Source organism: Pongo pygmaeus, chromosome 6 (assembly GCF_028885625.2).
Source record: "Pongo pygmaeus isolate AG05252 chromosome 6, NHGRI_mPonPyg2-v2.0_pri, whole genome shotgun sequence".
In the NCBI taxonomy this organism is placed as follows: Eukaryota; Metazoa; Chordata; class Mammalia; order Primates; family Hominidae; genus Pongo; species Pongo pygmaeus.
The window spans coordinates 14,465,795-14,608,168 of NC_072379.2; the positions used below are offsets into that span (position 1 = coordinate 14,465,795).

General features: G+C 46.6%; 3 protein-coding genes across 4 annotated transcripts in view; 2 read left to right on the forward strand and 1 right to left on the reverse strand.

Annotated features, from left to right (window-relative positions):
* The window catches only part of BCL7B (BAF chromatin remodeling complex subunit BCL7B), a 21,419-nt gene extending 5,507 nt beyond the window's left edge, over positions 1-15,912 (forward strand). The window contains exons 2-6 of one of the 2 annotated variants that reach the window (XM_054493803.2): positions 54-129; positions 8,636-8,732; positions 12,226-12,396; positions 14,256-14,335; positions 14,879-15,912. In XM_054493803.2, coding sequence (XP_054349778.1) covers positions 54-129; positions 8,636-8,732; positions 12,226-12,396; positions 14,256-14,335; positions 14,879-14,971 — 517 coding nt within the window. In that variant the 3' untranslated portion in view covers positions 14,972-15,912. The remainder of the gene's footprint in view (positions 1-53; positions 130-8,635; positions 8,733-12,225; positions 12,397-14,255; positions 14,336-14,878) is intronic. The other variant, XM_063668277.1, reaches the window with a different exon arrangement.
* A 14,028-nt stretch (positions 15,913-29,940) lies between these two features.
* BAZ1B (bromodomain adjacent to zinc finger domain 1B) lies at positions 29,941-112,096 on the forward strand. The gene is made up of 20 exons (XM_054493805.2): positions 29,941-30,445; positions 41,698-41,814; positions 44,086-44,230; positions 53,844-54,042; positions 59,518-59,639; positions 63,029-63,226; positions 73,900-75,601; positions 82,008-82,146; positions 82,842-82,975; positions 86,069-86,174; positions 86,934-87,032; positions 89,361-89,538; positions 92,724-92,906; positions 101,415-101,562; positions 102,720-102,867; positions 105,023-105,138; positions 108,370-108,515; positions 109,666-109,769; positions 109,940-110,312; positions 110,801-112,096. Exons 1-19 carry the CDS (start codon positions 30,339-30,341, stop codon positions 110,295-110,297), a joined length of 4,449 nt encoding a protein of 1,482 aa, XP_054349780.1. The 5' UTR covers positions 29,941-30,338; the 3' UTR covers positions 110,298-110,312; positions 110,801-112,096.
* Positions 112,097-116,369: 4,273 nt separating this feature from the next.
* Positions 116,370-118,703, reverse strand: FZD9 (frizzled class receptor 9). The gene has a single exon (XM_054493806.1). It carries the CDS (start codon positions 118,480-118,482, stop codon positions 116,707-116,709), a length of 1,776 nt encoding a protein of 591 aa, XP_054349781.1. The 5' UTR covers positions 118,483-118,703; the 3' UTR covers positions 116,370-116,706.
* Between the last annotated feature and the right edge of the window lie 23,671 nt (positions 118,704-142,374).

The window sequence follows — 142,374 nt, forward strand, 5'->3', positions numbered from 1 at the left end:
ACAGAAAACGCATTGCATTGTTTTATCCGTTCTAAGAAGTGTCTTTCTTTTAGGGAGAAGAAGTGGGTGACTGTGGGTGACACGTCCCTGAGGATATTTAAGTGGGTTCCTGTGACAGACAGCAAGGAGGTAAGTGTGGAAGAAAATCAAAAGAAACCATTTTATTTCTTTATTTGATTGCCTCTTTTTTTTTTTTTTTTTTTTTTGGGGACAGAGTCTTGCTCTGTCGCCCAGGCTGGAGTGCAGTGGCATGATCTTGGCTCACTGCAACCTCCGTCTCCTGGGTTCAAGCAATTCTCTGCCTCAGCCTCCCAAGTAGCTGGAGTTACAGGCATCTGCCACCATGCCCAGCTGATTTTCGTATTTTTAGTAGAGACGGGGTTTCAGCATGTTGGTCCAGCTGGTCTTGAACTCCTGACCTCGTGACCCACCTGCCTCAGCCTTCCAAAGTGCTGGGATTACAGGCATGAGCCACTGCACCCGGCCTAATTGCCTCTTAATTAAAGGAATTTATTTCCCCAGAATTGAGTGGAAAATACTACAAGGCACCCTGTTATTGGTCCATGCAAGGCCTCTCTTTATTATTTTCCTTCTTTATTCCTTTCCCTTAACCCAAGCCTCTTTTCCAGGGCTTGACAAACTACAGCCCTGGCGTATTCCTTACGTTTGTCAGTATAGTTCTATTAGAACATAACTGGCTGGGCGCGGTGGCTCACGCCTGTAATCCCAGCACTTTGGGAGGCCAAGGCGGGCGGATCACTTGAGGTCGGGAGTTCGAGACCAGCCTGGCCAACATAGTGCAACCCCCGTCTCTACTAAAAATACAAAAAAAGTAGCTAGGCCTGCTGGCAGGCACCTGTAATCCCAGCTACTCAGGAGGCTGAGGCAAGGAGAATCGCTTGAACCTGTAAGGCAGAGGTTGCAGTGAGCCAAGATCCCACCACTGCACTCCAGCCTGGGAACAGTGTGACACTCCATCTCAAAAATAAACAAACAAACAAAAAAACGAAACACATAAGTATGCCCACTGATTTCCTTATTGTCTGTGGTGCTTTTGAATTACGGTGGCAGATTGAGTGGTTGCCATAAGGCCAAATGACCCATAAAACCTAAAATATTTATCATCTGACCCTTTAAGAAAAAGTTCGCTGATGCTTGCTCTTATGCGATTATTCCCCCACTGTATTGTGTGTATCATATGTATATACATCTTTCTAATTCTGGTGTAGACCTTTGTGATTCATCTTTGTTGGATGTATTTGGATACCTGTATATTCTTTAAAAATACATAGCATTGTTTCATATGTGTATTTTTGTGTTTAAACAACTTACGTATGTGGGCCGGGTGCGGTGGCTCACGCCTGTAATCTTAGCACTTTGGGAAGCCGAGACGGGCGGATCATGAGGTCAGGAGATCGAGACCATCCTGGCTAACACAGTGAAACCCCGTCTCTACTAAAAATACAAAAAAATTAGCCGGGCATGGTGGCGGGCACCTGTAGTCCCAGCTACTCGGGAGGCAGAGGCAGGAGAATGGCGTGAACCCAGGAGGCGGAGCTTGCAGTGAGCCGAGATCGCGCCACTGCACTCCAGCCTGAGCGACAGAGCGAGACTCCGTCTCAAAAACAAACAAACAAAAAAACAAAAAAAAACTTATATATGTACAGTATTTTGCCAGAACCTCTTTGTATTCTCTGTGGTTCAACTTTGGTTTTTTTCTTTGGGGTTGTTTTTTTTGTTTTGTTTTGTTTTTTTGAGATGGACTCTTGCTCTGTCGCCAGGCTGGAGTGCAATGGTGCAATTTCAGCTCACTGCAACCTCTGCCTCCCAGGTTCAAGCAATTCTTCTGCCTCAGCCTCCTGAGTAGCTGGGATTACAGGCGCCTGCCACCACGCCTGGCTAATTTTTGTATTTTTAGTAGAGACGAGTTTCACCATGTTGGCCAGGTTGGTCCCAAACTCCTGACCTCAAGTAATCCGCCCGCCTTGGCCTCCCAAAGTGCTGGGATGACAGGCATGAACCACCGTGCCTGGCCCAACCTTGTTTTGAGACCCCTCCATGTATCTGTAAATATAAATAGAATTATTACCTTTGACTCATGCATTGCATTTTCTTATTTGCAGTAAGTACCTTTATCTACATATTTTCTGGGTGATAAATACCCAGATTGTTTCCAACTTTATTTTTTCTAATTGTTTTTTAAATTTTCAAATATAAAACACATACAGAGAAGTATATAAAACATAAATGTACAGTTTATGAATAAATATAAAGCTAACACCCTTGTGAGAACCACTCAGTGCAAAACAGAGCTTTGCCAAGACCCCAGCAGACCTCTCTGCAGCTCTTCCCATCCTCTTCCTCCTGCCCCTCTAAAGGTAATGACTCTCCTACTTTTGCTTTGTTACCACTTCTCTAGTCATTCATAAACAGTTTTTCCTTTATTATTATTTTTAAGATTTTTTTCCAGAGACGAAATCTCACTATGTCACCCAAGCTGGAGTGCAGTATCATGATCTCAGCTCACTGGAGCCTTGACCTCCCAGGCTCAAGGAGTCCTCCCACCTCAGCCTCCTGAGAAGCTGGGACCACAGGCACGTGCCATCATGCACAGCTAATTTTTTTTCTTTCTTTTTTTTTGTTTGTTTTGGAGAGATGGGAGTTTGCTATATCAGCCTAGGCTGATAGGTCTCAAATTCCTGGGATCAAATGTTCTTCCCACCTCGGCCTCCCAAAGTGGTGGGATTATAGGCATGAGCCATCGTACCCACCCTTTTTCCTTTTTTAGAGATGGTGGGGGGTCTCTTTGTTGCCCAGGCTGGATTTGAACTTTTGGGCTCAAGGGATCTTATCTCAGCCTCCCAAATAGCTGGGATTACAGGCATGTGCCACTGCACCAGCCTCTAACATTTTGAGTGTTATGGAAACAGCATGATAAAGTATCTGTTTTCGTGTGTCTTGTTTCTTTTGCTCAGCATTATGTTTGTAAAATGCATCCATGTTGTCCTTGGAGTTATCCATTCCTTTTCATTGCTCTCTATGCTGTATTTTGCTGCATATTCATCACATGGCTAAGTGTAGTTTATTTTTCTGGTTCTCCTGTAGATACTGAGGTTGTCCACAGTTAGGGCCAATAGGAACAATGCCCCTGTGAGCATTCTTGTTCAGAATCCACATCAACATGTACATGAGTTTTCCTAGGGTATATTCTTGGAAGGGAAGTGGCTGGGTCTTAGGGTATGTATGTTTTGACCTATATTAGCTGATACTAAACTATTTTCTGAAATGGTAGTTGTACCAATTTATATTCCCACCGGAAACAAGAGTTTTCTTTTTTGGAGTTTTTTTTTTGTTTGTTTGTTTTTTTGAGACAGAGTTTCGCTTCTCTTGACTAGGCTGGAGTGCAATGGCGCAATCTCGGCTCACTGCAGCCTCTGCCTCCTGGTTTCAAGCAGTTCTCCTGCCTCAGCCTCCCGAGTAGCTGGGATTACAGGCATGTGCCACCACGTCTGGCTAATTTTGTATTTTTAGTAGAGACTAGGTTTCTCCATGTTGGTCAGGCTGGTCTTGAACTCCCGACCTCAGGTGATCCACCTGCCTCGGCTTGCCAAAGTGTTGGGATTACAGGCATGAGCCACTGTGCCTGGCCTGCTCCTTTTTTTATTATTATTATCATTTTTTAAGACAGGGTTTCAATCTGTCGCCCAGGCTGGAATGCAGTGATGTAATCTCGGTTTACTTCTATTTTTGTCTCCTGGGCTCAAGTGATCCTTCCACCTCAGCCTCCTGAGTAGCTGGGACTACAGGCACATGCCACCACATCCAGCTAATTGTTGTTGTTGTTGTTGTTTCCTTATTTTGTTTTGTTTTTTCGAGACAGTCTCACTGTGTTGCTCAGTCTGGAGTGCAGTGGTGCGATCTAAGCTCACTGCAACCTCAGCCTCCCGGGTTCAAGTGATTCTCCTGCCTCAGCCTCCAGAGTAGCTGGGATTACAGGCACACACCACCACGCCCGGCTAATTTCTGTATTTTTAGTAGAGACGGGGTTTTACCATGTTGGCCAGGATGGTCTTGATCTCCTGACCTCGTGTTCTGCCCACCTCCGCCTCCCAAAGTGCTGGGATTACAGGCGTGAACCACTGCGCCCAGCCTTGCCTAAAATTTCATGCACCTACATTTTTTTTTTGAGACAGGGTGTCACTCTGAGGCTGGAGTGCAGTGATGTAATCTTGGCTCACTGCAGCCTCCGCCTCCTGGGTGCAAGTAATTCTGGTGCCTAGCCTCCCAGTAGCTGAAACTACAGGTGCATGCCGCCACACCCAGCCTAATTTTTGTATTTTTTGGTAGAGATGGGGTTTCACGATGTTGGCCAGGCTGGTGTTGAACTCCTGACCTCAAGTGATTTGCCCATCTCGGCCTCCCAAAGTGCTGGGGTAACAGGTGTGAGCCACTGTGCTCAGCCTCATGCATCGACTTCTTACTGTTTTCTCCTACATTTGTTTTTCTTTTTGCTAGAATACATCCTTTAAGAGTTTTGTCAAAGAGAGCTTCTGTGGGGAAAACTTTCTGAAAATATCTTTGTTTCACTTTTGTGTTGAAAATTGATGATTTTACCTGTATATGAAATTTTAGGTTCAAAATTATTTTCTTTCAGCACTTTGAAGCTATTACTCAATTGTACATCCAGTGTCGCTGTTAAGAAATGTGATGTTATTCCCATGCTTGAGTCTTTGTAGGTGATCCACTTGGCCTCCTGGAAACTTCAGCATTTCTTCTATCTTTGATCTCCTAGGAATTCCCTCAAAATATCCTGTAATATTTCTTTTCTTTTCTTTTTTTGAGACTGTCTCACTCCATAGCTCATGCTGGAGTACAGTGGTGCAATGGTGGTTCACTGAAGCCTCGAACTCCTGGGCTCAAGAAATCCTTATGTCTCCACCTCCCAAGTAGCTGGACTACAGGCATGTGCCACCACGCCTGGCAAACTTTTAAATTATTTGTAGAGACACGGTCTCGCTGTATTTCCCAGGCTGGTCTCAAACTCCTGGGCTCAAGCGATCCTTCTGCCTTGGCCTCCCAAAGTGCTGGGATCACAGGTGTGAGCCACTGCACCCACGCAACTGCTTGCTTGCTTGTTTTTTTTTTTTGAGATGGAGTTTTGCTCTTGTTGCCCAGGCTGGAGTGCAATGGCACAATCTCAGCTCACCGCAACCTCCACCTACCGGGTTCAAGTCATTCTTCTGCCTCAGCCTCCCGAGTAGCGCTTGCGTCACCATGCCCAGCTACTTTTGTTTAGTAGAGATGGGGTTTCTCCGTGTTGTCAGGCTGGTCTTGAACTCCTGACCTTAGGTGATCTGCCCGCCTCAGCCTCCCAAAGTGCTGGGATTACAGGCGTGAGCCACCGCGCCCGGCCAGCTGCTTCATTTCTTAACTTTTCTCTCATTCATTTCATTTCTTGTCTTTTCCTGATGCATTCTGAATTTCTCAACGCAGTTTTTGCTCATTAATCTTTTATTTAGCTGTATGTATTTCAATTAACCTCATTCACTTAATATTTATTTGAGCAATTATATTTTTCATAACATTGCCTCAATTGGTTCTTCCTCAAAACAACTTTTTTTTTTTTTTTTTTTTTTTTTTGAGACATAGAGTCTCGCTGTGTCACCCAGGCTGGAGTGCAGTGGCATGATCTCATCTCACTGCAGCCTCCACTTTGCAGGTTCAAATGATTCTACTGCCTCAGCCTCCTGAGAGCTGGGATTACAGGCATGTGCCACCACGCCCAGCTAATTTTTTTCTATTTTTGGTAGAGACAGGTTTCACCATGTTGGCTAGGCTGGTCTCGAACTCCTGACCTCAAGTGATCTGCCTACCTTGGCCTCCCAAAAAGTGCTGTGATTACAGGCATGAGTCACTGCCCCTGGCTAAAACAACTTTTCGATATTATCCTTATCTTTCTGAGCAATCTATGTTTAACTTCAGTTCCTCTGCTCCTTCTGGTATAGACTGTTCTGTTTATCAGGGTGCCTGTGTTCCTCCAATCTCTGGTGAGTTTTATGCGTGCACTCACCTTTTATTCCCTTGGGACTCTCAATTGCATTGGCTGGTAATGTGTAACTACGAGGAGGAGGGAAACCTGAGCCGTAGTTTTACTTTTTTTTTTTTTTTTTTGAGACGGAGTCTCGCTCTGTCACCCAGGCTCGAGTGCAATGGCACGATCTTGGCTCACTGCAAGCTCCGCCTCCCGGGTTCACGCCATTCTCCTGCCTCAGCCTCCCGAGTAGCTGGGACTACAGGCACCCGCCACCACACCCGGCTAATTTTTTTGTATTTTTAGTGGAGGCAGGTGAAAACCCTGTTAACCAGGATGGTCTCGATCTCCTGACCTCGTGCTCTGCCCGCCTCGGCCTCCCACAGTGCTAGGATTACAGGCGTGAGCCACCGCGCCCGGTCAGTTTTCCTTTCTGTAAATGAATTTAGGAGGTCGAGGTTAGCCTCAGGGTTCAGCCTCTCCCTTTTGCTCTCTGCTGTCCTCTCTGGCTCCAGGGAACCTCCTAGCACCAACTCTATGGACTCTGCCTTTATCTGAGAGCAGCCATCCCAAGAAGTTCTAGGATGCCAAACTCTGGAGCAACTGTTTATTCCCCCATCCAGCCTGGCTCTGGCCATTACCACAGGGGTCAAAGGTCAAGCAGTTAAATCTCTTGGGCATTGTGTATAGATAGGAGTAGACGCTGCTAGAAAACCCCCTTTCCTTGGCCGAGTGCGGTGGCTCACGCCTGTAATCCCAGCACTTTGGGAAGCTGAGGCGGGTGGATCGAGACCATCCTGGAGCCAGGAGATTGAGCCCATCCTGGCTAACATGGTGAAACCCCATCTCTACTAAAAAATACAAAAAATTAGCCGGCCGTGGTAGCGGGCGCCTGTAGTCCCAGCTACTCGGGAGGCTGAGGCGAGAGAATGGCGTGAACCTGGGAGGTGGAGCTTGCAGTGAGCCGAGATTGCGCCACGGCACTCCAGCCTGGGTGACAGAGCAAGACTCCATCTCAAAAAACAAACAAAAAATTGAGTTATTAACAAAAATTATGTTACTAATGTAATGCATCTACTGGAAATGTATAAAAAGTATGAACTGGTAAATTTGAGGCTACTCAGATTTAAACTTGGCTTTTGGGATGCTCTCATTTCACATGCTTGGATTTACTCTGGCCTTTTTTTTTTTTTTTTTGAGGTAGGGTCTAACTCTGTTGCCCAGGCTGGAGTGCACAGTCATAGCTCACTGCAGCCTCAAACTCTCAGGCTCAAGCGATCCTCCCACCTCAGCCTTCTCAGTAGCTGGGACCACCAGCCTATGCCACCATACGTGGCTCATTTTTAATTTTTTTGTAGAGATGGGGTCTTACTATGTTGCCCAGACTGGTCTCAAACTCCTGGGCTCAAGCGATCCTCCCACCTCCGCCTCCTCAAGTGCTGGGATTACAGGCATGAGCCACTGTGCCTGGCCCTTGGGCTTTCTTGTTGCAAGCTGGTGCTTACCTGCCCACTGTGGTTGCCCTGCACTTATAACCTACATCTTTCTTGAAACAAATGTTATAGGTAAAAATAAACATGGGGTGATCATTTTGTTTTTTGGGTTTTTTTGTTTGTTTCTTTTTGAGATGGAGTTTCGCTCTTTCGCCCAGGCTGTTATGAAGTGGCAGAATCTCGGCTCACTGCAACCTCCACCCCCCAGGTTCAAGCAATTCTCCTGTCTCAGCCTCCAGAGTAGCTGGGATTACAGGCACATGCCACCACGCCAGGCTAATTTTTGTAGTTTTATTTATTTATTTATTTATTTATTTTATTTTTTGTTTTATTTTATGTGTTTTTAGATGGAGTCTCACTCTGTAGCCCAGGCTGGAGTGCAGTGGTGCCATCTTGGTTCACTGCAACCTCCACCTCAAGCAGTTCTCCTGCCTCAGCCTCCCAAGTAGCTGCGATTACAGGCACATGCCACCACACTCGGCTGATTTTTGTATTTTTTAGTAGAGACAGGGTTTCAGAATGTTGGCCAGGCTGATCTCGAACTCCTGACCTCAGGTGATCCATGCATCTTGGCCTCCCAAAGTGCTGGGATTACAGGCGTGAACCACTGCGCCCGGCCGGGGTGATCATTTTGAATGGATGAGGATGACGGATCAGGAATAGAGCCAGCCTGGGCCCATTTGTCCTGTCACTGTCTGTGTTACATGAGGTTCCTCCTTTTCTCACTTTTTCCCCACTCTGCTACTGAAACAGGAATTTTTCTCAAATGAGTGTTTTGTATTTCTTGCCCATTCGTATAGAGAAGGGTTGCCTGGAGCAATTTGATCAGGGCAGGAGAGGGATACTATGGGATGTTCTAGTCGAAGTGTATGTATTTGCCTGTTGCTTATGATTCACAGTGTTCTTGCTGGAAGGATTCATTTTTCTGAGGCTTGAGCAGTGTCTTGTCCAGGATTCTGTTCTTCCTTGGGTCCTTGGATTCTCACGCTGCTGTCGTTTTTCCTGTTCAGTCCTAATCCAGACCTCTGTGATCTGTCACATAGCACCCTCCTCCCTCTCTGTGAGTCTCCTGCTTGGCTCTGTCATATTCCTCTTTTTTTTCCTTTTCTAGAAAGAAAAGTCAAAATCGAACAGTTCAGCAGCCCGAGAACCTAATGGCTTTCCCTCTGATGCCTCAGCCAATTCCTCTCTCCTTCTTGAATTCCAGGGTGAGTTGCATCTCTGTGTCTTCCTTGCAGGAGAACGAAAACTTGGATGAACACATTAAGAAGAAGAATTGGCCGGGTGCAGTGACTCACACCTGTAACCTCAGCACTTTGGGAGTCTGAGGTGGGCAGATCCCCTGAGGTCAGGAGTTCAAGACAAACCTGGCCAATATGGTGAAACCCAGTCTCTACTAAAAATACAAAAAATTAGCTGAGCGTGGTGGCGCGTGCCTGTAATTCCAGCTACTCGGGGTCTGAGACAGGAGAATCGCTTAAACTCGGGAGGTGGAGGTTGCGGTGAGCCGAGATCGCACCACTGCACTCCAGCCTGGGCTACAGAGTGAGACTCCGTCTCTGCAGCCCAAAAAAAAAAGAATTCTGTGTATCAATTCAGTGCCTGCTGTTTCGCTGGTATTTTGCTAGGCACTTGACCTAAATCTTTTCATTTAAACTTCACAATAACTCTGCTAGATAGGTAATGGTATCCTCATTTTCCAGTTAAGGAAACTGAGGCTCAGAGAGGTTAAGTTACGTGTCTAAAGTTACATAAGTTGTAAGTGACAGACTCCATGTCAGGTCCTGGTTGTCTGAATCAGAAGCTTTTTTTTAGATTGTACTTCATTTTTTATTTTTTATTTTTTGTAGAGACAGAGTCTGGCTATGTTGCCCAGGCTGGTTGTGAACTCCCGGCCTCAAGCAGTCCTCTGGCCTTGACCTCCCAAGGTACAAGCATGAGTCACTGCACCTGGCCTAGACTGTATGTTTTATCATAGTCGCTTAGAGTAGGCTACCCAAAGCCGAAGCTTCTGCTTACCCACTGTTAGGACATGTTCTGCCTCCTAAACCAATCCTGCCGGATCATCACCGTAGTCATGATACTGCCTTTTACACACCTACCTGCTAGGTACTGTCTACAAAGCACTTTACTTTCTCATTTTTACCCATGTATCAGCCTGTGATATAAACCAGGCAGTTATTATCATCCCTATTTAAGGAAACTGATGCTCAGGGAGGAACAGTGTTTTGCCTAAGCTCAAAAGTGACAGCTTTATTCATTTGGTAACAAAATGCTACTTCCATTTTAGTGTGGGTATTAAAGGTCTTTATAGGAGTCAAGACTAGCATGAGTTTATGACTTTCTCTTCAAAACCAGATTGGAGCTAACCCAGCGTGTAGTTATCCCTTCCCCACCTCTTTCCCAGGTCCCACCAAGGTCAACCATGTGCTGTTGGAAAGGGAACACCAATGTGTGTTCAGTAGTCAGAAGGCTCTGGGAGACATATGAGGCTCCATTTCCTCAGTCTGGCCACCATCTCCTCCTTTTCATTTAGTAAACACTTAATGAACTCCCACTGTATGCAGGTACCATGCGTTGCACTGGGGAGTCAAGGACAAGTGAGCCACAGAGCCTGTCCACAGAGGATCATGGGAGGAAGCATGTGTGCGAAATGATAAATGCAGGCGTGCACAGGCTATCACAGCAGAGTAAGAGAGGGTGGGCATTTCCACCCATGCGAGCCAGGGAGGCAGGGCTCCGCAGAAGAAGTGATGTCGGGGCTGTGTTGGGAGGTATGAGGCTTTCCAGGACAAGAGAAGACAGCCTAGCCAAGGAACAGCTGGGCAGAAGCACCCATGCATGACGAAGCTCTTGGGTTAGGGTCCAGCCTGCCTGGAGCTGAGGATGCTTGTAGGAGAACAGTAGGCACTGAGGCCAGAGATCAGAAAGGACTTCCTATGTTGCGATAAGGCCAGCTCGTGCCTGTCCTAAGAAGTACTGGGTATGGCTGGGCGTGGTGGCTCATGCCTGTAATCCCAGCACTTTGGGAGGCTGAGGCAGGTGGATTACCTGAGGTCAGGAGTTCGAGACCAGCCTGACCAACATGGTGAAACCCCGTCTCTAATAAAAATACAAAATTACCCGGGCGTGGTGGCGCAAGCCTGTAATCCCAGCTACTAGAGAGGCTGAGGCAGGAGAATCAGTTGAACCCAGGAGGCAGAGGTTGTGGTGAGTTGAGATAGCACCATTGCACTCCAGCCTGGGCAACAAGAGCAAAACTCTGTCTCAAAAAAAAAAAAAAATACTAGGTATGACATTTCTCCCTTAGGCAGCAGTGGAGCGTCGAAGGGTTTAGAAAGGTCTCTCTGGCAGTGGTTTGCAATTCAGTTTAAGGTACATGAGACTGGAGGCAGGGCAGTGAGGTAGGTGGCTGTTGCAGGAGGCCAGGCTGGAGATGATGAGGCTTGAACTGAAGCAGTAGGAGAGGAAGGAATGAGCACAAATGATACCAGAGCAGGAGGGGGAAACACTTTGGTGACTGGCTACTGTAGGTGCGGCAGAGGAATGCATTGGTGACTCTTACTTTTTTTCTTTTTTTAAAATTATTATTTTTATTTTTATTTTTTGAGATGGAGTCTCGCTGTGTCACCCAGGCTGCAGTGCAATGGCACGATCTCAGCTCACTGCAACCTCCACCTCCCGGGTTCAAGCGATTTTCCTGCCTCAGCCTCCCAAGTAGCTGGGATTACAGGCGCGTGCTATCATGCCCGGCTAATTTTTGTATTTTCAGTAGAGACGGGGTTTCACCATGTTGGCCAGGCTGGTCTCAAACTTCTGACCTCAAGTGATCTGCCCACCTTGGCCTCCCAAAGTGCTGGGATTACAGGCGTGAGCCACTGCACTCGGCCTGGTAACTCTTTTTTTTTTGAGACAGAGTCTCGCTCTGTCGCTCAGGCTGGAGTGCAATGGCGCAATCTCGGCTCACTGCAAGCTCTGCCTCCCAGGTTCATGCCATTCTCCTGCCTCAGCCTCCCGAGTAGCTGGAACTACAGGTGCCCGCCAACACAGCCGGCTAATTTTTTGTAATTTTAGTAGAGATGGGATTTCACCATGTTAGCCAGGATGGTCTCGATGTCCTGACCTTGTGATCTGCCTACCTCGGCCTCCCAAAGTGCTGGGATTACAGGCGTGAGCCACCGTGCCTGGCCTCGGCCTGGTAACTCTTAATTAAGTTTTGCACCTTGATGGTGACTTTAAGCCTTCAGGCAGAACTCCCAGGTGCTAATCCGTCAGTCCTTGGGCAGTCAGGCAGCTGAAGCCTGAGCTCACCACCTTCAGACACCACCAGCCTCCTTCAGATGCCCAAGGATGCCTGACAAATGTCATTTTCTACACATCTTATGATGTGAGAAGGATTGAGAAGTACTGACCAGAGACACAGCTACGCCTCTCCCTTCCACAAGCTGCAATCAGTGGATAATAAAGAAGAGTTTAATAAGCATATTCTGACCTTCCTAAGGTGTAATGTTGCATAAACATAAAGATGCTGGCTGCCTCTGGTGCTTAGAATCTGTGTCGTGTAGGCTGGGCACAGTGATTATTATACTCAGTTGTATCCTTGGCTGCTTAAAGTGATGCCAGGCCCTTGGCTCTGTCCAGAGTTCCTCTTGAGGAAGACGACCACGCTCAGCTGCTGCCTTTGTTCTGTTTGGTTTTCAGACGAAAACAGCAACCAGAGTTCCGTGTCTGACGTCTATCAGCTTAAGGTGGACAGCAGCACCAACTCAAGCCCCAGCCCCCAGCAGAGTGAGTCCCTGAGCCCAGCACACACCTCCGACTTCCGCACGGATGACTCCCAGCCCCCAACCCTGGGCCAGGAGATCCTGGAGGGTGAGTCGTGGTTGGCCGAGGATGAGTTTCCTAGAAGGGCCTTGCTTTCTGCTCTTGTTGTGTCTCGTCTTTAGAGTAACAGGCTCGAGAGAGCACCTCAGAGCCAGGCAGCACCAAGCCCTTTCTCGATAGCTTAGGAATGATTATATTTTCCCCTTTCACAGAGTGAAGGGAGGAAACAAGCACTAGAGTTGAGTGCCAGGCTGTGTGGAAGGAGCTTGAGTATTTGATGCCTGGTATAATTCTCTCAAAAATCCTGTGAGGTGGCAGCTATTGTCTTCTTTTACAGATGAGGGAAATGCACATTCAAGGCTTAAAAAGGTTAAATTGGGCTGGGCACGGTGGCTCACACCTGTAATCCCAGCACTTTGGGAGGTTGAGGTGAGCGGGTCACTTGAGGCCAGGAGTTCAACACCAGCCTGACCAACATGGCAAAACCCTGTCTCTACTAAAAACATAAAAAATTTAGTTGGGCGTGTGCCTGTAATCCCAGCTACTCCGGAGGCTGAGGCAGAAGAATCACTTGAACCCAAGAAGCAGAGGTTACAGTGAGCTGAGATCACACCAGTGCATTCTTGCCTGGGCAACAGAGTGAGACTCCATCTCAAAAAAAAAAAAAAAAAAGACCTGGCACAGTGGCTCATGCCTGTAATCCCAGCACTTTGGGAGGCCAAAGTGGGTGGATCACCTGAGGTCGAGAGTTAGAGACCAGCCTGACCAACATGGTGAAACCCCATCTCTACTAAAAATACAAAAATTAGCCAGGCGTGGTGGCGCATGCCTGTAATCCCAGCTACTCGGGAGGCTGAGGCAGGAGAATCACTTAAACCCAGGAGGCAGAGGTTGCAGTGAGCCGAGATCGCACCACTGCACTCCAGCCTGGCGACAGAGCTAGACTCCATCTCAAAAAAAAACAGAGAAAGGTTAAATTGCTTGTCTGAGATCACATAGCCCATCTAGTAACTGTTGGAATGAATGTCACTTTAAGTCCTTCTATTTTCAGCATTTATGCTGTCTGCATTACATGCTAAATTTTTTTCCCTTTTTTTTTTTTTTTTAAGAGATAGGGTCTTGCTCTGTTTCCCAGGCTAGAATGCAGTGGCTGAATCCTAGCTCACTACAGTCTTGAACTACTGGAGTCAAGTAATCCTCTTGCCTCAGACTCTGGAGTAGTAGGACTGTAGGCCTTTGCCACCATGCCTGGCTATCTTTTAATTTTCTTTAGAAATGGGGTCTCGCTATGTTGCCCAGGCTGGTCTTGAACTTCTGGGCTTCAAGTGATCCTCCCACCTCAGCCTCCAGAGTAGCTGGGATTATAGGCATGAGCCACCATGCCCGACCCAGGTTTCTTGTTATAATATGGATATATAGATGTGTCTTAGGCCCTTGTTACCTTCTTCTGTGCTGTGACCTGTTAACAGCCAACTACAAAATGGAACTTGTTTCTCCGTGGGAAATGCCAATTGTAGTTAATATTTATTGTGTTCTTACTATTTGGCATGTGCTGTTCTTAGCTGCTGTGTTTTATTACTTCATCTAGTCCTCATAGCAACTCTCAGAAAATTGGGAGATTGAGTTAGAGTTGTGATGTTCGGGCTGGAGGATGACAAGATGAGCTGCTTTGTCGGTTCCAGATATCTCCAGCCCAGCAGAGATGGCCCTCTGCAGTCTAGCCGTATTTTGCCCTTCCACCATTCATGGCTGTGACCTGGTCCAGCTGGGCCATGAATGAATGTTTGCTTCTCAGGCCAGTATTCTCTCTTCCTCACCAAGCCACCTCCACACAGCTCTAAGGAAGCTCCCCCAGGTCCAGGCCTCAGGGGAGCCCTGCCCTCAGGCCGACCCTGCTGCCTTTTCAGAGCCCTCCCTCCCCTCCTCGGAAGTTGCTGATGAACCTCCCACCCTCACCAAGGAAGAACCAGTTCCACTAGAGACACAGGTAAGCAGTCACTTTGAGTTTTCCAGTTTTTTGTTTTTTTGGTTTGAGGCAGGGTCTCGCTGTTGCCCAGACTAGAGTGCAGTGGTGCGATCTTGGCTCACTGCAACCTCCACCGCCTCCTGGGTTCAAGCGATTCTCCTGTTTCAGCCTCCTGAGTAGCTGGGATTACAGGCGTCCGCCACCACACCTGGCTAATTTTTGTATTTTTAGTAGAGAGAGGGTTTCACTATGTTGGCCAGGCTGGTCTCGAACTCCTGACCTCAGGTGATCCACCCATCTCAGCCTCCCAATGTGCTGGGATTATAGGCATGAGCCACTGTGCCCAGCCAGGCTTCCCAGTTTCTAAGTCAAAAAACCAGGAAAGACTGTGGATGTGGGGTTGGATCTGCAGTGCTGGAAATGAGTCCCAGGGTTGTAGGCAGGGGAGGAAGTTTGATCATCTGCTGGAAGGAGCAGAGTGGGCATCCCATTATAATTCGGGTGGGTAGGAAGGTTCTGGTTCAGAGGGGTGGCCCTGTCATTCCATGCTCTGCCTGCTCCTAGGTTGTTGAGGAAGAGGAAGACTCAGGTGCCCCGCCCCTGAAGCGCTTCTGTGTGGACCAACCCACAGTGCCGCAGACGGCGTTAGAAAGCTAGCACTGTCCCGGCCCTCCGCCTCCTGGCCCTGCCTCTATTTATTGCATTCTGGTTCTGGCCGCGCTGCGTTGCTGGGGTAAGGGCAAGCACTGGGGTCAAGAGCCTGCACACATGAGCCTTTCGGGCTGGAAGGCTGGCGTAGGACTTGGGGCTGTAGCATCATCTTCCCGATCCTGGCACCTGTGTCTACTTGCTCCCGAGAAGCGGAGCGCTCATGTCTTTTTTGCACCCCAAGTTGGCTGGAGCATCGGCCACCCCAAGATTCATCTGTGACCTCCAGGCAGCAGTCTCTGCTCCAGAACCTCTGGACGGAGCTGCTGGCAGCTTCTGCGAGAAGAGAGAGATGTGGAAGGCACCCTCTAGAAGAGAGCGTGCCTCAAGTTACTTGAACTTGAACGGAGACTGTAGACTCCCGGACTTTCCCCTAGGACTGGGGGCCCTGTAGGCTGCTGTTGGAGAAGGACTGGGTAGAGATGTTGGCGGGAAGGGAAGGGTTTTTCTCCACACAAGGGCAGAGAGTCCATCTAGATTTCTTGCTGTCCTGCCAGTTCTGCCCATGCCTGAGGTGGTCCTGCCTCTCACGGGCACCCTAGCTGCTGACAGCCCTTTGTGGCCGCCGTCCCCATCCCCTGCCCTCAGCACACACATCCGCACACACGCAGCTTTCTTTGTTCTCACCTCTACTGTCATTCCAGCATCCCTGCCTCCTGTCACAAACTGCCCCAGCAAGAATTTGAGGTTGACAACAGTACCCATCCCCCACAGTACCCCTTCAGCTCGGTTTCTAGAAAGCTCCCTTTTCTTTGAAATCTGCATGTTGAATTGAACTTTGTGATTTTATTTTTTGTTTCAAAAAAGTTTAATGGAAATGGGCAACAGTGAGTGAAGACATATTTTAGCACTGAATAGAATATTTTTAAAATTAAACTATTTGAAATATGTCCTGTTGGTATGAGTGCTTCCTTCTTGAAGGTTGCGGGGCGGGGCGGGGTGGGGGTGGTGGCTGAGTGCTTGTGGGGTCACTGTGGGCTGGGCCTGCCCATCCTTTCACTCCCACAGTGTGGACTTCATGACAGTGATTTCCAACCTCCCTTTGAAGCTGTCACGTAGTTCAAATTATGCTTCTCGCTGGGCGCAGTGGCTCATACTTCTTATCCCAGCACTTTGGGAGGCCAAGGCAGGGGGATCACTTGAGGCTAGGAGTTTGAGACCAGCCTAGGCAACATAGCAAGACCCTATCTCTATTTAAACAATATTTTTAAATTAAAACATAACAACCAGGCCAGGTGCGGTGGCTCACGCCTGTAATCTTAGCACTTTGGGAGGCCGAGGTGGGTGGATCACCTGAGCTCAGGAGTTCGAGACCAGCCTGACCAGCAAAATGAAACCCCCATCTCTACTAAAAATACAAAAAATTAGCCAGGCATGGTGGCAGGCACCTTTAGTCCCAGCTACTTGGGAGGCTGAGATGAGCATTGCTTGAACCTGGGAGGTGGAGGTTGCAGTGAGCCAAGACTGCGCCACTGCACTCTAGCCTGGGTGACGGAGCAAGACTCCATTTCAAAAAACAAAACCAAATTCCATCCCTGTGTACACAAAATGCAGCCCATGGATGTGTTTTCCACAGGTAGTCCGGAGGGATTCATGAGTTCTTTTTTTTTCCCCCTTGTGGAAAACATAAAAGGTTTTTTTTTGTTTGTTTGTTTTTTTGAGACAGAGTCTCGCTCTGTCACCCAGCAGGCTGGAGTGCAGTAGTGTGTTCTCGGCTCACTGCAACCTCTGCCTCCCAAGTAGCTGGGATTACAGACATGCATCACCAGGTCCGACTAATTCTTGTAATTTTAGTAGAGGCAGGGTTTCACCATGTTGGCCAGGCTGGTTTCGAACCCTAGGCTCCCAAAGTGCTGGGATTACAGGTGTGAGCCACTGCACCTGGCCAAGAGTTACTTTTATCACCATTGTCAAGTGTGCATTTCAGTGGTACTGAGTACTGAGTACATTCACAGTGCTGGGCAGTCCTCACAGTCCAGCTCCAAACTTTTTTATTACCCCAAATGGAAACCTCATGTCCAGTTAGCATCATTCACCATCTCTGCCCCTCCCCTCGGGCCCTGGCAGCCACAGATCTGTTTATTTCCCAGAGTGATTCCCTTCATTTCGCACAGGGGCTCCAGGTGTCATGGATGAGACTATAATCCAAGTTCTACTGTTCTGTTTTTTTTTTTTTTTTTTGAGACGGAGTCTCACTCTGTCACCCAGGCTGGCAGTGGCGGGATCTCGGCTCACCGCAAGCTCCGCCTCCCGGGTTCACACCATTCTCCTGCCTCAGCCTCCCAAGTAGCTGGGACTACTGGCGCCCGCCACCAGGCCCAGCTAATTTTTTGTATTTTTAGTAGAGACAGGGTTTCACTGTGTTAGCCAGGATGGTCTCAATCTCCTGACCTCATGATCCACCTGCCTTGGCCTCCCAAAGTGCTGTGATTACAGGTGTGAGCCACCGCACCCAGCCCCTGTTTTATCTTTTCTTAAAAAATATAAATAGGGCTGGGGCTGGGCGTGGTGGCTCACACCTGTAATCCCAGCTACTCGGGAGGCTGAGGCAAGAGAATGGTGTGAACCCGGGAGGCGGAGCTTGCGGTGAGCCGAGATTGCGCCACTGCACTCCAGCCTGGGTGACAGAGCAAGACTCCATCTCAAAAAAAAAAAAAAAAAAAAAAAAAAAAAAAAATATATATATATATATATATACACACACACACACACATATATATATATGGCTGGGCACAGTGGCCTGTAATCCCAGCACTTTGGAAGGCTAAGGCAGGAAGATTGCCTGAGCCTAGGAGTTGAGACGAGCCTGGGCAACATGGCAAGACCCTGTCTCATTAACAAATACAAAAATGTAGGCCGGGCATGGTGGCTCACACCTGTAATCCCAGCACTTTGGGAGGCTGAGGCGGGCGGATCACGAGGTCAGGAGTTTGAGATCAGCCTGACCAGCGTGGTGAAACCCCATCTCTACTAAAGATACAAAAAATTAGCCGGGCGTTCTGGCGCATGTCTAATTCCAGCTACTCGGGAGGCTGAGGTACAAGAATCACTTGAACCCGGGAGGTGGAGGTTGCAGGGAGCCGAGATTGCGCCATTACACTCCAGCCTGGGCGACAGGGCGAAACTCTGTCTCTAAAAAAATAAATAATAATAATCTTTAAAAAATGTAACAGCCAGGTACAGTGGCTCATGCCTGTAATCCCAGCACTTTGGGAGGATCGCTTGAGCCCAGAAGTTCGAGACCAGCCTGGGCAACATGGTGAAACCTCATCTCTAAAACAAAAACAAAAATTAGCTGGGCATGTTGGTGCATGCCTGTAGCATCCCCTGCTCGGCGGCTGAGGTGGGCGGATCTCTTGAGCCCAGGAGGTCAAGGCTGTAGTGAGCCGTGATCATGACACTGCACTCTAGCCTGGGCGACAGAGGGAGTCTCAAAAAAAGAGACATAAAAAATCAAATTGTCAAATGAATTTTACAGATAATGTAATTGTATGTGGTACATAAAATACGTATTTTTTTTTGTTTTTTTGCGACAGAGTGTTGCTCTGTCACCCGGGCTAGAGTGCAGTGGCGTGATCTTGGCTCACTGCAACCTCTGCCTCCCAGATTCAAGCAATTCTCCTGCCTCGGCCTCCTGAGTAGCCGGGATAACAGGCGCCTGCCACTGTGCCTGGCTAATTTTTGTATTTTTAGTAGAGATGGCGTTTCACCATCTTAGCCAGGCTGTTCTCGAACTCCCAGTCTCGTGATCCACCCACCTCAGCCTCCCAAAGTGCTGAGATTACAGTCATGAGCCACTGCGCTCGACCCTTTTTTTTTGTAAAGACAAGGTCTCACTATGTTGCCCAGGCTGGACCCACCTCGGTTTCCATTTCCCAAAGTGCTGGGATTACAGCCGTGAGCCACCATGCCTGGCCAACATAACTGTTCTAATGTGTTTAAACAAAGGAAAGTATAATGGGCTGGGTGCAGTAGCTCATGCCTGTAATCCCAACACTTTGGGAGGCTGAGGTGGAGGATTGCTTGAGTCCAGGAGTTTGAGACCAGCCTCAGCAACAAAGGGAGACTCCATCTCTACAAATAATTTTTTTTTTTTTTAGTTAGCTGAGTGTGGTGGTGAACACCTCTGGACCCATGTACTCTGGAGGCTGAAGCAGGAGGATTGCCTGAGCCCTGGAGGTTGAGGCTGCAGTGAGCCATGATTGCACCACTGCGCTCCAGCCTGGGCAACAGAAAGAGACCTTGTCTTATTAAAAAATAAAAATATTGGCCAGGCGTAGTGGCTCATGCCTGTAATCCCAGCACTTTGGGAGACTGAAGCAGATGGATCACTTGAAGCCTGGAGTTCGAGACCAGCCTGGCCAACATGGTGAAACCCCGTCTACTAAAAATACAAAAATCAGCCGGGTGTGGTGGCACACACCTGTAATCCCAGCTTGAGCTCCGGAGATGGAGGTTGCAGTGAGCCGAGATCGTGCCACTGCACTCCGGCCTGGGCGACAGAGCAACACTCTGTCTCAAAAAAATAAATAAATAAAAATATTTTACAAATACAGTTGTCCCTTGGTATCTGGAGGGGTTGGTTCCAGGACCCTGGTGGATACCAAAACCTGCAGATGCTCAAGTCCCACAGTAGGCCATGTTCTGCATCTCTTGAATCCAGTATTTTTGATCCACTACCAGTTGAATTTGTGGATACTGAGGGACAACTGTATTTGTTGCAAACATAATCTTGGTAGGTTCTTTGTAAAGTACAACTGGTAAACACATGGTCACTGCCTTTAAGGAGCTTATGGTCTGATGCAGCAGAGAAGGTGGAGAAGTAGGAACCATGAGGGGTGGTGAAGGTTGAATACCATTAGGGTCTGGAGAAGAATCTTGGAGGCTTTGAGATCATAGAAAGTTTATAGAGCCGGGTGTGGTGACTCACGCCTGTAATGCCAACACTTTGGGAGGCCAAGGCAGGCAGATCACCTGAGGTGAGGAATTTGAGACCAGCCTGGCCAACATGGCGAAACCCCATCTGTACTAAAAACACAAAAATTAGCCGGGCATGGTGGGCACCTGTAGTCCCAGCTACTCCAGAGGCTGAGGCAGGAGAATCACTTGAACCTGAGATGTGGAGGTTGCAGTGAGCTGAGATCGCGCCACTGCACTCCAGCCTGGACGACAGAGTGAGACATCTTAAAAAAAAAAAAAGTTTATAGAATAGGTGGTGTTTGAGTTGGGCCTTAAGAAATTTGGATACGAGATCTTTCTTTTCTTTTTTCCTTTGAGATGGAGTTTCGCTCTTGTCCAGGCTGGAGTATAATGGCGGAATCTTGGCTCACTGCAACCTCCAACTCCCGGGTTCAAGTGATTCTCCTGCCTCAGCCTCCTGTAGCTGGGATTACAGGCATGCGCCACCATGCGTAGCTAATTTTGTATTTTTAGTAGAGACGGGGATTTGCCATGTTGTTCAGCCTGGTCTCGAACTCCTGACCTTAGGTGATTCACCTGCCTCGGCCTCCCAAAGTGCTGGGATTACAGGCGTAAGCCACCACGTCAGGCCAAAAAATTTTTTCTTTGTAGAGATGAGATCTCACTATTTTGCCCAAGCTGGTCTCAAACTCCTGGGTTCAAGCAATCCTCCCACCTCTGCCTCCCAAAGTGCTGGGATTACAGGCATGAGCCATTGTGCTCGGCCTACAGACATTTTTCCCCCCAGCTTTTTGGCTGAATTACTTGAAAATAGGTTGCAACATTATGACACTGCTATGGTTTGAATGTGTCCTCTCCAAAATTCAGGTGTTGCCACTGTGATCGTATTAAGAGGTGGGGCTTTTTTTTTTTTTTTTGAGACGGGTCTGGCTATGTCGCCCAGGCTGGAGTGCAGTGGCATGATCTTGGCTCACTGCAAGCTCTGCCTCCCAGGTTCACACCATTCTCTTGCCTCAGCCTCCGGAGTAGCTGGGACTACAGGCTCCTGCCACCATGCCTGGCTAATTTTTCATATTTTTAGTAGGGACAAGGTTTCACCGTGTTAGCCAGGATGGTCCTGATCTCCTGACCTTGTGATCTGCCTGCCTTGGCCTCCCAAAGGGCTGGGATTACAGGCGTGAGCCACTGCGCCCGGCCAAAAGGTGGGGCTTTTAAGAGGTGATTAGGCCATGGGGCTTCTCCATCATGAATGGGAGTAAGGCCCTTATAAAAGATTTCAGCAGTGTTCGGCTCTCTAGCCCTTCTGCCTTCTGCCATGTGAAGATACAGTTTCCTCCCCACAAGGAGATTGCAACATCAAGGCACCATGTTGGAAGCAGAGAGCAGCCCTCACCAGATAACGAAACCTGCACCTTGATCTTGGACTACCCAGTCTCCAGAACTGTGGCCAAATAAATCTGTGTTCCTTGTACATTACCCAGTCTCAGGGATTTAGGTAGAGCTGCACAAATGGACTAAGACATTTTACCCCTAAATACTTGAGCTTCTATCTCCCAAGAACAAAGACGTTCCCTAACACAACTAGACTACCAAATCACACCCAAGAAATTTAACGGCCATGCATGGTGTCTCATGCCTGTAATCCCAACACTTTGGGAGACCGAGGTGGGTGGATTGCTTGAGCTCAGGAGTTCGAGACCAGCCTAGACAACATGGCAAAACCCCATCTCTACAAAAAATACAAAAATTAGTCGGGCGTGGTGGCGCATGCCTGTAATCCCAGCTACTTGGGAGGCTGAGGCAAGAGAATCGCTTGAACCCAGGAGGTGGAGGTTGCAGTGAACCGAGATCATGCCACTGCACTCCAGCCTTGGTGACACGGTGAGACTCTGTCTCTAAATAGATAAATAAAATAAAATAAAATAAATGTCCAAATTGTTCCAGATCGGGCCAGTTAGCGCCTTGCCCTTTGACATTTCTGCATCATGATTTCAGCAGAGCCTTACTGTCAGGTACGAAATGTTCCAGACTCACTTTCTTTTTTTTTTTTTTGGGACAGAGTCTCACTTTGCCACCCAGGCTCGGCTCACTTCAACCTCCACCTCCCTGGTTCAAGCAATTCTCCTGCCTCAGCCTCCCAAGCAGCTGGGATTACAGGCATGCACCACCACACCCAGCTAATTTTTGTATTTTTAGTAGAGACGGGTTTTTACCATGTTGACCAGGCTGGCCTTGAACTCCTGACCTCAGGTGATCCACCCACCTTGGCCTCCCAAAGTGCTGGGATTACAGGCGTGAGCCACTGTGCCTGGCCCCGGACTTGTCCAGCCCCAGCCCTTTTTTAAGGAGCCCTGGATCTTTTTAGGGGGGAATCTTTTTAATTTTTTTCATATTTTGAGACAGGGTCCTACTCTGTAGTCCAGGCTAGAGGACAGGGGGGCAATCACAGCTCACTGCAGCCTTGACCTCCCAGGCTCAAGTGATCTTCCCACCTCAGCCTCCTGAGTAGCTGGGGCTACAGGTACATGCCACCATGCCTGGGTAACTTTTAAAAATTATTTGTAGAGACAGGATGTTACTATATTGCCCAGGCTGGTCTCAAACTTCAGGGCTCATGCAATCCTCCTGCTTCAGCCTCCCAAGGTGCTGGGATTACATGCAACAGCCACCATACCTGGCTGGCGTAGTATTTTAAAACCTAGATAGGCCAGTGCAGTGGCTCACAACTGTAATCCCAGCACTTTGGGAGGCCGAGGCGGGCATACTGCCTGAGGTCAGGAGTTGGAGACCATCCTGGCCAACATCGTGAAACCCTGTCTCTACTAAAAAAAAAAAATACAAAAAATTAGCCAGACATGGTGGCAGGCACCATTAATCCCAGCTACTCGGGAGGCTGAGCCAGGTGAATTGCTTGAACCTGGGAGACGGAGGTTGCGGTGAGCTGAGATTGGGCCATTGCGCTCCAGCCTCGGCAACAATATGGAAACTCCATCTCAAAAAAAAACAAAAAACAAAAAACAAAACAAAACAAAACAAAAAAACTGGCCGGGCGTGGTGGCTCACGCCTGTAATCCCAGCATTTTGGGAGGCCGAGGCAGGCGGATCACCTGAGGTTGGGAGTTTGAGACCAGCCTGACCAACATGGAGGAACCCCGTCTCTACTAAAAATACAAAATTAGCTGAGCATAGTGGTGCATGCCTGTAATCCCAGCTACTCTGGAGGCTGAGGCAGGAGAAGTACTTGAACCCGGGAGGCGGAGGTTGCGGTGAGCAGAGATTGGGCCATTGCATTCCAGCCTGGGCAACAAGAGTGAAACTCCATCTCAAAAAAAAAAAAAAAGAAAGAAACAAAAAAACCAGCTGGGCGCAGTGGCTCACGCCTGTAATCCCAGCACTTTGGGAGGCTGAGGTGGGTGGATCACGAGGTCAGGAGTTCAAGACCAGCCTGGCCAAGATGGTGAAACCCCGTCTCTACTGAAAATACAAAAGTAGCCAGGCGTGGTGGCAGGCACCTGTAATCCCAGCTACTTGGGAGGCTGAGGCAGGAGAATCGGTTGAACCTGGGTGGCAGAGGTTGCAAGATTGCAGTGAGGCAATATTGCGCCACTGCACTCCAGCCTGGGTAATACAGTGAGACTCCATGGCAAAAAAAAAAAAAAAAAAAAAAAAACAAACCTGGATAAATCTAGATTTTGATAGCATAAGTAGTTTGAGGGAAGAAGTACCAAGATGGCGGATGGATTGTGGAGGGCCTCGAAGGTTAGGCCACAGTTTGGTTTAATTCTGTTTGCTTTAAGGAGCCATCCATTGGAAGCTGTAAACATTAGAGTGCCACGGTGTGCTGGATACCATGGAGAGGAAAGAGAGGGGAGGCAGGGAGACAGATGGGAAGGACAGTGCCTGCCGGATGTGTTTGCATATATTGAGAGAAGAGTTACAGTTCTGTCAGTCTGGGGACAGAGCAGAGATAGGTCCAGAGAAAACGAAGTAAAAACAGACTGAAGTCATCCAGAGACAACAAAAGAAAGGAAATGTAATGAGTTTACCACATGAATCATCTGTGAATAATGCATAATCATAAGTTATACGCTGCATGCTGATTTAGCCAATTGCAATATAATTCTTTTGGGAATATGTTTGCATATGTGCGTGGTGTTTGTGGGGCTAAGTTCTCATCTTCCACTGAAGAAAGTCAATGGCTAATATTTATAACTGAAAAACTAGGCCAGGCACGGTGGCTCACGCCTGTAATCCCAGCACTTTGGAAGGCCGAGGTGGGCGGATCGTTTGAGCTCAGGACTTCAGGACCAGCCTGGGCAACACAGCGAGCAAGACCCCGTCTCTACAAAAGATACAAAAATTAGGCTGGGTGCGGTGGCTCATGCCTGTAATCCCAGCAATTTGGGAGGCCGAGGCAGGTGGATCACTTGAGGTCAAGAGTTTGAGACCAGCCTGGCCAACATGGTGCAATCCTGTCTCTACTAAAAAAACAAAAATTAGCCAGGGGTGGTGGAAGGAGCCTGTAATCCCAGCTACTTGGGAGGCTGAGGCAGGAGAATCGCTTGAGCCCGGGAGGTGGAGGTTGCAGTGAGCCAAGATTGCACCACTGCACTCCAGCCTGGGCAACAGAGCGAGACTCCGTCTCAAAAAAACAAAAAAAGATACAAAAATCAACTGGGGGGCACATGCCTGTGGTCCCAGCTACTCTAGAGGCTGAGGCGGGAGGACTGCTTGAGAAAGGGACTTCGAGGCTGCAGTGAGCTTTGATCACACCACTGCACTCCAGCCTGGGTGACACAGCGAGACCCTGTCTCAAAAAAAAAGGAAAAAGAAAAGACTGAAACTGAAAATAGCAGTATATGAATTATTAAAAATATAGAGCTAAAGACTAGAGGAAATGTTTAAGGAGTTGGAAATGGATGCCCAAGGGGAGCAGGAAGTGGTTAGAGAAGTGTGGCTGGGCTGCTTTTTGTAGGAGTATTTGATTTTCTTTGGAACTATGTTTTTATGTTTTTTAAAAATCCATCCATCTGCACACTGATATATGTTTCTTTTTGGAACTGTTTTCATTTTACCATGATAATACATAATTTGAATGCAACTGAAAACATTTTTTTAAGCAACGAGTCAATATCATAGCAATTTTGGGCAGAAATAATAAAGGCCTGAAGCAGGTGCTGTGGAAGGACAGGAAGGGGAAACAGTTTAAGATTTTAGGCTGCTAGAATTGATGTTATCTAGTTGCCCCTGAGGCTGCGGAGCTCAAGAGAGAGGTCAAAGGCTGTGCCTGTGGGCTAAAGAGGAAGGCGAAGCCATTAAGAGAAATAAAACCAGGGCCAGGTGCGGTGGCTCTTGACTGTAATTCCAGCACTTTGGGAGGCCAAAGTGAGAGGATCATTTGAGCCCAGGAGGCAGGAGTTTGAGAATAGCCCAGGCAATACATAGTGAGACGTGTCTCTATTAAAATATTTTTTGTTTGTTTTTTTTTTTAAGATGCAGTCTCACTCTGTCGCCCAGGCTGGAGTGCAGTGGCGTGATCTCGGCTCATTGCAACCTCCGCCTTCTGGGTTCAAGCGATTCTCCTGCCTCAGTCTCCTGAGCAGCTGGGACTACAGGCACGCACCACCACATCCAGCTAAATTTTTATATTTTTAGTAGAGCCAGACAGGGTTTCACCACATTGGCAGGGCTGGTCTCCAGCTCCTGACCTCGTGATCTGCCTGCCTCAGCCTCCCAAAGTGCTGGGATTACAGGCGTGAGCCACCCCTGCCCGGCCTAAAATAGTTTTTAAAATGTATTTAAAGAAAGAAAGAAAGAAAAAGAGCCAGGAGTGGTGGCTCACACTTGTAATCCTGGCAGTTTGGGAGGCCTAGGTGGGTGGATCATTTGAGCTCAGGAATTTGAGACCATCCTGGGCAACATGGTGAGACCCTGTCTCTGCCAAAAATACAAAAAAAGAGCTGGGCATGGTGTTTCGTGCCTGTGGTCCCAGCTACTTGGGAGGCTGAGGTGGGAGGACCAGTTGAGCCTGGGAGGCGGACGTTGCAGTGAGTTGAGATTGTGCAACTGCACTCCAGCCTGGGCAACAGAGTGAGACCCTGTCTCAAAAAGAAACTAACAATGTCGTCATTATAAAAACATAATCATAAAATATAGAAAAATATAAAGAAGAAAATCACATCAATTGTAATTCCAGTGAAAAAGGAGGGGTGAAAAAAAAGAAAAGAAAAAAAATTGTAATTCCAGGCCTGGTGTGGTGGCTTATGCCTGTAATCCCAGCACTTTGACAGGCTGAGGAGGGAGGAAACCTTGAGGCCAGGGGATTGAGCCAGCCTGGGCAACACAGTGAGACCCCATCCCCGTCACCGTCTCTACAAAAAAGAAAATACTTAGCAGGACATGGTGGTGCGTGCCTGTAGTGCCAGCTACTCTGGAGGCTGAGGTGGGAGGATCTTGAGTCCAGGAGGTCGAGGTTGCAGTGAGCTATGATCCCCCACTGCACTCACTCCAGCCTGGGCAACAGTGCAAGATCTTGTCTCAAAACGAGACAAAACGCAAAAACCATAAATCCATTTCCCCAAGGTGAGCACTGTTCTTTATTTGGGGTCTCTTCATAAGCTCTATATGGTTCCTGAAGCTCAAGTTTCTGTACTGTGACCACCAAGCCCCACCTCCAGCTCCCACTTCCTCCCTCAGAATTTCTGGCTGTGTTCTGGATGGCTCTCCAGGGTACCTGGAGTTCACATGGCTGAAACCAAGCCCATCGCCGATTCTCCCATCTCAGATCCCATCTTCACCAATACCACTAATGGATTCTAGCCCACAGCAGACCCAAGCGCTGAAATGATTATGGTGCCCAGTTGACATGTGCAAAGTGAGATGCTGTTCTGAAATATCAAATTGTTTTCTTTTTCTTTTTTTTTTTTTTTGAGATGGAATTTCGCTTTGTCGCCCAGGCTGGGCACCATCTTGGCTCACTGTAATCTCTGCCTCCCGGGTTCAAGCAATTCTCCCGCCTCAGACTCCCAAGTAGCTGAGATTACAGGTATGCACCACCACGCCCGGCTAATTTTTGTATTTTTAGCAGAGACAGGGTTTTGCCATGTTGCCTAGACTTGTCTGAAACTCCTGGCCGCAAGGTATCCTCTCTCCTCAGCCTCCCAAAGTGCTGAGATTACAGGTGTGAGCCACCATGCCCGGCCCTGTAATTCCCTTCTAAGTAGTCACTCCGATTCAGCCATTACAGACTATATCAGGATGGTCACTTCCTTTACCATTCTCATCTGATATATTCTGCCTCAAATCCTCACATTTGGGGTACATGATCTTGAACTTCCAGCCTTCACTCTGCTGTTCTGTCTAGTATGTTCGTCCCTCCTTTCTCTGTCTAGAGAACTCTTTTCTTTTCGCAATTAACTCAAATGCCACGTGCTCTGGGAAGGCTTCTCCTACTGTTCTTGGGAGAAAAGTCTACTGCCTCAAGGAAAAGGAGCTGAGATCTTTTCTGCTAGGTGATCAGAGGAAACTTCACAGAGGTAGCTTTTGACCTAGACCTCCTAGTGGGGATAAGATATCCTTGAGGCGAGAAGAAAAGAAGATAGAGGTCTGGCATTAGGAGGCTGCATTTAGAGACACCTTGCAGTCTAGCACCGTTGAAGGACAGGCTGGGAAGGTACAGACTGGGGCCAGTGAAGTTCTTTAAACTAAGAGAGACAGTTTAATAGAGAGAGAACTTAATGAGTGTGTTTTTGATTGTACTGGAAAGCCAAACAAATTCTGGATGTGGGTGTTGTCTGTTTGGAGAAGCAACTGAAATGCTCCCCATTTAATAGCATTAAAATAGTTAATGCTATTTTCTTATTCTGCACTTTGTATATAACTGTGATTATTATTATAATTTTTGAGATGGAGTTTTGCTCTTGTTGCCCAGGCTGGAGCGCAATGGCACAAACTGGGCTCACCGCAACCACCACCTCTCGGATTCAAGCGATTCTCCTGCCTCAGCCTCCCGAATAGCTGGGATTACAGGCATGCGCCACCACGCCCGGCTAATTTTCTATTTTTAGTAGAGACAGGGTTTCTCCATGTTGGTCAGGCTGGTTTCGAACTCCCAAGCTCAGATGATCCGCCCGCCTCAGCCTCCCAAAATGCTGGGATTACAGGCGTGAGCCATCGTGCCCAACCAGACGTACCTATTTTATTTTTCCCCCCCCCGAGACAGAGTCTCGCTCTGTCGCCCAGGCTGGAGTGTAGTGGCACGATCTCCGCTCACTCCAAGCTCCGCCTTCCGGGTTCACGCCATTCTGCCTAAGCTTCCCGAGTAGCTGGAACTACAGGCGCCCGCCACCACGCCTGGCTAATTTTTTGTATTTTTAGTAGAGACGGGGTTTCACCGTGTTAGCCAGTATGGTCTCAATCTCCTGACCCCGTGATCCCCCCGCCTCGGCCTCCCAAAGTGCTGGGATTACAGGGGTGAGCCACTGCGCCCGGCGTAGACGTACCTATTAAAGAGACATCCTGGCTGGCCACAGTGGCTCACGCCTAATCCCAACGCTTTGGGAGGCAGAGGCGGGAGAACTGCTTGAGGCCAAGAGTTCGAGACCAGTCTGGGCAATAAAGTAAGACCCTGTCTCTACAAAAAAAAATAAAAAATAAAAGGTAGATCCAATTCATTCAAATAGTATTCACTAGCACCTACAATGTTCCGAGCCAGGTGCCGAGTATCATGGGAGAAAAAAAAAAAAAAAAAAAAGCCAGAGTCACAGTTCTGGCCGGGCGTGGTGGCTCACGCCTGTAATCCCAACACTTTGGGAGGCCGAGGCGGGTGGATCACCTGAGATCAGGAGTCCGAGACCAGCCTGACCAACATGGTGAAACCCCGTCTCTACAAAATACAAAAAATAGCCGGCTGTGGTGGCGCGCGCCTGTAGTCCCAGCTACTCGGGAGGCCGAGGCAAGAGAATAGCTTGAACCCGGGAGGAGAGGTTGCAGTGAGCTGAGATTGCACCATTGCACTCCAGCCTGGGCAACAAGAGTGAAACTCCGTCTCAAAAAAAAAAAAAAAATCTTGGGAGGTCGAGGCGGTCGGATTACCTGAGGTCGGGAGTTTGAGACCAGCCTGATCAACAAGGAGAAGCCCCCTCTCTACTAATAATACAAAATTGGCCGGGCGTGGTGGTGCACGCCAGTAATTCCAGCTACTCGGGAGGCTGAGGCAGGAGAATCTCTTGAACCCGGGAGGCGGAGGTTGCGGTGAGCCGATATCGCGCCATTGCCCTCCAGCCTGGGCGACAGTGCGAGACTCCGTCTCAAAAAAAACAAAAATCAAAAAACAAAAAACTAAGTACGTCTTTTAATCTATTTCTCCAAAGAAGCTTTTATAGTCTACTTTCCAGCCAGCCCCTAGAAACAAGCAGTATACTTCTACCCAGATCTCAACCACACTCTCGCCCAGAAGTTAACTCTGGGGTGAGCAAAGCTGGCCCCCAAGTTGTCCTTACGCAGAACCTTTGCTAGGGGAAGCTCCCGGGGCCACTTCCCGCCAACCCCTCCCTGGAGCCCAGCCCCACCCGCGCATCCCCGGGCGTGGCCGAGCACGGCGCCTTTAAGAAGGGGGCGGAGCCCAAGAGGAAAGACAAAGCCCCTGGCCGCGCGCTCACCCTCTCCCCCGGCGCACCACACGGACAGTGGTGCCCGGATGTCGGTGTCGCCGTCGGTGACAGATGGCGCAGTATCTGTATATGCGAGGGGCTTCTCCGGCTTGACCTCTTGGAGTTCTCGTCCTCTCCATCCCCCAATGTCCCCCACTTTTAACTCTGCCGTCGGAGGCCCGCACGCCTATCACGGGCGCTTACATAACGTGACCTTTCACCTCTTCAGACTGCCCTCTAGTGCGCTGCAACCCAACTACGCGACAGGGGCAGGGGGGCGGGACCCAGGCGCGGAGCGGCAGCTCCTCCGAGCCAATAGGCCGTGAGCGGTGACCAGCTCTCCGCCTATTGGAGCATTCGCCACCGGCGCCACGGGGGAGCAAGTTAGTGTGTGCGGTGGCCGGGCCGGGGGGAGGAGGGGAATCTCCCGCCATTTTTCAATAATTTCCTCCCGTGCTGCTGAGGAGGAGTCGTGACTGCTGGCCGCCGGGACCCGAAGCGGAGGTCGGCGGGGGGCTGCTGGGAGGCGCGGCGGTGTGCGCGGGAGCTCTGCGCCGCGGCGTTCCGCTCCATGATTGTCGCGCGGCCGCGCCGGCGGTGAGGGAGCCGGAGTTCGCGCCGCCCTCTCACCCCTCCCCTCCCCCACCCCACCCCCGGGCGCCTGGCGCTCGCTCCGGGCCGCGGGGCCTAGTGCTGCGCCGCGGGGCCGGCCCCAGCAGCCGCCAGTCCCCACCGCCGCCGCCGCGATGGCGCCGCTCCTGGGCCGCAAGCCCTTCCCGCTGGTGAAGCCGCTGCCCGGAGAGGAGCCGCTCTTCACCATCCCGCACACTCAGGAGGCCTTCCGCACCCGGGAGTATCCTTTATCAGCCGCGCGGGCCGGGCTGGGCCGGGGTAGGGCCTGGGGCTCGCGAGACCAGGTCAGCCGCGCATCCCCCGCCGGGGGCAGCTGTCAGCGCGCCCCGGCCGCTCGCGGGCCTGGAGGCTGAGTCTCAGCCTGCGCCCGCCGATCCTTCCCGGGGATCCGGCGGGGGGCGCGCACCGGCCCTGGAGGGAGAAGGGCCCGCTTCGGCCGCCCCCGGGGCCCCGCACTTTGTCCCGGGGCCTCGCCGGCGAGGAGCGCATCCCCCATCCCCATTACCTCCCCTGGGTTGGCTTTAGGCCTTGAGGACCCCAGAGGGAGGAGGAGGCGTGGGGAGGGGGAGCTAGGTTTCCTCCTTTGCTTTTTACAAAAAATTTTTTTTTAATTTAAATGAAACCTGCAGCTTAAGTTTTGAAATTGTACTCGCGCGGCCTCGTGATGCGGCGTGTGCAAGACTCAATTGCGTCTTACCCCGATCTCTGCGGGGATACTTGGCGTTTTTTTCTTCTCCCGAGGGGACTTTAGGCCGGGGATGAACTGACAGAACCCTGGGGCAGAAAACTAGAAATGAGATTCCCCACTTAGAGGAAAGGGAGGGAAGGAAGCTGCCTGTGGAGGAGCTGATGCCTGCCTTCCCTGGGCAGACACAAGTTTGAAATTTTGAAGGTTTAGAAAGAGATTGGTATTTGTTAAAATTAAAAAAAAACTAAAAACAACCAAGACGTGAAGTTTTTATGTTGTATTTTAGGAACATGAAATTGGATGTTTTACAAAGGAAGCATCCTCTCGTCATGACTAAGATTTCTTGCATAAACATTATCTTTTAGTGAAAAGTTGTGCAGCTTTTATTTGCTTTTTTTTTTTTAATGGGTGCCAGAAGAATCGTTTTTGAGGCTTATCTGTAAAAAAAAAACAAACGATTTCGGAATCAAGCATTTCTTTGATGACTGAAAGCTTTAAGAGTGAAGGCTAATGTGTTATGAGTTTTCTCAGCCCCTTCTGTTCGGAAGGACTTGATTTCTCAGTTTCTTGCTTGCTTCTGTATAGGAGGAAGTGTCTCTGACAGTTATTTCGTTTCTCCCTGATCCTCACTTTAATGCAGTACTTTAGAGGATAATCTCATTCTTGTTGGAGTGCAATTTGTGAGTGTCCCTTTGTGGGGAGTATACACACAAAGGGACCTGGAAAATCAGTCCATGCTGGAAGAAGGCTCTAGGAGAAACAGAGCTGTAGCATCTTGGAGCTGAAGTGGATCTTGGAGGTGGTCGGGTCCTCGGGCTTGGTTTGCCGAGTTGGCCCAGAGAGTGGAGGTTGACTTGTTGAAAGTCAAATGATAAAAGCGGGGTAGACTCCACCGCTCTTCCTACCTCATCCCTGTAAGTCAATCAACAGAAGAAGGTGGAATGTTACTCCTTCATTTTCAATTAATTTAAATATTACCTCACTTTTTTGTCATTGTGGTATAAGGTAAGGCACTTTAAAGTGGAAGGGTGGTAATCTGGTTTTTTTCTTGTCCTGTGAAGACTTGGAATGCTTTGGAGAAGTTCCACTAGCTCTACCAAATACTACATTATGCTGAAGGTACCCCACTCTTTTTTTTTTGAGACGCAGTTTCGCTCTTGTTAACCCAGGCGGGAGTGCAGTGGCGCGATATGGGCTCACTGCAATCTCCGCCTCCAGGGTTCAAGCGATTCTCCTGCCTCAGCCTCCTGAGTAGCTGGGATTATAGGCGCGTGCCACCACGCCCGGCTAATTTTTTGTGTTTTTAGTAGAGATGGGGTTTTACCATGTTGGCCAGGCTGGTCTCAAACTACTGACCTCAGGTGATCCGCCCGTCTCGGCCTCCCAAAGTACTGGGATTACAGGCGTGAGCCACCGCGCCTGGCCAGTACCCTACTTTTTAATACATTCGAATCGGCAGTGGAGTAGCAACTTGTGAGAATCCGACATATACTTTTCTAATGTCGTTAATGTTTTGAGCCGTTGATGGATGCTCACACACTTTCAGATGATACTTTCTCAGGTCTGGTTCTAGCGGAGTATAAGAAACATGCCATAGAGAAGAGAAAATTTCTAAGTATATTTCAGGTACTAAGCTATGTAAAAAATGGCTGTAGGGAGTTAATTTAGGACTGGCAACGCAGGCTTTTTCATATTATTGAATGAATGAAATTGAAATATATATATGAAGAGTTTTGATGGTAACAATTGAAAACTGAAACCGGAAACATTTTAAGTGGTATGTATTTAATAAACATTCTTCATTTTTTAATTTCCCATAACAGCATTTAGAACTGTTTTAACAAAAGAAATCTTAAAGCATATTATATATTGGGGGGAAATTGCCCTTTTGGGAATTTCTGCAAGTGGAAGCACTTTGAGGATGGTTTTTAAACAATTGTACTGTATGGTTGGCAGATTGGCATATTTCTTTATTAGGCTATTAGTGGTTTCATAGAGGAGAACAAATATGTGGTTGGGTAACAGCTGCCTTTGAAGTAGTATTCCCAGTTCTCAATTTATATTTACAATTATGTTTTTAATGGGACTTGATATTTTAATTTTCTTTTAATACCTACCTTTTGATTGCATGTATCACAGAAATTTGTGTGATATTTTACTGACTTAAAGCTGTATGTTGGTATGTTCTTGGAGTATGTTGTAAATCTTTATTAAACTTAGTGGAAGTTGTGAGTGATGCACACATTTAATGACTAGGTGTTATATATATTGGTGATTATGTTGATTGTACTGTAGCTTTGTATGGTTCATTACTTCCTAAGGTATTCCCACAGTCAGGACACTAGATCTTGGAAAACATTAATTTTATCATAATCAGTTCTTGATGTGACACTGACTGTATTTAAGTCAAGATAGGTTTTAGGCAGCAATTGGAGCTACAAGCAGCATGTTGTAGATGAGTATTTTTGTTGTGTTGCTTCAACTATCATAGTTTCTAAAGCTTAGAAACAACTAGTTCATGACCTTTGTAGCATCATTATGTGAGAATTTATCGAGGGTATGATAATGAGGGGCTTATTCATACTGTTAATCTGGCTCTACACAAGTGTGACTAGAGCATGTTTTTGTTTTGTTTTAAGAGATGGAATCTTGCTGTGTTGCCCAGGCTGGAGTGCAGCAGCTGTTCACAGACGAGGTGGTAGCACAGGAAAGCCTTGAACTGGACTCAAGAGATCCTCCTGCCTCAGCCTCCAGAGTAGCTGGGAGTACAGGCACGCACTACTGCGCCTGCCTTAGAGCATGTGTTAAGAGTTGAGTAGCTATAGATGGAGTTAAGTTGTAGTTGTAAGATAGAGTTTTACTGGACATTTGGAATACTGAGCTCTTACGTTGATTTTTATTCTTATTTTTATTTATTTTTTGAGATGGAGTCTCGCTCTGTTTCCCAGGCTGGAGTGCAGTGGCGCGATCTCGGCTCACTGCAAGCTCCACCTCCCGGGTTCATGCCATTCTCCTGCCTCAGCCTCCCGAGTAGCTGGGACTACAGGCGCCCGCCACGACGCCTGGCTAATTTTTTGTATTTTTAGTAGCGACGGGGTTTCACCATGTTAGCCAGGATGGTCTCGCTCTCCTGACCTCGTGATCTGCCCGCCTTGGCCTCCAAAAGTGCTGGGATTACAGGCATGAGCCACCGCGCCTGGCGGTTTTTATACATTTTTTTTTTTTTTTTGAGACTGAGTCTCAGCTCTGTAGCCCAGGCTAGAGTGCAGTGGCGCGATCTTGGCTCACTCCAAGCTCCGCCTCCCGGGTTCATGCCATTCTCCTGCCTCAGCCTCCTAAGTAGCTGGGACTACAGGCGCCCGCCACCATGCCTGGCTAATTTTTTTTTTTTTTTTTGGTAATTTTAGTAGAGACGGGGTTTCACTGTGTTAGCCAGGATAGTCTTGATCTCCTGACCTTGTGATCCTCCCACCTCGGCCTCCCATAGTGCTGGGATTACAGACGTGAGCCACTGCGCCCGGCCTGGTTTTTGTACATTCTTTAAAGTAATACATTATGCCATATTAGACTTGTTTTTAACTTAAAGACAATCTGGAGTCTTTAAGAGAAAAAATCGAGTAAGAGAGAAAATCGAGTAAAAAGCAAATCTTGAGTTGGCTCACTCTGCCGTCTTCTGACTTAGAGCGCTTAGGTTACAGTTATGTTTTTTTGACTCTATACTTTTCTGGGCCACATCTTTTCAGGATATCAAGTACTTAATTGAAAGAAACAATCCCTGCAAGACGAAAGAGAACAAAGCAGCAGCATATTGTGATAAGGAGGTAGCTGATGGCAAAGTAGATGCATAATGAGATAGTCTAGGATTTGAAAATATCTTTTATAGCTTACACAACCTTTGGAGAGTTGCTTTGACATTTTGTCTGCAATTATATGTGCAGCAGTTGCTGGAACATAAAAACCTCAATTGGCATTTGCTCTGAGAGGTTATTTGAGAGTGAGTGACTTATTTTGGTAACCTAAAATCTGAAACAGGATTTAGAGGCAGCTGACTCAATATCCTTCTGATGGGCCTTTTTGCCTTTTCATTTTCATTTTTTTTCTTGCTTTCCCTTTTTTTCTTATTTATTTATTTATTGAGACAGGCTCTCAACTCTTGCCCAGGCTGGAGTGCAGTGATGTGTGATCATGGCTTACTTCAGCCTCCAACTCCCCAGGCTCAAGTGATTCTTCCCACTCAGCCTGCTGAGTAGCTATAACCATAGGTGCACACCACCACGCCTAATTTTTGTACGTTTTATAGAGACGAGGTCTTGCAAAGTTGCCCCGGCTGGTCTTGGATTTCTAACCTCAAGTGATCCTCCCGCTTCAGCCTCCCAAAGTGCTGGAATTACAGGTGTGAGTCACTGTGTGTGGCCTTACTTTCTCTCTTTTTTTTTTTTTTTTTTTTGAGATGGGTTATTGCTGTGTCATCCAGACTGGAGTGCAGTGGTGCGATCTTGGTTCACTACAACCTCCGCCTCCTGGGTTCAAGCAATTCTCCTGCCTCAGACTCCCGAGTAACTGGGATTACAGGCGCCCACCACCACGCCCAGCTAATTTTTTCTATTTTTAGTAGAGACGGGGTTTTACCATGTTGGCCAGGCTGGTCTCGAACTCCTGACCTCAAGTTGATCCACCGGCCTCAGCCTCCCAAAGTATTGGGATTACAGGCGTGAGCCACCATGCCCGGCCTTGCTTTCTCTTAATATAAGTTAATTACCAGAACAGTTACCAGAGCAATTACACAAACTTAAAATAGCCATTGTTTAGGGGTTGTAGGAAATTCTTTTTCAGTTTTTTTTTTTTTTTTTTTTTTTGAGACAGTCTCGGTCTGTCGCCCAGGCTGGAGTGCAATAGTGCGATCTTGGCTCACTGCAACCTCCGCCTCCCAGCTTCAAGCAATTCTTCTGCCTCAGCCTCCCAAGTAGCTGGGATTACAGGCGCCTGCCACCATGCCTGGCTATTTTTTGTATTTTTAGTAGTTTCACCATGTTGGCTAGGCTGGTCTCGAATTCCTGACCTCGGTGATCCACCCCCCGCTTGGCCTCCCACAGTGCTGGGATTACAGACGTGAGCCACCGCGCCCGGCTCCAGATTTTATAATTAATTTGACTAGTCAATTAATTTTAAGTTAGTACTGTCAGAGGACATTTTCTGAGATGTATACTTTAAGTTTCAGTGCTGTCCAACAAAAGTGTAATATAAGCCATATGTAATTTAAAATTTTGTAGTACTCTCATATTAAAAAAAGAAAAAAATGGTGGGAAAAAAGTAGAAACAGTTGGATGCGGTGGTGTGCGCCTGTAGTCCCAGCTACTCAGGAGGCCAAAGCTGGAGGATTCCTTAAACCCAGAAGCTTGAGACCAGACAAGGCAATGTAGTGAGACCCCCATCTCCAAAAACATAAATAAATAATAAAAAAGAAAACCACATTTTTCTCTTTGCTTTTGAGTGGAGTCTTGCTCTGTAGCCCAGGCTGGAGTACAGTGGTGCCATCTCGGCTCACTGCAACTTCCGCCTCCTGGGTTCAAGTGATTCTCCTGCCTCAGCCTCCCGAGTAGCTGGGACTACAGGCACGCCTGGCTCCTTTTTTGTACATTTTAAGTAGAGACGGGGTTTCACCATGTTGGCCAGGCTAGTCTCGAACACCTGGCCTCAAGTGATCCGCCCCGCTCTGCCTCCCAAAGTGCTGGGATTACAGGCGTGAGCCACCACGCCCTGCCACATTTTTCTCATTTTAAGACCAAGGCTGACACCTGGTATAGTGGTTCATGCCAGTAATCCCAGCACTTTCGGAGGCTGAGACAGGTGAATTGCTTGAGCCCAGGAATTTGAGATCAGCCTGAACAATAGTGAATGAAACCCTGTCTCTACAAAAAAAATAGAAAAATTAGCTGGACATGCTGGTGTTTGCCTGTGGTCCCAGTTACTTGGGAGGCTGAGGTGGGAGGATCACTTGAGTCCAGGAGGCAAAGGTTGCAGTGAAGCGAGATGGTGCCATTGCACTCCAGCTTGGGTGACAGAGCAAGACCCTGCCTCAAAAAAAAAAAAAAAAGAACAAGGCTGGAGGGGCAGACCCTGTGTGTGACATGTCTTGCTAGTGGCACAGAGAAAGAGCTAGAAGACATCATGACTTTAAGCCTCTTCCTGGAAGTGACATATATTACATCTGCTCACATCTATTGGTCGAAACAAGTCACGTGGGCAAGCTTGATGTTAATGGAGAGGGGAGGTACATTCCTCTTCAGGGACCTTGTAGACAAGCCATATAGCAGTAGGTGGAGATGTAAAAATCCTCTTATGGAAAGGAGGTGAATAGTTAGAAACTAATACAACGTATCATATTTGAAGGTTCAATGAATGTTTTCTGGGAAAAGTTATTTTTGAGATCTAAAGGATGATTAGAATTTAGATGAATAATAGAGGACTGTATATTCTTGGCAGAGAAGGTGTGATGAGTTCGTCGTGATTGTGTGAGTTTGGAGGTTCTTTTTTTTTTTTTCTTTTTCTTTTTTGAGACAGATTCTCACTCTGTCATCCAGGCTGGAGTACAGTGGTGTGATCTTGGCTCACTGCAACCTCCGCCTTCCTCATTCAAGCAGTTCTCTGCCTCAGCCTCCCAAGTAGCTGGGATTACAGGCGCCCGCCACCATGCTCGGCTAGTTTTTGTATTTTTAGTAGAGACAGGGTTTCACCATCTTGGCCAGGCTGGTCTTGAACTCCTGACCTCGTGATCCACCCACTTCAGCCTCCCAAAGTGCTGGGATTGCAGGCGTGACCCACCATGCCCGGCCTAATCATCTTTTTTCAGACAGTCTCCTTCTGTTGCTCTCCATCACAGCTCCCTGCAACCTCCACCTCCTGGGCTCAAGTGATCCTCCCACCTCAGATCCCTGAGTAGCTGGAACTACAGGCCTGTGCCACCACATTCAACTAATTTTTTTTTTTTTTTTTTTTAAATAGAGATGGGATTTTGCTATGTTGCCCAGGCTGCTCTTGAACTCCTGGGCTTCAGTGATGTTCGTGCCTGGGCCTCATAAACTGCCACTATGCGGTGTTTTTTTTTTTTTTTTTGAGACTGAGTTTCACTCTTGTTGCCCAGGCTACAGTGCAATGGCACGATCTCAGCTCACTGCAACCTCCGTTTCCAAGGTTCAAATAATTCTCCTGCATCAGCCTCCCGAGTAGCTGGGATTACAGCCGCACACCACCATGCCTGGCTAATTTTTTATATTTTTAGTAGAGACGGGGTTTCACCATGTTGGCCAGGCTGGTCTCGAACTCCTGACCTCAGGTGATCCACCTGCCTTGGCCTCCCAAAGTGCCGGGATTATAGGCGTGAGCCACTGTGCCTGGCCGGCCTCTACGTTTTTTTGTTTTGTTTTTTTCTGGCCCCTACTTTTTAAAGTAACAACTCTGGGTTGAACATCCCAAATCCATAAATCAGAAATGCTCCAAAATCTGAAAGTTTTTGAGCCCCAACATGATGCTCAAAGGAAGAGCTCATTGGAGCATTTTGGATATTTGGATTTGGGATGCTGAACTAGTAAGTATAATGCAAATACTCCAAAATCTGAAAGAAATTCGAAATCCAAAATACTCCCGGTTCTAAGCATTTTAGATAAGGGATCCTCAACCTGTAATAATGAAAACTTACTGTTCTCTCTTTAAGACATATTTGTTAATGTATTTCTCTTACATTCTCTCTGATGACACAGTGAGTTTTTTTTTTTTTTTTTCTTTTAATAGTTTTTTGTAAAGTTGCTATGTTCAGGCTGGTTTTGAACCCCTGGGCTCAAGATCCCCCCACTTTGTCCTCCCAAATGCTGGGATTGCATGTGTAAGCTACCATGCCTACTGGAGCTTCTTAAATATGGCTAAATAATGTGTTAGAATGTTATCAAGCTTTTTGAAAGCTTAAATAAGTCCACTTAATGATTCCTCCTCTGTCCTTACTTTACTACCCATCCCTTCCACTCCCCAGTGCAGCAGACAAAAATAATACAAATCCGTCTTGGGATAATGTCCTGTGGAAGCCATTCCGTTGCTCTTCTCTGGGTATAAGTTTGAAAATTTTTCAGTGATTGGATTTACATAGCTGTATATGGAAGACTGACTCAGGTTTTTACTCAAACATTCTATATATTTTGTTTAATCACTTAGATATTAGCACCGCCCCTGCTAAGGAAAATGGATTTATTACTCAGTTTTAGCTGATCTGGGGAAAGATCCACAATGAGCAAAGGTGCTTATACTATTGGATAAAGTTACTATTTTGGATTACCTGTGGGTTTGTTCTTGTTTGCGTTTTTGCTGATCATAACCTTGGAAAACCAAGCATCTATATTTATTAAAAATGTGGCTGGGCGTGGTGGCTCACACCTGTAATCCCATAACTTTGGGAGATTGAGGCAGGAGGACTGTTTGAGCCCAGGAGTTCAAGACCAGCCTGGGCAATGTGGTGAGACCCTGACTCTGCAAAAGATAAAAAATGTAGGTGGGCATGGTGGTGTGCACCTGTAGTCCTAGCTACTCAGGAGGCTGAGGCCCAGGATTGCTTGACCCCAGGAGGTCAAGGCTACAGTGAGCCATGATCCCACCACTGCACTTCAGCCTGGGTGACAGAGTGAGACCCTGTGTCAAAAATAAATACATAAATAGATAAAAATGAGCTAGGTGCTGCAGTGTAAGTCTGTAATACCAGCTATTCAGGAGGCTAAGGCAGGAGGATCTCTTGAGCTCGGGAGATCCAGGCCAGCCTTGTTTCTAAAAACAAAAATTAGAATATTTGTTTAGTTGTTAGATAGTATTGTAGAGGAAACTGTTTAAATACTTTTATTTCAGCCACTATAAAATGTGTCACTTGGAATATACAGGTATTGTTCGCTAACTTTCTGCTTATGTCAGTTGATTTTCTTACATAGCATCTGTTGCTGTGCTTAAAAGTAAATTAGTTACTTGCCGTTTGAATTTGGAAGTGGCCGGCTGATGGTGAATTCCAGTTGGTTTTGTGTGGAAAGTTGCCATATTTACGCTACCAACTTGATGTTTTCTTTCCCTGTCTCCCTCACGAAGACTGTCTAAACGGCTAGTAAATGATCTTCTAAATCTCAGTATTATTGGAGACATCATAGAGACTGGATAAATATTATATCAAAAGTACTTTCCGGAATACTTCTAAGTATTTTATGAAATTTATTTTTTAAACCAGGGGTATCCAATCTTTTGGCCATATTGGAAGAAGAATTGTCTCGGGCCACACATGAAATACACTAACACTAAAAACAGTTGATCAGCTAAAAAAAAAAAAAAAAAAATCACACAAAAATCTCATAATGTTTTAAGAAACTTTACGAATTTGTGTTGGGCTGTTCAAAGCCGTCCTGGGCCGCAGGTTGGACAAGCTTGTAAACCCTAAGAAGTAACATGTTTCCAAGGTGGACTGGAGGGCTGTGGGTAAATGGATCATTAATGTATGCTCAAGGTTATTCCAAACTGCCTGTGAGACTGTGGCCTAGTCACCTCATTTTACTGTAGACCAATTCCTTTTTTTTTTTTTTGAGGTGGAGTTTCGCTCTTATCTCCCAGGCTGGAGTGCAATGGCTCCATCTCGGCTCACTGCAACCTCTGCCTCCCGGGTTCAAGTGATTCTCCTGCCTCAGCCTCTCGAGTAGCTGGGATTATAGGCATGCACCACCAAGCGTGGCTAATTTTTTTTTTTTTTTTTTTTGGATTTTTAGTAGAGATAGGGTTTCTCCATGTTGGTCAGGCTGGTCTTGAACTTCTGACTTCAGGTGATCTGCTCGCCTCGGACTCCCAAAGTGCTGGGATTACAGGCGTGAGCCACCACGCCCGGCAGTGGACTGACTCTTAAACTTGTTGTCTGAGTTTTCTAAAAATTTTGCTTACCTTACATTGTTATTTTTTATGACTTGTGTTTTAATGTACCTTTACTTTTTCTTACGAGTTTTTAGTACAGCGTAAGTCTTGTGTAATGAAACTTTGGTGAATTGAGGAAATCACATTTGTACTAAAATATTAATTTTTTTTGTAAAACATGAAAAACCATTTTTATTATTTTTTATTTTTATTTTTTGTAGAGACGAGGTCTCACCATGTTGCCCAGGCTGGTCTCGAACTCCTGGTCTCAAGTGATTGTCCTGCTGTGGCCTCTCAAAATGCTGAGATTTAGAGACATGATCATCCCAGTCTGTAAATCCCACGCAGGCGCCCAGCCATGACAATCCATTCTCATCATACTTTAGTCTTAGTCATCTTGCTTTGGGCCCTGATTCCATTTTTTTCATTTTTTAAATTTTTTTTATTTTTTGAGACGGAGTCGCACTGTCTCCCAGGCTTGAGTGCAGTGGTGTGATCTTGGCTCACTGCAAGCTCCGCCTCCCGGGTTCACGCCATTCTCCTGCCTCAGCCTCCTAAGTAGCTAGGACTACAGGCGCCCGCCACCACTCCCAGCTAATTTTTTGTATTTTTAGTAGACACGGGTTTCACCGTGTTAGCCAGGCTGGTCTCGATTTCCTGACCTCGTGATCCGCCCACCTCGGCCTCCCAAAGTGCTGGGATTACAGGCGTGAACCGCTGCGCCCAGCCTCCAATTCCATTTTTATCCTCTCATGCTATACATTTTAAAAAGGAGACTAGATTTTTTTCTATATATAAGTATCTTATGGGTATGGGTTGATTGTCTCTGTTGCTTGCATATTGTTTTCCTGAACTACTGCCAACAGAGAGTATGAAGCCCGCTTGGAAAGGTACAGTGAGCGCATCTGGACATGCAAGAGTACTGGAAGCAGTCAGCTAACACACAAGGAAGCCTGGGAGGAGGAACAGGAGGTTGCTGAGCTGTGAGTAATGGAAGTATTGCTCTTTGCCACCATCTTCACATTGTTAGGAAAGGAGGGAGTATTAACCCTAAAGCAGTATGTGTATTTAAGTTTATGGGGCACAAATTAGACTATATTACGTTAGTGAACTGTATGGGTTTCTGGGTTCCTTTGCCTTATGGCATTTTGCAGTAGCAATATGGAATATTTAGTTATAGGTGTACTAGTTTAGGTATTTACCAGGCCTTTGAGTGTTCCTGCTCCATACTTTAACCTTTTAAGTACTCTGGTAATGTGGTTTATTCTTTTTTTCTTTTTCTTTTTTTGAGATGGAATCTCGCTCTCGCCCAGGCTGGAGTGCAGTGGCACGATCTCGGCTCACTGCAAGCTCCGCCTCCCGGGTTCAAGTGATTCTCCTGCCTCAGCCTCCCAAGTAGCTGGGACTACAGGTGCCCGCCACCACACCCGGATAATTTTTTGTAGTTTTAGTAGAGATGGGGTTTCACCATGTTAGCCAGGATGGTCTCAATCTCCTGACCTCTGGATCCTCCCACCTTGGCCTCCCAAAGTGCTGGTATTACAGGCGTGAGCCACCGCGCCCGGCCCTTATTCTTACTTTTATTTTTGAGATGGAGTCTCACTCTGTTGTCCAGGCTGGAATGCAGGGGCATGATTTCGCCCCACTGTAACCTCTACCTCCTGGGTTCAAGTGATTCTCGTGCCTCAGCCTCCTGAGTAGCTGGGTCTACAGGCGCTCACCACCACGACTGGCTAATTTTTGTGTTTTTAGTAGAGATGGGGTTTCACCATGTTAGCCAGGCTGGTCTCAAAGTCCTGACCTCAAGTGACCTGCTCATTTCGGCCTCCCAAAGTGCTGGGATTACAGGCATGAACCACGGCGCCCAACTGGGTATGATAATTAAATATATATATATTTTTGCTAGTTTAATAAGTGAAAAGCATTAAATCATTGCTGTCCTTTTGCAACGGCTCTGGTGTTCAAGTCATGTTTCCAACATGTTAACGCTTCCTGGTTTCCTTTTTTTTTAGAGGCACGGTTTTGCTCTGTTGCCCAGGCTGGAGTGCAGTGGTATGCTCGTAGCTCCTGGGATCAAGCCAGCCTCTTGCCTCAGCCTCTTACGTAGCTGGGACTCTAGGTGCATGCCACCTCACCCAGCTAATTATTTTAGTTTTTTATAGAGGCAGGGTCTCATTCTGTTGGCCAGGCTGGTCTCAAACTCCTGGGCTCAAGCAGTCCTCCCACCTGTGCCTTTCAAAGTGCTGGGACCCACTGTGTCCAGCAAACTGCATGGTTTTTTTAATCTTTGTATCCCCCAGTGCCTTATGTGTATTTGCTAAAGCAGTGTTGTTTTGCTGTGAACCTAAAACTCGTAAAATGTTAAGTTTTTTTTTTTTTTTTTTTTTTTTTGAGGCTGAGTCTCGCTCTGTTGCCCAGGCTGGAGTGCAATGGCGTGATCTTGGCTCACTGCAACCTTCGCTTCCCGTGTTCAAGCGATTCCCCTGCCTCAGCCTCCCGAGTAGCTGGTATTACAGGCATGTGCCACCACGCCCGGCTAATTCTTGTATTTTGAGTAGAGACAGGGTTTCGCCATGTTGGCCAGGCTGGCCTTGAACTCCTGACCTCAGGTGATCTGCCTGCCTTGGCCTCCCATAGTGCTGGGATTACAGGCATGAGCCACCATGCCCGGCCAAAAGTTAAGTCTTTTTTTTTTTTTTTTTTTTTTTTTTTTGAGATGGAATCTCACTCTGTCGCCCAGGCTGGAGTGCAGTGGCTCAATCTCGGCTCACTGCAAGCTCTGCCTCCCGGATTCATGCCATTCTCCTGCCTCAGCCTCCCAAGTAGCTGGGACTATAGGCGCCTGCCACCACGCCCGGCTAATTTTTTATATTTGTAGTAGAGATGGGGTTTCACTGTGTTAGCCAGGATGGTCTCGATCTCCTGACCACGTGATCCACCCGCCTCGGCCTCCCAAAGTGCTGGGAATACAGGTGTGAGCCACCACGCCCCGCCCAAAAGTTAAGTCTTAAAAGAGGTTAGGTGCAGTGGTGCATGCCTGTGGTCCCAGCTACCTGAGAGGTAGGAGGATTGTTCGAGCCCAGGAGGTGGAGGCTAGTGAGCTGTGATTGTGCCACTGCACTCCAGCCTTGGTGACAGAGCGAGAAATGTTTGAAATGTTTGGAAAAGAAAGAAAGAAATGTTTGAATTGACTTGAATTAAATCTCTGGATAAGTGTTTCTGTGTTTTCTTGATAACTAATTACATTTATTCAGTTTGAAGGAGGAGTTTCCTGCCTGGTATGAGAAGCTTGTTCTGGAAATGGTTCACCATAACACAGCCTCCTTAGAGAAGTTAGTAGATACTGCTTGGTTGGAGATCATGACCAAATATGCTGTGGGAGAAGAGTGTGACTTCGAGGTGAGTGCCTGTTCGTTTCTGATTTGACTTACCATCAGAATTAGAGCTGTCATCGTAGGTTACAGAACACATTTCTTGTGTAAAACTGTGTTATATTTAGTATTATATTTAATGTTAAGTATTAATACTTTATGTTAATACTTGTGTGTTTTTTTGGTTTTGTTTTTTTGAGACGGAGTCTCTGTCGCCAAGGCTGGAGTGCAGTGTGCAATCTTGGCTCACTGCAACCTCATTCTCCCGTGTTCAAGTGATTCTCCCACCTCAGCCTTCTGAGTAGCTGGGACTACAGGCGTACACCACCACGCCCGGCTAGTTTTTTGTATTTTTGGTAGAGACAGGGTTTCACCATTTTGGCCAGGCTGGTCTCGAACTCCTGACTTCAGATGATCCACCCACCTTGGCCTCCTATCAAGTATTATAAGGACTAAATTTTATTTTTATTTATTTGTTTAGAGATAGGGTTTCGTTCTGTCACAGAGTCTAGAGTGCAGTGGTGCAGTCATAGCTCACTGTATGTAGCCTTGGACTCCCTGGCTTAAGCCATCCGCCCACCTCAGCCTTCTGTGTAGCTGGGACTGCAGGCATGTGCCATCACTCGTGGCCTTGAACCAAATTTTAGAACCACATTCATCACTGAGAATGTTTTAGTATTGTAATAATTGCAAACTTTGTTGTACTAGTCTATCCTTGCTTTGTCTTTTTCATCCTTTTTTGATAATTTTGTTATTTTGTCTTTTTGGTTTTGATTTTTCTTTTCTTTTTTTATTTTTCGGAGACAGGGTCTTAGTCTGTCACCCATGCCGGAATAGTGCAGTTTCGCGATCTTGGCTCATTGCAGCCTCTACCTCCTGGGCTCAAGCAATCCTCTCATGTCACCCTCCACGTAGCTGGGACCACAGGTGTGCGCCACCATGCCTGACTAATTTTTTGTATATTTTGTAGAGACGGGATTTCCCCATGTTGCCCCAGCTGGTCTCTTAACTCCTATCAACTGTTCTCTTGTCCTGGCCTCCCAAAGTGCTGGGATTACAGGCATGAACCACTGTGCCCAGCCCATGCAATAACCATGCTAATCTTCTCCATATTATTCCAGTTTCATTATATGTGCTGACAAAGTGAGCACATAATTGTTACTATGTTTAAAAGACTTGCAGGCCGGGCACAGTGGCTCACACCTGTAATCCCAGCACTCTGGGAGGCCGAGGCAGGTGGATCACGAGTTCAGGAGATCGAGACCGTCCTGACTAACACGGTGAAACCCCATCTCTACTAAAAATATAAAAAATTAGCTGGGCGTGGTGGCGGGCTCCTGTAGACCCAGCTACTCGGGAGGCTGAGGCAGGATAATGGCATGAATCTGGGATGTGGAGGTTGCAGTGAGCCGAGATTGCGCCACTGCACTCCAGCCTGGGTGACAGAGCAAGACTCCATTTCAAAAAAAAAAGACTTTAAGACTTTTTTTTTTTTTTGAGACCGAGTCTTGCTCTTGTCGCCCAGGCTGGAGTGCAATGGCGTAATCTCGGCTCACTGCAACCTCCGCCTCCCTGGTTCAAGTGATTCTCCTGCCTCAGCCTCCCGAGTAGCTGGGACTACAGGTGCCCGCCACCATGCCCTGCTAATTTTGTATTTTTAGTAGAGACGAGTTCTCTCCATGTTGGTCAGGCTGGTCTTGAACTCTCGACCTCGGTTGATACGCCCACTTCAGCCTCCCAGAATTGGGAGTATAGGCGTGAGCCACTGCGCCCGGCCTCAGACATGTTTAATCCAAGTTCTCGCTGTAATGAGAGTTGGACTTTTTCTACTTAAAAAAATTTTTTTTTTTTTTCTTAAGATTGAGTCTCGCTCTGTTGCCTAGGCTGGAGTGCAGTGGCACGATCTCAGCTCACTGCAAGATCCGCCTCCCGGATTCACGCCATTCTCCTGCCTTAGCCTCCCGAGTAGCTGGGACTACAGGTTCCCACCACCACGCCCGGCTAATTTTTTTGTATTTTTAGTATAGATGAGGTTTCACTGTGTTAGCCAGGATGGTCTCAATCTCCAGACCTTGTGATCCGCCCATCTTGGCCTCCAAGTGCTGGGATTACAGGCATTATAAGCCAGCGCGCCCGGCCTTATTTGTATTTTAATTATCCAGTCAAAATAGCCAAAGGATAACTATTACAAAAGTGATAACACTAAAGCAATCCCTATAATCTTGTAACAGCTAAAAGTAAGATTCAGGAGAAAAAACTAAACAGTTGTTGACTATCTATCTGTATGTACTTGATACTGGGCTAATTGCTTTACATAATGTCTTGCAGAATTTGCACAGAAATCTTGAGGTGGTAGGCAGCCTTGTACATTTAAATGACATGTTGAGGTTGATACATACTAGTTATGAGTGCTTTCAGCCGTTATATAGCGAAATTGTAATAGTGGCCTGTAGTTCTCAAACTTTGGTGTAATACTTAAGCTACTGAAAGTGTGTTCTTGGCTGGGCATGGTGGCTCAGGCCTGTAGTACCAGCACTTTGGGAGACCAAGGTGGGCAGATCACCTGAGGTCAGGAGTTTGAGACCAGCCTGGCCAACATGGCGATACCCTGTCTCTCCAAGAAATACAAAAATTAGCCGGGTATGGTGGTGCATGCCTGTAGTCCCAGCTACTTGGGAGGCTGAAGTTGGAGAATTGCTTGAACTGTTTTTTTTTTTTTTTCTCTCAGGACAAGTGTTTAATTTGCTTCTCCATCGTGCTTGAACTGTTCTTCAGCCCATTCCTTGAGAGTTCAGAAGGTCTCGGATAGACCTAACATTTTTCAATTCTAACAATCTGCAGGGTGGTAGTGATGCTGTCACATGAGGTACAACACTTTTAGTAGTACTGGCTTAAACAAGACAGACGTGGTTATCTCACGTAGTAAGTCTTAGATAGTTCCAAGTTTGGTATAGAGGCTGAATACTATTGTCAGGGACCTAGACTTTCTCTCTCTCTCTGTTCTGTTCTTCTCAGCGTGTTGAGTTCTGGTCCTTAGCTTTGCTGTCCCTTGAGTTGTGAAAAAACGTGACTGTATTCAGAGTGAGGGAATACTTATCAAAGCAGGCTAAGAAAATCTTTCCAGAAGCATATCTGGAAAAATCTTTCTTGAAGCATAAAATAGAAAGCTCCACCCTTCATCTTTACATGTTATTGGCTGGACTTTGGCTTACATAACCACCCAGAGCTGCAGCGGGGGCTGAGAAAGAGAGTATCTTCCTTTGTATTTAAGTCTCAGAAGAGACAGGCTGGCAAGAGAGAAGAGGGAGGGAATAGCTTGGTAGCTAGCTCAGCAGCAGTTTGTGCTACAATAGCCAGTACTCGATGGGGCCAAGATTCATACCTGTCTCTCTGGTTTCAAAGTTCTTGTTCTTTCTTTGTTTCAGTAATTTACTCTGACTCCTTTCTGTCTCCTAGCTAGTTCTTTTTTATTTGTCATGTCTGGCAGTACTAGTGGGGTTTTTGTTTATTTGTGTTTTTTATTGAGACAGGGTCTTGTTGTGTCTTCCAGGCTGGAGTGCAGTGGTGTGATCATAGCTCACTGCAGCCTCAGCCTCCCAGGCTCAAGCAGTCCTCCCACCTCAGCCTCCCGAGTAGCTGGGGCTGTAGACACTCAAAACCATGCCTAGCTAAGTTTTTTTTTCTTTTGAGACAGAGTCTCGCTCTGTCGCCCAGGCTGGAGTCTGGTGGCGCGATCTCGGCTCACTGCAAGCTCCGTCTCCTGGGTTCACGCCATTCTCCTGCCTCAGTGTCCCAAGTAGCTGGGACTACAGGCGCCCGCCACCACGCCTGGCTAATTTTTTTGTATTTTTAGTGGAGACGGGGTTTCACCGTATTAGCCAGGATGGTCTCGATCTCCTGACCTCGTGATCCACCTGCCTTGGCCTCCCAAAGTGCTGGGATTACAGATGTGAGCCACCGCCCCCGGCCGCCTAGCTAAGTTTTTTATTTTTTATAGAGAAACGGGGTCTTGCCATGTTGTCCAGGCTGGTTTCAGACTCCTGGACTCGCGTGATCCTCCCACCTTGGCCTGGCAAAATGCTGAGATTACAGGCATGAATCACTGTGGCTGACCATTAGTGGGTTCTAATCACATACTTTATATCAGTCAGTGTCCTGGCAGGAAACAGATGGCATACTCAAATGTAATTGAATTGAGTTTAATAAAGGGGCTGTTGACAGCAGACAGCAGTCTGATCAGGGTTAAGGAAAACTTAACAAGGAAAGGTTAAGTGCCTCATACCTATCAGTTGGGGAAGACTTTATCATTTCTAAACCCCAAGGAAGCAGAGGGAGGGAGTGGGTACAGGAACTAGGAAAGAGTAGCTGCTGTTGTTGAAGAGTATTTTGGTAGTGAGAGAAAACTGTAACTGTAACCATCCTCCTAGGGAGGCATTTGGAAATAAACACCCCAAGGATGCTTTACTTCATCTCCTGGTTTTCTGCTGATGCTCCCTATGAACTGAACTCACCAGAATCTAGAGGGCAATGGGAGTCTTGGTGGAGGCTGTAAAGGTCAGCCTATTTAAGCATAGAGCCAGGTAGAGAAGGATGGAAATGGATTTGACGTGGCAAAACAAAAATATTTTGCACACATCTGCAAGGTGAAAGAAGAAATGTTTGAGGAAAGATGGGCTGAACCCAGTGGCTCCTGCCTGTAATCCCAGTACTTCGGGAGGCTGAGGCGGGAGGTTGGCTTGAAGCTAGGAGTTTGAGACCAGCCTGGGCAACATAGGGAGACCCTGTTTCTACAAAAAATAATAAAAATTGGCTGTGCATGGTGGTGCATTTCTGTAGTCCCAGCTACTTGGAAGACTGAGGCAGGAGGATCGCTTGAACTCAGGAGTTCAAGGCTGCAGTGAGCTATGATCGCACCACTGTACTCCAGCCTGGGCAACATAGCAAGACTCTGTCTCAAAAACAAAAAAATGAGGAAAGGGAAGAGATACTAGGGAAGTATGTATGTCCATAAACATGAAAATATGTTTAAACTCATCAATAATGCAGGAAATCTAATCGAAACCATAGTGAGATAATGTATACACATCAGATTAATAAAGAAAAAAACTCGCTGCCAAGTTTTGACAGGGATGTGGAATTGCTTGTAGTGTAAATAGCACATCTATTTTGGAAAGCACTTGGCATTGCTGAATACAATTGGATATTATACATACCCTTTGACTAAGGATCTTTTCTTGAATATTTACCCTCAGTTTTGCCGCAGGAAATCTGTGTAAGTATATTAATAGAATTGTTCATAGTAGTCCAATGAGGAGATAACCCAAGTAGCCATCGGTAGTTGAATGGATAAACAAATTGTTAAGCCACAGAATACTCTATAGCAGAAAAAATGTGAACTTGAAAGAAGTCACAGAAGAATACAGTATGATTACGTTTATAGAAGGCTCAAAGCAGGTAAAACTAACTCAGAATGTTTGTTATCACTGTCAGGAGGAGAGGAGAGAGTTGTTTCCACCTGAGCGTAGGCTTACTGGGAGATCTGAGGTACTGTTAATATTCTTTTCTTTTTTGAGACAGGATCTGGCTCTGTCGCCTAGGCTGGAGTGCAGAGGCACAACCTTGGCTCACTGCAACCTCCACTTCCCAGGCTCGAGCCATCCTCCCACCTCAGTCTCCCAAGTAGCTGGGACTGTAGCTATAATGCCTGGCTAATTTTATTTTTTTTTTCCCTCATCCCACAGTCCAAAGGCACTGGCTAATTTTTGTATTTTTTGTAGAGACGGGGTTTCGCCAAGTTGCTAAGGCTGTTGTTGAACTCCTGGGCTCAAGGGATCCTCCTGCTTTGGCCTCCCAAAGTGTTGGGATTATAGGTGTGAGCCACTGGGCCTGGCCACTATTAATGTTAAGTACTTTAACCGGTATGGTGGGTACACAGGTGTTCATTATTTATAAAAATGTTTTGCACTCTTAAGTGTGATAAAAAAATAAAAAGTAGATATGATGGACATTGGAAGGGTGCCACAAACATTGTCCCAATATAGAGGGGTTTATCCCAGATATTTATTGATGACTGGCTATGTAGAGAGCATGTTTTGGGTGCTGGAAAAACAGTAGTGACCAAAATCCACAGTTGTTTCTGTGTGTTTAGCATTGGTGATGAGGCCAGGTGCGGTGGCTCACACCTGTAATCCCAGCACTTCGGGAGGCCGAGGCAGGCAGATCATGAGGTCAGGAGTTCAAGACCAGCCTGGCCAACATAGTGAAACCCCGTCTCTACTAAAAATACAAAAATTAGCCAGGCATGGTGGCGCGTGCCTGTAGTCCCAGCTACTTGGGAGGCTGAGGCAGGAGAATCGCTTGAACCCAGGAGGTGGAGGTTGTAGTGAGCCAAGATCGCACCACTGCACTCCAACCTAGGCGACAGAGCGAGATTCCATCTCAAAAAAAAAAAAATTGGTGATGAGAACTATGAAAGAAAAGCACAGAATATTTATTAAAGTTTATAATCAGGGGAATCTAGCTTAGAACCAGAATTGGTGTTGATCCAGTAAAGCTCCTCTGAGGAGGCAACATTTAAGGTGAAGCCTGTAGGTTGAGTAGGATATATCCATGGGAGAAGGGGGCATTGAGTATTTCAGGGAGAGAGAACAGGGTGTGTGAAGGCCTTTAGGCAAAAGGGAACTTGATGGTCAGGAACGGGGTTTCTCAACGTTGGCATTACAAACTTTAGGACAGATGGTTCTAGTGGGTGCTGTCCTGTGCATTGTAGGGTATTTAGCAGCATACCTGGCCTCTACCCACTAGATGCCAGTAGCACCCTCTCAGTTGTGAAAATCAGACACTGCCGTATGTCTTGGGGAAGGGAAAAGAGGTATGACAGAATTACCCCATACTGTACTGGGAAAACCATTGTACTGGAAGAACAGAGAAAAATCAGTGTGGTTAGACTATATAAGGAGGGAGGATGGTGGGAATGGTAGTATCAGGTAGCCAAGGGCTAGATCTTGTACAGGTCCTCAAAGGTTAGGTCATGGTTTGAACTCTTGTTTTTGTTTTTGTTTTGTTTTGTTTTGAGGCAGAGTTTCATTCTTGTTGCCCAGGCTAGAGTGCAATGGCGCGATCTTGGCTCACTGCAACCTCCGCATCCCAGGTTCAAGCGATTCTCCTGTCTCAGCCTCCCGAGCAGCTGGGATTACAGGCATGCACCACCACACCCAGCTAATTTTGTATTTTTAGTAGAGACGGGGTTTCTCCATGTTGGTCAGGCTGGTCTCGAACTCCCGACCTCAGGTGATCCGCCTGCCTGGGCCTCCCAAAGCGCTGGAATTACAGGTGTCAGCCACTGCGCCCGGCCTTGAACTCTGTTGTTTTTGGTTTTGGATTTATCATAAGGCTAGCTTTGCAAAAATGGTTTGAACTCTGTTTTTTTTTTTTTTTTTTTTTTAATAAACAGAGTTTTGCTCGTTGCCCAGGCTGCAGTGCAATGGCGCAATCTCGGCTCACTGCACCCTCCGCCTCCCGGGTTCAAGTGATTCTCCTGCCTCAGCTTCCTGAATAGCTGGGATTACAGGTGCCTGCCACCATGCCCAGCTACTTTTTGTATTTTTAGTAGAGACGGAGTTTCACCATGTTGGACAGGCTGGTCTCAAACTCCTGACTTCAGGTGACCCACCCACTTCGGCCTCCCAAAGTGCTGGGATTACAGGCATGAGCCACTGTGCCCGGCTTGGTTTGAACTCTTAATGAGCATTGGAAAATCTTTGTAGAGTTTTTTTATTTTTATTTTTATTTTGTGAGATAAGGTCTCGCTGTGTTGCCTAAGCTTGAGTGTGGTGCCTGATCATAACTCACTTCATCTTCAACGTCCCAGGCTCAAGTGATCCTCTTACCTTAGCCTCCCTAGTAGCTGGAATCACTGGCATACACCACATCCTCGCCTGGCAAATTTTTTTGTATTTTTTGTAGAGATGAGGTTTCACTGTGTTACTCAGGCTGGTCTTGAACTCCTGGGCTCAAGCAGTCCACCCACCTTGGCCTCCCAAAGTGCTGAGACTACAGCCATGAGCCACCATGCCTGGCCAGTGTTTTTGTTTTCTTAACAGTATTTTTTGAAGAGCAGTTTTTAGTTTTGTTGAGGCTGAATAGAAAAGCAAATAAACCTTAAATATATCTATAATTATATTAAACATAAGTAGTCTAAACATTTCAGTTAAAGGGTAGACATTGACCAGGTGTGGTGTGTGCCTGTAGTCCCAGCTACTTAGGAGGCTGAGGCGAGAGAATTGCTTGAGCCCAGAAGTTCAAGGCCAGACTCGGCAACATAACAAAAATCTCGTTTCTTTAAAACAATAAAAGAACAGTAGAAATACTCATTTTGGGCAGAAAAAGCAAGACCAAATGGTATTGCTGTGTATAAGAGAGAAACACATAGAATAAAAGTGAAAGAATGGAAAAATACATGCCATGTTAACATAAGTCAAAAGAAATCTGAAGGGGCTATGTATCAGAGGTTAGATTTCAGATTAAAGAATATAACCAGGGATAAAGAAGTAGCAAGTCATTTTACAATGAAAAAAATGAGTCAGTTAGTCAAGAGGACATAGAAGTGGTTTGCACCCCTCTAATCCCCCAAGATAGGGTCTCACCCTGTCACCCAGGCAGGGGTGTGGTGGCACTGTCGTAGCTTACTGCAGCCTCAAAAACCTGGGCTCAAGCGATTTTCCTGCCTCAGCCTCCTCAGTAGTTAAGACTATGGGAACACACCATCACGCTTGGCTAATTTTATTTTATTTTGTAAAGATGGGGTCTCCCTGTATTGCCCAGGCTAGCCTCAAATTCCTGGGTCTGGCCGGGCATGGTGGCTCATGCCTGTAATCCTGGCCCTACACAATTGATTTTTGACAGAGGCGGAAAGGTAATTAAGTGGAGAAAGGTGTTATTTCAACAAATGGTTCTGGAACATTTGGATATCCATATACAGTTGATTTCTTTTTTTTTAAATGTAGGCCAGGCACGGTGGCTCATGCCTGTAATCCCAGCCCTCTGGGAGGCTGAGACAAGCAGATCACTTGAGGTCAGGAGTTTGAGATCAGCCTGGCCAACATGGTGAAACCTTGTCTCTACTAAAAATACAAAAATTAGCCTGGCATAATGGTGCGTGCCTATAGTCCCAGCTACTCCGGAGGCTGAGGCAGGTTAGAATGGCTTGAACACAGGAAGCGGAGGTTGCAGTGAGCCGAGATCATGCCACTGCACTTCAGCTTGGGTGACAGAGAGAGACTGTGTCTCAAAAAATAAATAAATAAATAAATAATAAGTAAATACATACAAAAATGTAAATTCTTGAACTGTATTCACATATTTTAGGCTGGTACAGTGATTGCCCTTTGGCCTTGTATATTGGCATTTTACATGAATCGTGAACCTAGATTGTGATCATTTCATTTTTTTAGGGTGTCATATTTCAACCTAGAAGTCTAAGAAAAAAAGTTGGAAACAGTTCATTGTACTTGGACACTTTACTGTTTCAATCACTTTTTGTTAGTTGAGGAGGCATGTATATTGGTTGATATATTCTAAACATCTTCAGGTTTCTGGCTCTTATTTATTATCTCTGATTTTCTCTACTACCTCCTTTATAGGTTGGGAAGGAGAAAATGCTCAAGGTGAAGATTGTGAAGATTCATCCTTTGGAGAAAGTGGATGAAGAGGCCACTGAGAAGAAATCCGATAGTGCCTGTGATTCTCCATCAAGTGACAAAGAGAATTCCAGTCAGATTGCTCAGGACCATCAGAAGGAGACAGTTGTGAAAGAAGATGAAGGAAGGAGAGAGAGTATTAGTATGTTTGATATTAGCTTTCCTTGTGCTTTATGAGATCCTGTTTATTTTATTATGAACACATCTTTTAGGGTTCTCTAGCAACTAAATGTGTGATTTTTTATGTATACATGATTTTGTTCATTTATGATTCATAGAACAACTAAAATGTCCACAACATGAAAGACTTGAATATCCCTAGATAATTAAGACCATCGGGAAGTCGTTTCCTCTAATTGCTTAGAAAGCTCTATGTAGGGCCGGGTGCTGTGGCTCATGCCTGTAATCCCAGCACTTTGGGAGGCTGAGGAGAGCAGATCATCTGAGGTCAAGAATTTGAGACCAGCCTGGTCAACATGGTGAAACCCCGTCTCTACTAAAAATACAAAAATTAGTGGGTTGTGGTGGTGGGTGCCTGTAATCCCAGCTACTCGGGAAGCTGAGGCAGGAGAATCGCTTGAACCCAGAAGGTGGAGTTTGTGGTGAACTGAGATCGCACCATTGCACTCTAGCCTGTGCCACAAGAGCAGGGCCACAAGAGCAAAACTCCATCTCAAAAAAAAAAACAAAAAACACAAAAGCTGTGTGCACATTGCTAGCTACTCAAGATGGCAAGGAAAGTCTGCTTTCCTTTCGTCTTGAAGTGGAAATGTGTATTTATGTGTTGGGGGGTGATCAAGGTAGAAGAGCAAATTCTAACCGTGATCTTCACATAAGCCAATGTGATGGTTTTAGGTACAGCTCACCCTTGAACAACACAGGTTTGAACTGCACAGGTCCACGTATGAATGGAATTTTTCTTTTTCTTTTTTTATGGCACTTATCCATCTCTCAGTATTTTTTCAATGAATGTATTGGAAAATTCTTTGGAGGCTTGTGACAGTTTGAAGAAACTCAGATGAACTAAATATAGTAAAAAAGGAACAAAGAGTTAGGTATGTCATAAATGTATAAAATACATGTAGATACTAGTCTGTTTTATCATTTGCTACCATAAAATATACACAGAAATCTATTATAAAAAGTTAAAATTTATCAAAACTTACACAAACAGACCATACATGGCACCATTCTCAGTCAAGAAAAATATGAAGATTCAGTATTAAATAATAACAGAATAAAATGAACTGTAGTACGTACTATACTACTGTAATCATTTCCTAATGACCTCTTGTTGCTGTTGAAGTGACCTCAGTCATTTTATGTGTTGCTAGTTCATCTCTCTAGTAAATTGCTAATTGTCCTAGTGTCCTTTTTTGGCTTTTCACAGATAAGGTCTTGCTTTGTCACCCAGGCTGGAGTGCAGTGGCATGATCATGGCTCACTGCAGCCTCGACATTCCTGGCCGAAGCGATCCTCCCACCTCAGCTTCCCAAGTAGCTGGGACTGTAGGCATGCACCACCACACCCAGCTAATTTTTGTAGGTTTTTTTTTTTTTTTTTTTTTTTGTAGAGGTCAGTTCTCACGATGTTGTTCAGGCTGGTCTTGTACTCTTGAGTTCAAGCGATCCTCCTGCCTTGACCTCTTTTTTTTTGAAACAGGGTCTTACTCTGTTGCCCCCAGGCTGGAGTGGAGTGTTGTGATCACAGCTTAGTGCAGCCTGGACCTCCTTGCGGCCTCAGCCTCGTGCTGAATTACAGGCATAACGCACTGTGCCTGGCTGTATACACAGGTTTTTGACTGCGAGAGGAGGAGGTCACAGCCCTAACCCCCATGCTGTTCAAGGGTCAATTGCACTTTTTTCTCTCCATAATCTGTAATCTAAGTCCCTCTCACATGGGAGCAGGTAAAATCCTGAAACTATGGTGTCCTAGGGACCTGGAGACTCTAACAATAATGTTTTTAAAGTTGAAGAATTGAGATTTGGCTCGCTGGGAAGACCGTTCAGCCTCTGAAGCCTTCATTAATAAATAATTTGACTGGACTTGATTATTGTTATCTCCAAAAATGTAGGTGCACCAAGTGTTTGGTGTGTATTGGTCTCCCTCCGCATGAGTGTTAGAGGATCAAATAATGTTAGCTCACTGTTTAACTGGTACAGACTTTGCATTAGAATGTGATGTTGTCTGTCTCCCATTCTGTTTTGTGTCTCTAGATGTTTTGGATCTGTGCAGATGGTTTTTGAGGTACTTTCTTAATGTAGTTTGAAGCAAACTTCTGAGAGTGTCATTATAGTTGGTCCATCCCAAGTTGTTGATACTTCAGTTTTGTTTTCTCCCGTATTGTGAATGCTAACGTCTGTGTTTTCCAGTTTCCCTCTTCTTTTTGATATTGAAGTTTTGTAATAAGGGCATTACTTGCAATTCCTTGAGGTTGAGAAGTGTTTTGGTTAGGAATATTCTCTCTGCTTTCCGAACATCAGTTTTATTGTGGTCTTACTTCTGCCTCTATATTCCTGAAATAGTTCCTATTAAGTTTACAAGTGTCCTCTTAATTGTCAAAAGCAGAGATTTCTTCTTGGCCTGTGTTTGACTCTTCTGTTATATTTATTAATATTTATTTATTTTTTAACGTTTAAGTTCAAGGGTAGAAGTGCAGGGTTGTTGCATAGGTAAGCTTGTGTCATAGGGCTTGGTTGCATAGATTATTTCATCACCCAAGTGTTAAGCCTAGTACCCATTAGTTGTTTTTCTTTAAAAGGCCCGAGTGTGTGTTGTTCCTCTCTGTGTGTCCATGTGTTCTCATCATTTAGCTCCCACTTACAAGTGAGAACATGCAGTATTTGGTTTTCTGTTCCTGTGTTAGTTTGCAAGGATAATAGCCTCCAGCTTCATTCATGTCCCTGCAAAGGACATGATCTCATTCTTTTTTTATGGCTGCATAGTATTCCATGGTGTATGTGTACCACATTTTCTTTCTTGTGTCCATTGTTGACATTTAGGTTGATTCCATGTCTTTGCTATTGTGAATAGTGCTGCATCTGTTACATTTAATACTGTTGGTCACTCATATCTCTTAGCTTGATACCACTGTCTCCTAATGCTCCAGCTATTCCATTTCTTTACTTCCTTCCTTCCCTGCCATTCCTTTGACTTTTTCCATAGGATTCTATTCTTTGCCTTCTGTTTTTCAGTTTGCATAGTGTGATGTTATATGCTATTCATGCCACAGTTTGAATTCTTAACTATATGTAGCCTGGTGATTTCCAAGCCTGGGTCAGACTTTTAACTGTAGACTTGATCTTTACTTGCCTGTCCTATATGCAATTTATTTATTTATTTATTTATTTATTTTTGAGACGGAGTCTCACTCTGTCACCCAGGCTGGAGTGCAGTGGCACGATCTTGGCTCACTGCAACCTTCACCTCATGAGTTCAAGTGATTCTCCTGCTTCAGCCTCCCCAGTAGCTGGGACTATGGGAGCACGCTACCACGACCAGCTAATTTTGTATTTTTAGTAGAGACGGGGTTTCACCGTGCTGGCCAGGCTGGTCTTGAACTCTGGGCCTCAGGTGATCTGCCCACCTTGGCCTCCCAAAGTGCTGGAATTACAGGCGTGAGTCACCACGCCTGATCCCTCCTTTATGCAGTTTAGATTCAACATGTGTAAAGCTGAATTGACCTCACTCTTGTATCCCAAGGCAGGTAAACAAGAATTGTTCTCTCATTCTTTTACTTGGCTCACTGTCCATCCACCTAGTGTCTAAGGCAGAAAAGTTAAAATACCTTTAACATTCTCATGTCTAGTTGGTAACGAACTGAAAGAATTTTGACTCTCTTTCCTTCTGTATTACAGTTACATTAGTTCAGATGTTTGTTTATTTTTGAGACAGGGTCTTGCTCTGTTGTCCAGGCTGGAGTGCAGTGGTGTGATCATAGCTTATTGCAGCCTCAACCTCCCAGGCTCAAGTGATCCTCCTGCCTCAGCCTCCTGAGTAGCTGGGACCACATGTGTGCACCACCACACCTGGCTAATTTTTTTTGTTTGTTTGTTTAGAGACAGGGTCTCACCATGTGGCTGAGGCTTGATTTAAACTCCTGGGCTCAAGCAGTCTCCCCACCTCAGCCTCCCAGAATTCTGGGATTACATGTGTGAGCCTGTGTGCCCAGCCTCATTCAGATGTTTAGCATTGTATCTTCCAATTTCCTTATCTTCAGTATCAACTTTCCATTTTATATTCGTCTTTTTTTTTTTTTTTTGAGACGGAGTCTCGCTCTGATGCCCAGCTAGTTTTTTCTATTTTTCGTAGAGACAGAGTTTCACCATGCTGGCCAGGCTGGTCTCGAATTCTTGAGCTCAAGTGATCCTCCTGCCTCGGCCCCTCACAGTGCTGGGATTACAGGCATGAGCCACTGTGATGGGCCCCATTTTATATTGATCTTTCCAAAATGCACCATAGTTAGTTATAGCCACAGTCTGTCATTGGTTCTTTAGTGCTAGCAGGACAAATTCTAATCTTTTTAAATGGTATACAAGGCCCTTTCTAATATGGCCCTGGCTTACCTTTTTGAATTTTTTTGACTCTAGTATACGTCATATTTAACCACACCTCATTGCTTGCAATCTCTGAACAGGTTATATTCTTTTTTGGTCGTATTCTCTCTTTTTTTAATTTTTTTTATTTGGAGACAGGGTTTCACTCTGTCTCCTAGCGTGGAGTGCAGTCGCAAGATCAGGGCTCACTGCAGCCCTGACCTCCCAGGCTCAAGCCATCCTACCCCAGCCGCCCAAGTTGCTGTGACTACAGGCATGTGCCACCACACCTGGCTAATTTTTTGTATTTTTTATAGAGACAGGGTTTCACCATGTTGCCCAGGCCGGTCTCGAACTCCTGGACTCAGGGAATCTGCCTACCTTGGCCTCCCAAAGTGCTGGGATTACAGGCGTGAACTACCTACCACACCTGGCCCAAGTCATATTCTTACTCATCTTTCTACCTACCATCCAGACTAAGTTAGATATTCCTTCTCTGTATTCTCATAGTGTTTTTCTTTTCTTTTTTTTCTTTTTTTTTTTTGAGACAGAGTCTTGCTTTGTTGCCCAGGCTGGAGTGCAATGGCGTGATCTTGGCTCACTGCAACCTCTGCCTCCCGGGTTCAAGTGATTCTCCTGCCTCAGCCTCCCGAGTAGCTGGGATTTTAGGGATGCACCACCAAGCCCGGCTAATTTTGTATTTTTAGTAGAGATGGAGTTTCTCCATGTTGGTCAGGCTGGTCTCGAACTCCCGACCTCAGGTGATCCGCCTGCCTCAGCCTCCCAGAGTGCTGGGATTACAGGCGTGAGCCACTGCTCCCAGCCTGTCATAGTGTTTTCCTTTACCAACTTCTATTACACTGTTTACTACGTTGTAGTTATTTATACTATATTGTAGTTATTTACTTGCTGACTCTTCTCATAGACTTTAGCTCCTTGAAGTTAAGGACATTATGATTCATTTTTGTACTGCATCACCCAGTGTCTAGTGAAGAGCAGACGTTCAGTTAAGACTTGTTAATGAATGAATGAAAAGGATTAAAATAATTATGTTTTTCACTAATTTTCTATGATTTGACTAGATGACAGAGCACGTAGATCGCCACGAAAACTTCCTACTTCATTAAAAAAAGGAGAAAGGAAATGGGCTCCTCCAAAATTTCTGCCTCACAAATATGATGTGAAACTACAAAATGAAGATAAGGTTAGTTGACACTTTACTTTTTACATGTGATAGATGTTCTTTAAGAAAATATCATAGGGTTGCTTTTGTTGGAGAAAATGTGCTAAAGAAAAATGTAAATGAATGTACAGCAGATTCTGAGTGGTTTTGTAGTTACTTACAGTAATTAATGACTCAAGTTAATGTAAATTATATTTTCTTTCCTAGAAGATACCATGCTTTTCCTCTTTTTTATAGGAATTACCAGAGTGTAAGTAATTTACATTTGAGCTTGAAATTCAGTTTGAAAATTAAGAATCTGTTCCCAGCAGTTATGGACTTTCCAAGGAAATCACTCTTCCCAGTTAAAAGTGGAGCAGTCAGGCCAGGCGTGGTGGCTCACGCCTGTAATCCCAGTACTTTGGGAGGCCGAGTCAGGCAGATCACGAGGTCAGGAGATCGAGACCTTCCCGGCTAACATGGTGAAACCCCGTCTCTACTAAAAATACAAAAAATTAGGCGGGCATGGTGGCGGGCGCATGTAGTCCCAGCTACTCAGGAGGCTGAGGCAGGAGAATGGCATGAACCTGGGAGGCGGAGCTTGCAGTGAGCGGAGATCACACCACTGCACTCCAGCCTGGGCGACAGAGCAAGACTCCTTCTCAAAAAACAAAACAAAACAAAATTAGCCAGGCATGGTGGCAGGTGCCTATAATCCCAGCTACTCAGGAGGCGGAGGCAGGAGACTCTCTTGAACCTGGAAGGCGGAGGTTGCAGTGAGTTGAGATTGCGCCTCTGCACTCCAGCCTGGGCAACAGAGGCGAGACTCCGTCTCAAAAAAAAAAAAAAAAGTGTTTTGCTGATTGGAACTTAGATTCTAAGAAATATGGAATGTTATTTTTCAGGTATTCTTGCACCACCTGTATGTGTAGAATCTTAGAAAGGTGGATTAGGAGACTGGGTGTGGAAGGCAGTGCACATTTGTCTTCAGGTGTAACCATTTTACAGAAGAAACAGCTAAGACCTGAGAAGTTTAATAACTGTCAAAATTCTTGATTCAGTAAATGAAAATAGGAAGGATTGTAACCCAAATCTTTTGCTTCTTTATTTACATTGTTTTGTTCCTACCTCAGAATGCTGACAAGTCCGATCCCATTCTGACTGTTAGTATTATGGTTTGTGATCAGAAGCCTTGGCTGGGTTGTTAGGATTTTTTTTTTCTTTTCTTTTTTTGAGACGGAGTTTTGCTCTTGTTGCCCAGGCTGGAGTGCAATGGTGCAATCTCGGCTCACTGCATCCTCTGCCTCCTGGGTTCAAGTGATTCTCCAGCCTCAGCCTCCCAAGTAGCTAGGATTACAGGCATGCATCAGCATGCCTGACTAATTTTGTGTTTTTTGTAGAGGCAGTTTCACCACGTTGGTCAGGCTGATCTCAAACTCCTGACCTCAGGTGGTCTACCCCCCTTGGCCTCCCAAAATGCTGGGATTACAAGCATGATCCACCGCGCCCGGCCTAGGTGGTTGTTTTGTGTTTTTGTCTTTTTTGAGACAGAGTCTTGTTCTGTCGCTTAGGTGGGAGTACAATGGCACGGTCTCGGCTCACTACAGCCTCTGCCTCTCGGGTTCAAGCAATTCTCCTGCCTCAGCCTCACGAGTAGCTGGGATTACAGGCGCCTGCCACCATGCCCGGCTAAATTTTGTATTTTTAGTACATACGGGATTTCACTATGTTGGCCAGACTGGTCTTGAACTCCTGACCTTGTGATCCGCCTGCCTCGGCTTCCCAAAGTACTGGGATTACAGGCATGAGCCACCGCGCCTGGCCAGGATTTTTTTTATATTTGAATATTGGATATTGTTAAATAAAATTTTTCACAGAGTTTCTTCTCATTCAGCAAGGTAGCTTATTAAGACATGCCTAGTTTTAGGCCAGGCACGGTGGCTCATGCCTGTAATCCCAGCACTTTGAGAGGCCAAGGCGGGTGGGTCACCTGAGGTCGGGAGTTCGAGACCAGCCTGACCAACATGGAGAAACCCTGTCTCTACTAAAAATACAAAATTAGCCGGGCGTGGTGGCACATGCCTGTAATCCCAGCTACTAGGGAGGCTGAGGCAGGAGAATAGCTTGAACCAGGGAGGCGGAGGTTGCAGTGAGCAGAGATTGTGCCATTGCACTCCAGCCTGGACAACAAGAGTGAAACTCCATCTCAAAAAAAAAAAAAAAAATGCTTAGTTTTAACCACTTCCCTAAGTATCACTTGTATTCTTATTGATGAGTATAAGTATTTTGTTCACAAATAGTAAGTATTGGTTACAGGAAGAAAGAAAATGCAAATAAGAAAGAGATAGTATCTGATGTCCTGCTCAGAGATAATTGGTGAATATGGATTTAGTAAATGGTAGGTAGCTCCTACGTGACTTTTTAAAAAAAATTTTTTTGTATTCCTTCCTTCTTCCTGCTATTGACTTTTAAAAGTAGAACTATTCTGTCTATATTATTTTATAACTTAATTTTTTCATTTATTGTGTGCTAAGCATCTGTAATGTCATTAAATTTTCTTCCAAAACAGTGTTCTCAGATTTTAATGTGTGTGATAGTCACCAGGGGAGGTGATTAGACATGTTGATTCCTAACCTCTACTGCCAGAGTCATAAGATTCATTAAGTGTGTGGTGAGGCCCAACCATCTGCATTTTAATAGCACCCTAGATGATTCTGATGAATTTTTCTGGATTGAGAAAGTTTTTTCATAGGACTGCTGTGTCCATTATATGTACATATTTTCATTTAACAAATCCCTTATTGGTGTACCTTTAGGTAATAACTCTCAACCCCTTCCTCACTTTTTTGCTATTACAAGCATTTGATGACGACTTTGTCCATTTACTTCCTAAGATAAATTCTTAACGAGAGGAATTGCTGAAAGGGTATACATTTTTTTAGAAAACTTTGATACATATTGACATATTGCCTAAGGATATTTTTAAATTGACATTCTGTCTCTGAAAATTATTCTCCGTTTTCTCTCTCTCAGGTAGGGTCTCACTCTGTTGCCCAGGCTAGAGTGCATTGGTGTGACCATAGCTCACTATAGCCTCGAACTCCTGGGTTCAAGTAATTCCCCTGCTTCAGCCTCCCAAATAGCTAGGACTATTGGCATATTTTGATTTTTGGACACAGAGGGTCTTGTTATATTGCCCAGGTTGATCTCTAACTCCTGGCCTCAAACAATCTTTATACCTTGGCCTCCTGAGTTGATGAGATTACAGGTGTAAGATACCATCCCTGGCCTATATTTTTTTCTTTCTAATTTGTAGCCCTGTTGATATAGATGGAATTTTGATTTTTCTGGAGAGAACGTATATTGCTTGTTCTCATTTGGGTAATTACTTTTTACCCCAGTGGTGAGTTATTTGTTTCTTTTTAACCTAGATCATCAGTAACGTGCCAGCAGACAGCTTGATTCGTACAGAGCGCCCACCAAATAAGGAGATAGTTCGATACTTTATACGGCATAATGCATTACGAGCTGGTACTGGTGAAAATGCACCTTGGGTCGTAGAAGATGAATTGGTGAAGAAATACTCCCTGCCCAGCAAGTTCAGTGACTTTTTACTTGATCCATACAAGGTAAGGTCACTGTTAATTTTTGGACAGCTGGATAAAGCATCATTATTTCTCTGATGGCTCCAGTATATTTATATTTATAGCAGGTTTTGAACTCTAACATCAGATAATGAATTAAAAATTTTTCAGGTATATCTGTTTCATACAGGTTGTTATGTGAGGTTGGTAGGGGAGAGGCCACATTTAATATCTTCCCCAGTTCAATTTATTTTTTATTATGCTAGCATAATTTTGAAAATCTATATACATGTGCTTTTGTGCCTCAGACCCTTTTTGGAATGAGATATGGTATAAATACAAAAAGTATTTTGTTAACCAGTTACTAAGAATGAAAACTGATTTTGCATGTCGGACAAGATGATCACATACAGTGGCAGCCTTGAAAAGAACCTGGAATGAGGAGCACTATGTGTGATAGACTAGTGGAAAACCTAGTATTTTCCTCTTGAAGAGTAAATTTTTTGTTTTTTGTTTTGTTTTGTTTTGTTTTGTTTTTGAGGTGAAGTCTCTCTCTGTCACCCAGGCTGGAGTGCTGTAGTGCGATCTTGGCTCACTGCCACCTCCTTCTCCTTCTTCTCAGCCTCCTGAGTAGCTGGGATTACAGGCACATGCCACCACACCTGGCTAATTTTTCTATTTTTAGTAGAGATGGGGTTTCGCCATGTTGGCCAGGCTGGTCTTGAGCTCCTGACCTCAAGTGATCCGCCTGCCTCGGCCTCCCAAAGTTCTGGGATTACAGATGTGAGCCACCACACCCGGCCGAGAAGGAGTAATTTTTAAAATCATCTCTTTTGATTTTCAAAATATTTTTATGAAGTTATATGGTACATATATATATATTTCATTTTACAGATGGAGAAACTGAGGCCTAGTCTAATCAGAACCAACAGAAAGTGATGACAAGACTTAAGACACTGGCCTAGGATTTCTGATTTTCTTTTCCACTTCAAGCTTTACCTGTTAAGGTGTTTTTTTAAATGTAGGTTTTGAAAGTACTTAATGCTTCTTTCATTGGTAAATATAACACAGCATACTGGCTGATAATTTTCATCTTGGTCTCTGGGCCAGAGTAGAACCAGAAAAGGGCTCTTGATCCATTAAAACTAGGTCACATTTCCAGGATTTCTTTTTTTCCCATTTCATTTAATTATGAAAATATAAAGACATCTGAAGTCATAACTAAATTTGCTCAATTATCTTAAGTTGATTATGGTGACAAAAGCATACTGAAAAATAATTTTATTTCTCCAAAACATTAGTAAAGACCTCCAGTCATGGTTTTAGCACTTAGCAGATTTTCTTATTCTAGACCAGCAACATAAGTGGTGTCTTCTGTTATGCTCTTTAAATTATTATTATTTGCTTAAAAGGAAAAATTTAGAAAGTAATTGGCTTTTTCTAGATCAGGACTAAATTTTCCATGGAACTATAATTTTTTCTCAGATGTTTGTTTTTGTTTGTTGAGGAGAAATTCGAGTTCACTGTCATTTTGTTGCCACAGAGTTTGGAACCATGATTCAGCTTTCTGTGGTCTTCACATGAGATTACTATCTTAACTATATGAGAACTCTATGAAACCATCTCTAAATGGGTTTTAGACTAATTCTTGGATTACTTGAGTCCTTAATGTTTTCCTCTTTTCTAATCTTACAGCTCTGTTTTATGTATTTTAGTTTAGTGATTCAAGTATGTGAATAATGTGAAAGACTCTTTTTAGGGGTAAAAGATTTTTTGAGTTTCCTAAGACATAAAAGCTGATCCACACTTATTTCTTACTTTAGAGACAGGATCTTGCTCTGTTACCCAGGCTGGAGTGCAGTGGGACAATCACAGTTCACTGCAGCCTGAAATTTCTGGGCTCAAGTGATCCTCCTCCCTCTGTCTCACTAGTAGTTGGGGACTACAGGCACGTACCACCACGCCCAGCTGATCCACAATTTTTGTAGGAGAGAGAGACTATAACTCCAGGAACTTAAAACCTGAAAGGCAATTTCTGAAGAAATAAGCTTCTCCCAGAATTTCTAGTGGGGGCTTAACTTACTAATGTTATGAAATTTGGCTATAATATAGGTTAAGACTAGGAAATGGAAGCTTGCTTAAAGTGCTGTAAGACGGCAGTGATTTTACTCAGAAAACTTAAGACTCATGTAAAATACTGGTCTACAAAGTTAAAGGCATATACTCAGGTTTATTATTTGTTTTCCCTACCTTAAACAATAATTTCTTATTTCCCAATACTATTTGACATGTCACTGATTGTTTTCTGTATATAAGCTGTGTTTTTCCTGTTTATAAAATTAGGACTTTGGCTTCTCAGCCAGGCAAAACATAGTAACACAGATGATAAGTAGAACCTAAAACATTGCTTTGTTTTCTTTCTTTTTCTAGAAGAAATTTAAAATCTGTTGAGGATTAAAGTTGATCACATAGGTCCCATCCATCCAAAGGCATGGGATATTTTCTCTCTGTATACTCTTTGGTTTAATGTTCTGTCAGGCTCTGAGTACATTTATTGTAGAGTGAGACCAGGCGTAAAGGGAGTGAGTTCTGAGCAATAGTTTTAGCAGGCCAGGTGCAGTGGCTCACGCCTGTAATCCCAGCACTTTGGGAGGCCGAGGTGGGCGGATCACGAGGTCAGGAGATTGAGACCATCCTGGCTAACATGGTGAAACCCTGTTTCTACTAAAAATACAAAAAATTAGCCGGGCGTGGTGGCGGGCGTCTGTAGTGCCAGCTACTCAGGAGGCTGAGGCAGGAGAATGGCATAAACCTGGGAGGCTGAGCTTGTAGTGAGCCGAGATCACGCCACTGCACTCCAGCCTGGGCAACAGAGTGAGACTCTGTCTCAAAAATAAATAAATAAATAAATAAAATAGTTTTACCAAAGGATCCATAGTGAGGGCTTACGTGGGAGAGAGGAAAATTATGTAAAGATACAGGAATTTTGGATTGTTAGCTGAGTACCTAATATGATGATGAGGGTGTGTTTGTGGTTTTCCAAAATCTTTGTAGAATATAAATTACTTGAGAATAAGAACTACCTTGCTTATTTTATATCTTGTAATGTTTAGCATAGTATGTTGCATATAATAGGTAACTGAAGAAGTTCCATTTGTTGGAGAAAAATACCATTGACATTTGGGCTTTAGGGGCAGCATAATCTTTTGTAGGCCCAATGACTTGGAGGAATGATTTACAAGGCAATTGGGTGATAACTGTCATCTAAGATGAAATCTCTAGCTCACTTTCCTCTTGTAATACATTGCAGCCCTATTTTGTTAGTCTCTCCATCATGTTTGAGCTCTTATTTTAGACTGATAAATCCTAGTAGGGAAGCCTTTGGATTAGAGATGTAAGAACAAAATAACACTTTAAGGCATTTGGAATCCTGCATGAATTTAGCCTTTTTCTTAATACATTTTAATATTTTATTGAATAATTTTATACAGGAGAGTTGACAAAACACTACCGAATTTCCTTGTACTCTTCAATTAGATTTCCTTCGATGTTAACATCATTTATCATATTTGTTTATCATTCTCTCTCCCTCTTTTTTTTTTGAGGTAGGCCTTATGCTGTCTCCCAGGTTAGAGTGCAGTGGAATGATCATAGCTCACTGTAACCTGGAACTTCTGGCTCAAGCAGTCCTCCCACCTCATGCTTCTGACTAGCTAGGATTACAGGTGCTCACCACCATGCCCAACTGATTTTTGTGTTTTTTATTTTTTGTAAAGATGGAGTCTCACTCTTGCCCATGCTGGTCTTGAGCTCCTGGTCTCAAGTGATCTTCCTGCCTCAGCCTCCCAAAGTGTTGGGATTACAGGCGTGAGCCACTGCATCTGGCCTGATCTGCTCTCTACATACACACGAATTATTTTTTCCTGAGCCAAGTAATTTTCCAGACAGGATGCCCTTTTACAGAATACTGGAATATGAATTTCTTAAAAACATTGATATTTGCTAGCTCACACCTGTATAATTCTAGCACTTTGGGAGGCTGAGGTGGGAGGATCACTTGAGTCCAGGAGTTCAGGACCTTCTTGGGCAACATGGCGAGATTGCAGCTCTACAAAACAAAACAAAAAAATCAAGGATATTTTCCAACATAACTACAGTACAGTTGTCAAAATCAGGAAGTTAACATTGAAATAACTCTGTTATCTAATCTATAGTTTTTACTCACATTTTCCCAGTTCTTCAGTAATCTTTTAACCAAAAAAACAATTTTGTTTTGCTTTAATAGGATCCATTGTGCTACCATGTGTCACATGTTCACATTTACTTGTCTCTTTGGTCTCTTCTAATCTGGAACAGTCCCTCAGCTTTTCTTTGTCTTTCAAAACCTTGACATTTTGAAATAATAGAACCTGGTTATTTTGTAGAATGCTCTTTGATTTTGGTTTATTTCTTCATGATTAGATTCAGGTTATGAATATTTGGACATTAAGAATTGATGTATTCTTAGTGCATCATTTAAGAAGGCAGTGACATAATTTTGTCCATTACTCATAGTGTTACATATTTTATTTATTTTTTTTATTTTTTGAGACAGGATCTTGCTCTGCCCAGGCTGGAGGTGCAGCGGTGTGATCATAGCTCACTGCAGTCTTGACCTCTGGGCTCAAGCAATCCGCCTACCTTAGCCTCCTGAGTAGCCGAGACCACAGGTGTGCACCACGAAGCCCAGCTAATTTTTATTTTTAATTTGTTGCAGAGACAGGATCTCGCCATGTTACCCAGGCTGGTCTCAAACTCCTGGGCTCAAGCAATCCTTCCCCGCCCTGACCCCTGAAGTGTTGGGATTACAGGTGTGAGCTATCATGCCTGGCTGATCTGTCTATCTATATCTGTCTGTCTGTCTGTCTGTCTGTCTCTCTGTCTGTCTGTCTGTCTCTCTGTCTGTCTGTCTGTCTGTCTATCTATCTATCTATCTATCTATCTATCTATCTATCTTCCTATCTTCCTCCCTCCGTCCCTCCCTTCCTTCCTTTGACAGAGTCTCACTGTTGCCAGGCTGGAGTGCAGTGGTGCAGTCTTGGCTCACTGCAACCTCCGCCTCTTGAGCTCAAGCGATTCTCCTGCCTCAGCCTCCCGAGTAGCTGGGACTACAGGCACCCACCACCATGCCCGGCTAATTTTTGTATTTTTGGTAGACATGGGGTTTCACCATGTTGGCCAGGATGGTCTCAATTCCTGGACCTTGTGATCCACCAGCCTCGGCCTCCCAAAGTGCTGGGATTACAGGCATGAGCCACCACACCCAGCCTGATTTTTCTTTAAATAAAGTCTTGCTCTTAAAGTTTGTTGTTTATGGCTGGGCATAGTGGCTCTTGCTTGTAATGTCAGCACTTTGGGGGGCTGAGGTGGGAGGATTGCTTGAGCCCATGAGTTTGAGACCAGCCTGGGTAACATGGCGAGACCCTGTTTCTACATACACAAAAAATTAACTGGGTGTGGTGGCGTGTGCCTCTAGTCCAAGCTACTTTGGAGATGGAGGCAGGGTGATCCCTTGAGCCCAGGAGGTCAAGGTTGCAGTGAGCTGTGATCATGCCACTGCACTCCAGCCTGTGTGACAGAGTGAGACCCTGTTTTGGGGGCGGGGAGGGGGCGGAGTTTGTGAGTTAGGGGTTAGAACAGAAGTGCTTTAAAAGGTAAATTATATTGTTAAAGAAATGGTTTGCTAGAAGAAAAAGAAAGGAAAAGTAAGTTATATTATTTTGAGAACACTTTAAATATATTTTATAGTAACAAATTTTGCAAACTTGCTAATAAACGCATATGGAAATTGAGAAAAGCCCACTATTTGAGTGTTGTCCTCAAAGTTCTAACATGTTGCCCTGGGTGAATGAGAACGGTGAGATAAGAATCAGAATATGGATTGCCAAGGTTTGCTAATTCAGGGTTTTGCTGCCTAGATTATATTGCTTATTATTAAGTTGTATGCAGCATCTGAATGAGCTGCTACAAGTAATTTCTTTAATTTTTATCCTTATTTTAATCAAGAAACAGGAGTTGCAGACAGATATTTGTGGTTGTGGTGAGTTTCAAGTGACAGGAACAAATGTAAAATTGTGGACGCTCTCTTTTTCTTTCAACCTTCCATGTTGCCGAGACAGTCATAAATATTTTTTTCTGTTTAGCAATTAGGAAGGGCCTTTGCCAAAAATTATACTGCTAGTAATGCAGGTGTCCTTTCTTCTCCCACCCCATCCACTAGTCTGGTAGATTAACCGTGCTGAGTGGGGGATAGGGAGCACTGTTAGCACATAAGTGGTTTTATACTTTTTCAGATCCCCCTGAGTCCAGCCATGCCGGCTCCCATTTGGCTGTGACTGCCCAGCATGCCCCATGCTGAGATGATCCAGTTACTGAAGGACTGCTCACGTGGGGAGCCGGCCTATTGGGAGGGGGTTGGGTGAGTTCATTTCTTTCATTTTTAAGAAAAAAACAAGCAAAAACATGGTGTGGCTTGGCACAAAAACACACCTTACGAATAAAAACAGGTTGCTAGACCCTCATGGCTAAGCCATCCCACCATTTTCTTGTATCATTTCTTCATACTACTATGCTTCTAAGTGGAAGAAGTTCAAAGAACCTATGTAAAATCTGAGTGATTTTTCTTTTAAAATAGAACTATAATCAGTAAATAAAGAAGTGTGCCAGTTATTGTAACAGACCTTATTAAAACATACCTATTTAAAATGCTAAAAATGAAACTTAGTCTCCTTTTTAGCGATAAATTTCATTTTAGGATAACTTTAAATATATAATCTGTTGTTCTGAGCATTAGAAAAAATGTCCGCCTGTATGTGTATACTCTGAAGATTTTCCAAGGCTGACTGAAGAAGGTTGTTAACTTTTTGGGGGCACACATTTGTTCTTATTTCCTCCCAGGGTAGTAATGGGTCTTGCTCTGCAATTTGGATGGTCTCTGCCATATTCTCTTTGGAGTACCGATAGTATTACTGTGCATGAGGAGATTGGAGTCTTAAATAAGTTATCTTGGCTTATTCTTCCTAGCATTTTGAAATACGGTTCTGGGAAACTAGAATGAGGAAATTCTGCATCTAGGGAAGGTAATCCCGGAGTCATGGATAGGGTTTATATGTTGTAAACCTATAAAGCCTCTTTGTCAGCCCATTCTAAGGATGGTTATTGGAGATTGGGGAACAACACATTCCAGTTTTTTGTTTGTTTGTTTGTTTGTTTGAGACGGAGTCTCGCTCTTTCGCCCAGGCCAGAGTGCAGTGGCGCGATCTCGGCTCACTGCAAGCTCCACCTCCCGGGTTCACGCCATTCTCCTGCCTCAGCCTCCCGAGTAACTGGGACTACAGGCGCCCGCCACCGCGCCCGGCTAATTTTTTTGTATTTTTAGTAGAGATGGTGTTTCACTGTGTTAGCCAGGATGGTCTCGATCTCCTGACTTCGTGGTCCGCCCGCCTCGGCCTCCCAAAGTGCTGGGATTACAGGCGTGAGCCACTGCGCCCGGCAACACATCACAGTTTTAATCAGGCAACAAAAACTCGGGCAGAGGAACAATAACCTGCAGTTGCCTGGAACTCTTCAAAGGCCAATTGGCCTCTGAAGTTAGATAGCTTAGCCAAAAGAGGGATATGTTAAGTATATCCTACTCAGTGTAGGCCATATTTTTTTCCTCTGTGTGTAGCCATGGTTCTGTGGGCTCGTTTCTCTCATTGTATCTTTAATGTTTAAATCTTTTTTTTTTTTTTTTGAGATGGAGTCTCTCTCTCTTCCCCAGGCTGGAGTGCAGTGGCGCCATCTCGGCTCACTGCAAGCTCCGCCTCCCGGGTTCACGCCATTCTCTTGCCTCAGCCTCCCGAGTAGCTGGGACTACAGGCGCCCACCACCGCGCCCAGCTAAATTTTTTTGTATTTTTAGTAGAGATGGGGTTTTACCGTGGTCTCAATCTCCTGACCTCATGATCGCCTGCCTCAGCCTCCCAGAGTGCTGGGATTACAGGCGTGAACCACCACGCCCCTAATGTTTAAATCTTAATTGGGGCCTGGCTGGGTGGCTCACACCTGTAATCCCAGCACTTTTTGGGAGGCGGAGGTGGGCGGATCACCTGTTTGAGTTTGAGACCAGGCTGGCCAACATGGTGAAACCCTGTCTCTACTAAAAATACAAAAGTTAGCCAGGTATGGTGGCACACACCTATAATCACAGATACTTGGGAGGCTGAGGCAAGAGAGTCGCTTGAGCCTGGGAGGTGGAGGTTGCAGTGAGCCAGGATTGCACTACTGCACTCCGGACTAGGAGACAGAGCGAGACTCCATCTCAAAAATAAAAAATAAAAAATAATTTAAATGGCTTTATAGTACAGCTTATTTAATTTTACTAAACCTATTTGCTTTTCTCCTAACAAGAGCATAGGTGTTTTACTGTGTGATCCCTGAGATTTATCTCACCTTAGCCATTTCCCTGTACCCTTTTTTAAGGGGCTCATAATTCGTTATTCAGTAATCCTTAGCTGTTTTCTTGCCTGTAGTCTCATCTCCAACTAGCCTAACCTACTTGTCTTTAGACTTCTTCTTTACATGTTGCTCTTTTCTGGTTAGTCCCTTCTGTTGAAAAACTGGATGTTCATATCTGTGAGTGCCATTGATGTACTTAGCTGATTTTGGTAATAAAAATCAAGTATTCTAGAGTTTATCTAGTTTTTTCCCTAATCACATAAAGCAACAGTTTTCTTCTGAAATGGGCTGTATTTTGGATTACTTGACTTGGTTATTTCAATTAGTTTGCATTTTAGCTACCAGGCATTTTTCTTTGTAATTATCTTTTTTAAAGCATTCCACTCAAAGAGTTTGGTTTTTCTTTTTTTCAATACACATTTAAAAAGAGAAGCAGTGGTATCATGACAAATGGACCGGACTGTAACCTGTTAACTGATTGTATATGATGGAGATGAGGCATGGGAGGTATGAGGAGATGAGATGTGTATCAGGAGAGTGGGAACATGAGTGGACTAAAGGAACACACTGTGTTTGCTAGGTGATGTGGAGGACCCGTTTGAGGTGCCTGGCAATGAATTTAAAGTGAGACCACTCACCTTTTTTTTTTTGAGGCAGAGTCTTGCTCCGTCGCCCAAGCTGGAGTGCAGTGGCATGATCTCGGCTCACTGCAAGCTCCGCCTTCCAGGTTCACGCCTCAGTCTCCCAAGTAGCTGGGACTACAGGCGCCCGCCACCATGCCTGGCTAATTTTTTGGATTTTTAGTAGAGACTGGGTTTCACCGTGTTAGCCAGGATGGTCTCGATCTCCTGACCTCGTGATCAGCCCGCCTTGGCCTCCCAAAGTGCTAGGATTACAGGTGTGAGCCTCCACACCCAGCTGAGACCACTCACTTTTATTGTATCTTTTATTTTAGCTGTGTTTCAGCTGAACATATGCAGGACAGGAGTAAATAGAGTGAGTTAATCAGGGTTATGGTTTTTCCAAGTAGATAGAATAGAATAAGAGAGACAAGGGAACTATAGGTTTATGTGAGATTAATTATCATGATTGACTAAAATTTAATCTGGGTAAAGCAAGACATGGGGGTTAGGATGGTGAAAATGTAATAAAATTAATGGATTTAAGGTTCTGGTGAGATTGAAGGATTGTTGAGTTGTGGGACTGGAGGGAGTGGATTTGGAAGATAAGAGGGTATGTTCAAAGAGAGAATGGTGTGAAATTAGTTGTGGGAATGAGTTCTCCTTTTTTTTTTTTTTTTGAGATGGGGGTCTTGCTCTGTCCTCCAGGCTGGAGTGCAGTGGTGTGATCTTGGCTCACTGCACCCTCCTCCTCCCGTGTTTGAACGATCTCGAGCCTCAGCCTCCTGAGTAGCTGGGGTGACAGGCATGTGCCACCATGCCTGGCTAATTTTTGCATTTTTAGTTGAGACAGGGTTTCACCATGTTGGCCAGGCTGGTCTCCAACTCCTGACCTCAAGTGATCCGCCTGCCTCGGCCTCCCAAAGTTCTGGGATTACAGGGGTGAGCCACTGCGCCCGGCCAGAATGAGTTCTTAAAAGTGTCGGGTGAGGACAAAGGGGAGTTTGAGGCCCAGGTCAGGAGGTGTCTTTATCTATGAGCAGTGTTCATGTTGTTCTTACACTCACTGATGCTTCTATAAGAAAATGTACCTCAGAGTTAAGACAAAAGTACTTTAAACAGTATCATTTCTACTTAAAAGCATAAAATGCCCTGAATAGGAACCAACAGTGAAAGGATGAAAATTCAGTCTTGTTTCAAGAACAGTGCTTTTTAAACTTTTCAGATATTGCCATTTTGTAGATCAGATATCCTTAATCTGGGGTCCATGGATGGATTCTCTGAAATCGTATGCATAGTTTTTGTCTACTATTTCTGCTGGAGGGGTTCACAGATTTTGTTTAAATATTTAAGAATCATTAATATACATAAACAGAAAACTAGTTACATAGCAAAAATGTCTAGTATTAAGTCTGGATGTCAAGGGAATTTTGTGTTGACATGACAAAAACATTAGCTAACATTCATGTCTTTGTTTTTTCAGGGACAGAGTATCTATGAAGAGATATGAATATGTAGCTTTACCTGAATAGCTGGGGAAGAGGGCCTTTAAGATGCTTAAATGTTGCTTAAGTTAGTTTTAGATTTTAAAATTAATTTTGCTCCTGTTCTTAAATTCTAGTATATGACTCTCAACCCTTCTACTAAGAGGAAGAATACTGGATCCCCAGACAGGAAGCCCTCAAAGAAATCCAAGACAGACAACTCTTCTCTTAGTTCACCACTAAATCCTAAGTTATGGTGTCACGTACACTTGAAGAAGTCATTGAGTGGCTCGCCACTCAAAGTGAAGAACTCAAAGAATTCCAAATCTCCTGAAGAACATCTAGAAGAAATGATGAAGATGATGTCGCCCAATAAGCTGCACACTAACTTTCACATTCCTAAAAAAGGCCCACCTGCCAAGAAACCAGGGAAGCACAGTGACAAGCCTTTGAAGGCAAAGGGCAGAAGCAAAGGCATCCTGAATGGACAGAAATCCACAGGGAATTCCAAATCTCCCAAAAAAGGACTGAAGACTCCTAAAACCAAAATGAAGCAGATGACTTTGTTGGATATGGCCAAAGGCACGCAGAAGATGACACGAGCCCCACGGAATTCTGGGGGTACACCTAGGACCTCTAGTAAACCTCATAAACATCTGCCTCCTGCAGCCCTACACCTCATTGCATACTACAAAGAAAACAAAGACAGGGAGGACAAGAGGAGCGCCCTGTCCTGTGTTATCTCCAAAACAGCTCGTCTTCTCTCTAGTGAAGATAGAGCTCGTCTCCCAGAAGAATTGCGAAGTCTTGTTCAAAAACGCTATGAACTTCTAGAGCACAAAAAGAGGTGGGCTTCTATGTCTGAAGAGCAACGGAAAGAATATTTGAAAAAGAAACGGGAGGAGCTGAAAAAGAAGTTGAAGGAAAAAGCCAAAGAACGAAGAGAGAAAGAAATGCTTGAGAGATTAGAAAAACAGAAGCGGTATGAGGACCAAGAGTTAACTGGCAAAAACCTTCCAGCATTCAGATTGGTGGATACCCCTGAAGGGCTGCCCAACACACTGTTTGGGGATGTGGCCATGGTGGTGGAATTCTTGAGCTGTTATTCTGGGCTACTTTTACCAGATGCTCAGTATCCTATTACTGCTGTGTCCCTTATGGAAGCCTTGAGTGCAGATAAGGGTGGCTTTTTATACCTTAATAGGGTGTTGGTCATCCTCTTACAGACCCTCCTACAAGACGAGATAGCAGAAGACTATGGTGAATTGGGAATGAAGCTGTCGGAAATCCCCTTGACTCTGCATTCTGTTTCAGAGCTGGTACGGCTCTGCTTGCGTAGATCTGATGTTCAGGAGGAAAGCGAGGGCTCAGACACGGATGACAATAAAGATTCAGCTGCATTTGAGGATAATGAGGTACAAGATGAGTTCCTAGAAAAGCTGGAGACCTCTGAATTTTTTGAGCTGACGTCAGAGGAGAAGCTACAGATATTGACAGCACTGTGCCACCGGATCCTCATGACATACTCAGTGCAAGACCACATGGAGACCAGGCAGCAGATGTCTGCAGAGTTGTGGAAGGAGCGGCTTGCGGTGTTGAAGGAAGAAAATGATAAGAAGAGAGCAGAGAAACAGAAACGGAAAGAAATGGAAGCCAAAAATAAAGAAAATGGAAAAGTTGAGAATGGGTTAGGCAAAACTGACAGGAAAAAAGAAATTGTGAAGTTTGAGCCCCAAGTAGATACAGAAGCTGAAGACATGATTAGTGCTGTGAAGAGCAGAAGGTTGCTTGCCATTCAAGCTAAGAAGGAACGGGAAATCCAGGAAAGAGAAATGAAAGGTAAAATTTCATGCTGAGAGAAAAGGGGAAGCTCTGTAAAAGATAGTAAAAGAAAGGAAATTACTGAGGTAATGGTAGGGTCTCTGTTTGTTTACTTATTTCTGTATGTAATAACCCAGCACCTATTGGTATGTATTTTATTTTTTATTAGTTCTGTTGATAATTTCATATTTTAGCTGGAGTGTTCAGCCTGGCATTCTGATTAGTTAGTAAGTTAATGTGATGTTGGCATCTTTTCTGGGTTCAGTAAAGGGCCAAATCTACAAATAGACATAGTGGAAACAACATAGGACTTGGGAGTTGACTGACCTGGGTTCAGGTTCTAGCTCTGACTTAGCTGTACAGTGTTCCTTTGGGCAGGTTACTTATCCGTGCCTCACTTTCCTCATACGCTTGATAAGATTGTTGTAAAATTGATTGACAAGATATTTGAAGCCCCTAGCACAGTCACCAACTCAGATAGTAATCTGTCCTTTAAGATTTAAGAACTTAAAAATTTTGGGTTTTGATGGCTCCATCAAATCTGAACTTTTAAAAAGCAGCTTTATTAAGAAATGATCGACATACAGTATAATTAGTTCACTTATTGTGTATAATTTAGTGTTTTCAGTAGAGTCACAGATAATGTACAACCATTGCCACAGTCAATTTTGTAACATTTTTATCATCTCAGAAAGAAACCTTCTACCCATGAACTGTCATTACCCCATTCGCCCATCCTCCCCAGCCCTGAGTAACCACTAGTCTACTTTGTGTCTATAGATTTGCTATTCTAGACATTTTCTCTAAATGGAATTGTATAATAAATAGATAGTCTGTTGTGACTTTCACTTAGCATAATGTTTTACGTGCTACAACGTGAATGAATCTTGAAAACATTATGCTAAGCGAAAGAAGCCAGTCACAAAATAGACCACCTCTATTTAGTTCTAAAAGTTTTTTTTTTTTTTGAGATGGAGTCTCGCTGTGTCGCCCAGGCTAGAGTGCAATGGTTTGATCTTGGCTCACTGCAACCTCCGCCTTCTGAGTTCAAGCGATTCTCCTGCCTCGGCCTCCCGAGTAGCTGGGATTACAGGCATGAGCCATTATGCCTGGCCAATTTTTGTGTTTTTGTAGAGACGGGGTTTCACCATGTTGTCCAGGCTGGTTTCGAACTCCTGATCCACCCGCCTCAGTCTCCCAAAGTGCTGGGATTACAGGCGTGAGCCACTGCGCCCGGCCAGCCACCATGCCTGGCCCCAAAACATTTTTAAAAGAAAACCCAAAAGTCACTCACTCTTATCCCTTGTCCCCATCCCCTAGCAACCACCAGTCTGTTCTCTGCATATAGATGCAGATTTACCTATTCTGGATATTTCATGTAAATGCAATCATATAATATGTAGCCTTTTTATGGCTGGCTTTTTTCACTTAGCATGTTCTCCAGGTTCATCCATGTTGTAGCATGTGTTAGTACTTCATTCCCTTTTATGGCTGGATAATATTCCGTTGTTTGGATATACCACGTTTTGTTTCTCATTCATCACTTGATAAACATTTAGATTGTTTTCATCTTTTACCTATTATGAATAATGCTGCCATAAACATTCATGTATGAGTTTTTGAGTAGTCATATACTTTCATTTCTTTAGAGTAAATACCTCGGAATAAGATTGTTGGGTCATATGGTTATGTTTAACCGTCTGAGAAGCTGCCAGACTGTTTCCAAAGTGGCTGCACAATTTTACATGCCCACCAGCAGTGAATTAAAGGTTCTGACTTTTCTCCTTCCTCATCAATACTTGTTATTTTCTGACTTTTTGATGATAGTCATCCTAGTGGGTGTGAAATGGTATCTCATTGTGGTTTTGATTTGCATTTCTTTGATGGCTAATGATGTTGAACCATCTTTTCATGTGTCTCCTGGCCACCTGTGTATCTTTGGAGAAGGATTAATTCAGATCATTTGCCCATTATTAAATTGAGTTATCTGTTTATTATTGAGTTGTAAGAGTTCTTTATATATTCTAGATACAATTCTCTGTCTGATACCTGGTCTACAAATATTTTCATCTATTTTGCGTGTCGGCCTTTCACTTTTTTGTTTGGGAGACGGAGTTTCGCTCTTTTTTGTGCCCAGGCTAGAGTGCAGTGGCGTGATCTCAGCTCCCTGAAACCTCTGCCTCCTGGGTTCAAGTGATTCTCTTGCCTCAGCCTCCCGAGTAGCTGGGATTACAGGTGTGTGCCACCACACCTGGCTAATTTTATATTTTTAGTAGAGATGGGTTTTCACCATGTTGACCAGGCCAGGTCTCGAACTCCTGACCTCAGGTGATCTGCCCGCCTCGGCCTCCCAAAGTGCTGGGATTACAGCTGTGAGCCACTGCACCTGGCCTGTCCTTTCACTTTCTTAGTAGTATCATTTGAAGCACAAAAGTTTTTTAAATTTGATGAGGTTCATTTTATCTATTTATTCTTTTGTTACTCATAGATTTGGTGTTAGATTTAAGGATCTTTTGCCAAATCCAGGGTCATGAAGATTTACTCCTGTTTTCTTCCAAATGTCTTAATAGTGTTGCCTCTGAAATTTAGGTCTTTTATTTTCAGCTAATTTTTATAGTGTAAGGTAAAAGTCCAGCTTTATTTTTTTTGCGTGTGGCTCTCCAGTTGTCCTAGTGCCGTTTTTTGAAATGACAAACCTTTCCCCATTGAATGGCCTTGACACGCTTGTCAAAAATCATGTGACTCTAGGATACATTGGCTTATTTCTGTACTCTGAATTCTGTTTCACTGATCTGTATGTCTGTCTTTATGTAAAAGCCACACTGTCTTGATAACTTTGCTTTGTAGTAAGTTTCGGAATAGGGAAGTGTTGATCTTCAGCTTGTTCTTTTTCAACATTTTCTTTTTTATTTTATTTTGAGACAAGGTCTCATTCTGTCACCCAGGCTGGAGTGCAGCAGTGTGATCTCAGCTCACTGCAGCCTTGACCTCTTGGGCTCAGGTGGTCCTCCCACTTCAGCCTCCCGAGCAGCTGGGACCACAGGCATGTGTCACCACGCCTGGCTAATCTTTTTATTATTTGTGGAGGCTGGTATTGAACCCCTAAACTCAAGCGATCTTCCTGCTTCAGCTTCCTAAGGTGCTGAGATTACAGGCCTGAGCCACCAAACCCCGGCTTGAATAGTTCTTTCATTGGAGAATGTATATTCCTTTTAAAACGAATTTTAGTTTACACTACTTAAGGCCATTGAAATATTTTTACATATATATGCATACTGTGCCTGAGTATACATATGTGATGTGTACTTTCCATTTTATTTATTTTTTTGGATACAGAGCGTCACTCTGTCACCCAGGCTGGAGTGCAATGGTGTGATCTTGGCTCACTGCAACCTCTACCTCCCAGGTTCGAGCTATTCTCGTGCCTCAGCCTCCTGAGTAGCTGGGATAACAAGGCATCTGTTACCACACCCAGCTAATTTTTGTATTTTTAGTAGAGATGGGGATTCACCATGTTGGTTAGGCTGGTTTCAAAACTCTGACCTCAAGTGAACTGCCTGCCTCAACTTGCCAAATTGCTGGGATTAAAGGCATGAGCCACTGCCCCTGGCCACTGTATTTACCATTTTAAAGACCTATGAAGAGGCCAGGCCCAGTGGCTCACAGCCTGTAATCCTACGCTTCGGGAGGCTGAGGCAGGCAGATCACGAGGTCAGCAGATCAAGACCATTCTGGCCAACACGGTGAAACCCTGTCTCTACTGAAAATACAAAAATTAGCCTGGCGTGGTGGTGCATGCCTGTAATCCCAGCTACTCAGGATGCTGAGGCAGGAGAATTGCTTGAACCAGGGAGTCCGAGGTTGCAGTGAGCCAAGATCGGCCACTGTACTCCAGCCTGGGGGACAGAGCGAGACTCTGTCTTTAAAAAAAAAAAAAGATCAGCTGGGTGTGGTGGTGCCTGTAATTCCAGCTACTCCGCCTGTAATTCCAGCTAACTCGGGAAGCTGAGGCAGGATAATCGCTTGAACCAGGGAGTTGGAGGTTGCAGAGAGCCGAGATCACACCACTGCACTCCAGCCTGATGATAGAGCGAGACTCCATCTCAAAATAAATAAATAAATAAATAAATTAATTAATTAGCTGGCTATGGTGGCACACGCCTGTAATCCCAGCTACTTGGGAGGCTAAGGCAGGAGAATCGCTTGAACCTGGGAGGCAGAGGTTGCAGTGAGCCAAGATCGTGCCGTTGCACTCCAAGGCTGGGTGACAGGGTGAGACTCCGTCTCAAAACAAAACAATACCTATCAAGAAAGTATAACTGCGGCCGGGCGCAGTGGCTCATGCCTGTAATCCCAGCACTTGGGGAGGCCGAGGTGGGCGGATCACCTGAGGTTGGGAGTTCAAGACCAGCCTGACCAACATGAAGAAACCTTGTCTCTACTAAAAATACAAAATTAGCCGGGCATGGTGACACATGCCTGTAATCCCAGCTACTCGGTAGACTGAGGCAGGAGAATCACTTGAACCCGGGAGGTGGAGGTTGTGGTGAGGCGAGATCATACCATTGCACTCCAGCCTGGACAAAACGAGAGAAACTCCGTCTCAAAAGAAAGAAAAAAAAAAAGTATAACTGTATTCCAGATGAAGCAGAATGTAGGTTAAAACCTTCAGCTCTATTTTATCTGAAACATAATAATTTCTTCTTGAATTTTTGGATGGTTCCACTGTGTTTTATATTTATCTTAAGAGAAAGGAAAAGAAGATGATATTCTGTTATTTGTATGGAAACAAGGGACAGAATATTAGTGTTTTACCAAGATCAGTATTTGGATTAGAGTTAAGGTCTTTGGATAACTAGTTCAGTGCTGTAACCTCTGAGACAGAATTTGGTCTTCCTTTGGTGACTTGTCCTAAGTTGGTTTATGTTTGTTTGTAGTCTTGGGAGACTGAACTTTTCCTTGATTGTAATTGGGCCATCACTCTCTCTCTCGCTTTTTTTTTTTTTTTTTTTTTAATTTAAATCATTTACCTTTGTACTATTTTGTACTATAACCATTGTTACAAATACACAGTTTCATTTGGGCTAGAAAACTGTTTATCAAAGGTAACAAATCCCATGTTTTAAATAAACGGAATTTAATTTATCTTAAGTTTTTAAAGTAACGTCTTTAGACAGATGTATTTTCCAGATTCACATCTTATTGTAGATGTTATTGTCAATAGACAATCAGGGTTAAAAATTATTGGGGCTGAGTGCAGTGGCTCACACCTCTAATCCCAGCACTTTGAGATGCCGAGGCAGGAGGATCGCTTGAGCCCAGAAGTTTGAGACCAGCTTGGGCAAACACAGTAAGACCCTGTCTCTAAAAAAATAATAAATACTTTTTAAAAATTGTGACATTGTAAATAGCATTGCTCTGTACCCTATGGTGTCAAGGTTTGTGACAATTATGGAAAAACTTAACAAAATTAGCGGGCTGCTTTTGTTGTTGAGGGAAATTTCTAACTGAATAAACCTAATTAATGAATGATCAGAAATAAAAGTTTTATCAACAGTAACTCGCTGAATAATTAGAAAAATAGGTGCTCAATGTAAAATAATTATTATCCACAAGTGCTCCCCTGCTGTTGTTTTTCAGGTTTTTTTTCTTGTCATCAGGGCTATTAAGCCAAATTACTGTCAGATTCCTCAGGACTGAAATATGTTTTGTTTTGAAATAGTTATTTTACTAGTTTTATTTATCATGATCTTTTTGAGGATCCTGTAGGTGCACCTGTCAGAAGATGTTTCAGTTAGTCCTATTTATGGACTGTTAACTGTTTCTTCAGGATTGTTTAAAATATATTAAGAAGTGATATTTTGGCCGCGTGTGGTGGCTCACGCCTATAATCCCAGCACTTTGGGGGGCCGAGACGGGTGGATCAGTTGAGGTCAGGAGTTCGAGACCAGCCTGGACAACATGGGGAAACCCCGTCTCTACTAAAAATGCAAAAATTAGCTGGACACGGTGGTGTGTGCCTGTGGTCCAGCTACACAGGAGGCTGAGGCAGGAGAATTGCTTGAACCCAGGAGGCAGAGGTTGCAGAGAGCTGAGATTGCACCACTGCACTCCAGCCTGGGTGACAGAGCAAGACTCTGCCTAAAAACAAAAACAAAAACAAAAAGAAGTGATATTTTGGAGATAAAAGATTTTGCATTGAGTTGAGGGATGAGATGTCACCACAAATTCAAGGAGTGTAGGAGGACTAGATGTTGCTGCCTTACATGTCATTTCTTATAACAGATTAGAATTAGAGAAAGCAAACTAAGATTTGATAAACAACTACTGTACACTAGGCACTTTTTACTCCATATTTTATTTAATTTGTAAGAGTGGGATTTACTAGGAAAATATCTGATTTGAGTCTTTTTATTTTTAACAGTGAAACTGGAACGCCAAGCTGAAGAAGAACGAATACGGAAGCACAAAGCAGCTGCTGAGAAAGCTTTCCAGGAAGGGATTGCCAAGGCCAAACTAGTCATGCGCAGGACTCCTATTGGCACAGATCGAAACCATAATAGGTCAGTTCCTAAACCAAATTCTTGTTTTCTTTAGGACTATTTACATTGCTATTAGTTAGGAAAATTTTCTAAAGTACAAGAATAGACAAGCTTCTCTCTTCAGTTTTCCAATTCTTTGTGGAAACAGAATTGTTGATGATTATTGAATATTAACTGCCAAATGCTAGAGTTGCAAAGTTAAGTAAGACATATTCCTGCCCTTGAAGATACCACAAGTAGGAAGCTTACATGATGGTGATAGGTGAAATGTAATCCAAGTCTTTAAAAATGGCAGTAGGTTTTAAATGCGTACATTTTGTGAAACCTAAAGGAGAAATATTAGTAGTTACACAAATTAGGGCGGGGCGTGGTGGTTCACACCTGTAATCCTAACACTTTGGGAGGCTGAGTCTAGAGGATTGCCTGAGGCCAGGAGTTCAAGACCAGCCCGGCCAACATAGCGAGACCCCATTTCAATTAAAAAAAGGAAGAAATTATAAAAATTACAGACATTAAACTAGTCTCCAGTTTCAACATTTCTCATATACTTTGATTTACCTTGCAATTTTTATCTGTCTAGAGTTCTGAAGAGGAAGAATTCTGTAAACTGTGGTTTTGAATGCTCAATGATACTCTGTATTATCTTCTCCAGCAGTAAAATCATCCTGCAATCCTGATCTATTCATTGTCTTATTAATACTGGTTGTGATTTGTAGATACTGGCTCTTCTCAGATGAAGTTCCAGGATTATTCATTGAAAAAGGCTGGGTACATGACAGCATTGACTACCGATTCAACCATCACTGCAAAGACCACACAGTCTCTGGTGATGAGGATTACTGTCCCCGCAGTGAGTATATCTGTATATCTAAGAGTTATTTCACCCTGCTCAAGTGGGCTCAACATTAAGGACTGCTTTTCCTCTGTCACGTTTTCCATTTGCAGAATTTCTTTATTGTGGTCTTAGATCTATTTGAGTGAAGCAGGTAGATGTGAAATGTGTAGAAAGAAGGAGAGAAACCCACGTTTGGTTACCACCTTTGTTCTAAGCATAGTGTGAGAAGATGAAGAGCTTGAATATTAGGTTATTTGGGTATTAGATTTTATAGGAGTAGTTTTCAAACTTTGTCCCTTGGAAGCCTTTGTAGGTGCCTCAAGGGCTGAAATTGAGGTATGGGGGCTAAGAAGGGCAGTGTTACATGTCCTCTTCTTCTCCTCTTTTTTTTTTTTTTTGAGACAGAGTTTCACTCTTGTTGCCCAGGCTGGAGAGCAATGGCGTGATCGCGGCTCACTGCAACCTCCGCCTCCTGGGTTCAAATACTTCTCCTACTTCAGTCTCCCGAGTAGCTGGGACTACAGGTGTGTGCCAGCGCATCTGGCTAATTTTTGTATTTTTAGTAGGGACGGGGTTTCGCCATGTTGGCCAAGCTGGTCTCAAACTCCTGACCTCAGGTGATCTGCCCACCTCGGCCTCCCAAAGTGCTGGGGATTACCAGTGTGAGCCACTGCACCTGACCCTCTTCTTCTACTTTTAAAATTAATTTATTCAGTGTTTATGCTGAACCTCTATTTTTGAAGCAGTTTGTCATATGCTAGGGGTATAGCAGCAAACAAGACAGATAAGGTTCTTAAAATTCTTGTGAGGAGAAACATGGCAAATACCTAACAAAAAATGAGTGACTGAGAAGGGATCATGTAGAGACACTGGTAATATTCTTTCTCTTGATCTGGGTGCCGGGTATATGTGTTCAGTTTGTAAAAGAAATATGCACTGAATAGTTTTCTGAATATATATCCATATTCTTTCTTAAAGTGTATGTATTGAGTATATTTCAAGAAAGAAACAAATTTTAATTAAAAAAATAAGATGCTTAGGTTAGGTCAGGTTTTCTTAACCTCAGTGTTACTGACATTTTGGGCTAGATGAATCTTTTTTTTTTTTCTCCCGCCATGACACTGATGAGGAAGATAGTTTTTTGTACTGGGAGCTGTCCTGTGCATTATAGGTTATTCAGGAGCTTCCCTCTACCCACTAGGTGGTAGCAGTGAAAACCAAGTATGTCTCTAGATCCTGCCAGATACCTGTGGCAGGCAGCAGTGCTCCCTTTCAAGAACCACTAGGTTAAATGATCCATAAGCTTCTTTCAGCTCTGCTGTCTGTAACCTAATGAAAATCGCTTATGTGTTGGTGTCATGTGGGAGATAAAGAAAAAAAAAGAAGTTGCTTCCTGAGTACTAGATTATTGTGCTTCTTCGATAAATCTTTATTTTTTAAAAAGTAATTCTTCATTTTAGAGAAATTCCTGACTCAAGCTTGAAACTCACAAAATTGTTAAATAAGAATAATACTGATTTACAAAAATAAACATTCCTTCAAATAAAACTTCAGATTTAAGGTGTTTGCATGTTGAATTATATCGAGCATAGATTATGTCACTTTATAGAAGAATCTAGTTTTGTTAGACTTCATAAATACTCCGGTGAGGGCAGTTAGGTTTGAGAGCAGTAACTGTGGATCCTGGATGTTTAGATTTGGAAGAGATTCCAGTGGGATGAAGGAGTGTTACTTTATAATGTGTCCCTGAGACAAGATTGGGGAGCCAGACCCTTCACTTCTAGAGCATCCTGTTGGATGTTGTTTCGTGTTTTCCAGTTCTAGAATGGCAGTTTTTATTTAAAATTACCCAACTGAGGCTGGATGCAGTGGCTCATGCCTATAATCCCAGCACTTTGGGAGGCTGAGGCAGGCGGATCACTTGAGCTCAAGAGTTGAAGACCAGCCTGGCCAACATGGCGAAACCCCGTCTCTACAAAAAATACAAAAATTAGCCGGGTGTGGTGGCGGGCACCTGTAATCCCAGCTACTTGGCAGGCTGAGGCAAGAGAATTGTTTAAGCTCAGGAGGCAGGGGTTGCAATGAGCCAAGACTGCGCCACTGCACTGCAGCCTGGGTGACAGAGCAACATTCTGTCTCAAAAAATTAAAAAAAATAAATTACCCAAATGAAAAGACTAAACAAGGTTATGTGTTAGTATTGCAGAGATGTTTCAGGTTAAAGCGGGGAGAATGGGAAAGAGAAGAGAAACAATCATAGTATGAGGTAAGGCTTCAAATATTGTGATGACTGGCCGGGCGTGGTAGCTCACACCTGTAATCCCAGCACTTGGGAGGCCAAGGCGGGCCGATCACCTGAGGTCAGGAGTTGGAGACCAGCCTGGCCAACATGGTGAAACCCCATCTCTACTAAAAATACAAAAATTAGCCAGGTATGGTGGTGTGTGCCTGTAATCCCAGCCACTCGGGAGTCTGAGGCAGGGAGAATTGCTTGAACCCGGGAGGCAGAGGTTTCAGTGAGCCGAGATTGTACCACTGCACTCCAGCCTGGGCGACAGAGCGAGACTGTATCTCAAAAAACAAAACAAAAACCAAATATTGTGATGATCTAAGATAGGCTTTGATAAATTGGCTCAAGATATATCTATGTTAAAGTCACGTATCAGTATATAGAAACTGATTTACAAAAAAGTTAGTTGTATTATTTGACACTTGAAGCCTCCAAGGATAAGTCTATAGTATTTATATTCTCATTACCTCTGCTTCACTACAGATTCCTTTGCTCTTAACATCATGTAAAAGGAGTAAATTCTTTGTTTTGCTTTGATATAAAGATATTTAGTCATTCTTCATTCTAAGTTGCAGTACTCCTAAACTTTGGAACTGTGCAACGATTCCACTTCAGAGAGCAAATATCTGAGATAACATGCTGTGTTTAAGATATTTAAGAGAAATTAGCATCTTTTATACATGAAGATATATTTGATATATTTCACAGGAAGTATCTGTGTTGTTACAGATTGTTGAGTTTGGCACTGTGTACTGCTTAGATTTGAAACTAGCAATTGGGTATTTACTAAAGTCAACCTAATGTCTCAATTTTTCTTAGGTAAGAAAGCAAACTTAGGTAAAAATGCAAGCATGAACACACAACATGGACCAGCAACAGAAGTTGCTGTAGAGACAACCACACCCAAACAAGGACAGAACCTATGGTAATGTGAGCATTCATCTGGTTGCTCTTTCTTTTTCCTTTTAATTGTTAAGGAAGAAAGTATTTAGTGTAGTGATGCCAGTGAGTTAATAATTATTTGCTCAGGATACTTTGTGTGACTGATATTTTGGATATCAAAACTTCTTGCATTAGCAGACCTGATTTTTTGTTAAGAAGATACTTGTTTTTTTAAGGGTTGGAATTTTGATTTTTCCCCCCTGTAATATAACTTTGTATATTATGTGATAGATCTTATATAGCAGTAGAAATGTAGCTTAAATTTGGTTGGGAATAGAAGTATTTAAGATTTTCCTTAAATTTTATTAATTAACAAATTGTATGCATAACTATTAGTTTCCTTTGTGTGCATTTCTGCTTTTAGGCAGCGAGCTAGGTTTTAGAGGATCCATTCTATGGCTTTAACTGTGATCACCTGTGGTTTAATGAGCTTTCATTTTTGAATTTTGGGTATAGGTTTACTCTCTGGAGGGAAAGGGACAAGTATGCCAATTAACTTTATAAAATTTCATATAATATTTTAATAGGAACCATATTGGCTCTGGTGTCCTAGTACTGAATTAACATTAGGCATCATGCAAATAGTAAATTACTTATTCTACTTCTAGATAGTAGATTGTGAACACATTTGGAATTCTGTTCTCCCAAGTCCCACCACCAACTCTAGATCCCTTGCTTAGTGTTTGATTTTGAATTTTTTTTTTTTTTTTTCAGAGTTATCAGGTCTGTTTTGCCCCTACAGGTTTTTATGTGATAGTCAAAAGGAGCTGGATGAATTGCTAAACTGTCTTCACCCTCAGGGAATAAGAGAAAGTCAACTTAAAGAGAGACTAGAGAAGAGGTAAGAGGTTTTCTTCTTACTCCTCACATCTTACTTCTCTTTAGCCATTGGATATAAATATCTCAGGGTTTTTTTTCTTATCCATTTAAATTACTAAAGTAAAATATTTTAAATGTGTAACCGTTTTGTGTTCATATTGCCTGGTATTTTCTTGGCACATTGTGCTTACTGGAAAAATATACCTTTGGCCATCTGTATATAGAGTAGCAGGATTATTGTGCACTAAAGAACAGGTGCCAGCACCAAGCTGTGAGCCTCATGGTTGTTAGACAGCTTTGCAGATGCAGGCCCAGATGGGTGGGTGTCCAGAAGTATTCTGTCAATATTCGGAAGAGCCAAAAGGTGGAAACAACGGCAATGACTATCAACTGATGGAATGGATAAATAAAAGTTAGTACATATCCAGGCCTTGTGCGGTGGCTCACACCTGTAATCCCGGCACTTTGAAGGGTAAAGGCAGGCCAGTGTCTTGCATCCAGGAGTTTTGAGACCAGCCTGGGCAACATAGGGAAACTCCGTTTCTACAAAAAAAAACAAACAAAAATTATCTTGTGTGTGGTGGTTTGTGTATGTAGTCTTAGCTACTTGGGAGGCTGAGCTGAGTTGATCACTTGAGCCCAGGAGGCAGAGGTTGCATTGAGCCAAGATCATGACCCTGCACTCTGGCCTGGCCTGGGTGACAGAGCGAGACGCTGTCTCATACAAAATGAAACAAAAAACCCCCAAAATTTAGTATATTCAAATAATGGAATATTATTTAGCCACAAAAAGAAATGAAGTACTGTTCTGTGCTACAACATGGATGAACCTAGAAAACATGCTAAGCAAAAGAAGTCAGACATCAAAGGCCATGTGGTGTATGATTCCATTCAAATGAAACATCTAGAATAGGCAAATCTATTTCAAACAGAAAGTGGATTAGTGGTTGCCAGAGGATAGGGGAAGGGGAGAATAGGAGTGATGATTGCTAACAGGTAAGAGATTCCTGCTTGGGGTGATGAAAATGTTTTGGAATTACATGTGTGGTTCTACAACAAAAAACTGAAGTACATGCTTCAAGTTGGTGAATTTCATGTCATATGAATTAAAAAGAATCAAAAAACCCTGTTCTGTCTACAAAGTAGCATCAACTCATCTAAATTTACGACTGCCATATTTGTTGTAGACATTATTTCTATCAAAGCCAGGACAAGATTTTGGCTTAATGCCACCTCTCATTTCTGACTCTGTGCTCAATTTCATGGTTGAATTTAGGTTTGATGGAAGAGAGAAGGAAAATATGATTCAGTACATACTCTACACCATTGCCAGACTTTTGCGAAGGACAATAGGTACATTATATTGATGTTAGCCCACTGCTTAATGTGTAAATTAAGTAAAATTGTATTCAGAATTGTGTTGTCTGAATACAGATGTGTCTAGGCAAATTAAGAAAGACAGGAGGGCCGGCCGTGGTGGCTCACGCCTGTAATCCCAGCACTTTGGGAGGCAGAGGCAGGCGGATCACAAGGTCAGGAGTTCGAGACCAGCCTGGCCAACATGGCAAAACCCTGTCTCTACTAAAAATACAAAAATTAGCCGGGCATGGTGGCGGGTGCCTGTAGTCCCAGCTACTAGGGAGGCTGAGGCAGGAGAATCGCTTGAACCCGGGAGGTGGAGGTTGCAGTGAGCCAAGATGGCACCACTGCACTCCAGTCTGGGCGACAGAGCGACATTCCATCTCAAAAAAAAAAAAAAAAAGACAAAGGAAAATGTTGGTACACAGAGCCACAAAGAAATATAGTTCTATGATGTTCCTTCTCTTTGGGCAGAACATTTGATAGCTATGTGTGTTGAATTGAAAGGACCTGTTTTGTATATATGAAGATTGAATCCTTCCATTAAAAGCTTAGAAGTGGCTGAGTGTGGTGGTGCACACCTGTAATCCGAGCAGTTTAGGAGGCCTAGCGGAGAGTATTGCTTGAATTGAAATCAGGAGTTTGAGACCAGCCTGGGCAACATAGCAAGACCCCATCCCTACAAAAAGTTAAAAATTTAGCTAGGTGTGGAGGGGTATTCCTGTAGTCCCAGTTGTAGGCTCAGGTTGGAGGATTGCATGAGTCCAGAGGTTTGAAGGTGCAGTGAGCTGTGATGGCACCTTTGCACTCCAGCCTGTGTGAGAGAGCAAGACCCTATCTCGGAAAAAAAAAGAAAAAGAGAAAACACCAGGGAGAGGTGAAAGAGATCTAAGTAAGTTTTCTAGAAATAAAACATGTTAAGTAATTGAAATTTGAAGAACATCTTCAAAAGTTTGTTTCTTTCCCCATTCTCTTGTCCCGAATCTTCTAGGTACCAGGACATTATTCACTCTATTCATCTAGCACGGAAGCCAAATTTGGGTCTAAAATCCTGTGATGGCAACCAGGAGCTTTTAAACTTCCTTCGTAGCGATCTCATTGAAGTTGCAACAAGGTTACAAAAAGGAGGACTTGGATATGTGGAAGAAACATCAGAATTTGAAGCCCGGGTAAGAATATAAGAAAATCCCCCTTAGATTACTCATGGAAGCTCAATCTGAAGTTGTTCCCTGATGCTGTTCTTGACTTCCCAACATGACCCTCCTGGAAATCAGATGTTTGGATTTGTCTTGGAAGACATGTATGGAACCAAAAATACCTTATGTATATGTATTTTTTCCTTGTTATCTTTTGCTGCTATCCAGAAAAACTTAATAATTGGCTTACAACCTTGGTATGAAAAGAGCTTCGCTACTAAGGTGAATGAAAACTGGTTGTAGAGGCTCCAGTCATACAGCATCATTTAACATCTTTCCCTTGTGATGCCTGTGCTTTCAGGTGTGAAACATGCTTGTGTATCCTGCACTTGCCCATTCTTCACAATCAGCTCAGATTTCTATTTATGTTGGGCATCACTCATGTTGTCCAGTGGGCTGTCATTACAGTCCTGTCCTTTATTGCTCAGAGAGACCCTTAAGTGGTATAGGTGAAACTTTTCAAAAGATCCCATACCCCGTAACAGGTAGGTTTAGGTATCAAAGATTGGTGAATAGTATCCATCAATTACTATTGTAAACTGTTTTTTACTGATTTTAAATCAATAAGTCCACATAATTCTAGACATATTAATATTTGTGGGTCTTTTCAAATTCCTCATGCGCTATGACGTTTTGTCTTTTTTTTCTTTTTAAAGAGATGAAGTCCCCTCTGTTACCCAGGCTGAAGTACAGTGGCACAGTCATTGCTCACTACAGCCTCAAATTCCTGGGCTTAAGTGATTCTCCCATCTCAGGTTTCCAAGTAGCTGGGACTACAGGTACAAGCAACCATGCCTGGCTGATGTTTAGAATTTTTTTGTAGAGACAGGGCATGTTGGCTGACGCCTATAATCCCAGCACTTTGGGAGGCCAAGGCAGGGGGATTGCTTGAGCCCAGCAGTTCGAGACCAGCCTGGGCAACATAGCAAGACCCTGTTTCACACACAAAGACATGGAAAATTTTGTAGAGACAAAATCTCACTATGTTGCCCTGGCTGATCTCAAACTCCTGGCTTCATGAGATCCTCCTACGTCAGCCTTTCAAAGTGTTAGGATTATAGGCGTGAACCACCTCACCCAGCCAACATATGTGCTCTTACAGTTTTGTGATTTTTATGAACAGTTTCATTTGCATTCCCCCATGCCATTTTTCCTAATTTATAAGTACTTTTCAACTATTTTAGCTTGTTTTTCTTTGCTATTGGAATAAGCAAATAATATGTGTATCTTACATACGCACATTTTTTCTTTTTAATTAATCTTGTGATGAATTCTTGGTACATTTCCTGGGGAAAAGGATTTAAACATCTTTATGGTTCTTAATAATTTTTTTAAAAAGAATTATTGAACCCAAAGGATCTTGCAGGTTTCAGATGTTACACGTTTACTTTTTTGTGTAGCAAATGTTCATTAATTGCCTACTTTGTGCCAAATTCAGGCCTATATCTTGCTGACATTAGGTTGTCACTTTTCTTTGTTTTCTTTGTGACTATTAAAATGTTATCTTCTAATTGGCATGTCCTGTGTGACAAGATAGTGTTTAAGGACTTTTTTTATTTCTTTTCTTTTTATTTTTAAATTAATTGATCTTTTAAGAGAGAGGTCTTGTTCATGCGGGCGCGGTGGCTTACGCCTGTAATCCCAGCACTTTAGGAGGCCAAGGTGGGCAGATCACTTGAGGTCGGCAGTTCGAGACCAGTCTGACCAGCATAGAGAAACCCCGTCTCTACTAAAAATACAAAAATTAGCTGGGTGTGGTGGCACATGCCTGTAATCCCAGCTACTCGGGAGGCTGAGGCAGAAGAATCACTTAAACCCAGGAGGCGGAGGTTGCAGTGAGCCGAGATTGCACCATTGCACTCCAGCCTGAGCGACAAAAGCAAAACTCCATCTCAAAAAACAACAACAACAAAAAAAAAAACAAAAAAAAGAGAGAGGTCTTATTATATTGCCCAGTCTGAAGTGCAGTGGCTATTCACAGATCATAGCTGACAGCAGCCTCAAACTCCTTCTGCCTCAGTCTCCCAAGTAGCTGGGACTACAGGCATGTGCCACCACACCTGGTTGGGTGCATGATTTTGATGAAGTGATTTAACTTCTGTTTCCTCATCTGTCAGGTAGATGTGAAGCTTAAAAAGAGATCAAGAAACAGGAGGATCGCTTCAGGCCAGGAGTTTGAGACCAGCCTGCGCAACATAGTGAGACCCTGTCTCTAAAAAGAATTTAAAAAATTAGCCAGGCGTGATGCCATTTACCTGTGGTCCCAGCTAATGGGGAGGCTGAGGCAGGAGGATCACTTGAGCCCGGGAGTTCAAGGCTGCAGTGAGTTGTGATTGCTGCACTTCTGCCTGGGTGACCCAGTGAGACCTGTTTCTTTAAAAATAAAAAAAAGGAGATCAAGTTTGTAAAACATACTACCTTACATATAGTTAGTTACGTGCTGGAAGCAAGTTACAAATAAGAAAAAAATAAAAACATTAAGATGGAAAGTCAGTAAATTTTTATTTTACTTTCTTAGTGTGTCTTTGCTTTAAAATTGTATTTTACACATAGTAGGCCCTCAGTCATTATTGAATGAATCAACTATGTAACTCCTTTATGTGGGGGAGCTTCTACCATTTAGTGGATCCCTTAGCTGGGAAAAGGGAAGTAGTCAAGTACTTTTTTTTTTTTTTTTTTTTTTTTCCTGAAACGGAGTCTCGCTGTGTCACCCAGACTGGAGTACAGTAGCACGATCTTGGCTCACTGCAACTTCCTCCTCCCGGGTTCAAGTGATTCTCCTGCTTCCCGAGTAGCTGGGATTACAGGCATGTACCACCACGCCTGGCTAATTTTTGTATTTTTAGTAGAGATGGGGTTTTGCCATGTTGGCCAAAGTGGTCTTGAACTCCTGACCTCAGGTGATCCGCCCGCCTTGGCCCCTCAAAATGCTGGAATTACAGGCGTGAGCCACCGCGCCCGGCCAGTCAAGTACTTTTAAATGCGTGAGCCATGCAGTGAACTGAGGAGCACAGTTAAATTAATGGTATGTGGCTCTCGATTTTGTTAAATGAATGTTACGTGGCATTTGAGTCTAGATTTATTTGAATTTGAGGTTGGATTCCTTTCATCTTCCTCTTGGCCTTCTCTCAGTCTGGTTTTAAAATCCTTTCCTGTAGGTCATTTCATTAGAGAAATTGAAGGATTTTGGCGAGTGTGTGATTGCCCTTCAGGCCAGTGTCATAAAGAAATTTCTCCAAGGCTTCATGGCTCCCAAGCAAAAGAGGAGAAAACTCCAAAGTGAAGATTCAGCAAAAACTGAGGAAGTGGATGAAGAGAAGAAAATGGTAGAGGAAGCAAAGGTATTTTGTTGTTATAAGTTGTAGTTTATGATTCTGTAGATGAGTGTGATTTGGTTTTAAAATAATCTAACCCTGTGCATTTTAGCTACTATAGGCACTGTGCCCTGAGTGAGTGTTTTGTTTTTGTTTTTGTTTTTTTTAAATCACTTTCTACTCCTTCTGTAGTTTTCACACTGGCCTGTGGAGTGCAGCCCTGCTTCTTGGTCAATGGGTGGTGGTCACAGTGGATGTGGCCTTCCCACCTTTACCAGAGTTTACTTTTTTTTCTTTTTTTTTTTTTTTTTTTTTTGTTGAGATGGAGTCTCGCTCTGTCACCAGGATGGAGTGCAGTGGTGCAATCTCGGCTCACTGCAACCTCTGCCTCCCAGGTTCAAGCGATTCTCCTGCCTCAGCCTCCCGAGTATCTGGGACTACAGGTGCGTGCCACCATGTCCAGCTAATTTTTGTATTTTTTAGTAGAGACGGGGTTTCACCATGTTGGCCAGAGTGGTCTCGATCTCTTGACCTTGTGATCCGCCTGCTTTGGCCTCCCAGTGTGCTGGGATTACAGGCGTGAGCCACCACTCCTGGCCTACCAGTTTACTTCCTTTTTTAGAAAGGTGGTGGTGACTTTTAAACACATTAACAATTTGTTTATTTAATTTTTAGATACAGGGTTTTGCTCTTGTGCAAGCTTGTATGCAGTGATTTGCTTGTAACTCACTGTAACCTTGAACTTCTGGCCTCAAGCTATCCTCCCACCTTGGCCTCTCAAAGTTTGATTATAAGCATGAGCCACTGCGCCCAGCCATGCTTGCTCTAGATATTTTTTAAATTTTGGTAAAAATATGCATAACATACAAATTTACTTTTTTTTTTTTTTTGGAGAAAGAGTCCCACTCTATTGCCTAGGCTGGAGTGTAGTGGCATAATCTCAGCTCACTGCAACCTCTACCTCCCAGGTTCAAGCAATTCCCCTGCCTCAGCCTCCCAAGTAGTTGGAATTACAGGTGCATGCCACCACGCCTGGCTGATTGTATTTTTTGTAGAGACGGGGTTTCACCATGTTGGCTAGGTTGGTCTCGAACTCCTGACTTCAGGTGATCTGCCCACCTCTAGCCTCCCAAAGTACTGGGATTACAGGTGTGAACCACCACGTCCAGCCCAAATTTACCATTTTTATGTGTTCGATTCTGTGGCATTAAGTATATTCACATTGTTTTGCAACCATCACCACCATCAGCCTTCAAAACTTTTTCATACACTTCTGACACCAAATATGTGGGTTTTTACCACACTAAGCAACTCTCTAGTTCTCTGCTGATACCAACTACTCTTAAAATTCAGTTTAATTCCGACTCTATCTACTTGGAGTTTGTGTCAGATCCCACAAGTTAAAGTGCTCAGTCCCACAAGACTATTCTCACTTCAGATGCCAGTCGCAAGTCCCACGTTGCCACCTGTACCATCTATACATGGAGGATTCTCACGACCCTCTCCTTAAGTATGATAATTTGCTAGAATGCCTGACAGAACCCGGGAAAGCATTTTACTTAGGTTAACCGGGTCATTTTGAAGGATACTACTCAGGAACAGCCAAATGGAAGAGACGTGTGGAACAAGGAAGGTGGTGGAGCAGGGGTACGTGGGGCTTTCATGTGTTCTCTGAACACTCCTTCCTTCCAGCTTCCGAGTGTGTTACCTGAAGCTGATCAAATCTTGTTCCAGTATCTTCATAGAGCTTAATCTCCGAAGTCTCCCCTCCTCTTGCCTTTCAGGAGCTTGTGGGTAGGGCTGAACATTCCAGTCTTCTAATCATCTGGTCTTTCTGGTGACTAGCCCCATAACTAGAGGTCTCACCGAAAGCCTCATTAGCATAAATTTAGGTGTGATCCAAAGGGGCTCCTCTGAATAACGGAAGATGCTCCTATTAAGGTTTTAGTCTGCGGAGAAGGACCAAATATATTTAATATATCATGTCTCTATGTACCACATTTTGTTGTTCCACTCACTTGGGTTGCTTCCGTCTTTTGGCTATTGGGAATAATGTTGCTGTGAACATGAATGTACAAATGAGTCCCGGCCGGGTGCGGTGGCTCACGCCTGTAATTTCAGCACTTTGGGAGGCCGAGGTGGGCAGGTCACCTGAGGTCAGGAGTTTGAGACCAGCCTGGCCAACATGGTGAAACCTCACTAAAAATACAAAAATTAGCTGGGCGTGGTGGCGCACACCTGTATTCCCAGCTACTAGGGAGGCTGAGGCAGGAGAATTGCTTGAACTCAGGAGGCTGATGCTACAGTGAGCAGAGATGGAGCCACTGCACTCTACCCTGGGCAACAGAGCAAAACTCCATCTCAAAAAAACAGGAAAAACAACCAAAAAAGCCAAATATTTGAGTCCCTGCTTCTAATTTTTTTTCAGTGTATACCCAGTAGTGGGATTGCTGGATCATATGGTAATTCAGTGTTTAACTTTTTGAGGAACCACTGTATGGTTTCCTACAGTGACTGTACGATTTTACATTCCCTCCAGCAACTCATGAGGGTTCTGGTTTTTCCACATTCTTGCCAGTACTTTTTTTTGTTTGTTTGTCTTGTTTTTTTTTTTTTTTTTTTTTTTGAGACAGAGTCTCTGTCGCTGAGGCCGGAGTACAGTGGTGTGATCTTGGCTCACTGCAAACTCCCCTGGGTTCAAGCGATTCTCCTGCCTCAGCTTCCCAAGTAGCTGAGACTACAGGCGTGCACCACCACTCCTGGCTAATTTTTTTTGTAGTTTTAGTAGAGACGTGGTTTTACCATGTTGGCCAGACTGGTCTCAAACTCCTGACCTCAGGTGGTCCGCCTGCCTTGGCCTCCCAAAGTGCTGGCATTACAGGCCTCAGCCACCACGCCCAGCCATTGCCAATACTAATGTCCTGTTTCTTTAATAGTATCCATCCTAATGGATATGAAGTTCTATCTCATTGTGGTTTTGTTTTTCTCTAATGATTTATGATGTTGAGCATCTTTTCATGTGCTTATTGTCCATTTGTCTACCTTATTTGGAGAAATGTATATTCAAGTCCTTTGCCCATTTTTAAATTGGATTTTTTGTTGTTGAGTTGTAGGAGTTCTTTATATGTCCTTGATAATAACCCTTTTTCAGATACATGATTTGCAAATATATTCTCCCATTCCGTGGGTAGCCTTTTCATTCTATTGATAGTGTCTTTTGCATACAAGCATTTCATTTGCATGGAGTCTAACTTAACCTATTTTTTTTATTGTTGCCTCCACTTTTGGTGTCATATCCAAGAAATCATTGCCAGATTCAGTGTCGTGAACCTTTCTTTCTCTTGTATTTTTCTAGATGTTTTATAGTTTAACTTTTACATTTAGGTCTTTGATCATTTGAGTTAATTTTTGTCAGTGGTAGAAGGTAAGGCTTCAGCTTCATTTTTTTCATATTAGATACCCAGTTTCCTCACTGTTTATTTTTAAATGTAGCATGCTTTATTATTGTAAGTAAATAAAATGAGAGGTAAGTAAAATATATAACTCCCACCCTAGTTTCACTGCCCAAGAATGTCACTTTTTTAATAGTTTGGTGTCCTTTTTATATATATACAAAGATTTGTTGGATTTATTAAAAGTGGAAATTACTGTGCATAATACTCTTCAGTTTCTCACTTGCCAGTATATCCTAAACATCTGTCCCCTCCATCCTGTTAGTCCACACAGATCTACCTGATGTCATATTTGCTCTTTTCTTATTTTATTGCGTTTCTTTAGAAACCGGGTCTCTACTGTCCATGCTGGAGTGCAGTGGTGCAGTCATGGCTCGCTGTAGCCTCAAACTCCTGGGCTCAGGTGATCCTCCCACCTTAGCCTGCCCTGAGTACCTGGGACTATAGGCGAGTGCCACCACGCCCAGCTAATTTTTAAATTTTTTATAGAGACGGGGCCTTGCTGTATTGGCCAGGCTGGTCTTGAACTCCTGGGCTGAAGTGATCCACCCACCCTGGCCTCCCAAGGTGCTGGGATTACAGGCATGAGCCACCTCGCCCAGCTACATTTGGTCTTTTAATTTTTGTATTACTCATTAATAAATATGAAACTTACTAGAATAACTAGCAGCTCCATTTTTGTCTGTTTTGTGTATTAGATTTCTGCCTAAGATTACCTGTGAAGAAAAGAATTTGAGAACACTACATTATGGGAGAGGTCCTAACCATTATTTAGGGCGGAATACTTGTCCCTAATTTTAGATTTGCCTCTCCCTGCCTTCTTTCCTTTTTTTTTCACAAAGATCTGGTAAAGCCCTGCTTGTGCCAGTCACTAGTAAGTTTGGAGGTTTTATAGAGATGAGTAAAAAAGCCTTAAGTTCAGGACCGGGTGCAGTGGCTCACACCTGTAATCCCAACACTTTGGGAGGCTGAGGCGAGCGGATCTTGAGGTCAGGAGTTCGAGACCAGCCTGGCTAACATGGTGAAAACTGGTCTCTTCTAAAAAAAAAAAAAAAAACTCACACACACGCACGCACGCACACACACACGCACACTACCTGGGTGTGGTGGCGTGAGCCTGTAGTCCCAGCTACTCGGGAGGCTGAGGCATGAGAATCACTTGAGCCTGGGAGGTAGAGGTTGCAATGACCCGAGGTCGCACCAGTGCACTCCAGCCTGGCAACAGAGCGAGACTCTGTCTCAAAAAAAAAGAAGCCTTAAGTTCTTGCCTTCAGGGAACTCAGTTTGAGTGTGAGAGACCGGCAGGGGACGCTTACTGTGGTGTGACCAGTAATGATGAGAAACAGCAGTACTCAGACTCACTGTGAGGGATACCCAGGGCACGCTACAGCAAACTTACCAGAGGGAAGAAGGATGGGTTTTGAAGAATGTGTAGGAATGGATCAGGTCATGGGAGGGGCAGCATAGGCCTTTTCAGATTGAACTGAAATTGGGCTCTTTGTCACTGACAGCTGGTTCTTGTTTGTCCTTCCCATTTACATAGAGTGAGTCTGCTGTCCTTTCCAAAGCTTATCAAATGTTTATACATAGTTGTCATGTTCCCCCTACATTTCTTCCTGAGGCCGAGGATGATATGTGATATGGGGGAGATAATTTTGGATAAGAGGTAAGCAGGGTGGAGAAAGTTCAGTTCAGATAAAGGTTTAATTCATGACTTAAGCTGAGACACTTACTATGTGGTGTGTCATTATCTTGCTGGAATTTAGTTTTCACCTTCCTGTGTTTCTTTTATTTTTAAAAATTTCTTTACTTTTTGGGATGGGGTCTCACTGTGTTGCCCAGGCTCTCTGCAGCCTCAAACTCCAAGCTTGTGATCTCCCACCCCAGCTTCCCGAGTAGCTGGAACTACAGGTGCCTGCCACCATTCCTGGCTAATTTTTCAATTTTTATTTATTTATTTATAGAGAAGGGGTTTCCCTACATTGCCCAGGCTGGTCTTGAACTCCTGGGCTCCAGTGCTCCTCCCATCTTGGCCTCCAAAAGTGCTGGGATTATAGGCATGAGCCACCATGCCCAGCCTATGCTTATTTTATTTGTGAATGAATGAATGAATAACAGGGTCTCACTCTGTCACTCAGGCTGGTGGGTGCAGTGGTGTGATCTTGGCTCACTACAGCCTCAAACTCTTGGGCTCAGGTGTCCTTCTACCTCAGCCTCCCAAGTAACTGGGACCACAGGCATGTGCCACCATACCCGGCTTTTTCTGTATTTTTTGTAAAGGCAAGGTTTCACCATGTTGCTGGTCTTGAACTCCTGGGCTCAAGTGATCCACCTGCCTTGGCCTCCCAGAGTGCTAGGATTACAGGCAGGATCCACTGCATCTGGCCCTGTGTTCCTTTTAAATGGCTGTATATAGCACCTAGGTAACCTTTTAGATGTCTAAGATATTAAACAGTTAACTAGTCTCCTTAGCTAAATCTCTTCTCATTAGGCTTAAGTTTTAGTCTTACTACTACATAGGTTTTGTTTTTAACTCAAGTTCAATACAGAAGAGTCTCTTTCTTGATGTGATCTGTCCAAGAGTCACGTCTGTCCTTTCCATTTCTTTTCCTGCAACAGTGCTTCCTTCTCATTGAGAACTCACCCGTCACTGTAGGGTTCTCATTAACTTCTTGAGTACTGTGTTCCACAGTGAAGTAAACTCATTTTAGTTTGTCAGATGAGACTTGTTCTTAGCTTAGTTGGGGAGGAAAATATGAGAACTTTGCAGGTCCAGACACAGTACATAAATGGAAAGCATGGAAGAGTTTCTTGGAAAATCAACTAGGTTGCCTACTAAGTAGTTTCAGCAATGTTCTGCATTAAAATGGCATTATGCCTTGTGGTTCCTCACCAGAGGTCAACTCAGCCACAGCTTTGAAATTTTCCACTGCTCTTTGCTTTGAAGGTTTCCCCTTAGCAAGAGCCAAAGTTTTTTCAACTGGCACTAGGCTGTTGTATGACCTTTTATTAGTCTCTAATCTGGGATTCAGCTTCCTTATTTATAAAAATGGATTATCTCTCAAATCTCTTTTTGTAATAGTGGTTGATTTCAGTTTTTAATGCTTATTTTGTTTTATTGAATTAAATAGAAAAGACTGATATATTATTTGGCAAAATCCTGGGTTTTGTTTGATTGTTTACTTTGGTGGCATTTGTCCTGACATCCTGATTACAGATGCTCGTGAATTTAGGATGGGGCTGTGTCCCAATAAACCCATTGTTTGATTTACGGTATTTATAATTTATGATGGTTTTATCTGGGTTTAACCTTATCATAAGTTGAGGAGCCTGCTGAATGTGTATCACTTTTTTTTTTTTTTGAGATGAAGTCTCACTCTGTCACCCAGGCTGGAGTGCAGTGGTGCAATCTCGGCTCACTGCAACCTCTGCCTCCCGGGTTCAAGCAATTCTTCTGCCTCGGTCTCCCGAGGAGCTGGGACTACAGGCACACACCACCACACCCACCTAATTTTTGTATTTTTAGTAGAGACCAGGTTTCACCATATTGATCAGGCTGGTCTCGAACTCCTGACCTTGTGATCTGCCTGCCTCGGCCTCCCAAAGTGCTGGGATTACAGGCGTGAGCCACCACACCCGGCTGAACGTGTATCACTTTTGCACCATTGTGAAGTCATAGGTCTGACCCATCGTAAGATGGGGTGATTCTGAATAACCAAAATATGGAAGCACCCCAGGTATCTGTCAGCTGATGAATGGATAAACAGAATGTGCAATGTCTATTCAATGAGATATTGTTCAGCAGTAAAACTGATGGAAGTACTGTTACATGCTTTGCGAATGAACCTAGAAACATGCTCAGTGAAAGAAGCCAGTTACAAGGGCTACCTATTATTGTATGATACTATTTAAAATCTGTTTTTTAAAAAAATGAGGTTAAATAAGCCTATTCCCAAAACACCTTCAAATTTAAAAAAAGTTTTAATGAGGTCAGATGAGCTATTGGATACTCAGATTTTATAATTCATAGGAAATAGTAAAAAGCAGGACTGCCCATGACTGTTTTCTTCCATACTGTGTGCACTACATGTGAGTGTCCGCTAGAGGACAGCGAAGCCCATTTGTAGTCATTCCCTGCCAGTTCTCAAGCACTTTTAAAGAACCGAACCTAAAATTCTTACATTGATATTCCATTGAAAAGATTTGGGTTATCCTCTCAAGAAAAGAATCTGCAGTAGTGTCTGTCAGCTTTCTTTTTATCAGGGGAGAAGACAGCAAGGCAGCTGTGATTGTGGACCTCAATTTACTGAGGAGCTCTGCAAAAGTAAGGAAGGAGATTGCTGTTTTTCAAAGCAGATGTTGAAATATCTACAACAGAGTCAGTTTCCAGTTAAACTTTAGCAGCTTCTTAAATGTAGATTTTTGTGTGTGTGTTTATATTACTTATCCTTGTTATTCATAAATTTATACAAACAAGGCTCCCTGTGATTCTCTATTTCTATAGGAAAGAGAAAAAGCAGCCCTGTTCCCCTCATCCCTCACCCCAGTCTGTGTAGTACCCCACTTCGGAACAGAATCAACTATCTTTGTTCCTTGGCACCTGTATTTTAAAGCCCATGGCCTTCCAGGATAACTGGCTATTTTCCTTTAGGAGATTCATTACTTCACAAGGACTTCTTTGCTTCGGGCAGGGCATTGAAATCCAGCTGTGGTATTGGATTGGTGGTGTTGTGGTAGGTTGTTGATTATCTTTTAAATCAGAGTTTTATTAGCTATCTAAAATTGTTGCATTATAGCATTTATAGCATACAGGTGATCCTATTTTTAAATTATACTGAGTTGTTAGGTGGATTTCCCTAGAAGATGCTTGTCCCCAGTCATCCACCCACTCCACTGCATCTCTGTATGACCTTTGGCAAGTTTTTCACCCTTTGGAGCCTTTTATAAGAATAAATGGTTTAGATTAGTGAAGTTCTAGGAGGCAAGTGTCCTCAGAATTCTCTCATACTGTCCCCTGTTCCTAGTTCTCTCTCAGTGTCTTTGGTCAGTGTAGTAATGCTGGCCTGGTTTGGTCTCTGTTTAGGTTGCATCTGCACTGGAGAAATGGAAGACAGCAATCCGGGAAGCTCAGACTTTCTCCAGGATGCACGTGCTGCTTGGGATGCTTGATGCCTGTATCAAGTGGGATATGTCCGCAGAAAATGCTAGGTGCAAAGTTTGTCGAAAGAAAGGTATATTTAAATCAAATTTGCTTATGTGGGTATATTAGGGAGTAGGATTTCTATTTCCAAGATCTTCATTTCTACCCAAAAGAATTTTGTGTACACAGAATATAAGTGTGGTGGTATAGATTTTACTCTCCTGGAGGTCTGTAACATGCCAGTCTTTGAAATGTCGTGCCAGGGAATGAGAGCAGGCCTTTTGTTCCTCAGTTTAGAGCATAACATAAAAGCAATTGATCTCTTCAATCTTCTGATTTTCTACAGAAAACAAAATTAGTTAATCCTTGTAACTATTTTAGTTAGTTTAGTTTTAAATCCTTTGATTGGCTCAGAACTTTAGTTATCTGTGAAGTAAGATACGTGCTTTCAGCAGGAGGCAGTCTGGGTACAGTGGGTGGCATGCAGTCTCATATGTGCAAAAGGAACTTCATGGTTAGAAGCCCCTTACTGATTGGCTTTTCAGTGGCTAGAGTTATTTTCTGAGTTAGGTTAGAGATGAAAAGATCTACGTAAAATCATTCAGTTGCTGTAAAGCGTTCAATTGCTCTAGAATGAAGGTTGGAAGGAGAGATGACCATATTAAGTTGACTCAGCACAACACTTTTTCAAATGTAAGAAACCACATGGTTTAAGGGAACCCATCAGGGGCCGGGCGCGGTGGCTCACGCCTGTAATCCCAGCACTTTGGGAGGCTGAAGCAGGAGAATCACTTGAACCCGGGAGGCGGAGGTTGCAGTGAGCCGAGATCGCGCCACTGCACTCCAGCCTGGGTGACAGAGCAAGACTTTGTCTCCAAAAAAAAAAAGAGAGAGAGAACACCCATCAGGCATAAGTTGAGAAACGTTTGGGGAGGTCAAAAAAGCAGCAAAATTTCCTGGTCTCACTTGGGTTTTTTGTGCCTCTTAGTAATTGTTAACTGTTCTGTCTTAGCCATGGGTAGGTTTTGGGATATAAATTAGGAGACCTGATTCCTAAATTATCTGTAGTCTAAGTTATGCTACATTTCTTTTTAGAAAATGCCTGCATTTACAAAGCAACAACTGTGTAGCATTCTATGGAACATGTCTCCTCGTGTGCCTTGAATTGTAGGGTGATTGCCTCTTCCTTACAGCTCATTGACTGCTGCTGTGCTCCCAACAATGCTATTCACGTTTATCTCTCTGCAGGTGAAGATGACAAATTGATCTTGTGTGATGAGTGTAATAAAGCCTTCCACCTGTTTTGTCTGAGGCCAGCCCTCTATGAAGTACCAGATGGTGAGTGGCAGTGCCCAGCTTGCCAGCCCGCTACTGCCAGGCGCAACTCCCGTGGCAGGTGAGAATCTTTTCTTTTAAAAATAATTGAATGAATAAATATGAATAGCTGTTATAATTAAGCTTGAGTTATTCAAACAGAATGAGTCTATGGAGCTTTAAGTTCATCTTTTGGGTACAGAGCCTGATCATTTACAGTACTTCATAGGAGCTCAAAGGACTCTGAGCTAATTTTAGCTGAATGTTGACATTTCTAGTTTTCACTGCCAGCCACATTCTCTGTCTTCTTGATCATACCTTCTTCTCAAGTAGTGAAATCTCTCTCTCTGCCTTTAGCCTCCTGTTGCCCGCTTCCTGTGTCTTCATGATTACTTCTGCTATCACCCACTGCTAAAAATCTCACACTCATTGCCTTCCTTACCCATACATAATGTTTTCTTCCCTATCATGAGTAGAACTTGGGTGTCAACTTGGAAATGAACATCTCTCCCTCATCCTACAAACCCATTAATTTGCCACGATATCAATCCAATGCCCAGATGTTTTATGATCCAGTTTCTTGCTCTCCATTCTCCATGGTCTCTGCTGTCATTTGTCCCTTCTGCATCTGTCACCTGGGCTCCTGTGGTGGCTTCTCAACTCCTCTTATATCACGTCTTCTCCCCTCTTATCCACCCAACTATTGCAATACCAGAATGCTGTGCACAAGGCAAAGATCTGCTCACATTCCTGATGACAAACTTCTAGTCTTCCCATTGCCTCTAGAATAAAGTCCCAATTCCTGGCCTCACTTCTGAGACTCTTACACAATACCAGCTTGGGTTTTTATTAGCTTTAGATCCCATATTTGTGTGCTTGTTACAGACCGTTTATTGTTCATCCTTGCCTCTTGTGCCTTTCTCCCAGCTGGGAACATTCTCTGCCCAGAATTCCCAGTGGGTAAATGGCCCATGGCTTCGCTAAAATTTCACTGCGCTTTTGAAAAGTGCTTGCATCCTTAGGCTTCATGGTTTCTCCTCTGTGTTCCAGCTGAACCTCCATTCTCTGAAGTAGTATTTTGGTGCATGGATCTTGTCTCTGGTTTTATACATGTCTGTCTCCCATGAGATTATGAATACGCTGAGAGTAGAGGTGGTGCTTTGTTTTTTATTTGAATTTCAATAAGGCCAAATACAGGGCCTTGTAAAGAGGAGACACCTTGTATTTGCCAAGATAATACTGTTGTTTTCCACATTGAAATTTGGGTTTGTAAAATGTGCAGCTTATAGGTACTCTGGCTTGGGCTTCTTTTTTGAGACGGAGTTTCGCTCTTGTTGCCCAGGCTGGAGTACGATGGCGCGATCTCGGCTCGCTGCAACTTCCGTCTCCCAGGTTCAGGCGATTCTGCTGTCTCAGCCTCCCCAGTAACTAGGACTACAGGCATGCGCCACCACACCCAGCTCATTTTGTATTTTTAGTAGAGATAGGGTTTCTCCATGTTGGTCAGGCTAGTCTCGAACTCCCGACCTTAGGTGATCCACCTGCCTCAGCCTCCCAAAGTGTCGGGATTACAGGCGTGAGCCACGGTGCCCGGCCTGGGCTTCCTTCTAAGGGGTAGAGCAGTTTGATCCTGACCCCACCTTAACAGTATTAGCAGGTTCTTTTGCACTCCATCCCAGCTGCACTTAGAGATGAGACATGTTGCTCTGAAATGGTGGGGCTTTGGACCAGCTGTTCCGAGCTGGGATTACCACTGCTTTGATGTTATGGTCATCTGCAAGCTGTTTCAGCTCCTGGAAGGGGGCCATCAAGGTGAAGTCACACCTGTCTGGGCTCTGTTTATTCTTTCAGTCTACCTCAGAGGTGGGGACATCTTTTAGTACCTGATGTATTACATTATCTGGCTCTTTTTGTGAGACAAAAGAAACAGTGTTTTGTATTGCTTTGTGTGGGGAAGGGTAGGATTGCATTCTGGTCTTGATTTCTGTTGCCTTTGGTATCTTGTCCAAACTGTCTGTGGCCTGGCAGAAGGAGGCATGAGGCATGCTGTTGAAACTTGGTTTTTCATTTTTGTGAAAACCTCTCCTGGCTTACGTTCCGGTTCCCTCCCTGTATTATCATACGTTATACATATGTAGTCTGTGAAGAGAAGTTTCCTGATCCCTGTGGGATTTGAGCCCTCTTAGGACCACTTTGGGCTACAACTGTGTTCCCTACATTCTTTTTTCTACCCACAGGAACTATACTGAAGAGTCTGCTTCTGAGGACAGTGAAGATGATGAGAGTGATGAAGAGGAAGAGGAGGAAGAAGAGGAGGAGGAGGAAGAAGATTATGAGGTGGCTGGTTTGCGATGTAAGTATTTTGTCTGCCTTTGTAGTTGATTTCACAGTCTTCTAAGCTTGGAACGCTTGGAAAGGCTGGCTTGGCAGTAGGTAGTGTGGCCGGCTTGCTCTCTTCCTTTTCTCTCGTGTTGTGACTGTGGCGTAACTTAGCCGCCATGGGTTTAAATGGGTTTCCAAGATGGCGTTTAATGTCCTGCCTGGTGGGAGGGAAGGTGGCTTGATCTCAGTAACATCAACCCACTTGCTCTAAGATTTAGTAGAATTCATGGTCCCAAGTATATTTATGCCAAGGCTGCTGATTCTCAGCTCCTCGGCATATGGGGACAATGGGGAAGGAAGATCTTGGCCCATTGCCATCTCCTGACAGTTCTTTTGGCTGTTGTTTTATCGCTGCTTTCAGAGAGTGACTTTTTCTGTATGGTTACAGTGATTTTCTCCTCCCTGCAGCGTGCAGGGTTATAGCTTTGCTGGTTTGAAAAGAGACGACTGATTATTTGAAGGCTTAGGTAGAAGGATGTTAGGAAGGTTCAGATCTGTTTTCACTAGATGCCAGTAGGAAAAAAGGCATCATCTTTTGTGTTCACCGCATTGACTCTCATTCTCTCATGTTCATTTTTCATGACTGTTGGAGAGTTTGGTGTTTGTGGCTAATGTCCTCCAGTCTAGCCTTTCTTTTAGCAGCCTCCCTCTTTCCAAAATACACTTTTTTTTTTTTTTTTTTTTTTGAGATGGTCTCACTGTCGCCTGGGCCGGAGTGCAGTGGTATGACCTCAGATTACCTCAGTCTCTGCCTGAGATGGTCTCACTGTCGCCTGGGCTGGAGTGCAGTGGTATGACCTCAGATTACCTCAGTCTCTGCCTTAGCCTCCCGAGTATACAGACACCCGCCACCACACCTGGCTGATTTTTGTATTTTTAGTAGACATGGAGTTTCACCATGTTGGCCAGGCTGGTCTCGAACTCCTGAGCTCAAGTGATCTGCCTGCCTTGGCCTCCCAAAGTGCTGGAATTACAGGCATGAACCACTATGCCCGGCCAATACACTTTTCTTTACAGGTTTGTAGAAAACAGACCACAGATCAAAATTCTAATGAGCTTTTGAAGCAGTGGTACAGTTCCCAAGATCATAGCAGCTCTGAATGGTCATACTTGGTATAAGGAGTGAGAGAGAGGATGCCTGGCATGACCAGTCTCTTACTGTAGTGAGACTGCCAAAACCTAATGACTTTGGGCTTGCCCGTCTTCTATCCTCCCACTTTCCCCCCCATACTCCAGAGGTGTGATATGGGACACCTTAAGCTCTCACATTCGTATGGGCTCTTTTTGTTCACTACGCCTGATTTTTCAGGTATCCTAGGGTAAGTGAACAAATGGCCCAGCAGTCCTGCATTCAGGGATATCCTCTTCTGTTGGTCAGAGGCAGTGACTTGGGCACACCTTTGTTTGGGAACAGATTTTTTTGGGGGGGGGGGGTGGGGATCTTTCTCTGTCACCCAGGCTAGGGTACACTGGTATGATCACTGCTCACCGTATCCTCGATCTCTCAGGCTCAAGCAATCCTCCTTACCTCAGCCTCCTGAGTAGCTGGGACTACAGGCACGTGCCACCATGCCCGGCTTTTTTGTAGAGACAGGGTCTTGCCATGTTTCCCAGGCTGGTCTTGAACTCTTGGGTTCAAGTGATCCTCCTGCCTTGGCCTCCCAAAGTGCTGGGATTACAAGTGTGAGCCACTGTGCCTGATCTCTCTGAGGGCAGATCCTGAATATGGTAGTATACTGATTAAGCTAGTGATTGCTTTCCACTTCTACGTTGTAGCTCTCTTTCCAAGGAGTTGTTTTTATAAGTTTCTACGACCTCGACTTGCCAAAAGGATCTGGGAAATATTTGGTACTTCAGAGCTTTTTGTCAGCTCTATCTTTCAGACCACCAAAGATGTGGTTCCCCAGTGCAGCTCAAGGTTCTAGCACCTAAGCTTCAGCTTCTTACCCTTTCTTACTAGCCTGGGCTTGAGCTAGAGACCCTAAAGTAGCCAAGAAAGGGTTATCGTGATCCAGAAATAGAATGGAAAGTAGTGTTTCTCGATTCTTCGTGTCACTGCCTCTATTTGTGTCCAATGTCATCTCCCCACTCCCCAAGGGAAGGTGGTGGAGAGCCTGGAGCTAATCCTCATGGCGTTGTTTCCCAGGGCTCACTGAGGAATGCCGGTTGGCTTGATGCTGAGCACCTGTTGTAAACCTGAGACACAAGTAGTCTCAGTGCCTTTGTGTGTGTGTGTGTGTGCGCGTGTGCGTGCGTGTTTTTGTCTTTGGTTTTTTTTTGTTTTGTTTTGTTTTGTTTTTTTTTTTTTTTTGGTGAGATGGAGTTACACCCTTGTTGCGCAGGCTGGAGTGCAGTGGCGTGATCTCGGCTCACTGCAACCTCCGCCTCCTGGGTTCAAGTGATTTTCCTGCCTCAGCCTCCTGAGTAGCTGGGATTACCAGCATGTGCCACCACGCCCGGCTAATTTTGTATTTTTAGTAGAGACAGGGGTTCACCATGTTGGTCAGGCTGGTCTTGAACTCCCGACCTCAGGTGATCCACCCGCCTCAGCCTCCTAAAGTGGTGGGATTACAGGTGTGAGCCACCACGCTTGGCCTATATTCTTTATTCTCTCATTGGGGATCCTGGGCAGGGCTCTTATGGAGGGGACTAGCCCTAAATTGTATTTAATGAGAAGCCTTGTGGCCCTTCATGGAAGTACCAGCTTTTCTCCGAAAAGATTCTGATGGTAAATGTAGAATAACTCTGGGAATTACAACACAGGGTTTGTTTTACAATCAATCCAGTTCCATCTTATGTGTAAATACATCCACTCGCTCAGGCTGAGCTTGGGCTGTGGGAAATCCAGGCTGACCTATTAGCAAATGGCTTCTCCTGAGTGAGAGTTTACAGTTGATTCCTGCAGGGGCCTCATGGCTGGGAGTAACTGCAGGATGGGGCAGGACAGAAGTACTGAAGGACCTGGCCCTCTGAAGGGCTTTGGCAGTGGATGAAAGGCACCCGTTCTTCATCTGCTGGCATTGTCTTTTAGTGTCCTGTTAGGTAAGGCAAGATAAAATAGCAAGAGCACCTTAAAACCAAAGGAGGCCACTGCTTTCCTTGTCCAGGAAAAGGATTCTCCCTGCATCCCTTTCCCCCATTTCGAAGATGCTCCTCCCTTCACTTCCGTTGTTCTGTGCTGAATCCATAGTTTTTCTTTCAGTGAGACCTCGAAAGACCATCCGGGGCAAGCACAGCGTCATCCCCCCTGCAGCAAGGTCAGGCCGGCGCCCGGGTAAGAAGCCACACTCTACCAGGAGGTCTCAGCCCAAGGCACCACCTGTGGATGATGCTGAGGTGGATGAGCTGGTGAGAATTATTTATCATCCCTTCTCTAACCTTTCTGTTTCTTATTCCCAACCCCAGCAATTAGGAATTCATCAGGCAACAGGTGGGAGGGGAGCCTCCCCTCTCTTCCTTCTTCCCAAACTTGGGAGGCTGGAGAGGCAGATGGGTGAGCCTGTAGGCAGACAGAAGCAGCAGGGCCTCCAGGAACAGCTATGTCCGGCATTCCCCTGCTGTAGCCTGCAAACTAGTTAGCGGGCAGCCTGCAAGTTATTAAGGATTTAAAAATAGTATCCATGTGTCTCCAGTGGGCTCAGAGGGGCTGGGTCTTCATTGTGGGAATGTCAGCAATGTTGGAGCCTCACTTACTGTTGAGTCGACAGTTGTTATGGGAGGGACATTACCCTCCCCTCTGCTCCTTAACCAATGTAATTTTAGTACTTTTTAGATCTCACCTGAGGTTTAAAGAATAAAAAAGAAACTCTTGAAAAGGTGCTTGTTTTGACAGATCAAATTAGAGTTAGGGGCTTAAGGCAGGCCGTTCGGGAGATCATAGGGCATTAGAAGATGCTCGGTTTGCCACAGCCTTGGGCTCTGTGGCCTCTGCTGTGAGTCACAGCTTTGTTATGACTACCTGGAATGGAGGCCCTGCCCCTTTTCTCTTTAGCCACTTAGCCCTCACATGTCTACGGTGGAAGAGCCCAGGAAGGGAATTGGACCTTTTGCTTTTCTTCCCAGAGGCACCCCACGCCCACGGAATTGGCTGCTGGTGGCCCAGATAGCCTGTTTGGCTTTCTGTAGTGTCTTGTTGATGCCCTTCCATGGTGTCACTGTAACCCCAGGTCCACCTGTTCTCTGAGAGCTAGTGTCCTGTTGACAGTAGCCACCTACAGCCGACCTCCAGCAGGACTGCTGGTAAAGGCGGCCCCCACTGCCTGCTCTTTGCTGCTTTGATTGCCATGGCCCCGGGGGAGGCAAGTGGACTACTGGGAAGATGCCTGCCACCTGGGCCAAGGGTGCTCCCTGACTTGAATGTCAGAAGGTTTCAGCCCCTCTGCGCCAAGGAAATAGTTGAACTCTCTTCCTTTTTTGAGCAGATACACTTATTTTCTGCCCTGTCCACTCTTCCTCCTGTCTTGAATCTATAATAACATTGTTCTTTCTTTCCTGCCAGGTGCTTCAGACCAAGCGGAGCTCCCGGAGGCAAAGCCTGGAGCTGCAGAAGTGTGAAGAGATCCTCCACAAGATCGTGAAGTACCGCTTCAGCTGGCCCTTCAGGTGAGCGTTGTGTTCTTAGGTGCAGGGAAGAGGGTGGCCTGGCTGGTTTTAAAAGCTTCCAGAGCCCCTGAGGGGCTCTCAGCCAAGCCCTTGCTTTTCAGGACGTGTCTCAGTAGCAGGGGCACTGCCGTCAAGGCTGTGCAGATTCTCCATTTGGTTCTTCTCCACAGGGAGCCTGTGACCAGAGATGAGGCCGAGGACTACTATGATGTGATCACGCACCCCATGGACTTTCAGACAGTGCAGAACAAATGTTCCTGTGGGAGCTACCGCTCTGTGCAGGAGTTTCTTACTGACATGAAGCAAGTGTTTACCAATGCTGAGGTTTACAACTGCCGTGGCAGCCATGTGCTAAGCTGCATGGTGAAGACAGAACAGTGTCTAGTGGCTCTGTTGCATAAACACCTTCCTGGCCACCCATATGTCCGCAGGAAGCGCAAGAAGTTTCCTGATAGGCTTGCTGAAGATGAAGGGGACAGTGAGCCAGAGGCCGTTGGACAGTCCAGGGGACGAAGACAGAAGAAGTAGAGAGGCAGGGCTGTGGTAAGGGAGCTGAGGTGGGGGGGACAGCTAGGGAGGGTGGGAGGGAGGCAAGCGAGGAAGACCGAGAACCCGGAAGAGATCGCAGGGAGTCCAGAAATGCCTGTCATCCCAAGCTTATGCTGTTTTTCTAAAAGCTCTTTATGGGGCTTGATATTGGGTTGGTGGTCTTTGTCCAGAAATATTAAGGGACAAAAAGGGCCATAACCCTCCCTTCTGAGAGTTTCCAGGAGGAGTCTGAGGGTCTAGCTTTTCTGGTGAACGCAGTTCCTGTTCCTGCCTTCTTTCCTAAGGGCCTGCTCGCTCTGGTTTCCACCACAGTGCGAAGCCCCTCTGGTCTCCAGGGGAGGGATTGCTGTGTTACATAGCAGGATCAGGGGTAATCAGGCCAATAGGGGAGATGGTGGCGATTTTTCTTCTTTAATCTGTATTTATATACAGTCTTGTTTCTTTAAGCCCGTACTCTGTCTCTTCCCCCGTCTTCCTCTCAGGTGACAGTATCAGTGAGTGCCATACAGAATTCTGTATTCACCAGCATCATGAAACAGTTGTGGTCTTTTGAGTTGGTCTTGGCAGAGTAAAGGGACGTGTCCTGGAGCCATTCCTGAATCTCTCTCACCTTCTTTGTGACAGCTTCCCCACCCAAAAAAAAAAAAAAAAAAAAAAAAAAACCACAAAAAACAAAGAAACAAAACTAAGGCACTTCACTTAGAGACTGGAGTCCTGCTTATAATCATGCATATAACCTTTACTTTGATGGATCTGGCCAGAGGGGTGTTGGAGCCCAGCCCACCCACATACCAGTCAAGCTCTTAGGGGAGCAGAAGAAAAGCAGGAAGAATTTAAATGTTTAATTTTTTTTAAAATTGACTTTTCTAGTTATTAAAAGTTGCTTGTTTCAGCAGTGATATTGTATAAAGAACATCTTGTAAGATACTCCTGACATCTCGCTTTGGCACATGTACAGTACAGTTTCTATGATAATGTGTTTGCTCTAACTTCCCTGGCTTCTCCCTCAGCCCATCCACTCTCCTGCAGAGCAGTTGGGTTGGAGGCTCATTGAGGCAAGCAGCAACATTGGAGGGGGGGTGGGGCGGTGCTGTGTCCGCTGCCTCCCATGCCCGTTCTGACCTCAGACTTGGAACTCCTCAAGAACCTGAAGATTCCAGTGGTCAGTGTCGGTGGGGGGTGGGAGGAGAGAGCGGCAGAGAAGCTCTGAGAGCCCCTTCCCACAGCAAATCTAGCTCTAGTTGTTATATTTAGGCAAAACTTTGTAGTCTTTCCCTTTTATGATGGATTTTGATAAAAGTAAAAAACAGGGTTTTTCTTTTTTATCACCTTTGAATTTGGAAATTTTGAGCACCCAAGCTCTTCTGCACCTGTTTAAATTAAAGTCCACCAAGGGGACTGCAGCTCCTAGAACATGAGAATCAAGCCTCTCAATATTAAACTGCGGAGTGTGGCCCCTGCTTCCCCCATCCTCCCGCCCAAGGACGACGAGGATTGCTCCAGGGCTGCTGGGTAGTTTACCGTCCCTTCTATAGGCATGGAGTTGGCACTGACATCACAGCTTCATAACCCCACCACCGCCAGCTTCCCCTGCCTCCTACATCCAGTCTGTTCTTGTTCATAGTGAGAATCCTGTGTTCCCACTTCAGTGACACCCGAATTGTTTGTTGTTGTTTTTTTTTATTGTCTTCAAGGAGGAAGGGCCCCATTAAAGGGTGAACTTGTAATAAATTGGAATTTCAAATAAACCTCATGTACTTGTGTTTATAAAGAAGAAACCACTCTGGTGGCTGTTTCTTTGTGCTCTTTCTTGGTGGGTGGGGGTGGGTAGTGCTGTCCCGAGTGCTGCTTTCCCAGTGACCCTTGGAGCCAGGTACTCTGAAGGCTTGGCCTCCAGAGTCAGAGGGCCTCTCAGTGTTCTTAACCACAGAAAGAAGTACTCCCTCCAAGCCTCTCCTGGCCCTGTCTCCGTCTAAAACTCCGAAAAACTTCATTTGAAAGTAGGAATTACGGTGAAAATAGGTTTTTAAGCCTTCACTACGGGGAAACTTCTGCCATTTTTTTTTTTTTTTTAAATATACTTTAAGTACTTCTGCCATTTTAAAACCTTCCTCAGGGAAAAAAAAATTTGTGGGGGGCTCACTCCGTCACCCAGGCTGGAATGCAGTGGCATGGTCTCAGCTCGCTGCAACCTCCATCTCCTGGGTTCAAGCAATTCTCCTGCCTCAGCCTCCCAAGTAATTGGGGTTATAGCGACACGCCACCACGCCTGGCTAAGTTTTTGTATTTGTAGTAGAGCCAGGTTTTCACTGTGTTGTCCGGGCTGGTCTTGAACTCCTGACCTCAGATGATCCACCCGCCTTGGCCTCCCAAAGTGCTGGGATTACAGATGTGAGCCGCCACGCCCAGCCTCAAGGAAAATTTCAAACACACAAAGTATAATGAATTCCCATGCACTCGGCTTTGACGGTTCTACCACATGTCTAATCTTTATTTATGCCTTCATTTATCTTTTAAAGTCCGACTGGCTGATGTGCGTAGGGTGCTGCTAGGCAGCCACCCACCAATGGAATACAGAGATTTTGCTGAGCCACTGCTGTGGGCCCAATTACTTAGAAATTAAACTGCCAATTCCTGACCAGCTGAACAAGCTGAAGCTGGTAATGGGAAGAGCCTTTGAGGCCTGAACCTTGGGCGCAGGTTCTGCTGCTGAGCAGCTTTGTGGCCTTGATAAGCACGGGTGAGCCATGGCCTACACAGAGCACTTAGGGAATTTTCATCCCGCCTGGAGGAAGTGGGCTTGCCCCAACAGCAAGTTGACTTTTCCTGCTCATCTGCTCCAGCCTCCAGCTCTGGAGAAGAGAACCGTGTTCCCTCTGGACATTTTCTGCATGGCGACAGTGACACTCAAGGCTCCCAGCCTTCCTCTGTGAAGTCCTGCTCCTCCAGTAATTTTCCCAGGCACACACTAGGATACTGCCTTGGGGTGGTCACTTCTGGTCGTGTCCTGGTCTCAGCACACTCTTAGCCACTGCCTCACTTACCAGGCTGTGACCTTGTGGGGCAGCCACTTCACTTTGATGACTGCAAATGGGGGCATGGGAACTCCACCTCTGAGGACAGGGGCCTGAGTCATGACCTGGGAGTCAACTGAGGCCTGTCCTTGTCCTGCACGCTCTTCTCAAATTTTCTCTGGGGAGGGGACGTGGTCAGTAGACTTGGTTGACAAGGTGGCATCTGGATTTCAACAGTCACTCAGAGGGGGCATCTCTTCCTGCTGGCCAGGGGCCAGGGCGTCTCTAGAGGACACTGAGGAACTCACCTCCGTTAACCGCGCTCTCCTAACCCCAGCCCTGGGCCTCCTGGCTTTTCAACACCTGGGACTGCTGTGTTGACGAGCTGCTTCCTTGAGCAGGTGACTTCCTGGGAGCAGGAGGATCTCGGGCTCACCACACACAAAAGCAGACCCACAGGAACAGGCTCAGTCTCCCAAGAGGCTTGCGGGCGTGTGATGCTACACTCTGAAGACCCAAATGCCGGGCACCAGGACCACTAAGGGGAAGGCCCGGGCCTGGGCACGCGATGCACATGCCAGCATGTGTGGGTTTCCAAGGTATTTTTAGCCCCGGAGAGTTCTTTAATGGGCGTGGGGAGAGGTCTGGCAGTGGTAGGGGTGTTGGTCTCCTCCCCACCCGCTTTGCCCAGCTTCTGGGGACATAACCTTGCCAAGGCATACACCCTGCCTTTCCCCACCAGGACCTAATCGGATCCCTGGTGTGGAACGCACAAAAGCTCTGGAGGCAGACTTGGGTTCAATTCCCAGCTTGGCCTCAAACTGCGTGGCTATGTGCTGCAGCGGCCAACCCATCTAAACACTTCCCGTCCGAAACGTGGGGCGAGCAGATCACATGAGAGGGCTGTGTTTCCTTTTTCCCTTTCCTCTAGGGCCTAGGACTTATTTCCATAGCATCTTCCAGGTCTGAGAAAGCTGGCAGGGCCCTGCCCTCCCTCCCAGGTCCTGGCCTCAAAGCACAGCCCCCTGGGGCCTGTCCTGATCCTACACTGCCCGTCTCTGCGCTCCCATCCCGGCTGCCCTGAAAACCAGCACCAGGCTGGTGTCTGCTGAGCAGGACATGGTCACTGACAGCAAGGAAGAAGGGGCAGGTGGGTGCCCTTGGATGCTCATCCTCCCCCTGCCTTTCCCACACCCCTCCTGCCTTGCTCTTCCCAAGTCTCTGGAATCCTCTCCATTCGCTCCAGCTGCCCCCGCCCTGGTATAGGCCCTTCCCATCTTCCCTTCCACTGCCTGTGAGCCCAACTCCCTGAAGCCTCTGCCCCTCCCACGCCCAGTGTGGGCACTTAACTGCCTCTAAGGAGCTCATTCTGTTTCCCACTCAAAGACCCTCGCATGGCCAGGTGCAGTGGCTCACGTCTATAATCCCAGCACTTTGGGAAGCCAAGGTGGGTGGATCACTTGAGGCCAGGAGTTCGAGACCAGCCTGGGTAACATGGTGAAACACCGTCTCTACAAAAAAATGCAAAAATGAGCCAGGCATGGTGGCAGATGCCACCTGGGCAGCTGAGGCAGGAGAATTGCTTGAACCCAGGAGGCAGAGATTGCAGTGAGCTGAGATCGTGCCACTGCACTCCAGTCTGGGCAACAGAGCAAGACTCTGCCTCAAAAACAAAAAACAAAAAACAAACAAAAAAAAACCCTCATGTGCAGCATTACAAGGAGGTAGGGTCACTTGGCTTTGTTGGTCAGAGGCACATGGGGACTTAATGTGTGCTCTGCGCAAAGGGAAGGATTTAGATGGAGAGGGCGTTCCCCGTGCAATAAACGGCCTAAGAACAGGTGCGAGGGCTATAAGCTTCCCTGGGGCACCACTGTGCTTTGTGGTGAGGAATACCCCTTAACCCCCTCAGCCCGCCATGGTCTTGTCTCCTGGGAGCATGACCCAACCTGTTTGATTCTCCCTGGGTTTTTCTTGTCCCTGTGGGATTGGTGGTTGGGGTAGGGCACAGGGCTCCAGCCCGAGAGGCCCTAGGTTTGGGGCTCCGCCTCACCATTCATCCTCAGCACCTGAGCGTCTCCGCTCCTGGAGCCTCCCCGTGGCTCTAAAGTGAGGCTGGCAGCCGAGCTGGACCGCTGGGATCTCCTGGCACTGACACCAAATGCCGGCCATGTGTAGTAGGCACCCAGGGACAGTAGTAACTAATACTCGGCTGTAGTCACAGCAGCCAAGATGGGGCCCTGGGGTCTGACCCCAAGCCAATAGGGGTCTCCAGATGGCCACACGTGCCCAGCTACCCAGTCCGCAGAAACAGGGCAGGCCCTAGCAGCCCTGAGCTACCGCAGCACACAGATGGACATGGGACCCTTCCCCATACCTGCCCCAGTGTGGAGCTCTGCACAGCCACCTGAGCTGCCTCATTCCGACCACTGCCATTAGCAACTCAAATCTGACAAGCTTAGGAGCTGGGGCCCAATTCCCACTCTACTCAAGGGCTTCCCAGCTCCACGTGCATGTCTGCTACCCAGAGGCCCACAGACCAGAATAACCTCATCTTCACCCCACCTGGAGACACCAGGGAGCAGGCTGGGGCTGCCCTGGTGGGGGCCCCGAGGAGCCAGGCAGACACACCAGCAATTTTCCAAGGCCTCAGGGAGGGGGCCCTCGTGACAACATTGACACAGGCTGACACCTTTACTTTCCACGCCAATGAGGAGAGCAAGGTCCCAGAGAAGGAAAACTCATTCATAGCCTCAAACTGGACTCCCTGGGGCTGGAGGTGGCAGTGTCACCCTGGGGAATTCCCTGAACATCCCGCAGGCGTCCCTGTCTCCATTTGGAAGCACAGAGACAGGCGGGAGGGGAAAACACGCACACATGGTGTCTGGGACTCCTGCAATGCACAGCTGTTCCGGGGGGGACTTCCTCCTGATTGGGGGGTGCCAGCACCCACCGCCAGCTCTGCTTACAAGAAAGACTCCTGCAGGGCCCTCACCCTCCTACCTTCCCCCCTTCCCAGCCAGAGAGGACTCAGCAGTGCCACGCGGGGTTTATTCCAGTCACAGCTTCCAGAGGAACGCAACAATAAATTACATCATTAAATAAACTCCGGCTGGACCCCTCTGCCCCCTCCTCTCCACATCCTCCACTAGGACCCTGTGGGGACTCAGCATGGTCCAGCCCCCGCATTAGGGGAGACCCCATCTCCCCTAATGAGCCTCACGGGGTCCCCGCCCTGATCCTCAGCCCCCGGTGCTCACTTGCCTGACCTTGACAGCTGGGCAGCTGCTAGTCAGCTGTCTCTAGGGGGTGCAGGGGGCAGGGTGTGGAGGGCAAGGAGAGGGCAGCAGCCACCCCGCGCCAGGCCTGTGTGGCTAGAGGTGTGTGGGGTTCTCCAGAGAGGGGTCCGTCTTAGTCATGTGCAAGACCACGGTGGGAGCCTTATAGTGGCAGTGCATGCCACGTCCGTAGCTCCCAGGGGCGCGGCAGGCCTTGGCCCGGGCCCGGCCAGCTGCTATCTTGCGGTGGCACAGGCTCTGCCAGGTCTGGAAAGTCTTGGAGCTCCACACCCAGACACCGCTGGTGATCCCCACCACCAGTGACATGAAAATTTTGAGCATGAAGACCGCCACGGTGGGCACCGAGCCCCCTGGCAGCGAGCAGTCCCTCCGGCCTCCGGGCCCAGCGGCCGCTGCGCATGGCTGCTCTGTGGCCCGAAGGCGCCAGAAGTCCATGTTGAGGCGTTCGTAGACATAGCAAACGATGACGCAGGTGGCGGGCACCGTGTAGAGGATGGAGAAGACTCCGATCTTGACCATGAGCTTCTCCAGCTTCTCTGTGTTGGTACCGCCCGTCTTCATGATCTTGCGGATGTGGAAGAGGGCCACGAAGCCGGTCAGGAGGAAACTACTGCCCAGCACCAGGTAGCCGGAGAGGGGCACCAGCACGAAGCCCGTGAGCGCCGCTGCGTCCGTGCTGGCCACATAGCAGAGCCCTGTCAGCTCATCACCCGCCACCTTGCGCAGGGTCAAGATGACGATGGTCTTGAGCGCGGGCAGGCCCCAGGCAGCCATGTGGAAATAGCTGCCGTGGGCCTCGATGGCCTCGTGGCCCCATTTCTTCCCGGCCGCCAGGAACCACGTGAGCGTCAGGACCACCCACCAGAGCGAGCTGGCCATGCCGAAGTAGTAGAGCAGTAGGAAGACCAGCGTGCAGCCCGTGTTCTCCAGGCCCTCCTGGATCACGTAGAGCGCGCCCGCCTCCTGGTCACAGGCCACGCTCTGCGCTCCGGCCACCGCACGGATTAGGAAGGCCAGCGAGTAGACGTTGTAGCACATGGAGAGGAAGATGATGGGGCGCTCGGGGTACTGGAAGCGGTGGGGCTCCAGCAAGAAGGTGAGCACGGTGAAGGCGGTGGAGAAGAAGCACAGCGCCGACCACACGGCCATCCAGACCAGCGCGAAGTCCTTGTCGCGCCGGGACCAGAACACCTCGACGCCGGGCCCGCAGCGCGGTGCGCACGAGCGGCTCTTCTCCACGTACTGGAACTTCTCGGGGTTCTCGCAGGTGCCACTGCCGCCCGCGCCCTGGCCCAGGTCCCCGGGAGGGCGCGCGGGCCGCGGCGCCACGGGCAGCATGCCCAGGCCCTTGTGGGGCTCCACGGGGCCGGCCGTGGCGTTCTCGGGCGCCTCCATGCACAGCGCGTGCGGGTCGTTGCGCGTGGGCAGCCGGGCGCAGTCGAGCGAGTCCGGCCAGCCGAAGTTGAACTGCTCCATGATGGGCGCGCAGCGCAGGCGCGCCTGCTCGCACATGGGCCGGCAGGCGGGAATGGGCGTCGAGACCTGGTCGGTGCACATGGGCGCGTAGAGCGAGCACAGGAAGAAGCGCAGGTGGCTGTGGCAGCCGTACTGCACCAGCGGCGCGAACTCCGCCAGCTCGGCGGCCGCCTCGCCCTGTGACGTGTGGCCCAGCAGGTTGGGCATGCGGGTCAGGTTGTAGCCGATGCCGCGGCACATGGGGATCTCCACCGCCTGGCACGGCGCAGCCCCGCGCCCGCGCTCCGGGTCGAAGCGGCCGATCTCCAGTGCCGCGCCGCCCGCCGCCAGCAGCTGCCACAGCAGCAGCGCCCCCCGCAGAGGCGCCACTGCCATCCCGGGCCAAAGGCGGGAGCGCGGCCCCGGCTCACTCGGGCCGAGCGGTCCCGCGCCCCGGTGCCTGCCCGCCACGTCGCGGGGCGCCGGCCATCGCCGAGCCGCCCACGTGTGTCCGGGCGCCCTGGGCAGCGAGCGGGCAGCCGCCCGAGGGACAGGAGCCGCCGAGCCCGCCTAGCCGCCACCGCTGCTGCCACCCGAGCCGCCGCTGAGCCAGAGCCGGCGCAGCCTCCCGGGGCCGAGGCTACCAGCCCCCGGGGCGGGGCTCCGGGCGGACACGCCCAGGGACACGCCCCCTGCTGGGCTTTAAAGGCGCCGCGTCTCCCGGCCTCGCGGAGCGCGGGGTGGGGCCGGGCCTCATGGGTAGTCTGCGCGCTCGCCCTCCGCTTACTTTCTTCCCTTCCCTTGCTGCCTGGGGGAGGCTGCGGGAAGTCCCCGTACCCACACTCTCAGACTGGGTCGCCTCATTTTACTCTAGGAAGGAGACTTTTTTTTTTTTGAGACGGAGTTTTGCTCTAGTCGCCCAGGCTGGAGTGCAGTGGCGCGATATCGGCTCACTGCAACCTCCGCTTCCCGGGTTCCAGCGATTATCCTGCCTCAGCCTCCCGAGTAGCTGGGATTACAGGCGATTGCCACCACGCCCCTCTAATTTTTTGTATTTTTAGTAGAGACGGGGTTTCACCATTTTGGCCAGGCTGGTGTCGAACTCCTGACCTCAGGTGATTCACCTGCCTCGGCCTCCCAAAGTGCTGGGATTAGAGGCGTGAGCCACCGCGCCCAGCTGGAAGACTTTTTATTTTTAATCGTTATTTCTTTTTAGAGACAGGGTCTCTCTCTGTCCCCCAGGCTGGAGTCCAGTGGAACGACCGTAGCTCACTGCAGCCTCCCTCTCCCGGGCTCAAGCGACCTTCCCGCCTCAGCCACCAGAGTAGCTGGGATTACAGGTGGGCACCACCACTCCCGGCTAATTTTAAAATGTTTTTGTAGAGACAGGGTCTCACTATGTTACCCAGGCTGGTCTTGAACTCCTGGGCCCAAGGGGTGCTCCCGCTTCTGCCTCCCAAAGTGCTGGGATTACAGGCGTGCTCCATCGTGCCCGGCCAGGGGAGACCATTTCTAAGGCTTCCCAGGTGTGGAAGTCTCTGCCTTGTACTCAGTGGCAGCTCAAATGCAGCGTCTGCCTCTCTCCTGGGTGTATGTGACTTGGGGCTCCCCTCTGAGCCTCAGCTTGCTTTTCTGTAATGCAGGCAGATAATCCTACTGTTAAAATCAACAGTTCTGCCAGGCGTAGTGACTCACCCCCACCCCCATCTTGCCCCATCAGCCTGGGCAACATAGTGAGACCTCGTCTCTAATAAAGAAAAAAAAAATAGTTTTTTTTTTTTGAGATGGAGTTTTGCTCTTGTCGCCCAGGCTGGAATGTAGTGTGGTGTGATCTTGACTCACTGCAACCTCCGCCTCCCGGGTTCAAGCAATTCTCCTGCCTCAGCCTTCCAAGTAGCTGGGATTACAGGCGCCCACCATCACTCCCGGGTAATTTTTGTATTTTTAGTAGAGACGGGGTTTCACCATGTTGGCCAGGCTGGTCTCGAACTCCTGACCTCAGGTGATCCATCCACCTCGGCCTCCCAAAGTGTTGGGATTACAGGCATGAGCCATGGTGCCTGGCCTGAAAAAAAAAAAAAAGGAAAAAAAATAAAGGAAAAAAGAAAAAAGAAAATCAACAACACGTATTGGGCACCCGAATCTGATCGATCACACCTCACACTTGTCCTTATTGTATCTTCTCAGCAATCCAAGAATGCTACGTTATCCTTATTTCCCAGGTGGGGAAACTGAGTCTCAGAGAGGAATGACATACCCAAGGGCATAGGGCTACTAAGTGTTCCATTTGTGATTGTCTGTCCTGGACCCCATACCCATTTCACAAGGCCACCTTGCTCCTCTGGGGAGTGGCGCCATCACCCTCTCACCTCTCTCTAGGCTGCCCCCTTGAGACCCCTGGGACCCGCTTATAAACTGCCATGGTTCCTGGGTAGCTCTGTGGGTGAAATCCAAGTGCCACCGGCAGGCCACACAAGGGGCAAGGGGCCCTGATCTGGGACTCTTTAGAGAAGGCCATCCCCCTTTCGCCCATCTGTTCCTATTCTCTTGGCCTGGAAACACCTGGAGGACTCAGAATGTTTCACATGAGCACTTAGCACTTTCATGTGAGCACTTAGCACTGTTTCACGTGAGCACTTTGCACTGTTTCACGTGAGCACTTAGCACCGTTTCATTTCACGTGAGCACTTAGTACTATTTCACGTGAGCACTTAGCACTGTTTCACATGAGCACTTAGTACTGTTTGACGTGAGCACTTAGTACTGTTTCACGTGAGCATATAGCACTGTTTCATATGAGCACTAAGCACAGGGCTAGGCACCCTGGCTAAGCCCAGGGATGGTGAGTGAATGAATGAGTAACATAGAACTTCAGGGAGGCACAGAAACTGACCGAGGACCTGCTGTGAGCCTCCTGGGCTCTGGGCCAGGGATTTTACAGTGATCATTTTTTCACCCTCATCACAGTGCTACAAGGAATCCCGTACCCATATACAAATGAGAAATTGAGGCTTAGCAAACTCAAATATTTGCTCAGGATTACGTAGCTCGTAAGGGTCAAGATTGGCATCCAGGCTCCTCCATTGCAAGAGGCTGCCTGTTAACACCACCAGAGGCAGGGCACCAGCCCAGCCGGCCCAGCTCAGCCACACCTGCCTGCCGTAGAGCCTGGCCTGTGGTGGGGACTTGGGAAGGAGTCAGCAGTGGTGGCGGCAATGGTGAGAAAATGGGGCCATCATTTCCCACACATCCCTGTAATTAGTGCTCTGCTACCCTTAGAGCTGTGCTGGAGCAGGGAGGGGACCAGGCAGGGGACATGCCATCTCGGGCATACACTCAGCCCCTCACTCTTCAAGAGGACCGGGAGATGGGGCACCAAGGAGATGCAGCCAGCCCTGTGTCCAGCACACGATAGCACTCAGCCACATGTGGGCCATGAGACTTCCTGAAGTTCCCAAAGAGGTAAGGCAGGAGTGTGGTACCTGTGACCCTGGAGGACCCAGGTTAGGCACTGTGGCTCAAGCCTGTAATCCTAGCACTTTGGGAGGCCAAGGTGGGAGAATCGCCTGAGCCCAGGAGTTCGAGACCAGCCTGGGCAACGTAGCAAGACCCCACCATCTCTAAAACAAAAATAAACAAAAAAGTCAGGGATGGTGGTATGCGCCTGTAGTCTCAGCTACTCGAGAGGCTGAGGCTGGAGAATCGCTTGAGCCTGGGAGGCTGCAGTGAGCCATGATCACACCACTGCACTCCAGCCTGGGCAACAGAGTGAGACCCTATCTCTAGAAAAAAAATAAAAAGAAAGACAGGGAGAGAGGGAGGGGAGGGAAGGGGAGGGAAGGGGAGGGGAGGGGAGGGAAGGGGAGGGGAGGGAAGGGAAGGGAAGGGAAGGGAAGGGAAGGGAACCCAACCCAGCTTTGATCACCTGGGCAATGCCAGAATAAAGTGCATGCTCTCAGGGATGGCAGCGGAAGTTCCTCCAAGCAGAGCCCGCGCCTCACCTCTTCATTTCCTGTCACACTCCACACTCCACTCTTACTCCTCCCCAGAAACACCCTGCAAAGCCATGCTTCGAGGCCTTTGCCTGGCCTGTTTCCCCAGCTCTGAAGGTCTTCCTCCTCTTCTGTTCCATCTGGCACCCCAGATTGAAGCATCACCTCCCAGGGCCAGCCCAGCAGAGCCTGGCCGGGGCTGGAGGCTCTGCTCTGTGGATCCAGGGTCCAGGCCAGCCCATCTGTCCAGCACACTGTGGCCTCCGCATCCGTGCCCTCCCTTGGCCCCATGCCAGCCACTGTTCAAGGGCCATAGAATAACATCAAGAAATAACATATTGGCCGGGTGCAATGACTCATGCCTGCAATCCTAGCACTTTGGGAGGCCAAGGTGGGAGGATCGCTTGAGTTAAAGTCCAGCCTGGGCAACACAGCAAGACCCCCTCTTTCCACAAAAAAACCCACAAAAAAACAAAAAACCATATTATTTCTCTGTATCTGGCCCCAAAGAGGCCTAGGTGCACAGATGATAGTGATGTGTGGCCCCAACTCCTGAATCCCCAGCTGTCAGGGTGCCAGGAGATGGGGCTCCCCTCCCACAGACTTGGGAGGTTCAGGCTGCTAGAAACCTCCCACTGCTGGGGCTGGCCTAAGAGCCAGGTTTTGTGGGCCCCCGCTCCCATCTTGCCAGGGTGGAGAAGCGTCGGGGGGCCCTCCCTCTGGCAGCCTCGGTGGGCAGGGCGCCCCAGGGGCCGTGGGATGCCGGGCCTGTCACCATGGCAACGGCCGTGCCTGGGAAGCCAGAGGAGGGGAGTGGATGAGCCCCGCCCCCACGCAGATGCGGCCTGGGAGAGAAGAGGCCTCTGGCCTCCTGCCCACGCACCCGGCTTTGTCACCCGATCTCCCTCTTTACAAAGGCGGAACAATGCTCCTGGAGTTCACTGAAAGGGAGACTATGCGGAGGACCGGAGGGGCCGGGAGGAGGGATGTCACTATCAATGCCCATCTCCGGCACCCCTCCCTGGGCCGAGGGGCCCCCCTAAGTCCTCCTCCCCCTGGTGAGAAGCCGTCCCTCCTGGGAGCCCTGGCTGGGGCCAGTAGTTGTCCTGCATATGTGGGAAGGGACGCCCTCCTGACCTGTGTCCCTGCAACCCCAACACATGTGAACCCCTCCCCGAACACACGTCAACCCCCAGAGGGTACACCCTCCCCTTCCTTTCCTGCCTCCTCCAGGATGACCCCCACTCAGCGCCCCGCGGACCCTCGTGCCCACCTCTGTGCCTTGCAGCCACCATGCTGCACCTGTGCCTTCGTCCCCATGAGCCTGGGGAGGTCAAGGCCCCGGCCGTGCTCTGCAGCATCTCGGAGCCTGCTGTGGAGTAGGCCCCCATAAATATCTGTTGTGTCTAAAGAATGTCAGAATGAGAAGAGGAGCAGAGATCCTTCTGGAATGGCTGAACTCTTGTGGGGCCCCTAAGGCTGGGGAAGGAGTATTGATTGGATTCTGGGGGAGACAGGTGGCGGTGTGAGTAAGCAGGGACCAGAAAGGGGACTATCCTGCACCTCCTTCAGGTGCCTGGGCCGCCCTACAGGAGAGGCTGTCCGTGGTCTCGGGGTACCCAGCAGGTCCACCCGACACACCTGCTCCCTGGGGCAGGATGGGCGGGAGGGCCAGTGTGTTCCTGCGGAGGCAGGTGCCAGTTCGTGTGTGTGTGTCTGTGTGTGTATGTCTGTGTGTGTGTCTCTGTGTGTGTGTGTCTCTGTATGTGTGTGTCTCTGTGTGTGTCTCTGTGTGTGTCTCTGTGTGTGTGTATGTCTGTGTGTGTGTCTCTGTGTCTCTGTATGTGTGTGTCTCTGTGTGTGTGTCTCTGTGTGTATGTGTCTGTGTATGTGTGAGTGTGTCTGTGTGTGTCTCTGTGTGTGTGTCTGTGTGTGTGTCTCTGTGTATGTGTGTGTCTCTGTGTGTGTGTCTTTGTGTATGTGTGTGTCTCTGTGTGTGTGTCTCTGTGTGTCTCTGTGTGTGTCTGTGTGTGTGTGGCTCTATATGTGTGTCTCTATGTGTGTGTGTGTCTGTGTCTGTGTCTCTGTGTGTGTCTGTGTGTGTGCACATCTGTCTGTGTATGTGTCTGTGTGTGTGCATCTGTGTGTGTGTCTCTGTGTGTGTGTAGGTTAGGTGCACACACAGGGTCCATGCAGGTGCCTGTTTACTCCTGTGTGTGCACCTGTGCCCAAGTACACAGGTTGTGCACAGGGGCAGGGCTGGGAAGACTCCGGGTGTGGCTCAGGGAATATTTTCCCTTCTGTAGCTTGAGCCCTGGTTCTGACTCAGTTTCCCTTTATGAGCTATCAAGGGCTATACTAGACTGTCTGTTCCATTCTTTTTTTTTTTTTTTTTTTTTTTTTTTTGAGACCAAGTCTCACTCTGTCGCCTAGGCTGGAGTGCAGTGGCATGATCTCGGCTCACTGCAACCTCTGCCTCCTGGGTTCAAGCAATTCTCCTGCCTCAGCCTCTGGAGTAGCTGAGATGACAGGTGTGCACCACCACACCCGGCTAGTTTTTGTATTTTTAATAGAGACGGGGTTTCACCATGTTGATCGGGCTGTTCTCGAACTCCTGACCTCAGGTGATCCACCCTCTACGGCCTCCCAGAGTGCTGGGATTACAGGTGGGAGCCATTGCACCTGGCCCAATTTAATGATTTTTGACCTATGGATTATATGTATGCAGTCTTCATCAGGATTGGTCCACATAATGAACATATTCCAGTTAAAATGCAAATATCTTACTGGAAAGTAGCACATTAAAATGTTAATAACTGTCCAGTCTTGGTGGTTCACGCCTGTAATCCCAGCACTTTGGGAGGCCGATGTGGGAAGATCGTTTGAGCCTGGGGGTTTGAGAGTAGCCTGGGCAACATAGCGAGACCCCATCTCTACCAAAAATTTAAACATTAGGCAGGTGTAATGGTGTGCAACTGTGGTCCTAACTAGTCAGGAGTCTGAGGCAGGAGGATTGGTTGAGCTGGGAGGTCGAGGCTGCAGTAAGCTGTGATCATGCCACTGCACTCCAGCCTGGGCAGCAAAGTGAGACCCCATGTCTACAAAAAAAGAAAAAAATTAACCGGGTAAGGTAGCACACACTTGTAGTCCCGGCTACTTGGGAGGCTGAGGCAGGAGGATCACTTGGGCCCAGGAGGTCAAGGCTGCAGTGAACTATGGTTGCAATCACCACTGCACTTCAGCCTGGGCACAGAGTGAGACCCTGTCCAAAAAAAATTAATAACTAGTACATACTACAATATAGTGTGAAATGAGCTTAATCATAACTACCATTTATTAAATATTAATTTGTATCTCATTTAATCCTGACAATACCTTATGAGGTGATTATTTATTTATTTTTGTTGAGACGGAGTCTCACTTTGTCACCCAGGCTGGAGTGCAGTGGCGCGATCTTGGCTCACTGCAACCTCTGTCTCCCAGGTTCAGGTGATTCTCCTTCCTCAGCTTCTGAGTAGCTGGGATTACAGGCATGTGCCACCACGCCCAGCTAAATTTTTTTGTATTTTTAGTAGAGACGGAGTTTCACCAGGTTGGCCAGGCTGGTCTCGCCATGTTGGCCTCTCCTGACCTCAAGTGATCCACCCACCTCGGCCTCCCAAAGTGTTGGGATTACGGACATGTCACTGCACCTGGCTGGTGGTTATCTTTTATTCTCATTTTTAGATGAGGACATTGATATTTAGAGAGAACTGAAGCAACTTGGGCAAGTGATAATGGCAGGATTTTTTTTTTTAAGACAATGACTGGGCATGGTGGCATGTGCCTGTAGTCCCAGCTACTCGGGAGGCTGAGGCGGGAGAATTGCTTGAAGCCAGGAGGTGGAGGTTGCAGTGAGCCAAGATCGCACCACTACACTCCAGTCTGGGCGACGGAGTGAGACTCTGTCTCAAAAAAAAAAAAAGACAGTGAGTATATTCATCACCCCAAAAGTTTTCTTGTGCCGTCCCTCCCTTCGCTGCATCTGTAGTCAGGAAGCCAATCACTGCACTGCATTTTGTTATGACAGATTAGTTTGCATTTGTTAAACAGAAAATAATGTTATGACTTTATGTCACTTTTTTTTTTTTTTTTTTTTTGTGAGACAGTCTTGCTCTGTCACCCAGGCTGGAGTGCAGTGGCACGATCTCGGCTCACTATAACATCTGCCTGATTTTATGTCACTTTTTAATAGGGGACATTAAGTGAGCCCTTACTCCATGACAGGCAATCGCCCTTTTGTGCCTCTGCAGCACACAGCACAGACTAGACTGGGTTCTGGGGACACAAGATGAGCCAAATTTGGGACCAGGCACAGTGGCTCATGCCTGAATCCCAGTGCTTTGGGAGGCCAAGGTGGGAGGATCACTTGAGGCCAGGAGTTTGAGACTAGCCTGGGCAACATAGTGAGACCCTATCTCTACATTTTTTTTTTTTTTTTTTAATTAGCAGGGCATGGTGGCACATGCCTGGAGTCCCAGCTACTTGGGAGGCTGAGGAGGGAGGATGGCTTGGGCCCAGGAGGTTGAGGCTATTGTGAGCTAGGATCATGCCACTGCACTCCAGCCTGGGCATGGAGCAAGACCCCATCTCTCTCAAAAACAAAAAAAGATTCAGCTCCTGCCCTAGAGTGGCTCAAGATCAGCAGGAGTCACAGACAGAGCAGTGACTACTCTGGTGTCAGCTGATGCCCATGATTAGAGAGAGAAGCTGTGGGGGCTGGAGTCAGCAAAAACGATGCAGGAGCTGAATCTCAAGACCAAGTGGGAGCCAGGTAGAAGAGAGGGAAGGGTGTTGTTGACAGAGGGACCAGCCTCTGCAAAGCACTGGCGAGAAACAGGAAGTAGCCCACTTCATGCTCCGGGTCTGGAAAGCCAGGATCTTCCCTCGGGCAATGAGGAGCCTCAGAAGGTTTTTTTTTGTTTGTTTTATTTTGTTTTGTTTTTGGTTTTTTAGACGGAGTCTCGCTCTGTTGCCCAGGCTGGAGTGCAATAGCATGATCTCGGCTCACTGCAATGGCACAATCTCAGCTCACTGCAACCTCTGCCTCCTGGGTTCAAGTGATTCTCCTGCCTCAGCCTCTGGAGTAGCTGGGATTGCACCACCATGCCCGGCTAATTTTTGTATTTTTAGTAGAGACGGAGTTTCACCATGTTGGTCAGGCTGGTCTCGAACTCCTGACCTCGTGATCCGCTGGCCTCTGTCTCCCAAAGTGCTGGGATTACAGGCATGAGCCACCGCGCCTGGCGGAGCCACAGGTTTTACGGGAGGGAGTCCTTAATAGGGTCTGCACAGAGTGCTGTGGGGGCAAAGGGCAAGCATGGGTTCTGCAGGGAGCAGGCGGGGACCAGAAGAGAGGACAGAAGAGGACACAAGCCCAGTGGCTCACAGCTGTAGTCCCAGCTACTCGGGAGGCTGAGGCGGGAGGATCGCTTGAACCGGGAGGTAGAGGCTGCAGTGAGCTGTCATCTCTTAAAAAAAAATTAAATTAAAAATAAAAATGAAAAAGAGAAGCGGACCAGCGCCGGAGCCCTGGAGGGAGGAGGCCTTTGAGGCCGCGATCGCAGCGTCGGCCAAGGGCAGTCCCGCTCTCTGCGCTGCTCGGGGAGCCCCGGCCACGGGACAGGCCCGGAGGCGCCGCCGCTGCTGAAAGCCGCTTTTGTGCGGCCGAGCGAGCTCCTGTTTCGTTGACGTTGGACTCTGCTGCTTATTTATCCAACTCGGAGGGAAATTCTGCAGCGGCGAGGGGGAAAAAATAACCTCAACTGCCGCCGGGCGACCAGGAAAGAGGCCCCAGCGCCCCCGACCCCCACCCTCCTTCCCGCCGGCCTGTCCGGCCCAGAGAGGGGCCAGGGAACCTGGAAGGACCCGAGGTCCCTGCTCACTGCAGCCTGGGCCTCAGACGGCCCAGAGCCCTGCCCCAGCCCCGGGCCGGGCCGGGAGTCCACCTTCTCGGAGGCTTGCTTGTCCCAGAGGGGTCCCCAGGGAATGTCACCTGACTCCTGGGCCAGCCCCTGAGGCCAGCAAGCTGCACTGTGCCCGGCCCCTGCCTGGGGGAGGCTCTGGGAGAGATGGTCCCCAAGGTGTTCTGGGGACTTTCCTGACCCTGCTTGGCTGGCCCAGCCACAGCCCGGCCACTGCAACCAACGCAGGACCCTGGCTCCCGGCCCACCCGCCTCTCCAGGTATGAGGGGCAAAGCTCAGCAAGGCGGGGCAGGTGGGGCTGTGACCTTCAGCCTCGGCAGACCACATCCTCTCTCAGCCTGGGGCGTGTGTGCAGGACAGGAGTGGGCCTTCCCGCCCCCAACTCACACAGCCTCTTCCTCCCTGCTGTCTCCCTTCAGTCCCTCCAGGCAGCAGTCAGTCCCTGGTCCAAGGGGCAGGTGGCACTTGGCCCAGCCCCTCACCTTGCCCCAGTGATGTCTACCGGGGTGGGGACAAGGGTACCTGTCTCCACTGCCCTTGCTCTGGCAGGACATCTTTAGGGTGGGGGGGGTGCCACTCCCTGCCCCCAGCCCTACACCAAGTTCTTCCCAGCCTCCTATGAGTGCTTAGTGGCCCCACCTGGTCACAGCAGGAGCTTTATTTTATTTTGAGACAGGGTCTCACTCTGTCGCCCAGGCTGGAGTTCAGAGGCGCGATCTTGGCTCACAGCAACCTCTGCCTCCTGGACTCACAAACCATCCTCCCACCTCAGCCTCCCAAGTAGCTGAGACCACAGGATCAAGCTACCACATCCAGCTAATTTTTGTATTAAATATTTTTTGTAGAGATAGGGTTTTGCTATGTTGCCCAAGCTGGTCTCAAACTCCTGGGCTCAAGCAATCCTCCTGCCTTGGCCTCCCAAAGTGCTGGGATTACAGATGTGAGCCCCTGCACCCAGCCCAGCAGGAGCTTTAAAAGAGCTGTACCTGGGCCAGGCGTGGTGGCTCACACCTGTAATCCCAGCACTTTGAGAGGCCGAGGCGGGTGGATCACGAGGTCAGGAGTAGGAGATCAGCCTAGTGAAACCCCCGTCTCTACTAAAAATACAAAAATTAGCTGGATATGGTGGCGTGCGCCTGTAATCCCAGCTACTCAGGAGGCTGAGGCAGGAGAATTGCTTGAACCTGGGAGACGGAGGTTGCAGTGAGCCAAGATTACGCCAGTGCACTCCAGACTGAGTGACAGAGCAAGACTCCATCTCAAAAAAAAAAAAAAAAAAATCTGCAACTGGCCAGGTGCGGTGGCTCAAGCCTGTAATCTCAGCACTTTGGGAGGCTGAGGTGGGTGGATCACTTGAGGTTAGGAGTTAGAGACCAGCCTGGCCATCATGGGTGAACCCTGTCTCCACTAAAAATACAAAAATTAGCCAGGACTGGTGGTGCACACCTGTAGTCCCAGCTACTTGGGAGGCTGAGACAGGATAATTGCTTGAACTGGGGAGGTGGAGGATGCAGTGAGCGGAGACTGTACCACTGAACTCCAGCCTGGGCAACAGAGCAAGACTCCATCTCAAAAAAAAAAAAGAAAAAGAAAAAAAGAAGAGCTGCACCCTATCGCCAGGTCACCCGGGGACCCCTCCTTGACTTGTAAGCAGCAGCCCTTGGTCCTCCTTACACAAGCACATTGCAGATCTGGCCTCCCGGGGGTTCCCCACAGCACATCCCACACCCAGTCTTTAACTGTACTCCAGTCCCACTGACTGCGGGCAGGACCCAAAGTCTGCCGTTCACTCCTCAAGGGGCCCCTGCACCTGGTATGCCCGAGCTGTACCTAACCTAGTTCAAGCTAACTCAGTCCAAGACTTGACTTGGCCATCACCCCCTCCAGGGCATACCCACCTAACCTGCCTGGTCATCTCCCACCCCATTGTCCCCCAGCCTGGGTCCAATTCATTTCCGTGCCCTCAGCACAGTGCTCAGTACGTATCTGTTGAATGAAGTCCTCTAGAAATGAGAGTTGGACACACCAAGGAGGAGACATTCACGTGGGTCCTCGATCTGCTAACTTCATGATCATTCGGGGTTCTGTCGTCCCCCCACTGCATTATAGGGGAGCTCCAGGCCTCCTCCTCCCTCTATTCCTCTTTCTCCCTTCTCTTGCCTGCCATGTGCCATGAGCTGTGGACCCAGGGCCTGGGTGTGGGCCTGGGGGTGGGGCCAGGCCTGCAAGGAGACCCCTGACATCCCCGCAGAAACAGGTGCTTTTTTTTTTTTTTTCAGACAGGGTCTCGCTCTGTTGCCCAGGCTGGAGTGCGGTGGTGCAATCATGGCTCACTGCAGTCTCGATCTCCCAGGTTCAAATGATCCTCGCACCTCAGCCTCCCAAGTAGCTGGGACTACAGAGCCCGAGCCCACCACCACGCCTGGCTAAGTGTTTGTTTTTTTTTTTTTTTTTTTTTTTTGAGACGGAGTCTCGATCTGTCGCCCAGGCTGGAGTGCAGTGGTGCCATCTCTTCTCACTGCAACCTCCACCTCCCGGGTTCAAGTGATTCTCCCACCTCAGCCTTCCAAGTAGCTGGGACTACAGGCATGTGCCACCAGGCCCGGCTAATTTTTGTATTTTTTAGTAGAGATGGGGTTTCACCATGTTGGCCAGGCTGGTCTCGAACTCCTGACCTCAAGAGATCTGCCCACCTCGGCCTCCCAAAGCTGGGATTACAGGCGTGAACCACCGTGCCCAGCCCTGGATAATTTCTTATTTTTTGTAGAGATGGTGTCTTGAGACATTGCCTAGGCTGGTCTCGAACTCCTGGCCTCAAGGGATCTTCCTGCCTCGGCCTCCCAGAGTGCCGGGATTATATGCATGAGCTGCCACATCCAGCCCCTTTTCAGTCAATTCTTTTTTGTTTTGTTTTTTTTTTTTTTTTGACTGGAGTGCAGTGGCGCAATATTGGTTCACTGCAAACTCCGCCTCCCGGGTTCAAGTGATTCTCCAGCCTCAGCATCCTGAGTAGCTGCGACTATAAGCACCCGCCACCATGCCTGGCTAATTTATAATTTTTTCTAGAGATGGTGTCTTGAGATGTTGCCTAGGCTGGTCTTGAACTTCTGGCCTCATGTGATCCTCCTGCCTCAGTCTTCCAACGTGCTGGGATTACAGGCATGAGCTGTAATACCTGGCCCCTTTTCAGTCAGTTCTATCACCATTTCCTTGGGCACCTATGCAAGGAAAAACTTCAGGTGCTACTCTGGGGTTCAGGCCCTGGGAAGCAACGTCACAGAAGGGCTGAGTCAGCTTGTAGAGTCAGATGCCCAGATTCAAATCATGCCCCACGATTGTGTCACGACAGATATATATATATTTTTTTGAGACAGGATCTCACTCTGTCACCCAGACTGGAGTGCAGTGGTGTGATCTCGGTTCACTGCAACCTCCACCTTCTGGATTCAAGTGACTCTCGTACCTCAGCCTCCCGAGTAGCTGGGATTACAGGTGACTACCACTACGCCTGGCTAATTTCTGTATTTTTAGTAGACAGGGTTTCACCATGTTGGCCAGGCTGGTCTCAAACTTCTGACTTCAGATAATCCACCTGCCTCAGCTTCCTAAAGTGCTGGGCTTACAGGCGTGAGCCACTGCGCCCGGCATGTTAGACAATTTTTAATTCATCCTCTCTGTGCTGTTGTTTTCTCAGCTGTGAAAGGAATATTCTGGTGGGGACAAGGTTACAGGGTTGCTGAGAGGGTCTCATGACATGAAGGTACTGGCCTTGGCACAGTGCCTGGTGGGGCGGGGACTCCGCACATGCCTGTGATGTCACAGTTACTGTCAATTCACAGCGAACCTTCCCTCCTTTTCCTGTTGACTTTGCCACACTCCTGCAACCCTCCCTCCCTTCTTCCTCTCTCTCTCTCTCACACACACACACACACACACACTCTCCATTCACTGTCTCCATAATACTAATGTCTCGAGTTGCCATTGGAAGCCCCATTGTCCTCATTTTGTTTTGTTTTGTTTTGTTCGTTTGAGACGGGGTCTCGCTCTGTCCCTCAAGCTGGAGTGCAGTGGTGCGATCTCAGCCCACTGCAACCTCCGTCTCCCGGTTCAAGCGATTCTCCTGCCCCAGCCTCCCCGAGTAGCTGGGCTTATAGGTGCCCGCCACCACACTCGGCTAATTTTTGTGTTTTTTTGTAGAGACAGGGTTTCACCATGTTGGCCAGGCTGGTCTCGAACTCCTGACCTAAGGTGATCCGCCCGCCTCGGCCTCCCAAAGTGCTGGGATTACAGGAGTGAGCCACCACGCCGAGCCTCCGTGGTCCTCATTTAGACTTTCATGGATTGTAGGCACTTTTGACTTCCTGGGGCCCTTCTTCCTTTAAAAAAAAATTAGGCCAGGCGCGGTGGCACATGCCTGTAATCCCAGCACTTTACGAGGCCAAGGCGGGTGGATCACCTGAGGTCGGGAGTTCAAGACCAGCCTGACCAACGTGGAGAAACCCCGTCTCTACTAAAAATAGAAAATTAGTTGGGTGTGGTGGTGCATGCCTGTAATCCCATCTACTCAGGAGGCTGAGGCAGGAGAATCACTTGAACCCAGGAGATGGAGGTTACGGTGAGCCAAGATCATGCCATTGCACTCCAGTCTAGGCAACAAGAGTGAAACTCCGTCTCAAAAAAAAAAATTAAAAATTATATTTGGGCCGGGCTTGGTGGCTCAATCCTATAATACCAGCACCTTAGGAGGCCAAGGCAGGAGGACCACTTGAGGCCAGGAGTTCAAGACCAGCCTGGGCAACATAATGAGAACCCATCTTTACCCAAAAAAAAAAAAAAAAAAAAATTAAAAATTAGCCGGGCACGGTGACGTCTGCCTGAGGTCATATTCAAGAAGCTGATGTGGGAGGATCGCTTGATCCCAGGAATTGGAGGCTGCAGTGAGCTAAGATCGTACCACTGCACTTCAGCCTGGGCGTCAGAGTGAGACCCTGTTTCTAAAATAATAATAATTTTAAAAAATGATATTTATGGTTGCATTGGGAAAAGATGAATCTATTAATTTACATGGAGACATTTTTGGCCTAAAAGTTATATGCATTTTTTCCTTCTGATTTTAAAAGAACTGAGGCCAGGCATGATAGCTCATACCTGTAATCCCAGCACTTTGGGAGGCCCAGGTAGGTGGATCACCTGAGGTCAGGAGTTCGAGACCAGCCTGGCCAACATGGTGAAACCCTGTCTCTGCTAAAAAATATAAAAATTAGCCGGGCACCTGTAATCCCAGCTATTCGGAGGCCGAGGCAGGAGAATCGCTTGAACTTGGGAGGTGGAGGTTGCAGTGAGCTGAGACTGCACCATTGCACTTCGGCCTGGGCAACAGAGCGAGACTCTGTCTGAAAGAAAGAGAGAGAGAGAGAGGAAGAGGAAGAAGGAAGAGGAGGAGGAGGAGGAGGAAGGGAGGGAGGGAGGAAGGAAGGAAGGAAGGGAAAGAAAGAGAGAGAGAAGAAAAGAAAGAAGGAAGGAAGGAAGAGAGAAAGAGAGAGAGAAAGAAAGAAAAAGAAAGAAAGAAAAAGAAAGAGAGAGAGAAAGAAAGAAAGAAGAAAGAAAGAAAGAAAGAAAGAAAGAAAGAAGGAAGGAAGGAGCCAGCCTTTGGGGGCCCCTGAGCGTGTGGTGGGCTCTGGGCATGGTGTCCCCTTGTGCCTGCTGGGTAGGCAGCCCTGGCTGCCTGGTGGAGCCTCATTCCCTCCGCACAGAGGTTTGCTTCCTCCAGGTGGGCGGACACACTGACCGGAGTTTCTGTCTTGTTTGGAATTCTCTTCCTTCTTCCCTGCACCTGGGTAAAGAAAGCTTCCTCCTATAAAAGTGGGAGGTTTGGCCCACGAGAGCCTGCAGTCCTTCCCACATCCTCGGCTGAGGAGAAATCTCCAGTATTCTGGGCTCAGGCTCCCCTTTCCCTCCCGGGTGGCTGAGCCAGCCGGGGGTGCCTTGGCTACAGCCCCCTCCCCTGTGTCTCAACCCCAGCCACCCAGTAGGAGAGGTCAGGTCTTTCTGATGCCCGACATCACCTCTACCCTGCTCCAAAGCCTTCACTGGCTCTCATCTTCTTAGTGTCATACCCACACGGGTCAGCCCGGTGATAAGGGCTTGCTGGGCCTCAGTGACCTGCCATTGCTGTCCCAGCCCTACTCACAGAGCCTGGGTTCCCAACATCTGTGTCTCTCACTCTCACCCAGCCCAGACACACCAGCAAGCCCAGTGCTTGGCTCACACCTTTGCCCAAGACAATCCCTCTGCTGGCTATACCCTTCTTGACTGGCTTTGTGCTTACGTTTCTTAAGGACAAAGAAATATAATACATCTCACTTATAATCACCTTTTTTTTTTTTTTTTTTTGAGACAGAGTCTTGTTCTGTCACTCAGGCTGAAGTGCAGTGGTGTGATCTCAGCTCACTGCAGCCTCTGCCTCCTGAGTTCAAGCAATTCTCCTGCCTTAGCCTCCCGAGTAGCTGGGATTACAGGTCTAAGCCACCATGCCCAGCTAATTTTTGTATTTTTAGTAGAAATCGGGTTTCACCATATTGCCCAGGCTGGTTTGGAACTCCTGGCCTCAATTGATCTGCCTGCCTCAGCCTCTCAAAGTTCTGGGATTCCAGGTGTGAGCCATTGTTCCCGGCCTATAATCACATATTTAAAAATAACAAGTGTAATGTTTTGTGCAAACTTTAAATTACAGTATATATGCATTTAAACAATAAAGTCTGGGTGCAGTGGCTCACGCCTGTAATCCCAGCACCTTGGGAGGCCAAGGCAGGTGGATCACCTGAGGTTGGGAGTTCAAGGCCAGCCTGACCAACATGGAGAAACCCCCACTCTACTAAAAATACAAAAATTAGCCAGGCGTGGTGGCGCATGCCTGTATTCCCAGCTACTCGGGAGGCTGAGGCAGGAGAATTGCTTGAACCTGTGAGGCTGAGGTTGCGGTGAGCCAAGATCGCGTCATTGCACTCCAGCTTGGGCAACAAGAGCAAAACTGTGTCTCAAAAAACAAAAACAATAAAAAGTTGGCCAGGCACAGTAGCTCACCTGTAATCCCAGCACTTTGGGAGGCTGAAGCGGGTGGATCACCTGATGTCAGGAGTTTGAGACCAGCCTGGCCGACATGGTGAAACCCCATCTCTACTAAAAATACAAAAATTACCCAGGTGTGGTGGCACACGCCTCTAATCCCAGCTACTCAGGAGGCTAAGGCAGGAGAATCGCTTGAACCCAGGAAGCGAAGGTTGCAGTGAGCCCAGATCGCGTCATTGTACTCCAGCCTGGGCAACAAGAGAAAACTCTGTCTCCAAAACAATAACAACAGCAAAACAAATGAATAAAACTCATTATATTCATTTGCTTTTATTTATTTATATTTAACTTTATTATTATTATTTTGAGACAGAGTCTTATTCTGTCACCCAGGCTGGAGTGCAATGATGCGATCTCGCCTCACTGCAACCTCCGTCTCCTGGGTTCAAGCGATTCTCCTGTCTCAGCCTCCCAGGTAGCTGGGGTTACAGGTGTGCAGCACCACACCTGGCTAATTTTTTTTATTTTTAGTGGAGATTGGGTTTCATCATGTTGGCCAGGCTGGTCTCGAACCCCTGACCTCAAGTGATCCGCCCACCTTAGCCTCCCAAAATGTGGGGAGCCACTGTCCCGGCGTATTATTAGTTTTAGAGACGAGATCTTGCTTTGTTTTCCAGGCTGGAGTACAGTGGCTCAATCATAGCTCACTGCAGCCTCGAACTCCTGGCCTCAAGCAATCCTCCTACTTCAGCCTCCCAAAGTGCTGAGATTATAGGTATGAGCCACTGCACCCGGCCTCTCTATTCTCTACTTCCTCTTTCTGGAATTTCTATTAGGCGGATGTTGAATCTCCTGAATTAATCTCTAATTTTCTTCCCTTCCCCTTCCCTTCCCCTTCCCTTCCCCTTCCCTTCCCCTTCCCTTCCCCTCCCCTCCCCTCTCCTCCCCTCCCTTCCCTTCCCTCCTTCCTTTCTCTCTCTCTCCCTCTCTCTTTCTCTCTCTCTCTTTCTCTCTCTCTCTTTCTCTCTCTCTCTTTCTCTCTCTGTCTCTCCCTTTCTCTCTTTCTCTCTTTCGTTCTTTTTTCATCTCATTCTGTCACCCAGGCTGGAGTGCAGTGGCACTTCTCAGCTCACCAAAACCTCTGCCTCCCGGGCTCAAGCAATTCGCATGTCTCAGCCTCCCAAGTAGCTGGGATTACGGGTGCACACCACCACACCCGGCTAATTTTTGTATTTTTTTCGTAGAGACAGGGTTTTGCCATGTTGGCTGGGCTGGTCTCAAACTTCTGACCTCGGGTGATCCACCCACCTCAGCCTCCCAAATTGCTGGGATTACAGGTGTGAGCCACCGCGCCCGGCCTTAACTACCATATTTTAAATTTACTGGAGGACTTTTTTGTTCTCTATTTTTCTTTTTTCTTTTTTTAATAGCATCCTGCTCTTATTTCAGAATAGAAAAATTTTTAAGGTATGTTGAGTAAGAATCTATAGAGCAATGAAAATGCAAGAGCAATAGCTATGGGCACCAAATGGTCAATCTTGTTATCATAATGTTGAGTGGAAGAAGCCAGGTCCACCGGACACATGCTGCTCATTTATGCAAAGTTTGGACACAGGCAAAACAAAACTAGTTTGATCATAATGGGAAACATTAGAGAAATGCAAAGACATGACCATCATAATTGTCAGGAGAAGGCATTGGTTAGGATTGGGAAGAGGCAAGCAGAAGCATTTAGGGATTGGCTGGCAATGTTTTACTTCTTGGCTGAGTGAGGGTTGCATTGGTGTTTATTTGATAACACGTTCTAGGGGCTGGGCAAGATGGCTCATGTTTGTAGTCCCAGTACTTTGGGAGGCCAAAGATGGGAGGATTGCTTGAGCCCGTGAGTTTGAGACCAGCCTGGGTGACACAGCGAGAACCTGTCTCTACAAAAAATTAAAAACAACAACAACAACAACAACAATAAAACTAGCTGCGTGTGGTGGCACAGCCTCAAACTCCTGGGCTCAAGTGATCCTCCCTTGACCTTCCAGCCACTCAGGAGGCTGGGGTGGGAGGATCGCTTGAACCCAGGATTTTGAGGCTGCAGTGAGCTATGCATAAGCCACTGCACTCCAGCCTGGGCAACAGGGCAAGACTCTGTCTCAAAAAAAAAAAAATTTAATTTGAACACTTCTATTTTGTGCAGTTTTCTCTGTTATATTTTACTTTTTAAAAAGAAAAAGCAGCCGGGCGCGGTGGCTCACGCCTGTAATCCCAGCACTTTGGGAGGCCAAGGTGGGTGGATCACCTGAGGTCAGGAGTTCGAGACTAGCCTGACCAACATGGAGAAACCTTGTCTCTACTAAAAACACAAAAAATTAGCCAGGCGTGGTGGCACATGCCTGTAATCCCAGCTACTTGGGAGGCTGAGGCAGGAGAATCACTTGAACCTAGGAGGCAGAGGTTGCAGTGAGCTGAGATCGCACCACTGCACCCTAGCCTGGACAACAAGAGTGAAACTCCACCACAAAAAAAAAAAAGGTACATGAAACATATGAAGCAAAAAGTGAAAGTCCCCATTCTTTTCCTTTTTCCAGAGGTGATTTTTGTGGCCAGTCTGGTTTCATTTCCTCCCAGACACTTTTCTAGGCATCTATGTGCCTATATTCACATATAGACAAAATAGGAGTTTTCCTGTGCTTCCCTTAAATGTCATATGTATCATTCACTCTTTTTTTTCACCTAGTGGATTTTTAATACCTTAAAAACTCAACCTGGGCTTGGTGCGGTGGCTCATACCTGTAATCCCAGGCCTTTGGAAGGCCAAGGTGGGAGGATCACTTGAGTTCAGGAGTTCCAGAACATTCCAAAGCAAAAAAAAAAAAAAAAAAAAAGGAGTTTGAGATCAGCGTGGGCAACTTAGCAAGACACCATCTCTAAAAACAAACAAACAAACAAACAAAATATTAGCCAGGTGTGGTGGTGTGCGCCCGTAGTCCCAGCTACTTGAGAGGCTGAGGTGGGAGGATTATTTGAAACCAGGAGGTTGAGGCTACAGTGAGCTATGATTGTGCCACTGCACTCCAGGCTGGGTAATGGAGCGAGACCGTGTCTCAAAAAATAAATAAAATAAAAAATAAATAAAAGCTCCACCTGTCTTCCTTTTAGATGTTGCATAGCATTTCACACAGTATTGATGTATTACAGCTCAACTAAATTAATCCCAGTATCTAGCACGTGTGGTGGTGGGAAGGATTAAGGGAGATAATATAAGCCAAGTGCTCAGAACAGGGGCTTAGCACACCAGGCTCGCCTTGAGCAATTTGTTTTTTTGTTTCTTTGTTTTTTTTGTGTGTGTGTTTTTGAGACAGCGTCTCATTGCATCACCCAGGTTGTAGTGCAGTGGTGCAATCATAACTCACTGCTGTCTCAAACACCTGGGATCAAGCGATCCTCCCACCTCAGCCTCCCAAGTAGCTGGGACTACACATGCACCACCACACCCCACTAATTTTTAAATTTTTTGTAGAGACAGACTCTCATTATGTTGCCTAGGCTGGTCTCAAACTCCTGGCCTCAATTAATCCTCCTCCCTCGGCCTCCCAAAGTGCTGGGATTACAGGGATGAACCACTGTACCTGGCAGCCTTGAGCGATTTCTCACCTCCTCATTGGTCCAGTTTCCTTATCTGTAAATGAGAGTAGCTGTAAAATATGGTTAATGTGAGGACCAAATGGGTCAATTAGGGAAAAGCAGTGTCTCTGCCAGCACCTGACACTTTTTTTGTTTGTTTGTTTGAGACAGAGTCTCACTCCGCTGCCCAGGCTGGAGTGCAGTGGTGCAATCTTGGCTCACTGCAACCTCCACCTCCCAGGTTCAAGCAATTCTCCTGCCTCAGCCTCCTGATTAGCTGGGACTACAGGTGCCTGCCACCACGCCTGGCTAATTTTGGAATTTTTAGTAGAGATGTGGTTTCACCATGTTGGTCTGGCTGGTCTCAAACACCTGAACTCAGGTGATCTGCCCACCTCGGCCTCCCAAAGGGCTGGGATTACAGGTGTAATGGTTAAGGAGACAAATCTTAAATAAGGGCCAGGCGCAGTGGCTCATGCCTGTAATCCCAGCTACTCGGGAGGCTGAGGCAAGAGAATTGCTTGAACCCGGGATTGCACTGAGCCAAGATCACACCACTACACTTCAGCCTGGGTGACAGAATGAGACTCCGTCTAAAAAAAAAAAAAATTTTTAAATAAAATGCATGCAATGTGGTCCAGGCATGGTGGTGCATGCCTGTAACCCCAGCACTTTGGGAGGTAGAGGCAGGTGGATCCCTTGAGCTTAGGAGTTTGAGACCAGGCTGAGCAACATAGTGAGATCTCATCTCTAAAATTTAAAAAAAAAAAAAAAAAAAAAAGCCACCAGAAAAAAACCTAAAAACATGCCAGGTGACATCAGTCTTTGATGAAAATGGCAGCAGGAGAGTGATGCCATGGGTGGGGGTGGGAAATGCTATTTCAGCAGAGAGGGAGCTGTCATGGAAGACACCAGGTGGCCAGATGAGGTGGCTTACACCAGTAATCCCAACACGTTGGGAGGCCAAGGCGAGCAGATCACTTGAGGTCAGGAGTTCAAGACCAGCCTGACCAACATGGCAAAACCCCATCTCTACTAAAATCCAAAAATTAGTCGGGCATGGCAGCGCACGCCTGTAATCCCAGATACTTGGAAGGCTGAGGCAAGAGAATTACTTGAACCCGGAAGTGGAGGTTGCAGTGAGCCAAGATCGTGTCACTGCACTCTAGCCTGGGTGACAGAGTAAGACTCAGTCTCAAAAAAAAAAAAAAAGGAAGAAAGAAACCAGGTGACTGTTGTGCCGTCTCTTGTCCCCGATCTTTCTCCCAATCCTGAGGTCCATCAGATGGAAGGACACGTCCCTCCGGAGGCCTCCCTGAGTGTGGGTGGGAGAAATCCATCCCCTCTCTGACACGACCCCGCCTTTCCCTCCCGACACCCAGTCCCCGGGAAATCAAAAATAACCTGGTGTTATCTAGGCTAGGGCCTGAAGAGCCCGGTAGGAAGTGGAGGACGGAGAGGAGGGGTATGGACCCAGAAAGTAGCAGGAAGTCTTCAGAGACCCTTATTTTTTAATTATTTATTTTTGTTTGTTTTGTTTTTTGTTTTTTTTGATTTGGAGTTTCCCTCTTGTTGCCCAGGCTGGAGTGCGGTAGCATGATCTCAGCTCACTGCAAACTCTGCCTCCCAGGTTCAAGTGATTCTCCTGCCTCAGCCTCCTGAGTAGCTGGGATTACAGGGACCCACCACCAAGTCCGGCTAATTTTTGTGTTTTTAGTAGAGACGGGGTTTCACCTTGTTGGCCAGGCTGGTCTCGAACTCCTGACCTCAGGTGATCCACCCACCTCGGCATCCCAAAGTGCTAGGATTACAGGCTTGAGCCACCGCACCTGGCCCTTCAGAGACCTTTGGAGCCAGAGGTGACATATCCATCTACATTTAACCCTCTGGGAACCAAGGAATGAAGGATTAGAGGAAATGGGGCCAGAAGTGGAGAGAAGGGGAGTGTGCGTCAAACAGACAGGGAGTGTATTAAATAAATGAATGAGTGAATGAATGATCCATCCATATGGACACTAGCCTGTCAGTAAAGAAGAGTCTAGGGTCAGGGAGAGCTCAGCCCTCCTCAAGCCGCCCCCATGACGACATCAGCCCCAGTGCCAGCCTGGGCTTGGGCATGGAGGGGAGGGCTCTGACCGCAGGGCTCTCCAGCCCCCGGCCTTGGGTTAGGGGCAGTCTGAGGTCAGGCCAGCTGCCTGGCACCAGTTGAGACCCCAGAAGGAAGGCTGAGGGCGGGAGCATTCCCCAACCACAGGGTGGGATCTCGGCCCAAGGAGATGGGGTTCCCAGGCCAGGGTCTGCCTTGGGCAGGCAGGTCGGTGCCAGGTGGGCCCTGGGTCACGACCGGGGGCCAGCCCCAGCCCAGCATCTGCCTCCCCCACTGCCCAGCCTCTGTTCATTCCCAGGTGGGACAGGGAGCCACAGCCCCCATCCCACCCCCCACACAGAAGCCTTTTCACAGGCCGGCCGGCTGGCTGGGAGCACTGGCAGCCCCTCAGCCCCTCAGCCCCACGCCTCCTTCCTGCCCGGTCCCCATGCAGACCCCCCTCTCTGGGCTCCCAGCAGGCCCGGGTGGGGAGCCACCGCCCGAGCACAATGTAGCTCCTTGTTCCCTGGCCCGGCCTCCTGGAATTGGCCCATTTCCTGCCTGGGCCGTGGGGCCTTTTCCAAGGTAAATAAACAAATACAGAGAAGTTGGGGCCTGGGGTGGAAAGGGGGACGTTGGGCTTTTCCTCCCTGCATCCCAACCCCATAGCAATAGCTGCTGTGTGACCACAGGGGCCGGGACACCGAGGCTGAGCCCCTATACCCTGGGCTTCATTGATCCCTGGGAGAAGAGAACGGGACCCACTGGAGGGTTTGTGCCGCTCTGCCTCAGGGGCTGTGGTTCCCCATCCAGGACGCCCAGGGGCCACCGATTCCTGCAGGAATTGCCTGAGTGCAGGGCTGGGACAGCCGCTGAGAGACGGAAAGGGCTCCAGGGTGGATGACAATTCCCTAGGCTCCCGTCCTGGCTGTGCCACCTTGGAGCACTATGACATCAGGAAGGAAATGAACCTCCAGTTGCAGAATGGCTCCAGGGGCGCTGCCTGCTTAGGGGGTGCATGGCCCTCGCCTCCAGTGTCATAAATGGGCCATTGCCTTCTCCCAGGTCGGTAGTGAGAGTGACAGCAGGTGCCTAGCAGGACCCCTGAGTTTGGGAACCGGCCTGGCCAGGGCTTCTTCGGCTTCCCAGGGGCTGGGGAGAAGCCTCTCCCTGTGACTCAGGCTTGCTTTCTTCCTTTTTTTTTTTTTTTGAGACAGCGTCTCACTCTGTCACCCAGGCTGGAGTGCAGTGGCATGACCCTGACTCACTGCAATCTCCGCCTCCTGGATTCAAGCGATTCTTCTGCCTCAACCTCCCGAGTAGCTGTGATTACAGGCGTGTACCACTACGCCCGGCTAATTTTTGAATTTTTAGTAGAGACAGGGTTTCACCATGTTGGCCAGGCTGGTCTCGAACTCCTGGCCTCAAGTGATTGGCCTGCCTCAGCTTCCCAAGGTATTGAGATTACAGGCATGAGCCACCGTGCCTGGCCGGGTTTCTTGTTTTTGAAAGGAGGAAAGAGCTGGGTGCAGTGGCTCATACCTGTAATCACAGCACTTTGGG

Excerpts from the sequence above, each read along its gene's own strand:
- FZD9 (XM_054493806.1), bottom strand. The coding sequence starts at position 118,482 with ATGGCAGTGGCGCCTCTGCGGGGGGCGCTGCTGCTGTGGCAGCTGCTG.
- BAZ1B (XM_054493805.2), top strand. The coding sequence starts at position 30,339 with ATGGCGCCGCTCCTGGGCCGCAAGCCCTTCCCGCTGGTGAAGCCGCTG. Across the intron at positions 41,815-44,085 it reads GAACAGGAGGTTGCTGAGCT|TTTGAAGGAGGAGTTTCCTG; the intron begins GTGAGTAATGGA and ends ACATTTATTCAG. Across the intron at positions 82,976-86,068 it reads TGAGGATTACTGTCCCCGCA|GTAAGAAAGCAAACTTAGGT; the intron begins GTGAGTATATCT and ends AATTTTTCTTAG.